Source organism: Lithobates pipiens, unplaced genomic scaffold (genome assembly GCF_037356315.1).
Source record: "Lithobates pipiens isolate NorthernLeopardFrog02 unplaced genomic scaffold, aLitPip1_a1.2 Scaffold_19, whole genome shotgun sequence".
In the NCBI taxonomy this organism is placed as follows: Eukaryota; Metazoa; Chordata; class Amphibia; order Anura; family Ranidae; genus Lithobates; species Lithobates pipiens.
In genome coordinates, this window is record NW_027507764.1 from 357797225 (window position 1) to 357941403 (window position 144179).

The window sequence follows — 144179 nt, forward strand, 5'->3', positions numbered from 1 at the left end:
CTAAAATAACGCAGTGCCGAATTGCAAAAAGTGCTCTGGTCTTAAGCCAGCAAAATTGTCCGGGGCTTAAGTGGTTAAGCTTTGGCAATAGAACTTGGAAGCTGAGTGGTTTCTATGCAGAACTGCATCTGATTTTGCACTCTCCAGTTTTAGTAAATAACCCCTGGTATACTTTGTACACTATAAGTGCACCTGACCCACTTGACAGTTTTGACAGGTGATGATCATATCTCCTACACACAAGCCAACTTTGAACACAACGGAGGACATAAATAACCAGGATCCAACTCCTTTGACATGCTTTGAAGCTTACCCGTGTGTAGAAGGAATGCAATGTTCATTTTCTCAGTGCAATTAATTCTGACAGATGCTAGTCAATGTGGTGTGCTTGTGATCTGCCAAGCATATTGCACTTTATAAATGTGCCTGTGAGTATAAGCCCAGAGAGAGGAAACTGCAGTAATTACGTGTGCCAGTTGCTGGAGAAACAAATGATTTTCTAGTCAACAAATTGAACATACACATTGCTCACAGTCATCCAAATATATCACAAAGCACAACAAGGATCAATAAATAGATATTTTATGTAAATGTTTGACACATTCATTTGGGTTACTTGTAATATACATACTTTTTTATTCTTTACAAATCACAGAATAGACACAAAAGCAGATAGACCTAACTGCAAATAGGACAACTGACTGTAAGACATCACACACATTGTCAATTAGCACTGGACCTGCATCACATACTGCATATCACAAGTTCAATGTTAGCACCACACTTCAGCATTAAACAGGATCCTAATTTCATACTAGTGCAGAAAAAAGTCAATACATACAAAACAGATGAGTGCTATACTGAACTGTGCTACATCTGAGAACTAGGCTTCTACTATAAACTCAATAATGCTCCTTTGGAGAAAGTTGTTCTATGAATCTGGCACGACATTCATTGCTCAGTTATAAAGTGAATCAGCATCAATAGTACACATATCTGTTATTTAAAGGCTTGCTCAGTTGTCTAACTTGTGTACACAGGTTACATACTGAAGTTGACTTGATGAATATGCAGTCTAAAGTGCATATGACAACGCTTCAGCTTCTACACAACCTGAAGCTTCTAAGCAGGTTTCTACAAGCATACCCTGCTAGAGACATTTAGACCAGACTAAAAGAGACATTGATGTAAGCAGTAGTTATCAGTCATGTTTGTAGGGGAGGTGATCAGTATTTGAAATAAGTAGCGGTAATGGCAAACCAGATGATTTACTTGCAAATATTTAGCACCCCATTAGTACATAACGCTATTCTCACAAACAATTACACCATAAAGACTTCATATGTCTTATTGGAGAATGAAAAATGAATCTAACTATTTCAAATTCAGATGGTCTTATCTATATACGTTATTATTTTAAAAAGGTTTGCACAAAGAGCAGGTGCTATAAAGTGCATATCTTTTATTCTGTTTTCGGGTAGAGGACCTATAATGAGCTGAGTGTCTTTTCCACTTGTATACTCATATCTATAATACAGTAGGCTGCGAATGTATATGGCCTTTGAGCGATCATCCTTCCTCCTACCACAAGATTGCATGAGTTGTTCATTGCAGAAATACTCTTACTGCATAACACCACCTAAAGGAAGGGGAAATTGAGGATGGGAGCCCCAAGTCCTTGACCAGGCAAATACAATGGTGCTAGGGTTGAATGCAGCAAAAAATGCAAATGTACTAGGGAACATTCATAACAATTCCCAGTTTTGTTGTAGGTAAAAGTGACCTTATGCCCTATTTTGTTCAAAAAAGTGAAGTGACAAGTTTTTTTTTTTTTTTGATGTTAGACTAAAAAGAGAAAAACAAACTGATTGTTGCTTGGAAAACACAGTGGGGTTGATTTACGAAAACTGGAGAATGCAAGATCTGGTGCAGCTGTTCATGGTAACCAATCGGCTTCTAACTTCAGCTTGTTCAAATAAGCATTGACAAAAAAAAATCTAGAAGCTGATTGGTTTCTGAGCAGAGTTGCAACAGATTTTGCACTCTCCAGTTTTAGTAAGACCCCTTTCACACTGGGGCGTTTTTCAGGCGCTTTAGCGTTAAAAAAAAAAATCACCTGTAAAGCCCCTGAAAGAAGCCTCATTTGCAATCCCAATGTGAAAGCCCGAGTGCTTTCACACTGAGGGGCTGTGCTGGCAGGGCGTCAAAAAGTCCTGCAAGCAGCTTCCTTGCATGGCAAGGCTTTCACATTGGGATTGCAGATGAGGCTTCTTTCAGGCACTTTTACAGATGCATTTTTTAATGCTAAAGCGCCTGAAAAACGGTCCAGTGTGAAAGGAGTCTAAATCAACCCAGTCTCTTTCAGTTTTGTGTACAAATTTGATGAGTTCCTATTGGCTATTGTACTTTGCTATCTGTTTGTTTTTTTTTGTTTTTTTTTTTATCATAGCACTGTGTGCATTAGTTGACGCCTAAAGTTCTGCACAGTTTTTGAATTTATTATTTTGCCTTTTGCTAAGCTTTAAGTACATTTTTGTTAGGGTCGGTTCACACTAGGACGACTTGTCAGGCGACTTAGCCGCCTGACAAGTAGCGTCCCATTCTGTACAATGGAACCGTTCTAATCGGAGCGACACAAGTCGCTCCGACTTAGAAAAAGGTTCCTGTATGACTTTGGGGGCGACTTGAGGCAACTTGCATTGACTTCTATACAGAAGTCGTTTTGCAAGTCGCTGCGGCGGTCGCGTCTGGGTCGCCTGAGGCAGTCGCGCTGTAAGTCGCGCTGCCTCAGTGTGAACCGGACCTTAGAAAGCAGTGTGTACAAGCCTTCTTTTAGTTTTTCTTTAAATAAATGTGTTCTGTTTGCAATAATATGACTTTTTTTTGTCATAGTAGTTCAAGTATTTTTAATACCTATCTGAGTAATCAAAAGCATAGCAAACCCTGTACCGAATTTACACGCTTAGCATTAAGTGGATGCTCAATCTTTTTATCTGAAATACATGTTTTTTTTGGTACAAATGTTGGTTGAAAAACATTTTCTGTGTAGTATCAAAACCCAAACCCAATCCCCCAATCTGTGCCTTTTTAAAATGGCATTATAAGACGTGGACATAAAATTATGTTTTGTTCTTCTCATCTGAAGCCCGTGTAACATGAAATTAAAAATATAGTATTTAAAAAGCTGTGACTATAGCTATGGCTGTTACAAAAAAAAAAAAAAGATTTTCACACATTGGCGTAGACAGAACCATCTGGCTACAGAAGTATTTATCCAGACAGCAATGGAATCTAGCAAATGATTAGGATGAATGACTGAATGTATAGTTCTGGGCTAGTGCCAGGTTGCTATAAAAACAATCTGTACACAGGAATGACTTAGAATGACACAGAACTGAGTGTAAAGATTGCCATATAATGGATTATTTAATGCTTTTATGACAAGTATCAGCAACATAAAGTCATACTTTGCATAAAAAGCAATATTGTTCATTAAGAATATTTGTCATTTGTGCTTAACATTAAAACAACTCTGAGACAGGCTTCTTCAATAGGCATGCTCAGTGAGAATGCTAAAAAGTATTAACAGTAAAGTGTAAAGAAAGAAGCTGGAAGCCCCAGTATGGTCACAGAAAAATAGTATACACATATGTTCACTAAGGTAAAGAAATGCCAAAGGCTTAGTAACCCATTTTAGTTAGACAGTATTCATCTTTTACAGTTCTGAACTGAAATGCGAGTACTGTGAATTATAGCACATCATCATTGCTCTTCGGTGCTGTACTGAATTAAACCAACAGTGTATAAATATCCACAAAGTGTGCAATGCATTCTGTAGCCCAAATAAATAGTTATAGGATACTAGATTTTTAACCAGTTCAGATGTTAGTGCCATGTAACCAAGGCAAAATGTTAAGAATTGGTGCAATTAACTTTATTTCGATTTTTGAGACGTCGGTAACAAATTGCAACTCTGCTTAAAACCGATGTAATTAAATAAATAAAACAGCTGAAGGCCAAAACCCCTTAAATGTCAGTTGTAGGTTGATACCAAATTACTAATTTCCCTCGGTTACTCCAATAAGGAGCTTTCCAGTAGTAGTTTGTCTCCACTTCCTTCCAAATAACTGAAACAAAAGTTTAATTATCTAACAAGCTAGTTTTCCCCAATTATTTAATTATTTTGCACTATGGTGGCTCCACAGATGGAGCATAATACCATGAATGGTTGCAATAGTTGGTCTGAACTAATTCTTGTTAGTGGACGCTATATAAGCCAGTAGAAGCCCTTATGTGAATATGTGATGTGATTTCCAGCAAACACACAGAATTGAATAGTTAGTCTTGATGCCATTCCATTCTATGGATAGGTGTACAATCATTGCTGCTTGTGGTAATTTTTAGAACATATCTAAGGCCACAATTCACTCAGCTCTATTCAATTAGAGCAAATAATATCACACTTCCTAGATTAGGAATGGACATTATTTTCCCTGAGTTATTTTACTGATATCAACATCACACAAGTTTAGATAATGTCATACTATAGTGTGTACCCTGCTATCATTGCAGTCTCATATTTTTTGACAACATCAGTTTAAAAAAAAAATCAATATCTTTCAAAATACAAACTTGAATTAATTTACTAACACTTCTAATACACAATCTGAACTTACAAAGGAAGCTTCAGTTAAAACAACAATTTTAACAGGTTTTGCCATAGTAAAGTAAACTGGCAGTACAGCTGCTGAATTCAAAGGTAAAAATGGCAAAAAAATACCCTTCTAAAATATGAGATGTCTCTTCTATTTGACTTCAATGTGCTACGTTCAGCTTAGCAGGTACTGTACTTGCCCAATAGAGTAAGAAGGTCAATTAAGATTTCGGTTGCAAATGCACTATTAGACAGATTGCAGGATCCCCTTCTGTAATCAGCTGATACAGTAAATAATGCATGTATTTGTGTTCTCCTGCTTTCCTCTCTATGGGTCAAGACGTGGCCATACAATCCAAAAATTCATGGCATACACACTGGCAGAAGCCATATACCATAAGTATGACAAGGCTAGAAGGAACAAGGCTTACAAAGACAACCCCAAGGGTTACCTTTTTTGATACCAACAAATAGATCCCCAGAGGCAATGAACTAAAATAGAGTAATCCTAGCAACCAAACAAAGACACGTACTGAGGTTTGGCAGATGAGCGATGTACAGTTCCACACTGTCCAGTTCTGAGGCATTGAGACTGGGTCATACGTTGAAGGCCGGTAGAATTCTACCACAGGAGTAGCATTGAGGGATGGAGAACTTTCCCTCTGGACTTCCATTATGGTGATCACAAGGCAGTTGGTAGAACTGTGTGATGGAGTGACTAGAGTTGACAGGCGTTTTGGTGTTAGAAGCAACTCTGTAGGATTGTCTCCAGAACACCTTCCTTTGCCGCCACATGCAAGATTAAGTAAGATATTGTTGTCATCAGGGAGACTGCTAACCTCATCCTCAGGTAGTCGAGTCTCAAACCTACAAAACGGGCATACGATCACACATTGTGGAGACTCCACACAGTCCACAAGCTTGTAGAGGCATTTGGCACATACTCTGTGACAACAGCCCAAAACTTTTGGTTTTCTCTGTCTTAAGTTGTATCGATTGTAACATATCTTGCATTCCAGCTCATCTGAGTTTAGGTTTGGAGACTCAGATGTACCTTCAGCTACTTGCCCAGTCATTGTGTTTGCCAGGAAACTCTGCAGGAAATTCCAAAGAATCAGTGGGCCTCATAAGATGATTGTCAAACTGTGCAGATTTTTATCCACCTTAAATGTACTCATAGTACAATGAAAGAAAAAAACTCTAGACACCCTAGAGTTTCAAGCTTCGTTACTTGCAAATGTTCTTCTAGTCCACATTTTCGCCACTTTCCACAATCTTCAGCTGCAGTCGCATTGCAGGATTCTGGAACAAAACAGTTTACATTGTTAGATTCATGTGTAAAGCCAGGAACTGAATTGATTTGCTGGCATTTTCTAGGCAGCGCAATGACACAAACACAATTGTCTTTACTGAAAGGGCTGGATGGCATTTTTTTCAGTGCCTGACTACTCTGTGATATATACAACAAGCAGAATGACATATTAACAAGCTAAGAATTTAATTATAAGACCCAAGCAAACAATAATTTACATACACTGAGCAAAATCATAAACACAACACTCTTGTGTTTGCCCCTAATTTTCATGAGCTGAACTCAAAGATCTACAACTTTTTCTATTTACACAAAATGCCTATTTCTCTCAAATATTGTTCACAAATCTGTCTAAGGGCCAGTTCACACTATTGCGATGGCAGACATTTCATGTAATTCGCAGCGCACTGCTGTTCACATTACATGCGATGTCTGTGCGGTGCGATGTCAGCCACACAGATAGTATGGCTGATATTGCACTGCATTCGGTGCAAACACGCACAGGACCTTTTTTTCTGTTCGGACCAGAATTGGATCACATGTATGTTCACACATATGCGATCCGATTCATGTCCAAACTGTCAGTTTGCAGTGCGATATGCGAGCTGAAATGGGGGTGTCGTATAATGACACTCCCCAGCAGTTCGCATATGGCAGTGTGAAGTGCCGTGCATGTCGGGTGCGATGCGGGAACCTGCAGTTGATTCGCAGGGTTCTCGCATCGCAATAGTATGAACCGGCCCTAAATCTGTGTTAGTGAGCACTTTTCCTTTGCCGAGATAATTCATCCACCTCACAGGTGTGGCATATCAAGATGCTGATTAGACAGCATGATTATTGCACAGGTGTGCCTTATGTCACGGTACTACTTACAGGGAACCCACAGGCGAGCAGGTGACACGGGATCCCCCAGGGCGTGGAATCTAAGAGCCAGCCGGTGTTCCGCCAGGGACCCTCTCAAGAAGGTTTGGACTTAGCTGCGTGCTGACCCCAGGTCCCGACCCCCGGGTTCACCCTGCTCGCTAGGGAAATACCAGAAGAAACTGTAGACAAGGATGGATGGATGAAGCAAGGAAAGCCAGATAGTAAGCCAAGGTCAGGGCGGGCAGCAGACAACGTAATCAGAACAAGCGGGGTCGGTACACAAAAGATCAGTTCACGAAAAGTCAGGTAAAACAGGTTACACAGGGGAGCTTCAGAAACAAACGTTGCTCAAGCAATGGTAGCTAGTTAGGAAGGGATTAAAATAGAGAAGCACATGAGGAGCTGGACAGGAAGTAGCAGGAAGGAAACATATATTAGGCAACAGGTGAAGGGCGACGACACCCATAGCCGCAGAGTGCACAGAGCTGAACACCTGACAGTTGACAACAGATGCCAGCCGACCCACTGCAGTAAAGGTGAGACACAGATCAGCTCCGCAGCTGATCTGTGACAGTACCCCCCCTCTTACGAGGCCTCCCTACACGTCTGGGGGCTGGCTTGGAGGGAAATTTCTGATGGAAACTGGTCACCAGACGTGGGGCAGAGACATCAGTGGCAGGGACCTAAGACCTCTGCTCCGGACCATAGCCCTTCCAATCGATGAGATAGAATAGCCTCCCCCGGGAGTACTTGGAATCCAATATTACTTTAATCTCATACTGATCCGAGGTATCAGCCACAGGAGCGGGGTGAGAACAATGGCAAGAGAAACGATTGAGGACCAGTGGCCTGAGCAGGAAGACATGGAAGGTGTTGGGTATCCTGAGATGAGAGGGTAGACGGAGCTTGAAAGCCACTGGATTGATCTGGCGGAGAATAGGATATGGACCAATGAAGCGAGGGGCAAATTTCATTGAGGGTACCCAGAGTCGGATGTGCTTGGTAGAGAGCCAAACTCTATCGCCAGGCAGGAACTTAGGAACTGGACGCCAATGACGATCTGCCACCGTTTTATGCCTGGAAGCAGCTAGATGAAGATTCCCAGAGACTTCTTTCCAGATTGAGTTGAAGGACCTTTGGGTCTCAGCTGCTGCTGGTACCACAGGAGAAATGGGAACAGGAAAGGGAACAGATGGATGCTGCCCATAAACTGTGAAGAAAGGAGATTTCCCAGAACTGGCATTGGCGTGATGGTTTAAGGCAAACTCTGCCCAGGGCAAAAGGTCCACCCAGTCATCTTGGTGGGCTGAAATGAAGGCACAGAGAAAACGTTCTACATTTTGATTGACACGTTCCGTTTGCCCATTGGACTGGGGATGAAAGGCAGATGAAAAATCCAATTTAATCCCAAAGGAGCTGGCCAAGGCTCTCCAAAACTGGACAGTAAATTGAACTCCTCTGTCAGAGACGATATGGGAAGGCATCCCATGAAGACGAAAGATCTCCTTAATGAAAGTTGTGGCAAGACTGGGAGCAGAAGGTAGGCCTGGGAGAGGAATCAAGTGACACATTTTGGAGAACCGATCCACCACTACCCAGATGACTGTAGAACCTGTTGAGGGAGGCAGATCTGAGATAAAATCCATGGCAATACAACGCCAAGGTACATCGGACACTGGTAAGGGCAAAAGCAACCCAGCAGGGGCGGACGTGGAAGATTTGGAAAGTACACAAACCGTACAAGCTTGAATGTATTCCTTGACATCCTTACGAAGAGAAGGCCACCAATAATGACGCAGAAGAAGATCACAAGTACGAGGTATGCCAGGATGTCCAGAGAACTTGGAGTCATGTGCCCAAGCAAGGAGTTTCGGAAGAAGTGCAGGGGCTACAAAAGTTTTACTGGGAGGAGGCTGCGTAGACTGGAGCTGAGTGGTGGCTAGAATACGATGCGGAGGAATGATGGGACCAGGATCTAGGTGATTCTCAGAATCATTGACATCAAACGACCTGGACAAGGCATCGGCTCGAAGGTTCTTGGCACATGGACAGAAAGTAATGTTAAAATTGAAGCGGGTGAAAAAGAGGGAACAGCGAGCTTGACGTGGGTTCAAGCGTTTCGCGGATTGTAAATACTGCAGATTTTTATGATCAGTATAGATGGTAATACAATGGGGAGAACCCTCTGGAAGATGTCACCATTCTTGAAGAGCTAGTTTAATAGCGAATAGCTCACGGTCCCCAATGGCATCGTTTTTCTCAGCATCAGAAAACTTCTTGGAAAAGAATCCGCAAGGTTGAGACTTACCCTGCTGAGCTTGGAGTTGGACGGCACCGACTCCTACAGAAGAGGCATCTACCTCCAAAGAAGAGGGTTTAGTAATGTCCAGGCGTAGAAGAATAGGGGCGGAGAGGAAGGCTGCCTTGAGTTTGCGGAAAGCTTCAATGGCTTCAGGGGACCAGAGCTGAGCATTTACACCTTTGGGGGTGAGCGATGTAATAGGAGCCACCAAGGTGGAGTCGTTACGAATGAATTGGCGGTAGTAATTGGTGAAGCCCAAAAAGCGTTGGGTGGCTTTAAGACCAGAGGGCTGGGGCCACTCGGAGATGGCTCGAAGTTTGGCTGGGTCCATGAGGAGGCCTTGTGACGAGATTATATAGCCCAGAAATGGAACTTGTGTTTGTTCAAATAGACACTTCTCCAATTTTGCATATAGACAATTGTCCCGTAGACGCTGTAGCACAGTTTTTACATGATGACGATGGGTAGGTAAGTCTGGCGAGAAAATTAGAATATCATCCAGATATACAATAACACAGACATACAGAAAGATCTCGTTAACAAAATTTTGGAAGACCGCTGGGGCATTGCATAAGCCGAAGGGCATCACAAGATACTCATAATGTCCATCCCTGGTGTTAAAGGCGGTCATCCATTCGTCTCCTTCCCGGATTCTTATTAAATTGTAGGCCCCTCTAAGATCCAATTTAGTAAAGACATGAGAACCTCGCAGTCTGTCAAAGAGTTCGGAAATTAAAGGAAGAGGGTATCGGTTCTTCACGGTGATGGCGTTAAGACCCCTGTAGTCTATGCATGGGCGGAGTGAACCATCTTTTTTCGCTCCAAAGAAGAACCCGGCTCCGGCAGGTGAGTTAGATTTCCTGATGAATGCCTTTTGCAGGTTTTCCCGAATGTATTCAGACATGGCTTGTATCTCGGGGATAGATAGAGGGTAAACTCGGCCACGGGGGGGAGAGGTCCCAGGTAAAAGCTCAATGGAGCAGTCAAAGTCTCTATGAGGAGGAAGGCGATCAGCGGCCTTTTTGCAGAAAACATCTCGGAAGGACTGATATTGGGCAGGCAACATGGGAGTTGTGGAGGTCTCAGCAAGAGGGATGGAAGGAGGAGGCAGCACCTTGGAAATACATTGTTGTTGGCATGGAGGACTCCAAGCCAATACTTGTCCAGAATTCCAGTCAAGATGTAGGGAGTGTTTCTGCAACCATGGAAGGCCCAGGATGATGGGACTGGAGGATTTAGGCAATATTAGGAAAGAGAGCAAAGCCCCAATGCGTAACTCTATAGGAGCTGTTTTAAACCGGATTGGACTAGGCAAGAAGGAGCCGTCTAATGCGGTCACGGAGAGGGGTATAGCCAAGGCAACAAAGGCGATGCCCAACTCGGAAGCTAAAGATTGTTCAATGAAATTCCCGGCAGCACCAGAATCCACGTATGCAGAGAGTTGATCGGTCTAGATCACCTCCCTCCGAGTGACCTAGACCCTGGAGTTTCCCGGACGGACTGGACAGGAGTTCAAAAGATGACCTTTATCGCCACAGTAAAGGCACAAACCCAGTCCCATGCGTCGGCCACACTCCTCGGGAGTGAGGAGGTTTCGCCCAAGCTGCATAGGTTCTTCCCACACGTGAGAGGTCGAAGACGGAGAGGATTGCACTGATCTTTGGACTACCTGTGCTGGACGGCCAGCAGGGGGATGACTGGATCTGGATTTCTCCAGAGCCTGCTCCTGGAAGCGAATGTCAATTTGAATGCTCAATGCGATTAAGTCATCCAATGTGGTGGGAATGGTGCGTCCAGCGAGTTCATCCTTGACACGGTCAGATAGGCCTTGCCAGAAGGTAGCAGTAAGGGCCTCATTATTCCATTTGAGTTCAGCGGCCAGGGTACGGAATCAAACTGTGTATTGGCGACTGTCATTTCTCGCTGATGAAGACAAAGGAGGGCCCAAGCAGACAAAGACACTCTGCCAGGCTCATCAAATGTTTTCCGAAATGCATCCAAAAAGAGCTGGAGGTCAGATGTGATAGGAGCGTGTGATTCCCAGAGTGGAGAGGCCCAAGCTAAAGCATCATCAGAGAGGAGAGAGATGATATATGCGACTTTGGTGCGATCAGTTAGAAAATGGTGGCTGAAAAGTTCGAAGTGGATGGAACACTGATTAATGAAGCCCCGACAAGCCTTAGGATCACCAGAGAGAACTGAGGTGGCAACGGCAGATGCAGGCAGGGATTGCCAGGTGCCGCAGGTAAGACCGGAGCAACTGAAACAGGAGCTGGAACGGGAGGAGCTGAAGTTGCAGCGAGTTGCAGACGATCCAGACGAGAGGCAAGATCCTGGAGAACCAGCATTATTTGCTCTTGATAAGCTTGCTGGGAGTTAAGTCTCTGAACTAGATGTTGCATTTGATCCTCGGTCAATGGGCGATTCTCAGAGACGCTCATGGCTTGAGCAAACTGTCACGGTACTACTTACAGCGAACCCACAGGCAAGCAGGTGACACGGGATCCCCCAGGGCATGGAATCTAAGAGCCAGCCGGTGTTCCGCCAGGGACCATTTCACGAAGGTTTGGACTTAGCTGTGTGCTGACCCCAGGTCACGACTCCCGGGTTTACCCTGCTCGCTAGGGAAGTACCAGAAGACACTGTAGACAAGGATGGATGGATGAAGCAAGGAAAGCCAGATAGTAAGCCAAGGTCAGGGCGGGCTGCAGACAACATAATCAGAACAAGCCGGGTCGGTACACAAAAGATCAGTTCACGAGAAGTCAGGTAAAACAGGTTACACAGGGGAGCTTCAGAAACAAATGTTGCTCAAGCAATGGTAGCTAGTTAGGAAGGGATTAAAATAGAGAAGCACATGAGGGGCTGGACAGGAAGTAGCAGGAAGGAAACATATATCAGGCAACAGGTAAAGGATGGCAACACCCATAGCTGCAGAGTGCACAGAGCTGAACACCTGACAGTGGACAACAGATACCAGCAGACCCACTGCAGTAAAGGTGAGACACAGATCAGCTCCGCAGCTGATCTGTGACACCTTAGGCTGGCCACAATAAGAGGCCACTCTAAAATGTGCAGTTTTACTCTATATGGGGGGTTGGGGGATCAGGAAAACTGTCAGTATCTGGTGTGACCACCATTTGCCTCTCGCAGTGCAGTACATCTCCTTCGCATAGAGTTGATCAGGTTGTTGATTGTGGCCTGTGGAATGTTGGTCTATTCCTCTTCAATGGCTGTGCGAAATTGCTGGATATTGACGGGAACTGGAATGTGCTGTCAAATATGCCGATCCAGAGCATCCCAAACATGCTCAATGGGTGATATGTCCGGTGATTATACTGGCCATGCAAGAACTGGAATGTTTTCAGCTTCCAGGAATTGTGTACAGATCCTTGCAACATGGGGCCATGAGGTGATGGTTGTGGATAAATGGCACAAGAATGGGCCTTAGGATTTCATCACAGTATCTATGTGCATTCAAAATACCATCAATAAAAGGCACCTGTGTTCGTTGTCCATAGCATATGCCTGCCCATACCATAACCCCACTGCCATCATGGGCCACTCGATCCACAATGTTGACATCAGCAAACCGCTCACCCACATGACGCCATAAATGCTGTCTGCTATCTGCCCTGTAGATCCGTGAAGAGAACACCTCTCCAAAGTGCCAGACGCCATCGAATGTGAGCATTTGCCCACTCAAGTCATATAGGACGACAAACTGCAGTCAGGTCGAGACCACAATGAGGACAACAAGCATGCAGACAAGCTTCCCTGAGATGGTTTCTGACAGTTTGTGCAGAAATTCTTTGGTTATGCAAACCGATTGTTGCAGCAGCTGTCCGGTGGCTGGTCTCAGACTATCTTGGAGGTGAAGATGCTGGATGTGGAGGTCCTGGGCTGGTGTGGTTACACATGGTCTGCGGTTATGTGGCCAGTTGGATGTAATTCTCTGAAACGCCTTTAGAGATGGCTTATGGTAGAGAAATGAACATTCAATTCAAGGACAACAGCTCTGGTGGACATTCCTGCAGTCAGCTCCCTCAAAACTTGCAACATCTGTGGCATTGTGCTGTGTGATAAAACTGCACATTTTAGAGTGGCCTTTTGTTGTGGCCAGCCTAAGGCACACCTGTGCAATAATCATGCTGTCTAATCAGCATCTTGATATGCCACACCTTTGAGGTGGATGGGTTATCTTGGCAAAGGAGAAGTGCTCACTAACACAGATTTAGACAGATTTGTGAACAATATTTGAGAGAAATAGGACTTTTGTGTACATCGAAAACGTTATAGATCTTTGATTTCAGCTCATGATTAATAGGGGCAAACATAAAAGTGTTGCGTTTATAATTTTGCTCACTGTCGTTTTAAATAATTCACAGAAAGGTCATAATAAGGCAATAATAATAGCACATAAACACACCACAGGCAGTATTTTTTATTACTGTATGGTGTGCACACTTTTTTTAAACTTCTATGATTCAATATTTTTTAATTAATGAACAGTGGCGTGGATTGAAGTATCCATCAACTTTTTTTTTGTTTTTTGGATACAGCACCAAACACTTACTTATATATATGATATTTATCACATTGCCTGCAGACAGCTGATTCTGGGAAAAAAAAAACCTTCTGAGTAGTCTCTCCTTCAGAGCCATCAGATACTGGCTTGAGCATCTGTCTGTTGGAACTGTGAAGGTAAAGAACAGTAACAGCTGCTGCTACTGAGAACAGTAGTACCCAATCATGTGCAAGAAAAATAGAAGAAAAATAGAAAAAAAAACAGCATTTTTGCTTGCACATGATTGGATGACGGAGGTCAGCAGACTTTCTTCTCATTTACTAAGCTCTGGAGCAACTGCTCTTGCAGAGTGCAACTGCACTTTGCAAAGTGCACAGTCTTTTTCCCTTTAGTAATTCAACCCTTTTGACTCTATTCCGGTTCTAGTTAGAGGCAATGATTGCATTGGGACATACTAGTACAATGTGGGGGGCCCACCCAACATCGCTCACAGGTCCTAGTTGGAGGTAATGATTGGGACATAGTAGTACACTGTGGGGGACACCGCTGCCGCTGCCCACCGGAGTCACGGCATAGTAGTACACTGTGGCTGAGTACTCACTGTCACTGGCACAGTGCACCACCAGCTTTTTCTCTAATCAGCTGACGGGCCAAGTATAGTGAAGGGGAGGAGCTCTTCCCTTTCTGAGGAGATGTGGAGACAGAGACCCCATATCGGGAGAGGCGTTACTGGAGGCACATGAAGCCAGGCTGAGAGAGCACTGAGCAAAGAGAGGGAATACACTGATACTGAAAGCAAGTGAGTGCCATTGTCACCATCCCTCTGCCACTGATCACACCTCCCTCCATCACCACCACTGATTCTATCACTCCCAACACCACTGCCACTGATCCCATTACCCCCCACCACTGCTGCCACTGATCCCATTCCCCCACTACTGCTGCCACTGATCCCATCCCCCCACCACTGCTGCCGCTGATCCCATCCCCCACCACTGCTGCCACTGATCCCATTCCCACCAGCCCTGCCATTGATCCCATCCCCACCACCCCTGTCATTTATCCCATCCCCACCACCCTTGCCATTGATCCCATCCCGCTTACCAATGCCGCCACTCATCCCATCCCCCCACCACTGCTGCCACTCATCCCATCTTACCCCCACCACTACCACTGATCCCATCCCACCACCACCACTGCTGCCACTAATCCTACCCCTGAACCATCGCACCATTGCATCCACTTATCCAGGGCTGGACTGGGACAAAAATTTGGCCCTGGACTATATCCAGACCGGCCCACATTTTGCAAACACACGCAAAAACAGTATATAAACTATACGCAATGGTGGAAAAAAAAAAAAAAGTTAAATTATTTCACTGTAAGTATAAACAGCTTTTTTTTTTATTATTTAGAGAAAAATATGCATTCCAACATAACAGACGCCTTTAGCATTAAATGTGTAAGTTACACTCCGTTCAATGGCAGGTGTCATAAATAAGGAAAACAGTTATACCAGTGGTCATTAATGCATCAGTGACCAGTGGCAGTACATTCATTCATCATCAGTGATCATGACCAGCAGAGACAGTACATTAATTCATCAGTGACCATGGCTACCAGTGGCAGTACATTCATTCATCAGTGACCATGACCAGTGGCCATAAATTCATTCATCAGTGACCATGACCAACAGTGGCACTAGCAAATTCATATATCAGTGACTGTGACCAGTGGCATTAAATTATTGATCAGTTACCGTGACCAGTGGCATTAAATTATTAATCAGTTATGGTGGCCAGTGGCATTAAATTATTAATCAGTTACCGTGGCCAGTGGCATTAAATTATTCATCAATTACCGTGACCAGTGGCATTAAATCATTCATAAGTTACCGTGGCCAGTGGCATTAAATCATTCATAAGTTACCGTGGCCAGTGGCATTAAATCATTCATCAGTTACCGTGACCAGTGGCATTCAATTATTCACCAGTTACCATGGCCAGTGGCATTAAATCATTCATCAGTTACCGTGGCCAGTGGCATTCAATTATTCATCAGTTACCGTGATCAGTGGCATTCAATTATTCATCAGTTACTGTGGCCAGTGGCATTAAATCATTCATCAGTTACCGTGGCCAGAGGCATTTAATTATTCATCAGTTACCGTGACCAGTGGCATTCAATTATTCATCAGTTACCGTGACCAGTGGCATTCAATTATTCACCAGTTACCGTGGCCAGTGGCATTAAATTATTCATCAGTTACCGTGGCCAGTGGCATTAAATAATTCAACAGTTACCGTGGCCAGTGGCATTAAATCATTCATCAGTTACCGTGGCCAGTGGCATTCAATTATTCATCAGTTACCGTGACCAGTGGCATTAAATTATTCACCAGTTACCGTGGCCAGTGGCATTAAATTATTAATCAGTTACCGTGACCAGTGGCATTAAATTATTAATCAGTTACCGTGACCAGTGGCATTCAATTATTCACCAGTTACCGTGGCCAGTGGCATTAAATTATTCATCAGTTACCGTGGCCAGTGGCATTAAATCATTCAACAGTTACCGTGGCCAGTGGCATTAAATCATTCATCAGTTACCGTGACCAGTGGCATTCAATTATTCACCAGTTACCGTGGCCAGTGGCATTCAATTATTCATCAGTTACCGTGACCAGTGGCATTAAATTATTCACCAGTTACCGTGGCCAGTGGCATTAAATTATTAATCAGTTACCGTGACCAGTGGCATTAAATTATTAATCAGTTACCGTGGCCAGTGGCATTAAATTATTAATTAGTTACCGTGGCCAGTGGCATTCAATTATTAATCAGTTACCGTGACCAGTGGCATTAAATTATTAATCAGTTACCGTGGCCAGTGGCATTCAATTATTCATCAGTTACCATGACCAGTGGCATTCAATTATTCATCAGTTACCGTGGCCAGTGGCATTCAATTATTCATCAGTTACCATGACCAGTGGCATTCAATTATTCATCAGTTACCGTGGCCAGTGGCATTCAATTATTCATCAGTTACCATGACCAGTGGCATTCAATTATTCATCAGTTACCGTGGCCAGTGGCATTCAATTATTCATCAGTTACCATGACCAGTGGCATTCAATTATTCATCAGTTACCATGGCCAGTGGCATTCAATCATTCACTAGTTACCGTGGCCAGTGGCATTAAATCATTCATCAGTTACCGTGACCAGTGGCATTAAATTTATATTAATGCCACTGGTTACGCTAACTGATTAATAATTGAATGCCGCTGGTCAATTATTAATTTAATGCCACTGGTCATGGTAACTGATGAATAATTTAATACCACTGGTCACAGTAACTGCTTAATAATCAGTTACCATGACCAGTGGCATTAAATTATTTATCAGTTACAATGACCAGTGGCAGTACATTTACCCCTACCCCCCCCCCCCCCCCCCATGCTGCATATTACAGAAATCAGATAATGACAGTAATAGACTCAGCTTATCATGCAGCCTGCCTCCCGTATAGCATCTGATGCTGTCTGGACTTGCTGCACTGCAAGGAATTATCAGGTTCCTCCTCCTCAGCGGCGCTGGCTCCTTGGTTGCAGTCTTGCAGGCAGCTGAGCTTGGGCAGCCGCTCGCTACGCTCCTCCTGTATCTCCGGACAGCCTCCCCCTCCCCGGCCGTGAGTGACGTCACGGCGCCAGGACAAGGAGGCCGTAATGTTAGGGGGAGTTACAATTGAGTGGCAGCATCACGATGATGGTGTCTGTGTGCCGCCGCCGCCGGGTGCAGGAGCGGAGCCAGCCAGAGTTATTATAACACAATGCAGACACGGAGAGAGAAGTTTAGTGAGTCAGTGACACACTGACAACCGGCCCACTGAGCCAATCGGCCCACCAGGAAACTCCCGGTAGTCCCGATGGCCAGTACAGGCCTGCACTTATCCCATTTCCCCCAACCACTGTTGGTTGGGCATGCCTAGGGCTGCAAAAAACAAAATACACCACTGAATAGAATTAGTAGTGACAAACTGCATCTTTCACTCATAGCAGATTTCTTTCAAGTGTATCTGGATCTGGACTTTAAACCAAAATATTAGCATTTTCTGAACAAGCAGTAAAAGCACTTTAAAACAACAACAACCTAACAAATACCTAAATACTTTAATGGCCATAGGCTAGACACAAGTCCAATCTTACACAAATTCCTTACAGAACCCACAATTTTCTATTTATAGTTTTAACCTATAATCATGACTTACTGCGGCTATGTTATGTTTCTGTGCTTCATATCTGTTGGACTGCCTTTTGATTTCCAAATTATCCTCCATTTAACTTTCCTTAAAGAAAACCAGTTACAATTTGGTTTGGTTTTCGTTTGGTATATTTCATCTAAAATCCTTACAGTTCTGGAGGCTTACCGTATTTATAATGACCTGTTTCTTAAACTTTACTTAGTATGTCTGAGAAAGATTCTAGGTTTAAAGCAGAACTAAAATTTCATTGGAAAAGTGTGAACAGGTAGGCTCTTTATTGAAAAAGATTCATGTTTTATCCTCAGAATAAAAAAACCTACGTGCCTGCTCACAGTCTTCTTGTATGCTATGTTGCACATACCCAGTAGTGACATCAACCCATGCTGGCCAATCAAAATGGCCACAGCCTGGCAGCTGGAAAAAGCTGGCTAAAAGATGCCAGTGAGGGACCGATGAAGGAGAGGTAAACATTGTGGACTTTAGTTGTTCTGCTTGAAAGGGTTAGTTTACCTTTAGCCCACGTTCACATTGGGGCGATTTGGCATGCGATTTGACATGTTCCAAATCGGAACCTAGTGCGGGCAATGACATCGTCTGAATCGGTGCGACGCGGACTTTACGGCGCTGCGCTGATTCCCAAAAGTAGTTTCTGCACTACTTTTGGTGACTTTGAAGGCAATTTCAATAGACATCTGTGCATAAACCCACATAGGTGTCCAAAGTTGGACTGAAATGCCGGTTTGAAATTGTGCAAGTTCAGCTGAACTCGCGTAATATTAAACCCACCCTCAGTGTGAATGTGGGCTCACTAAAGAAAAGCCTAAGCAGAAAAGAGCATAGATGAAAACAATTTGTGCAGCTTTGACTAAAGTTGAATAATGCCCTTGCTATAGGTGTAGGCCATTTACATACCTCCCAAATCCTGACTGGAATACTCCCAGTATGTTGCTAGGAAAATTGTTAAGTGAGGCCTAGTTGTAACTGCTCACCTCCACCATCACAGGAGTGAGCTCTCAAAAGCTGACCTCAGTGCTAGTGCATCAGGGGGGAGAAATAGCCATGTGAGGGGGTTTGAATCAAAGAAAAAGCTCACTCCTGTGATGGTGAAGGTGAGCAGTAACAACTAGGCCTCACTTAGCAATGGGCAGGGGTGTAACTATAGGGGGTGCAGCAGTCGCGACCGCAACTGGGCCCTGTATTGCAGGGGGCCCATGCAGCCCCCTCTACATATGGCCGGCAACAGCATAGGCAGCTATGGGTACCAGTGCACCATACACACGGGTGGCTGGAGGTGGAGGGTGACTAGCAGAGCTCCATGCTCGACTATAGCGCTGGCTGCTCTTTAGTTGTGCATTCCCCGCATGACCTGTGTCCTCGGCTGGCTCCTCAGACTACCCCTCTCCTGCTCCATGCATTGCCGCTCAGTCCGATGTCTGTTCTCCCCAGCCAAAAAACTACTGATACCAGTGGTGGAACTACAGGGCTCACAAAGGTCATACCTGTGACCACGCCCTGGAGTTCCACCATCGGAGTCGGAGGGCCCTGGCTGGGGTTCAGGGGGGCCCTTCATGGTTTCTTGCATCGGGGCCCTGAAGGTTCTAGTTACGCCACTGGGCCTGGGAGTAATCCAGTCAGGCTTTGGAAGATATGTAAATGTCCTACACTTATAGCAAGGGCATTATGGGCATTATTCAACTTTATTCAGAGCTGCACAGTTTTTTTTTATTTTTATCCCCTTATCTGCACAGGCAGTTTTTTTGGTGAAGGTGAACTAACCCTTTAAGTATCAGAGCTAGGAGACTTTTTGAGGTCTGATAAATGCTGTCTTGTCAACTTTATCAGAAACCATGCAGATAACGGTTTTTCATCCGTTGACAATGCATCTCTATGGAAAAATGGATGATCATTCGTTTACATCTGCTTCCATCATTATCTGTTTTTTGCAACAGATCAAAGCCCTATTTTTGTTCCGTTAAAAAAATGGATCAGATGAAAAATGGATGTGAATGGACAAATGGTCTGTTTTTGCATGAAACAAATGGCCCTGGGACTCAAGTGGTTAAGTACTTCAGCTGGAGGATGTAAAAAACTGATGTAAAAACTGTTGAAAACATCATTGGTTTTTCCTTTGAAAATATGTTTTTCACTGATAATTGAGAAGGTGAAGCCGAATGAAAAATTCAATTTGCAAAAAATCTATAATTATGTGGAAGATTTAAAAAAAAAAAAAACTATTTTTTTTCTCACACTAAAAGTGGAGTTCCACCCAAAAGTGGTCTTTAACCTCCCTGGCGGTATGATTCAGTCTGGAATTAGGTGCTGAAAGCGGTACAATTATTTTGCATGGAAATTTGGCCTTTTATATTGTAGTCCTGTAATTCTTAGGAATAACTCTCTTAAATCTGTTCAAACCAGAGTCTAGCAGACATCCCGGGTATGATAAAGTTTGTAATATAATAAAGAATAATAAAAATTATTCAATAATGTAATCAAATTCTAAAACACTGAAAAAGGGACACTTTCTTGTTGCTATGGACAGTCTCCAAATTTCAGGTAGAAAAAATAGTATTTATAATATAAAAGTGCATGCAGGGCACTGCACAGACCACTAGGGACAAAGGGTGTGTGTAATTTTTTTATACAGTACTGTAATCTGTAAGATTACAGTACTGTGTGTGTTTTGTGTGTTTTTACTTTTTTGAATTTGGCGCCAATCTCCGCTCCCGTGCGCCGTAACGTTGCAGGGAACGGAGCTTGGCGGCATTCGGGCACTGTGAATCGAGTGAGGGAGGCACTCAATCACACAGCATGGAGGACATCGCTGGATCCAGGGGACAAGGTAAGTAACTCTCCCTGTATCCAGCGATGCGATCCCGAGTCTGGCTTGGGGTTACCGCTCGTGGAATCACGAGATCACCACTAGGGAGGTTAAGGTGCTTATCTAATCGTTTTTTGAAACTATCAATGCCCCCCCCCCCACTGAAACCACCACCTGTGGAAGGAAATTCCACGTCATTGCCACTCTAAGCCCTTGTACACACGGTTGGAGATTCCGACAACCAAATCCATCGGATTTTGTTCGACGGATTTTGTCTGAAACTGTTGCATACACACGATCCGATCGGAATTCTCTACACATGATCGGAGTATGTCCGATCTGAGCATTTTGTCGGAAAATTGTTGGAAAACTTGGTCCGTCGGATACTCCGATGGAAACAGTCCGATGTAGACCACACACAGTCGAAATATCCGACAAAACGGTCCAATCGGACACATTCCGTCGGAATCTCCGACCGTGTGTACAAGGGCTAAAGGCCAGTACACACGATCAGACTTTTTGACAACAAACATGAAAATTAGCTGTTTTGGAGCAACCATGTGTACGCTCCATCGGACAAACTTTTTTGGTTTTCACAGGACTTTTGTTGGCTGTGCGAACGGACAAACTTTTTGACAACATAAGTCCGATGGAGCAAAGTCCAATCGTGTGTACACAAAACCATCGGACTTTTGTACAAAGTACAAACACGCATGCTCAGAACTAATGCAAAAGACCAGACAACAATACAGAAGTTGACCAAAGGTGGCTCTGGAGTAATTGAACGTCCTCTTTTGAAGTGTCGTCAGTACGTTAAAAGTACGTAGGTATGTTCCCGGCTCTCCTATAGTATGGAGGGTCTTCTCAGTGCTGACAGTTACTTCCCTAGATTCAGAACCTGGGCTTCCAGGGAAACAATGTGCTTACATTTTGCACAACAGTATTCACCCTCGATAAGAGATCAAGCAAGCATACATGCCACAAGATGTACACTGAGTCGCATCTCCACACCCGACGGGCATTGTACCTACTAATTTAATGAGGATTGGGGATTATACCCTGTCCAAATTAACTAACAACTAGCTGCCTGACACTAATACTCAATAATACACAGGTTCTCACAGTCCAAGTGCACTCACTGTCCAAGTGCACTCGCAGTCCATGTGCACTCGCAGTCCATGTGCACTCGCAGCCCATGTGCACTCGCAGTCCATGTGCACTCGCAGTCCATGTGCACTCGCAGTCCATGTGCACTCGCAGCCCATGTGCACTCGCAGCCGATGTGAACTCACAGTCCACGTGCACTCGCAATACTCAGGTTCTCATATTACACAGGTAATCCCAACACTCACAATACCAAGGTTTTCCCAACACTCACAATACTCAGGTACTCACAATACTCAGGTACACACAATACTCAGGTACACACAATACTCAATTAAGCAAAATACTCAGGTACTCACAATACTCAGGTACACACAATACTCCGGCATTCACAATACTCAGGTACACACAATAATCAGGTACTCTCAATACTCAGGTACACACAATACTCAGGCACTCCCAATACTCAGGCACTCCCAATACTCAGGTACTCCCAATACTCAGGTACTCACATTACTAAGGTACAACAAAGTTCAGGTGCACACAATACTAAGGTACTCACAATATTCAGGTACACACAATACTCAGGTGCACACAATGATCTGTTGCACACAACTATCTAGTGCACACAATACTCAGGTACTCACAATACTCAGGTACATACAATACTCAGGTACACACAATACTCAGGTACACACAATACTCAGGTACACACATTACTCAGGTGCACACAATACTCAGGTACACACAATACTTAGTTAAACAAAATACTCAGGTGCACACAATACTAAGGAACTCACAATACTCACAATAGTCAGGTACTCACAATACTCAGGTACACACAATACTCAGGTGCACACAATACTCAGGTACTCACAATACTCAGGTACACACAATACTTAGTTAAACAAAATACTCAGGTGCACACAATACTAAGGAACTCACAATACTCACAATAGTCAGGTACTCACAATACTCAGGTACACACAATACTCAGGTGCACGCAATTATCTGGTGCACACAATACTCAGGTACTCGCAATACTCAGGTACACACAATACTCAGTTAAACAAAATACTCAGGTACTCACAATACTCAGGTACACACAATACTCAGGTACTCACAATAGTCAGGTACACACAATACTCGTGTACTCACATTACTCGTGTACTCACAATACTCGGGTACTCACAATACTCAGGTACACACAATACTCAGGTACACACAATACTCAGGTAAACAATATACTCAGGTGCTCACAATACTCACAATACTCAAGTACACACAATACTCAGGTACACACATTACTAAGGTGCACACAATACTCAGGTACTCACAATACTCAGGTACACACAATACTTAGTTAAACAAAATACTCAGGTGCACACAATACTAAGGAACTCACAATACTCACAATAGTCAGGTACACACAATACTCAGGTACACACAATACTCAGGTGCACGCAATTATCTGGTGCACTCAATACTCAGGTACTCGCAATACTCAGGTACACACAATACTCAGTTAAACAAAATACTCAGGTACTCGCAATACTCAGGTACACACAATACTCAGTTAAACAAAATACTCAGGTACTCACAATACTCAGGTACACACAATACTAAGGTACTTACAATACTCATGGACACACAATACTCAGGGACACACAATACTCGGGTACTCACAATACTCGGGTACTCACAATACTCGGGTACTCACAATACTCGGGTACATACAATACTCAGGTACATACAATACTCAGGTACACACAATACTCAGGTAAACAATATACTCAGGTGCACACAATACTCACAATACTCAGGTAAACAATATACTCAGGTGCTCACAACACTCACAATACTCAGGTGCACACAATACTCAGGTACTCACAATACTCAGGTACACACAATACTTATTTAAACAAAATACTCAGGTGCACACAATACTAAGGCACTCACAATACTCACAATAGTCAGGTACTCACAATAGTCAGGTACTCACAATACTCAGGTACACACAATATTCAGGTGCACGCAATTATCTGGTGCACACAATACTCAGGTACTCACAATACTAAGGTACTCACAATACTCTGGTACACACATTACTCAGGTACACACAATACTCAGGGACACACAATACTCGGGGACTCACAATACTCGGGGACTCACAATACTCGGGGACTCACAATACTCGGGGACTCACAATACTCGGGTACTCACAATACTCAGGTGCACACAATACTCAGGTGCATACAATACTTAGGTACCTGTCCCCACCTCTGGGAGATTGTGCTGTGGTACAATCACTCTGAATTATGGCTCCTTCCCCCACTGCTAGGCCATTCAGAAAGCGCTGCATACTTCAAGCATGCACAGCAGGAAACCCGCTGTGAAGCCACAAGTCTTCACTTCCAGGTTCCCTTAGTAAGAATTGTGTCGGCGGCACCCGAACGCCAATGGAAACATCTGCTGGGGTGCGGACATCATTGGATTCCAGGACAGGTTAAAAGTCAGCAGAAAAATCTAAACTCCCTCCTTCCTTTCTCTTCTCTTGTGTTATCACATCTTGTGTTATCTCAACAGAAAAATCAGGACAAGGCTAGGTCTGTAAAAACAGCTCATGTTGGCCTGACAGGATGTTCAAGCCTGTCGTAAAACTGTCAACCTCTCAATTCAGAGAACCAGCAGACATCGGTCGTAAATACCTGAATGCACATAAAGCTTAAAACTGTGGAATAAGTATGAAATTTCAGCAAGTTTCATAACTTCAAAAGTAACAATAGTACAGCCATAATGTGGACATATTTAGCTTCTTCAGATAATTCGTAACATTTCAAGTCCAGACACCCCCATGTCAGGTCATATGGGAAACCACTGGTACCCCTTATTCCTCCTAAGTAGACTAGACAGTAGAGACATGGCATGTTTATATTTGTTTTGAAGCAAATCTCACACTGAACAATAATATGGATATTTGCAGTCTATAAACAGTAGAGATGCAGAGATATGAATATGTATCACAAAGTGTACCTGGGACATGATCATGAGTGTAGACACCTCCCAGCAACCAACCCCTAAACAAGATGACCAGGCGATTGGTCACTGGTCGCTGTCAACACCTCCTTTGATTTGACAGAAAAGAGGAGATGCCAAGTCAATGGTCAGTTCTCCTTTTACCATCCAAGCAGGAACATCTGCCAAGTTTGAGAACCGATTACCCAGCTCATCAATCGAACTCTGATAAACCCTCCGACGTTAATTGCGAGTATTCTTCCTTCCCAATTCTACCTTATTTCTTTGTGGCTGTATATTGTCATCTCTTTGAAACATCTTTTTCCTGTAAATGTTTATTTGCATCAACTTTGACCTTTTTCATAATAAACCCTTAGGTTGAAAAGTGTTAACCTCGTCTCTAAAGCTCTTAACCTCCCTGGCGGTATGATTAGTTCTGGTTTTAGGTGCTGAAAGCGGTACAATTATTTTGCATGGAAATTTGTCGTTTTATATTGTAATCCTGTAATTCTTAGGAATAACTCTCTTTAATCTGTTCAAACCAGAGTCTAGCAGACATCCCGGGTATGATAAAGTTTATAATATAATAAATAATAATAAAAATTATTCAATAATGTAATCAAATCCAAAAACACTGAAATTTGCTCATTTGCAGAATTGTCGCTGTCATTAGATTTAGTGTTTGATGAGGAATTTCCCCACAAATCACTATCGCTCAAATCTACAAGTGATTATAATATATTATCGCTGTGCTCTAGTTGGTCTAAAATCACTTTTGACATAAAGGGACAGTTTTTGGTTGCTATGGGCAATATCCAAATTCCAGGCAGAAAAAACAGTATTTATAATATAAAAGTGCATGCAGGGCACTGGACAGACCACTAGGGACAAAGGGGATGTGTAATTTTTTTATACAGTACTGTAATCTGTAAGATTACAGTACTGTGTGTGTTTTGTGTGTTTTTACTTTTTTGAATTTGGCGCCGATCTCCACTCCGCCGATCTCGCCGTAACGTCGCAGGGAATGGAGATCGGCGGCATTCGGGCACTGTGGGAATCGAGCGGAGGACAGCTCGATCACACAGTGCGGAGGACATCGCTGGATCCAGGGAACAAGGTAAGTAACATCTCCCTGTATCCAGCGATGCGATCCCGAGTCTGGCTTAGGGTTACCGCTTATGATAGTAAAATCCCAACCCGAGCCAGACTCGGGATTACTGCCAGGGAGATTAATGCAAGCTATAAACAAACCTGCCTCTGAAAAGAGCGCTACTGTTTTAGGGTAAGGCCTCTGAGCAGACCTGTCTGTGGTGGCAGTGTATGTTGCAGACGCTTATTCTGAAAACATAATTGGTATTGCTAAATTGATGGAAGTCCTGACCCTTCATAAATCAAACATCAGTGGTGGCAGTTAAAGGGTTAATTGCATAATTAGCCAAGTGACAATCGCTCTCAGGCTGCTCGCACCTAGATTGTGGCCCCGCAAGCTGGACAATTTTTGTGCTGGGTGCAGCTAAGAGTGGCATTGTTACATAAGTGACAGCGTGGTGTGAGGTTGGCCAAGCCTAGTGAGGAGGGAAGGGATATGACATCCGCATTCGTCAAGGGGGGGGGGGGCAGAACTCCCCTTTAACCCCCCTAACGGTATTCCCGAGTGTGGCTCGGGTTGAATTTTCAATACCAAAAGCGATAACCCTGAGCCACACTCGGGATTGCATTACAGGATCCAGGCAAAGTTACTTACCTTGTTTCCAGGCTCCTGCGATGTCCTCCGCTGTGTCTGTGGGCTGTGCACTCCACCCGTTGTACTGTGTTGGGCTCCGTTCCCAGCGAGCGTCGCGACACATGGGGGCGGATTCAAATTCAAACTCAAAAAGTGCAAAAAACATCACACATACAGTACAATGTAATCTCTAAGATTGCATTACTGTATCAAATCATTTCACATCCTGCCCTGCGTGCACTTTTATATTATATATGCCATTCTTTCTCCCTGGGAACTTGAGACTGTCCATGGCATCTAAAAAGCGTCCCTTTACGTCAAAAACGTTTTTTGACCTGCTAGAAAACAGCAATAGTAAATAAGAATCACTTTCAGAATTGAGTGATAGTGATCTGTGGGGAAATTTGTCATCAGACACTGAAAGTGACGACAGCGACAATTCTGTGACTGAGCAAATTGCAATGTTTTTGATTTGATTACATTAATGAATAAATATTATTATTATTATATTGTTATTTTTGATAATTATTTATTATATTATAATTTATTATTTCGTGTTTCAAACCTTATCATACCCAGGATGTCAACCAGACTCTTGTTTGGACAGATTTAAGATCCCTTTCACACTGCGGGCGTTTTTCAGGCGCTACAGTGCTAAAAATAGCGCCTGAAATAAGTGGCTCTATGCACTCCAGTGTGAAAGCCCGAGGGCTTTCACACTGGAGCGGTGCACTGGCAGGGCATCTGGAAAAAAGTCCTGCCAGCAGCTTCTTTGAAGCAGTGAACTCACCGCTCCTCCACCGCTCTTCCATCACTGCTCCCCATTGAAATTCATGGCAGCGATGCGATACCGCCGGCAAAACGCCGCTCCAGCAGCGCTTTGCGGGCAGATTTAGTCCTTTTTCCGACCGCAATCGGGGGGGGGGGGTTAGAACTGCCCCGCTAGCGGCCAAATAGCACTGCTAAAGTGACAGTAAAGCGGCGCTATTTTTACCGCAGACGCCCGGGGCAGCTCGGTGTGTGAAAGGGCTCTAAGTGAATTATTCCTAAGAATTACAGGCCTACAAAATCTAAAATGCCAAATTTCTATGCAAGACAATGTACTGATTTGAGACGCAAAAATCTGACATAATCATACTGCCAGGGAGGTTAATGATTGAAGCCAGCACAATGGCCAATGGCTGAGAGCGCTGTTTGGAGTGTTCTAGCGGGGGGGGGGGTACCCCCTGTCAGAACAGAACAGCTCAATGGGGGAGCAACTCCTCCATATCTCCTGGAGTGACTTCCGGGTATCGTGGCTCCGGCGCTGTGACTGGCCAGAGCCGCGATGACGTCACTCCCACGCATGCGAGCGGGAGCCACCACTAACGACACTATCGCTATTAGAAACGGCACGCTCAGTGCGCCGTAGACATTGGTGCCTGTCTTTTTCAAATATCTCCTAAACTGTGTAGGTTTAGGAGATATTGCTTGCACCTACAGGTAAGCCTAAATCTAGGCTTACCTGTAGGTAAAAGTGGTCTGTAAGGGTTTACAGCCACTTTAATTCTATATATCCTTAAAGAGTTTGCTAGTAATGACATTGTCATATTGAAGACTTGATCAACAGACTGCATGGTAGATATCCCAGATCAGCTTCAAATACTTGAGAGAGGGCAGAATGTAGATTACGATGGCGGCACTCAATGAACCCCCTAATACAATAATGCAACATAACTATATACTTACCTGTACCTTGATATACCAAGACTTATTGTTTGTTTTACACATTGTAGTTTTAAATGGTGTATGTGCTATTTTCCTGTTCTCATTGTTTTGTTTTTTTTCCTTTTTTTTAGGGAACAAAAAGTTTCATGATCTATGTACGTGGGTGTCATGCTAAACTTGCCAATGTGTAAATATCCTATGCCTTTGACGAGCAACAACTGCTTTGGTACAAGGTTCTGTAATGTTTGTTTTATTCTTGGATTCTTTTAATAATGAATCCCAGTGGTACCTATATTTCACATTATTATGTTATAACTACAATGCTTATTGTATATACAGTGCCTTGAAAAAGTATTCATACCCCTTGAAATTTTCCATATTTTGTCATGTTACAGCCAAAAACGTAAATGTACTTTATTTGGATTTTATGTGATAGACCAACACAAGGTGGCACATAATTGTGAAGTAGGAGGAAAATTATAAATGCCTTTCGAACATTTGTATTCAACAATACACTATTATTTTAAGAAAAAAATTGTAAAAGGAATGTAAATATCTCTTGTAATGGGAAAAAAGCATGACAGGACCCTTTAAATATGAGATCTGGGGTCAAAAAGATCTCATATTTATACTAAAATGCAATAAAAATAAATAAATAAGAAAAAAATGTTGTTTGAAAAAAAAAAATCCTTTAAGAGCTATGGTCAGAAGGGACATTTTGATGTCGCTTCCACCCTGCAATGGTAGGGAGCCAGGTGGGGGCCATCGTCCCCTCACTCAGCTCCATGTCAAGCAGGGGACAGGATCCGGGCGCTTCTGCCGCTGCTGGCAGCTCTGGTAAGCGGCAGAGTTCAACGGAGTGCGACGGGAGAGGCGTCTGGTTCCTGCCGGTGACCGGAGAATCTGCCGCTGAGACCACTTTTATCTAAAAACGGACTGCCTGCTGAAGAAGTGGATACCGGGCTAGCTGCTGCCATAACAACGATATTCCACTTCAAAGTACTGCTGTATAATGATGGCGGGCGGTCCGTAAGTATTTAAAGCGTTTTTAACCCCAACACTTCATATTCCTGATATGTGCCTGCTGTACCATGTACTTGTATGATAAAGTATCCTATTTTCTTTGTATTGCTTCCTTTGTGTGAAATTCCTGGTGTTCCTGCCAGTCCCCTTGCTTTCTGTTAAAAACAGAAAAACTTGCATACCATGGCCACCTGTACTCTCCTTCAATAATCAGACTTGTCCTGACATGCCCCCGCTGCACAGCCATTCACTGGGAAGCTCAGTGTTCTCTTGCTTCTCCCCCCCCAGCTCTTATGCAGTTGGGAACAGAGGGAATGTGATCATTTAACCACATCAATACTGGGCACTTCCTGCCCAGACCAATTTTGAGCTTTCTGCGCTGTCGCAATTTGAATGACAATTGCGCGGTCATGCTACACTGTACCCAAATTAAATTTTTATAATTTCTTTCCCACAAATAGAGCTTTCTTTTGGTGCTATTTGATCACCTCTACGGTTTTTATTTTTTGCTAAACAAATTTAAAAAAAATGAAAATTTTGAAAAAAAAATATGTTTTCTTTTGTTTCAGTTTCAAAACATTGTAAATAAGTAAGTTTTCTCCTTCACTGATGGGCACTGGTGGGGCGGCACTGAGGGGCACTGATAAGGCGGCACTGATGAGGTGGCACCAATGAAGTGGCACTGATGAGGTGGCATTGATGGGCACTGATATGTGGCACTGATAGGCGGCACTGATGGACACTGATAGATGGCACTGATGGGTGACACGGATGGACACTGATAGGTGGCACATATTGGCACTGATAGCTGGCACGGATTGGCATGGATAGGCGGCACGAATGGGCATGGATAGGCGGCACAGATGGGCATGGATGGGCACTGATAGGTGGCATGGATGGGCACTGATAGTTGGCACGGATGAGCACTGATAGTTGGCACAGATGGGCCCTGATAGGTGGCACGGATGGGCACTGATAGGCGGCATTGTATTGTACTGATGGATGCCAATCAGTGCCAAACAATAATGCATGCCAATCAGTGATGCCCATTGTGGGCACTGATTGGCATCCATTGTGGGCACTGATTGGCATCCATTGTGGGCACTGACTGGCATCCCTGGTGGTCTAGGGTGGCATACCTGGTGGTCCAGTGTGGGCATCCTCGGGGGGCTGTGCTGATAATCGATCAGCACAGACCCCCCCTGTCAGAGGAGCAGCCGATCGGCTCTCCTCTACTCGCGTCTGACAGGCGCGAGTGAGGAAAAGCCGATCGCTGGCTCGTCCTATTTACACTGTGATCAGCCGTGATTGGACACGGCTAATCACATGGTAAAGAGTCTCCGTCAGACTAACACCCTGCAACAACGATCGCCACGATGCGCGCAGCGGCTCAAAATCCTGAGGACGGTCTATGACATCCAGTCAGGATTTTGAAACCACTTTGCCGCCGTCATTTGACAATGGGCGGGTGGCAAGTGGTTAAAAAGTGGTTAAAAAAACAGAAACCATGTATTTATAGTTTTTTTTTTATATCTATACAACCATGCTTTGCCTTTCATTTCTATTTTAAACTGAATAGGTTGTTTTACAAAGTTATTGTGACTGCAGAGCTGCATTAATTTGTGACTTTTATATCAGCCTGAAGTTTATCTTTTTTTTTTTTTTTTTTTAACAGAGCATTTATTGAAAAATCAGTGCTGAAATATCTCTTCAATACCTAAAACTTCACAAGTTTCAACTTCATTGAACTTGGATCCAGAGCCAAATTTATATAGCTAGGGCTTGTTAGAACACAACCATTGCTCTAATAAACCACGTTCTTCCTCCAGGCTCATAAAGATTTGAAGAAGCATTGTGCATGAGCCCTTCCGTCTGATCACTAATATGTACAGTGATAGAGACAGTGTGAGGGCTGATGAAAATAGAGACAGCAGTGTTAATGGATGAGAGGTAATGTCAGAATGTAATCTTTACCACAACAGGTGATGACCTTCAAAAACACAAAATGTTAGCAAAAAAACAATTCTATAAATTCACTGATGAATTCATGAAACATTCTAACCCCATTAGATCCAAAACAATGATATAGCTGATATCCAAACTTGATTTAGTTGTCCTACATGTGACAGATGCATGAAAGAAGCTTGAAAACCTTTTTTGGAAGCATAGCATGTATTTTCACTGCTTTTTTTTGGTGTGCTTGTAGCGTGTTTTCTGTGCAACAAAACACACGGTAAAGCGCATGGCTGTTACCCATGCTTGGGGTGCCATTAACAATTGATGGCACTGCAATTGCGATGCATGTGTGCAGGTGATTCCTGAAACGTGTAGCAAAACGCATGTTTTTTGTGCGATTTTGTCAAGCGTTCTGGAGACATCAGGTGTGAATGGAGCCTTATTCCCTGGAGAACAGGTGTTTGCACAACTTTATATCTTTATAAGTTGACTCAAGATCCCTCCCTTTTATGTATCCTTTTGGTTTTCCCTATTGAAATCTTTGAGTATGACCTATTTTGAACTATTCCTGTGAGTTCATCCCTTCTGGTCCAGATGAACAAAGAAATAAAGTAGAATGTCAAACAAATTCCACATTTTACAGTAGCCAAGGTCAAATGTATGCAATTTGGATAGCTGAAATAGATGCAAGCCATGAAAAAAGGTCTTGTGCTCTAGTTGAAGATATAAACAGCCCTTGGTTAGATTGCACATTTCCCTGATGCCTCCTATGTGGCAATGGCACTTGGAATGGGACTGTTAGGGATAGAAACTCTAAGGAATTATGGATCTTTCTCTCCCCCTGTGGGCAACCACCAATTAAACATCCTGTTCAATGACCCCATTGTGTTTCTGAAAGCACCCATTAACACAGTTAATGCACATTTTTAGCAGAAATGTTCTTATTAAACTTTGATACCCTATTGTATTCTGCAAATGAAATCTCTGCTTCTCTGACCCTGCCTACTACCTGTTTCGAACTTTGGTCTGTGACTTAGTTTTGTATTACTGCTGCTTACCCTGACCTTTTTCCTCAGTTCTTGGCTTTTTTTTTAACCTAACAGACAATCCGCCCGTCTGTGTGCTAGTCTGCCGGATTTTTCAAATTAAGGGACTTGCCCACATGGAGAAAAGTCCGTTCATTTTGAACGCGGCTCCAGGGGTCTTGTCCCGCTCTTCTGGGGTCTTGTCCCGCTCTTCGGTTCTTCTGCCGGGCCTCTGCTATCTTCTTATAGCTCTTTTACTAGCATTGGCCCAGTCTTCTTTCGGCGCCGCCTTCTTCTCTTCTTCTTCTTCCTTGCAATGTTGACACAATGCTCTCTGGCCGCAATGGCAGGGACACGTTGTATGGCTACTTATATAGGGACAAGGGGCGAGGTCACCGGGTGATGTCACATGGTAACCCCGCCCCCTTATGATGTCACAGTCCCAGAGGATGCAGAAGAACTGAAGAGCGGGAAAAGACCCCAGAAGAGCGGGACAAGACCCCGAAGTCAGAAGAAGACCCCGGATGACGGCGCCGACGAAGAAGAAAGCCGGGCTCGTCCACTAGTAAAAGAGTTAGCAGAAGATAGCGGAGGAGTCCGGCGAGAAGACCCCCCAAGATGAAAGAAGACCACTGGAGATGTCTAATAAATAATTTTAAAAACTTGTGTTGTGTTTTTTTTTATTCACACTTTTTTCACCAGGTGAATGGGTAGGGGTACAACATACCCCATACTCATTCACATAGGGTGGGAGGGCCGGAATCTGGGGGCCCCCTTATTAAAGGGGGCTCCCAGATTCCGATAAACCCCCCACCCAAAGACCCCGACAACCAATGGCCAGGGTTGTCTGGAAGAGGCCTCATCAACATGGGGACAAGGTGCTTTGGGGTGGGGGGGCCGCGGGCCCCCCTTTCCCCAAAGCACCCCCTCATGTTGAGGGCATGTGGCCTGGTACGGATCAGGAGGGGGGGCGCTCGCTCGTCCCCACCCCCTTTCCTGACCGGCCAGGCTGCGTGCTCAGATAAGGGTCTGCTATGGACTTTGGGGGGACCCCCACACTGTTTTTTCAGCATAGGGGTTCCTCTTTAAATCCATACCAGGTGACGGGGCTTCAATCTCGCCAATGCAGCTAGTCTCGGCTACCTGGAGCCATAGTCCGCCGGCTTGTCCGCCGGACCTAGCCCGCCGGAAAAGTCCAGTCGTGTGTGGGCAGGTCCGCTCGTTCGGAAAGTCCGGCAGACCTCAGCTGCAGAGTCCGGCGGTTTGTCCGCCAGATTAAGTCTGCCGGATAGCCCGATCATGTGTACGCGGCATTAGATTCCACAACTGCCAGGAGTCCACACTTAAAGGAGAATATCACTCTCTCATTCAAAGTTGACTAATTTCCAATCCTTATGCTGCTAGCATTAGTAAATAGATAGGACAATATATAATATTTACTTGTTTTAAACTTTTTTAAATCGTATTTCTTTAGTTACTACTTGGTTTCCATTTCTCCGCAAATTATATCATACAGCCCAGGAGTCTTCAGGAGGGTAGAAAGGGTTTTCTCAGCTAAGCACGCCTTCCTGCCTGCATGTCTAAGCTAAGGAAGTATTTCAGGAAGTAAATGCTAAATTAATCATCTGCCCTTATTTAAGATGGCCACTGCCAGAAATGCTAGGGGGCGTTTTTTTAAAAGTGATTTCTCAGCAAACCAAACCAACATAATTAACCACTTCAATACAGGGCACTTTCGCCCCCTTCCTTCCCAGCCCAATTTTCAGCTTTCAGCGCTCTAGCGCTTTCAGTGACAATTGCGCGGTCATGCTACACTGTACCCAAATGAAATTTTTATCATTTTTCGCACAAATAGAGCTTTATTTTGGTGGTATTTATTCACGACTCCGTTTTTTATTTTTTGCGATATAAGCGCAAAAAAGCGGAAATTTGGAAAAAAAAAACTATTTTCTTTTTTCTACTTCAATAAAAATCCAATAAAATCAAATTTTGTCATAAATTTAAGCCAAAATGTATTCTGCTACATGTTTTTGGTAAAAAAAAATCCGTTAAGTGTATAATAATTGGTTTGTGTGATCACGGACATATGTACGCAAATGATCATGTACATATGTGTGCAGGTGATCACGTACATATGTGTGCAGATAATCATTGGGACATGTGATTTTAGTGGGACATATGTGGGGGACATGTTTTTATTATTAGGGACATGTGTTTTTATTATTTGGGGACATGTATGTTTTGGGGACATGTGTGGGGACATTGTGTTTATACTGTGTGATGTGTTTACTGTGTGGTGTGTTTACTGTGTACACTAGACTGGTGATCAGTGAGTAAAAAGCTGTAAAAAGCAGCCCATACTCACTGATCAGCAGCCGGCTGCAGCGATCTGCTCTCCTCTCCACAGCGATGACTTCTGTGTGAGGAGAGGAGGAGCCGATTGCCTAGCAACCGGCTGTTTGTTTACATCACATGACGGCCGTGATTGGACACGGCCGTCATGTGATCAGGAGGGCCAATCACAGAGCCCTCCTGCCGATCTGAGATGCGCCGTGTCCGGGTGACACGGGCGCATCGGGATCGCGCCGCTGCGCGGGCGCGCGCGCGCGCGATCCCGCTACTCCTGAATGACGTTCCTGAACGTCATATCAGGAGTAGGCGGCTCCCACCCGGCCGTATATGTGCATTGGCCGGGTGGGAAGTGGTTAAATAGCATTTTTGAGTTGTGGTGCTCATGTCTAAGCTAAGGAAGTATTTCAGGAAGTAAATGCTAAATTAATCATCTGCCCTTATTTAAGATGGCCACTGCCAGAAATGCTAGGGGGCGTTTTTTTAAAAGTGATTTCTCAGCAAACCAAACCAAAATAATTAAATAGCATTTTTGAGTTGTGGTGCTCAGATGCAGTGTAGTGCCGCTTTAAGGGATGTTCCACATCCAATAGATGATATGTTTCAGAAACTTAGAAATGCAAGGAGTTTTATTCATGATGTCTCTAGATCCTATTAGGGTACTTTAGTTTTAGCTTACTTCTACTATTGTAAATAATAATTTTTCATCCCTGTGCTCTTTCCCATTTAGGGGTAAATTTACTAAAGGCAAAAAGACTGTGCACTTTGCAAGTATAGTTGCCCCAGAGCTTAGTAAACAAGGTAAAGCCTCGATTTTCAACACCTCAAATTTTTTTTCTGATGTTCCAACTCTTTTGGCATAATCAAACATTTTAAATCCTTTGCTGTTGGCCAAATTTGCACTATTCAAGTTCTAATGTTAAATGCCAGGTCTCATAGATTGTGATAAGGAAATGTAGTCACTTCCTTCTAATAACACTAGTCCTGCAGGAATTATGAGTTCAGTGTTTGTTAACAAAACTGTTTGCATTTTTCTAATTTAACTAAAATATAATGACAATTATGTATATTTTATATATCTTGTGCCCTGAACATGCTGAAAAAAAATATGAGTTGTCATTTTTGCAATTCAACAGAGTATTCATAGTTTAATTGAAATGCACAGCACATAAGTACACGGTTAACATTATGGAAATAATGTGATTTTACCGAAAATGCTGAAAACAGTCTCACACTGAGCAGAAAGTCCAGCAGAGCACAATTGGCAAGTATAAAATGATCATGTATAATTACATTAACTTCCACAATGACCTTCACTTTGTTACAAATACCAAATGGAATGATTATATATTTTTTATGATTAACTTATACTGTACCTTTGTGAGTTATCAGCCTGCTTTACAAATGTTTTATTATTTTCTTTTTTGTTGAAACAATCTGCTTTATACATTTTTAAACATAATTTCTTATAATTTCTTATTGTAGATACCAGTTTGCTTTGCAAATATTTTTTTTTCTTCTTGTTTTTGTGGAACCAGCCTGCTTTATCCATTTTTACATATTATTTATTTAGACATTGGGCTGCTTTACACGTGTTCTAATTATCAGGTAATACACACAGCCAAGCCAATATATATAAATGTATCCCAATCTTTACTATGTAAGATTATTTCAAAATATCTGTTGCATTTTTTGATGTTGTGGCACCATCCAAAGTGCTGTGCATTAGTTCAGTTTTACATTTCTGCAATTTATTTAGCTTGTGTTTTCATTTTTAGGGGTTTTTGACTGAACTGTGTATGTAAAAGCACGGTTCTGTCTTCTAGCACAGTTGGAGCAAAACAATTTTTTCCCTCCAATAGTCATACCTCCCAACAGTCCCAGACTGTGCGGGACTGTCCTGCAGTTTCACTCTGTGTGACTGTCTCTATGTACGGAAGCTGTGTTCTGCAAAATACTCTACGCCTGCTAGAGTGCACCCGTAGCTAATTTCTAGGTGATTTACCACTTGATGTACATATGAATAACACATGATATGATTTGAATATTAATACGTCTGTGGCTGGATTTGCATATCAGCAAGTTTCTGCTGCTCCTTCATATGCAAAGACGAGAAGAAGCTGCTCTTTTCCTCTGGTCACATGGCACATCTAAAGAGAGGATTCCTGCTACCATTGCATGTGAGGTCTGCATTGCATCTGGTGAGTGAGCTTCAGGTGTGGGGGGAAGGGGTCTGTTCTGCACAAGTGGTTTGTACTGGAGGGAGGAATCTGTACTGAGGGAGTGGTCTGTACTAAGGGGTCTGTACTGAGAAGGAGCTGGGTGGGGTTGTCTGTACTAAAGGGTTTGCCGGGATGGGGTCTGTGCTGGCAGTGTCTGTATTGAGGGGATAAGCTGGAAAGGGATTCTGTGCTGAGGGGGTTTTAGAACTGTGGGGGGGAATCTATAGCTTGGTGGGTAATTGGGGCTGTTGGAGGAGATTTGTACTGTGGGGGATTTAGACTTGATGGGAGAATTTGTTTCAGTAAGAGACATTTATGTTTGCACTCTGTACACTGGCCTGTGTGTTACATACTTCTAAGGAAAACAGGTGTATAGGCGCTGCAACCTTCCCACATAAAAGCTCCGCCCAGTGATCACACCTTGAGGCTGCTGACACCTCCAGCGTACCAGAATAAAGGAAAAGGGTGGGTCAGCACTCAGGACAAATGCATGTACAAAGCTGTAAAACAGCCTACACATTTCAGACGTAAATCCTTAGTCATGGCTGATAAAAACAAAATAGCATGTAGTCATGTCGGGTTTTCCCTTTTGCATTTTAAATTCACCTGTGTTGGTTAATCATGTGACCTTTTGTATATACTATTTAAGTGTCACTTATTTTGTTTTTTATCAGCCATGACTAAGGACTAACATCCAAAATGCGTAGGCTCTTTCACAGCTTTGTAAATGCATTTAATAAAGAAATACTATTTTGGATGTCATCCTGAGTGCCATCCCTTTCCTTTATTCTGTTACATACTTCTGACCCCTGCACTCTGTGTTATGCACTCCTGCCCCTGCACTCTGTGCTATAGCCACTGGCGGACTCTGCACTCTGTGTGGTATGCACTCCTTAGCCCTGCAATCTGTGTGATATGCAGTCCTGAGTCCTGCACTCTATGTGTTACACACTTCTGACCCTCACTGCTCACCCCATGCTCTGTGCGTTCCCCCCACTCCTGATCCCTGCACAATAGAAATGATGTTATGCATTTTTATATACCTGATCACAACAGTCTGTATGTTGGGCTTTATATGACCTACTTCTGTCTATTACATTCTACATACATTATAATCCGGATCCCTGCATTGTATGCTCTGCTGTACATTATACTCCTGATCTCTGCACCACATTCACTATGTTGTACATAAAACTGCTGTCCCCTGCACTGTATATGATATGTTGTGTGCTATACTCTTGACCCCTGCACTGCATTTACTATGTTTACACTTAATTTCCTATGTTGTGCATTATACTCCTGAGCCCTGCACTGTAGGCACTGTTTTGTACCATATATAAAGCTAAGTGTTCAAACTAGTTTTATTACACTGGATTTTTGCAGCCTAAAAAAACACTTTAGTTTAGCCCATCAGCAGCCACAACAGATGCCACGGTACTTAGCAGAAAAATCTGTGTCAAATTATGTTTTCTAAATATTTTATGGCAAATGTTTTTGCGTAGCTGTGATTTATGTTTATAACTGTATTCTTTGCAAGAGCTAGCTAAACAAATAATGATATTAACTGCTTGCCAACCGCCTCACACCGATATATGTCGGCAGAAGGGCTTGTTTAGGCGAACTAACATACCTGTACGTTGCCATTGAAGAGGCGGCCTGTGGGTGTGTGCGTGTGCCCGCGGCAAGTTCCATGTGTTGGGTCGTGGGTCCCATGGACTCGATGTCCGTTGGGATACCCGCAATCGCCTCACGAAGAGGAAGAACAGGAAGATTCTAATGTAAACAAACATCTCCCCATTCTGCCTAGTGATAGTGTCACTGATCTCTGCTCCCTGTGATCGGGAGCAGAGATCAGTGATGTGTCACACATAGCCACGCTCCCCCACAGTTAGAATGACTCCCCAGGACATACTTAACCCCTACACTGCCCCCTAGTGGTTAAACCCTTCACTGCCAGGAATCAGTGCATTTGTGTAGCACTGATTGCTGTATAAATGACAATGGTCCCAAAAATGTGTCAAAAATGTCCGATGTGTCCACCATAATGTCGCAGTCATGATAAAAATCGCTGATTGCTGCCATTACTAGTAAAAACAAAAAATTATTAATAAAAATGCCATAAAACTAGCCCCTATTTTGTAAACGCTATAACTTTTGCGCAAACTAATCAATAAACGCTTATTGCAATTTTTTTTACCAAAAATATGTAAGAGAATACGTATCGGCCTAAGCTGAGGAAAAATATTTTTTTTATATATTTTTGAGGGGTATTTATTATAGCATAATGTAAAAAAATAAGGGGAGGTTATGTCTGTATGTATGTGAGAAGTGATCTCAAAGCGAGTGTGAAAAGAGGACCTAATTGATGGAGAGTGTGATGAGGCTGAAGCATTCTGGGTAGAACGGCACATGGGTGTGCGCACTACAAAAGTAATCATTGGTGTTTGTTATAGACCTCCCAGTGTTAATGAGAAGGTGGAGACTCAGCTTCTTGCACAAAGGGCTGCAAGGGCTGGTACAGTGATAATAATGGGGGATTTTAACTACCTGGAAATTGATTGGAGTAATGGCACTGCAGGAACAGTTAAAGAGCAAACATTTATAGACCTACAAGACAATTTTATGGTTCAGGTCTTAGAGGCCCTGACTAGGAATGATGCTCTGCTAGGCCTGGTAATCTCAAGCCATGCAGAGCTTATTACTAATGTTCATATAAAAGAACATTTGGGTAACAGTGACCATAACATGATTTCATTTAATGTTAGCTGTAAGCAACAAGCTCATACTGAAAACACAAAAACACTTCTGCATTCACACCTGAGCGTTTTGTTTTCAGGCAGAAAGTCGCACATTTTTACCAAGTATTTGCCATTTTTTTGCCGCAATTTTGCCGCGATTTTTGTACAGGTCAAAAATGTAAAAAGCAGAAAAATGCCTAGAATCTGCCCAACAAGAAGCTCCTGTACCATTTTGTACATGTTCGGAGCATATGTGCTCCTTCTTGAGGCATCTGAAGATGCCTCAAGAAGGAGCATGCATTCTCTGAACGTGAGGTCTGTTACACGCCCCCTTGCTCATCATAGCCTATTGTGCAACTGAGTGGATTCCTCTTATCTCAGAGCATCGGACATCACCGGAGTCACCATGACCTCACCCCACCATGTGCCTGCTTTACCTACTCAAATGTGAGTTGAACTTATTTTAATTAAGACATTCAGATTTTAACCCTATGCTACACTCACAGTGGCACCGCAACTCATCCTAAAAATAAGGGAACACTATCATCATTTAAATGTTACAAAGAATATGTAAAAAGCATGGACGCAAAAACTCCAAACCAACAGCAGATTACAAAAGATAGTAGGACAAACTCGCAAAAATTCTTTAAATATATTAATAGTAAAAAGGTTAGGTCTGAGCATACAAAATAATCTAGAGTGGGTGACAGGAGACAAGGAGCAGGCAAATTTATTAAAAACCTTCTTCAGCTCTGTGTCTACAAAGGAGCATGGGGGAGCTCATGTCCATAATGGTGATGGTATTGACCCCCCCCCCCCAATGATCTACAATGGCTCAAAATTGATATTGTCCAGATGGCATACACCCAAGGATCCTAAAGGATTGAGCTTGGTCATTTCAAAGCCATTGTTTCTAATTTTTAGGGACTCTTTAATGACTGGAATAGTACCAGTGGAATGGTGTAAGTCCAACATGGTACCCATATTTAAAAAGAGGTCAAAGTCTTTACCAATTAACTACAGACCTTTTAGTTTAACTTCTATAGTTGGGAAGATGCTGGAGAGTTTAATAAAAGACCACATTTGAGTTGGGAAAAAAAGTATTTTAAGCAACAGACAGCATGGGTTTCTGAAATATAGAAGTTATCATACAAATCTGATTTATTTTTATGAGGAGTTAAGTAAAACCTTGGTCAGAGGGGTGGCTGTGGATGTAGTAAACTAGGATTTTGCTAAAGCGTTTGACACATTTCCCACACACGGCTAATGTGTAAGGTAAAGTCTACAGACTTGGAAAGATCAGTTTGCAAATGGATAGAATACTGTCTGAAAGACCAAATTCAGAGAGTAGTGGTTAAAGATTCTTACTCTGATTGGTCTAAGGTTGGTGTACCCCAAGGTTCAGTGTTGGGACCCCTACTTTTAATATAGCACAAAAGAGAAATATAACCATTTCTCAAAAAGGCGGATTTTAGCAGCACAACATGAGGCAGTCTTTTGGTTAAAAGTAACAATATTGAATTTCACAAATCATTAAAAATTACATTTGTAAAAAACATTATTGCACCCTTCATACTAAGTAATGACCTGAGAATACCCAATCACAAGTATAGAGTTCAACCGTAAGTTTATAGTGATGTGCGGAAGGTAACAGATAGAATGTAGTTTATATTGTCAACGTAGATGTCGGGGATCATATCCATCTTCCATACTTGTGTGTCAACGTGTTTCACAAGAATAACTCGTTTCCTCAGGACTGATTGGGTGGGTAATGGTCAGTTTTGGTGTAAAAAAGGCGGGTGGAAATAGATTCCAGGGGTGGACACAGGGGCCCCACCAAAGGGAGGGAAAGAGGCAGATGGTACAATAGCCTCCAAGCCCCCTCCTACCTCCAAATGCACAGACCAGCCGGGCGTGAACCAGTGTTGCAGACCCAAGGTATAGAAGTCACACTCCAATAAAATAATGGAGAGGAGAAGAGACCAAAAACAGGAGCTGGTGCTGAGTAGAATGATTCGCCGGTTGCTATAGAGCTGCATAGTATTAGATCCCAGGGGGACATATTTATCAGGTCAAATGAATGTGAAAAGAGGTACACAAAAGGGGAGCCCCACATACAGCACAATTGCAGGTGACAGACTGTCAGAAACCATGAAATCAGACCGAGACGAGACAGAAGTACACTTAAATCACACTTGTTTATAATAAAAGTAAAAAGAACAAACGTAGTCAAAACATAGCCAGAGATCAGTAACTGGAATGGATAGTCAGCCAAGCCAGAAGTCAGGGATCAATGTAGTGGAATAGCAAGCAGGATCTGGAGCCAGAAGGGATGTCAGCAAAGCAAGTCTTTAAACAGGAACGCAGTAGATGTTTCTTGTGATATTGACCAAGGCAAAGGCAGTTTGGACTGGACGGCTTAAGTAGGCAGGACTGACAAGCAGGATATGAACAACAGCTGAGTAACTGTGGAGAGAGATGGGAGCTGGCAATTAGCCGACAGCTGAGTAGCCACCTCAGAGAAGGAAGGGCTGAGCCCAGCCCTGACACAGACTTCCAAGTTACAGCACAACACAGGGAGCAAGTAGATAGTTCCAGTATTACCAAAGCACAGAAGATCACTCCCTACAGATGCTACCACCCAGCACTGACTATAGGAGACCTCCCATAGAAGGGTCTGTAGCCGGACCGGCCTTTTTAACCACTTAAGGACCGAGCCTCTTTCTGAAATTTGATGTTTACAAGTTAAAACAGTTTTTTGTTTTTGTTTTTGCTAGAAAACTACTTACAACCCCCAAACATTATATATTTTCTTTTCTAACACCCTAGAGAATAAAATGGCCGTCGTTTCAATACTTTATGTCACACCATATTTGCTCAGCGGTCTTACATGCACACTTTTTGGGGAAAAAATACACTTTTTTAAATTAAAAAATAAGACAACAGTAAAGTTAGCCCAATTTTTTATTATATTGTGAAATATAATGTTATGCCAAGAGTATTGACACCTAACATGTCACGCTTCAAAATTGCGCCCACTCGTGGAATGGCGACAAACTTTTAAACTTAAAATATCCATAGGCAATGTTTAAAGAATTCTACAGGTTGCAGGTTTTGAGTTACAGAGAAGATCTATGGCTAGAATTATTGCTATCGATCCAACGATCGCGGGGATACTTCACATGTGTGGTTTGAGCACCGTTTTCATATGCGAGCGCGCTCCCGCGCTGGTCGGGACCCCCGTGAGTCCGGTCGTGGGACCCGCGGACTCGATCGCCGTGGGCATCCCCGTGATCGTCTCGCGGAGCGGCCGAATGGAGGAAATGCCGAGTAAACCATTCTGCCTAGCAACTAGTGACGCTGATCTCTGCTCCATGTGATTGGAGCAGAGATCAGTGTTCACTAAATGAAAGCCCAACCCCCCCCCACAGTTAGTAACACACCCCTAGGAACACTTAACCCCTACACTGCCACCCACTGGTTAACCCCTTCACTGCCAGTGTCATTTACACAGGAATCACTGCATTTATATAGCAGTGATTACTGTATAAATGACAATGGTCCCAAAAATGTCCGATAGGTCCCCCACAATGTCGCAGTCACAATAAAAATCGCTGATCGCCGCCATTACTAGCAAAAAAAAAAATAATAAAAAATTATTAATAAAAATGCTATAAAACTATCCCTATTTTGTAAACGCTATAACTTTTGCGCAAACCAATCAATAATCAATTTTTTTTACCAAAAATATGTAGAAGAATACGTATCGGCCTAAACTGAGGGAAAAAATTTTTTTTATATATATTTTTGGGGGATATTTATTATAACAAAAAGTAAAAAATAATGTGTTTTTTTCAAAATTGTCGCTCTATTTTTGTTTATAGCGCAAAAAATAAAAACCGCAGGGGTGATCAAATACCACCAAAAGAAAGCTCTATTTGTGGGAAAAAAAGGACGTCAATTTTGTTTGGTTAGCCATGTCGCACGACCACGCAATTGTCAGTTAAAGCGAGGCAGTGCCGAATCGCAAAAAAGTGGTCTGGTCTTTGACCAGCAAATTGGTCCGGTCTGAAAGTGGTTAAACAATTTTTTTTTTCACTGTTCTTATTTTAGAAAAAAAAAATGGTGTCACTTTTTTATTCCTATTACAAGGAATGTAAGCATCCCCTTGTAATAGGAAACTAGCATGACATGACCTCCTAAATATGAGATCTGGGGTCAAAAATACCTCAGATCTCATATCTACACAAAAATGTAATAAAAAAAAATTAAACGTCATTTGACAAAAAAAAAGTCTCTAAGAGCTATGGGCGGAGCGGAAGTGTTGTTTTGACCTCGGCTCTGCTCTGCATTGGTATGGAGACGAGTGGGGGCCATCTTCCCTTTACTCATCTCCATACAACACACGGAAGAGGATCCCGCACCGGAAGGCACCGCTCTCCCGTTGCGACAAAGGTGAGCTTGCAATGAATCCACAGCAGAGACCACTTTTATCTAAAAGCAGACCGCCCACTGAAGAAGAGGAATCCAGGGTTATGGTAGCTAGCTGCTGCCATAACAACGATATCCCTCTTCAAAGTGGCAACATATAAAGACAGCTGATGGTCTGTAAGTGGTTAATATATTTATAAATGATATAGGGTCTGGGATTAAAAGTAACATTTCAGTCTTTGCAGATGACACCAAAGCTATCCAACGGAATAACGTTGGGTAATTTGGCAACTAATGTTGAAAAATTTAAAGTTATGCACTTGGGGGCTAAGAATTTGCATGCATCATACATACTAAGGGGAGTACAACTGGGGGAATCAATGGTGGAGAAGGACCTGGGCGCTTTGGCAGATCATAAGCTTAATAATAGCATGCAATGACAACCTGTAGTTTCTAAAGCGAGCAATGCTTCTTCTTGTATTAAGAGAGGTATGGACTGCAGAGAGAAATATATCTTTTTGCCCCTGTACAAATCATTAGTAAGACCTAATCTGGAATATGCAGTTCACTTTTGGGCACCAGTTCACAAAAAGAATATCGAAGAACTGGAGAAAGTGCAGAGGAGCTCAGCTATGAGGATAGGTTAGATTAACTGAATTTATTCTCACTTGAGAATGGGAAATTAAGAGGGGATATGATCAACATGTATAAGTACATAAGTAGTCGATATAGAGAACTTGGTGATGAGTTATTCCCTTTAAGGTCATCACAGAGCACAAGGGGGCACTCTATACGTCTGGAGGAAAAGAGATTTATTCTTCAAATAAGGAAAGGTTTCTTCACAGTAAGAGCTGTGAAAATGTGGAATAGACTCCCTCAAGAGCTGGTTCTGGCTAGCTCAGCAGCTTGCTTTAAAAAAAGCCCTAGATGCTTTCCTAAATGTGCATAATATAACTGGATACTAACAGTTATAGGTAAAGTTGGTCCAGGGAATATCCAATTGCCTCTCTGGGAATCAGGAAGACGTTTTTTCTCCTGCTGGGGCAAATTGGATCATGCTTTGCTGGGGTTTTTTTGCCTTCGTCTGGATCAACTGTGAGTATAGGATTGTGTATACTGTATAGGATTGTATGGATTATTTTTTTAATTGGTTGAACTAGATGGACTTGTGTCTCTTTTCACCCTGACTAACTATGTAACCTTGGCCGGTATTTGTGGGGTTCTGCAGGCATGGAGACTTATCAGAATCTAGACATCTTTAACAAAGGGTCCCCAGATCCCGGCTTTCTCCTATGTGAATGATTATGGGGTACATTGTACCCCTACTCATTCAGCAAAAAAAGTGTCAAAAATAAAAAAAAACACAGACAGTTTTTGACAAGTCCTTTACTAAAAAAAAAAGAAGAAACAATTTTTCCTGAAGTAATTTCAGCATCAATCATAATGACCTGAAAAAAACGAACAGGTCTAGACCATATGACAGCTCCGCTGCCCCCTGCCGCTAAATAAACTAAGGGATGGGGCACACGGGGATGTCACTATGTGGCCCCGCCCCTTGTGACATCATTGACTGGGGCATTCTGGGCCAATGACACCACAAAGGTGATGTCACCTGGTGGCCCTGCCCCTTAATTTTTTAAGCCAAGGGAGCTGGCAGAGCTGTCTGATGGCTGGAACCAGTGCTGGATGTAGAGCTCTTTATTTTTTGGGGAGTCTGCAGCAGCAGCGTCGTTCATTGTGATTAATGCTGGATTACTTTGAGAAACATTGTTTTTTTTTTTTTTTTTTTTTTTTTTAACCACTTGCTTACTGGGCACTTAAACACCCTTCCTGCCCAGACCAATTTTCAGCTTTCAGTGCTCTCACACTTTGAATGACAATTACTCAGTCATGCAACACTTTACCCAAATGAATTTTTTGTCCTTTTTTTAACACAAATAGAGCTTTCTTTTGGTGGTATTTGATAACCTCTGGGGTTTTTATTTTTTGCGCTATAAATGAAAAAAGACCGAAAATTTTGAAAAAAAAAACGCATATTTCTTTATTTCTGTGACAAAATTATGCAAATTATTAATTTTTCTTCATAAATTTTGGCAACAATTTATACTGCTACATATCTTTGGTAAAAATAACCCAAATTAGTGGATATTATTTGGTCTTTGTGAAAGTTAGAGTGTCTACAAGCTGTGGTGCGAATCATATAAAATTGATCACATCTGATGTACTGGTGGCCGATCTCATTTCTTGTTACCCGAACAAGTCAGGAAAGTACAAATACCCCCCAAATGACCCCTTTTTACAAAGTAGACATTCCAAGGTATTTAGTAAGATGCATGGTGAGCTTTTTGATGTTGTCATTTTTTTCCCACAATTCTTTGCAAAATTAATATTTTTTATTTTTTTTTATTTTTTTCCACAAAATTGTCATTGTAATAGGTTATTCTCTCACATGGCATGTGTATACCACAAATGAAACCCCCAAAAAAATTCTGCTACTCCTCCTGAGTATTAAAATACCACATGTGTGGGACTTTTTCACAGCCTGGCCACATAGAGAGGCCCAACATGCAGGGAGCGCCATCACGTGTTCTAGGAGCATAAATTACACATCTAACTTGTTGACTACCTATTGCACTTTTGAAGGCCCTGGAGCACCAGGACAATGACACGTGACACTGATGACAGATGGCACTGATACGTGGCAATGATAAAACTTATACGTGGCATGTGATGACACGTGGCACTGATGACAGATGGCACTAATACGTGGCACTGTTGACAGATGGCACTTATACGTGGCACTAATTACACATGGCACTAATACGTGGCACTGATGACAGATTGCACTAATATGTGGCACTGATGACAGATGGCACTGGGGACAAATGGCTCTGACAACAGGTGGCACTGGGGACAGATAGCACTAACAGGTGGAACTGGGGGCAGGTAGCACTGGGGAGAATGGCACTGGGGAGGATGGCACTGGGGTGGATGGCACTGGGGAGTATGGCACTGGGGAGGATGGTACTGGGGCGGATGGCACTGGGGGAGGATGGCACTGGGGCGGATGGCACTTTTTTTTACTTTTTTTTTTTTCACTTACGGCCGCTGCAGCCATTCATCTCTCCCTTCTCACACGCTGTCTGTGTGAGGAGGGAGAGCGGCGCTGAGAGATGATCTCATATGTTAACATATGAGATCATCTCTCATTGGATAGGCCGATCACGCTGTAAATGGCCACTGTGATTGGCCGTTTACAGTGATCTGTGACTGGCTGTGTCCGAGGGACACAGCCAGCACAAAACTTCCCCGATGCGTGCTCCCGTGAGCGAGCATTGCGGAAGTAAACAGGAGGACGTCCAGGGACGGCCTCCCGGCAGATGGCGTCCGCTCTGAAGCCGTCTTTCGGCTATAGGGCGGGCGCGAAGCGGTTAAATAAAGGACTTGTCAAAAACTGTCTCTATGTTTTTATATACCCCATACTAATTCACATGGAGGGGGGGAGGGATCTGGCCTAAATAGATGCATAATATAACCCATCACATTGTGTTTGCTGTTAAATTTAGAAAATCTCACATATAAGCCATATAGTCACAGGTCTACAGGAGACCAGGCAGAATTATAACTACTGCAGTAGACATAGTGGCAGGGCTACAAGAAAGCTTACAGAAGCCTAGCTACTATAGCAATTAGGACAAATGTTTTAAGGGCATGATGGGATTTGCATCCTTAAATGGCCAAGGTTCACTGTGTTGCATTTAGAGAGTTCTTGTAATGCTTCCTAAAAGGGAAGGAGATGACCACTCCCTGTTACAGTAAAGCCACAAGGTAGTGTAGGAAAAATTGGTGTTTTTTTTTCGAAGCAGTAAGTAGGAACAGGTAGTAGAAAGGAACCAAGAGAGGACAGCAATAGAGACACTTTTTGTGTACCTCTCCAAAAACAGATTAAAAAAGGCTGAGATGTCTCTGTTCTAAGCTGGAACAATGTCAGCAGATGTGTCTCCAAATCCAGGGGTGGAGGTGAACCTTCAATGTGAAGAAGGCTTCTGAGCAAGTCTGGTGGGCTTACAAGTAGAGGGTCTGCGACAAAGATAGACCTGCAGTAGATAATGGTGCCTGGAGGGGGTAACCAGATCATATGCATAAGGCAGAGGCGGACAAATCAAAAGGGAATTGTAATTGTGGATAGTGGGGTAAAAACCCCATTTCCTCCATAACAATCTCAATATATTACTCAATGGCTTTTCCAAAGAGGAGCTCATCTTCAAAGGGCATACATAAAGAACACCTTTCCCGAGCAGAGTCAGCCAACCAAGCTCTAAATCATAAATTCTGTGCATGTGCACAAAAGGTAAGTATATACTGGAGAGTGGACATTCTCCGTTGGTGTCTGCATAGAATAGTAGGGCCAAGGGCAAGAGCTGCAATCTTACAGAAAGAATAGCATCATAATTTTTAGGAGACAGTTCGCTATGGATTTTTAAGTATAGATTTCCATAGTCTAGGCTACAGGTAAGAGACTCCAAATGCCTTCCAACTGAATTATTAAAGGAGGGATTGCCCTCAAAAGAAATAGTAGGTTGATTATTTAGTGCAAGCATTGTTAGGTCTACAGTGGCAACAGTACATTTCTTTTTGAATTCCATAATGTACAAGGCTGCATAAAATGCCAGGATGGGTGAAAAACTTCTCGGAGTTGTGCCAGTCATTATATAGAACCCAATCAGCTTGATCCAGAATAAGGAAAGGCTTTCAAACAATTGCTTTCCTTTTTTTTGTTTGCCTCTGGGTATATATGAAGACTGAACAGAACTAGGTGTATATAGCTTCAGCAGCTTCCACGAAAATATCTGATTCCCAATTGACTTTTGCAAATGTAAGTGTGCTAGGCAATTCAGGATGTAACTTAGGGTTATGGTCAGGGGGAGGAGAGATGGAAGAGTGTTTATAGCTATTGGCAACTACCATTTCCAGTGGCGATATCTCCTGGAGTAGACACGGCATCAGAAAAGTTTTCTTTAGTCAGATAGAATACATGTTGCACATCTGAGAGGGAGCCCGAATCAGGGGGCTGGAGGAGTGTCGGTGGAAGATCTTGCTTCCATAATATGAGAACTGCTGTCAACCTGAGAAGAAGTTGGAATTTCCTTGAGGCCTGTAATGTAACTCTTGCTATTTGACCCATGTGCCTTTGCTCCCAAGTATCTGTAATCCATCATTCAAAATCAGGATGGATGTGAACTGAGTGGGTTCAGCATGCTCAACATGTAGAAATCCAATAATCCATGTTCTAACTGAGTTCCTGTGGTGGTGTCTCTGAGGTATACAGCAACAGATGAGACGAAAGATGGCAGCTTGAAGTGCACAGTTAAGAGTCTTATAGGTCCTGCGTCATTAGTAGATAGAAGCTCCCAGTAGTGAGGTTGAAGAAAAGACTGCCGCACTATAAAAACAGTACCTATAAAGCCGTATAAGAGAGACAATGATAGCTAAGGCAAAAAACACTCAATGTGTAGATTACCCTATAACCCGTGCCTTCAAAACTGTCTGTCTTGTAAGATAAAGGATATAATCTAGAATGTACTACAAATCCAAGTAATGATCCAACAAGACCCATGTAGCCAAAAATCGCTATGTAAAGGTCCAAGGAAACCCTGTATTACCTTGTCCTAGGCACTGGTCCTGTCCAGGGTCCAAGCTTTGCCCAACATGAGGGCATAACCCTAAAGGGGCTTCAGTGCCATTGGAATGGACCACAACCCTGAACCTGTATAGCACCCTGTGGTTACTTACTTTTTGCACCATGTACTAAAGCAAGTACCAAATGGAGGATCCAGTGCTCAAAGCAAACATTACAGGCCAGCCTCACTGTTGCGTGGTCCGGGTATGGTTCCCAAGATGTACATCAAGGATTACCAAACCAGATACTGCTAATGAGTTGTAAGCCAATATGCAGTCAGATCTTGATATAAGTGTCTATTGAAAAATAAAAGGAAAGCTGGTAAAAAAAAAAAAAAAAAAATCTTCTCTGACAAGAGAAGTTGTCCCTCACCTAAGGACACTATCAAAAAAGTGAAGCCTCACAGAGTGGGCAGGGTTAAATGTGTACACTAGGTGCTGGTCTCAGTCAAGTTTTTTTCTGGTGTCCAGTCACCTGATGTATCACCATATAACCCATGGTCTATGATTCAAAATCTGTGTCCTGTATTGTAAAATTAACATAATCTTTTTATAAACAAACTATTCCATTCCATTAATTTAAAGTCAGAGTGTCAGTAAAACAATAAATATTTGTTCCAAAAACTATATTATTAACACGAATACCCTAACCCATGGGTATTCAACTTGTGGCCCTCCAGCTATTGCGGGACTCCATGTCCCATCATGCATCTGCCTTTGGGAATCATGCTTGTAACTGTCAGCCTTGCAATGCCTCATGGGACTTGTTGTTTCGCAACAGCTGGAGGGCCACAGGTTGAGCACCCATGACCTAGCCAGTTGATTAATACCAAAATCAGATCATCTGCTATAATAGACTAGTAGTAATAATACTATTATAAATAAACGACTACTTTGATCAATAACTATAGTTTACATGCAGTTTCCATCTGGCATAGTGAAGGGTGTACAAGGAAAGAGTATAGCACTCCGTAATATAACATCCTCCAAGATTGGAATTGACAAAACATTATATGGCCAGTCAGAAACTGTATCTTAAAAAATCATGCTTGTAACTGTCAGCCTTGCAATGCCTCATGGGACTTGTTGTTTCGCAACAGCTGGAGGGCCACAGGTTGAGCACCCATGACCTAGCCAGTTGATTAATACCAAAATCAGATCATCTGCTATAATAGACTAGTAGTAATAATACTATTATAAATAAAAGACTACTTTGATCAATAACTATAGTTTACATGCAGTTTCCATCTGGCATAGTGAAGGGTGTACAAGGAAAGAGTATAGCACTCCGTAATATAACATCCTCCAAGATTGGAATTGACAAAACATTATATGGCCAGTCAGAAACTGTATCTTAAAAAAAGGAATAAAAAAAAAATGTAAACAACATAATTGGAAATATGCTAAATAATATTTTGTGCCATTTGGAGAAAACACAATAATAATACTGTATATATCTGATTGCAAATAGTATTTTATCTTAAAGCAGGATGTGATCGCTCCATTTATCTGAAAAGTATGTTTTAGAATGCAATCAATAGAGACATTAAGGCTATTGAGTCATAATTGTTCAAAGAATATACAATGATACATCACATACTATATAAAAAGGAGTGTGATAACAATGTAATAAACCACATGGCTGGACAAGCATTTATTATTAAGCCATGTTTTTTTAGTCCCTGTAATTTTGTTTGAGTATTGAGTACATATGTCAATAGAATATTGAGTACCTGATTCTTCATAGGCATGAGCCTTTACACAATCAGGTTTTCACCATAGGGGATAAAGGCGTTAGTTGTACATTCTCAATGACAGCCATGCAGCTGCACTTATTAGTATTTATGCTCAGTGGGAGATAAATCAAACTTTCACTAAGATTTTCTAGTCATAACCTTATGAAAATTTGGTACAATAGCCCTAGAAAGTATCTAACTGCCACATTTTGCAGGCATTAAATTAAATAGCACTGAAAAAAAATTCATAGAACTGTTCAAAACGATGTATTATTAGATATGTCACAACTGAGGCTCTCTTGAGAATGCAGTGAGCCTGCCTTGAAAAGCTTTGTTTGTAGAAGTAATACTTTTGCAAGAATATGTGGAATCATGAGGGACATAATAGCAGAACCTGCATGAAAATATAAGGCTTGCTTATCCAGGAACCCCTAAACTCTTGATTACAAAATATTCAGAAAAAGCATACTAAAAAAAAATATATAGTATGAAACATACAAAAAATACCTTACACTACAGGTTCTTGTAGGCAGGTGCCTACAAGGGGTTAATGTGTCTGCTCATCTATGCACTTGTTTCCCCTGGCTTAGCTCATTTCCCCATGCTAACATAGCCAGCCAGGAGCTTAATGTCACAATGTTTTGCTGTTTCCTGCTGTTTCCATGCCTGATTAAGGGGTCCTGTGCAGCTCCGAAACATTGCACTACTCTGTTTGTGATGTAATCAGTGTAAGTTAGTCACACAGGGAGCAAGGAGTTACAGCGTGATTGCAGCTCGCTTCTAAGTCTAGAAGACCTGCCTTAATGTTGACTGCCACATGACCACAGCTCCCTGCCTTGGTTTTAGGCATTAGGCCCCTTTCACACTTGTGCGGCTTAGGATGTGACTTGTGAGACTCAAAGTCACATTGGCATGTAAAATGCAATGTATCTCTATGGGAGCCGTTCCAGTTTACTCTACAGGAGGTCCCTGTAGTGTATTTTATTGCGTTACTGTAAATGTAACGCTTATATTTCATTGCGTTACTGCAAGTTTAACGCCATATAGTTCTGTGCGTCACTGCACATTTGACGCAGTATATTGCAGTATATTATAGTGTATCCGTGGAGTGTGTCTGTGTAGTGATTAATGAATACTCAAATTAAAGTGAAACAAACACCACTTTCCATTATATTAAAATGCATCCACGTACACATTTACACATCTTTATGACATTTTGTTTGGGAGGACAGCAAGGAGAGGCAGACGTTCCCATGGCACTGATGGTATAGCGCAGGGTGTCCCAGGTCCTTGCAGCACATCTGCCAGCAGCACACCACCAGCTGTTGACTATAGCCGGCAAATTTCTCTGCCCCCATCTGCTGCAGCGGGAAAAAAATAGAGTCCCTGCCACCCACATTCCCAGCATCTAAATGCAAAACTGCTGGCTCTACAACTTCTGCCTTTCAGCCTGGTGTATTGTGCCCCCTTACGTGAATTTGCCAAATGTTCTGCACCACAATGGCAGGTTCCCAGTTGCTATTTCTTTTGACATAAGGCCATTCCAGCTCTCTATCATCACGTGGAAGGCAATGTTGTGGCATTGCTGGGCAAGGCAGTCAACCGCAAAGTCCATGTTACTGCTGACACGTGGTCCAACAAGCATGGGGATGGACGATATATTTAGTTCACAGCACACTGGGTAACTCTGCTTGCAACTCGGAAGGATGCAGGACAGGGCTCAGTGCTGCAGCTTGTTGTGTCCCCACGTCTCTATACAGCTGTGATGATGCCAGATTTGTCAGCTATACCCCCTCCTTTTCCTTCTCCTCCTCTGCTGAATTGTCCTATGAACCTCAAGAACCTCCAAAGCATTCAAAGGGCTATTCAATGAGTCAGGCTAAAAGGTGCCATGCAGTCTTTAGCTGGTGTGTGTAGGGGACAGGAACCATGCCAGAGCAGAGATTCTTGCAGCTCTGCAGGGACAGGCCCAGAGGTGGTTTTGTTTTGTTTTGTTTTCTTTATATTATATTTTCTATCGTTATATAGGTCTGATTCTATATCTTTATTATCTGAGACATCTATTAAGTCAACCTGTTCTATTTTTAAGTTTAATTTTGTTGAAAACGTATTGATCTGTGTCTGTAAATGTATACCCATAATTGAGTTCTTCTGAATAGTGGAAGAGAAAGATAGAGTGTGATGTTCTATATGGGAGATGACATCTAGTGGTAATTCTTTATATAGCAACCTCGAGTTGAAAGTGGGAGGTACTAACTGCAGTATAAATAGAAACACAATTCATGCCCCTCCTATCCTTGAAAAAAACAGAGTTCCTGGTGAAACATGTTGGATTTGGCATCACGACAGAGACGCTCTATGCGTCGTAGATGACATATCTCATCTCGCTTGTGCATGCTCAGTTGATCGCTTGAAACCAGAGGCGACTATCTCAGCTGAGACAAGCGGATAGTGGCCCAGAGGTCCTGACACTTACACAGTGCTGATAGCAAACTGCTCACTGGAGCCCTACGGACCCCGCTCAACAAACGGAGCATACAGGATGGCACATACAGCCCCCCAGACCGGAGAAAGATAGTACAGGACTGATCGGGTGCTTTAATTGCCTCCTTTTACTTTGCCTCCTGCTGTTTGTTACCTCTCAGACAGTATTAGCCAGCTTCACAGCAGCGTCATTGAGCTATTGTTTTTCCAACAGTTAAAGCTTGTGAATACATGCAATTCCACTCTAGGAAACTGTATTTCTGTGCCTTTGGACTGGATATTAACTGTGGACTATAATGATCTCTCCACACTGACAGCTATATTTTGCTACAATCCTACTTAAAGCTGTCTCCGTTGGATTAGCAACTTGGCTCAATCAACCACCCTTCAACAGGGGTTCTTTTTATTAAAAGGGTTTCTAATTAAACCTAGTGACAGGACGGACTTTGTTTCGCATTGTGCATGTCCCTAAGATCAACAGTCTGATCCATAAATATTACCCACTCTAATTAACAATAGCCTGGTTATAGGTGTGTGCATGCATGGTTGAAGCGTGATGCAGCTGCTTTTAAACAGACGTCTATTTTTAATATGATCTTGGTGTTGGTGGTGGGTACCTGGTCTTGGCCCTTTTTGTATTTAATATATTTTTCTAATAAAATGTATCCCTTATTAAGCAGCATGGTCCGCCTGTGTCTCTTTTCAGTGGGAATCCTTCCCCTGTAAATCTTCTCTCTCCAGAGGTGATTCACGCCACGTCAGCTGGATCCAGGAATGGTGGTGTGGGATAATGGCACAAACTTCCTGTCTTCCCTTAGACAGGGAAAGTTGACGTATGTTGCATGCATGGCACATGTCCACAATTTGGTGGTGCAGTGTTTCCTAAATAGGTACCCAGGGTTGGAAGAGCTACTACAGCAGGCCAGAAAAGTCTGTAGCCATTTCAGGTGATCATATACAGCCAGTGCTCAGTTGGTTAAAATTCAGCGGGAATTCCACCTGCCCGTAAACCACCTGATTTGTGACATGTCCACCAGGTGGAACTCAACTTTGGCAATGCTGCAGCGACTGCACATGCAGCAGAGGGCTGTCAACGACCTGTACTTGTGTACAGTATGGCACAACGACAGGCTCAGGCTGGCTCTGCTTTTTTTCCCCACACCAATGGCTGCTCATAAAGGATGCATACACTGTACTGTCACCATTTGAGGAGGCCACAAGTATGGTGAGCCGGGACAATGCATGCATCAGTGACGCAATACCTGTTGTGTTCCTGCTAGAGCAGACTCTGTGTGGAATTATGGACAGGGCATTTTAGGCAGAGCAGTGGGACGAAGAGGAGGACTTCCTTTCCTCTCAAGGCCCACTTTATGCAGATACTATGGTTCCTATGCCACAGAACACAGAAGAGGATGATTTTGGCAGTTTTGGAGGCATTGAAGCAGAGGAAGACATATGTCAAACAGTAAGACATGGTTTCCCATCCCCAGAACCCTTGGGGGTAGTACATGACTGGGAGGAGGCAGTTCCAGATACTGTAATCATCAGTGACCCCGAGGATTCTGCTTCTCATGCCTCTGCAAATTTTTGATGCATGGGCTCCCTCATGTTTCAAAGCCTGCGAAAGGACCCAAGAATACGTAGCGTAAAGGAAAAGGATCACTATTGGTTGGCAACCCTCCTTGATCACCATTATAAGGGGAAAGTCTCAGACCTCATCCCCTCCCAACAGTGAGTGCAGAAGATAAAATCTCTTGAGGACAGCTTAAAGAGGAGTTTATCGAATGCTTTTCCCAACTCTGGTAGGTTACAGTGTCATGGAAAACATAGTTTTGAGGCTTCTGTTGGTCAAGAGAGAGTCGCCTAAGTGATGCATTTCTGAATTTTTTTAGTCCCGCCGCCCAAGGCTGTCAGCTTCCACATCCCATCGGCAGCATCTGCATCACATGGTGGACGATTATCTATGGGTGAAAACAGAAAGAAAGGCTTTCCAGTCAACGATCCACTGTATTACTGGGCCATGAGACTAGACCACTGGCCAGAACTTGCCCAGTACACTATTGAGCTGCTGGGCTGCCCTGCATCCAGCATGCTTTTCGAGTGGACATTCAGTGCTGCTGGAGGTTTTATTACTGATCATAGAACGCATCTGTCCACAGACTCCATGGACCGTCTGACTTTTATCAAAATGAATTAGTCCTGGATTACCAGTAGCTATGAAGCCCCTGATGCTAATGTCGCCAATTAAGTGTTTTTGGGATGTGGAATCTCTGCAGGACTTCTAGGCTGCCTAGTGTTGTGGGTGTTGATTTAATCTGGAAGAATGTTTTTGGTGTAGTTTCATGGGCCCAACACCCAAAACCCAATTTTTCTGCACCTGTTTGACAGGTGCATATCATTGCAATTTTTGACAGCAAGGCCAATTCTTGCTTTCATCAAGAGTACCTCTATAGGGTTATGGTGTGAAGGCGCCACCGACACCCAAAAAACAATTTTTCCTCACCCGTTACTTCTATCCAAAATCTGTAGTATAGACACCAGAATTTATCAAACAAATCTCAAATTTTGTTCCCAGTGCACTACATTGTGGCCTCATCATACAGAATGGCTCCCCAAGCCGTTTCTTACAAAATAAAGAAAGCTTGCAGGGAAAATGTAATTAAATGCAATTATTGCTGCAGCAGCTTGTATACATAGAACAGATGTTCCACTTTACAGGTGAACTAAGGGGACCCCCCATGCACTATATTGAAAGGCATTTTTACAAACTTTTTTTCATTGATACATGTCCCCCAGAGCAGTACCCAGACTCCCATAACCATTGTATGCCCAATTACTTGCATATAAGTCTTCAAAATGGGAACTTTTGATTTTTCACTTTCGGGTCCCATAGACTTCAATGGGGTTCTTTATTCAGTTCCAACCTTTTGCAATGTTCAAAAGCTCTGGTGCAAGCCAAACAGGGGGTCATTTGACCCATCCCTATTATTTAGTAAGAGGCAAGATGAGTTTTTTGAAGTTGTAATTTTTCCCCAAAGTTCTTTACAAAATGAAGATTTTTTTTCCACAAAATTGTCATAATAACAAGCTATTTCTCACATATTTCTCACGCATATGCATACCACAAATTACACCCCAAAATAAATTCTACTACTACTCCTGAGCATGACGGTACCAAGTTTGTGAGACGTTTATACAGCCTGTCCACATGCAGGGGCCCAACATATGGGGAGCACCATCAGGCGTTCTAGGGACATAAATTGCACATATAATTTCTAGACTACCTCTTACACTTTTGAAGGCCCTGGAGCACAAGGACAATGGAAACGCCCAAAAAAAGACCCCATTTTGGAAAGTAAACACCCCAACGTATAATCTATGAGGCAAAATTAGTCTTTTGAACATTTTTTTCCACAAGTTTTTGGAAAATGTGTATAGAAAATAAAAACGCATTTTCTTTTACACAAAGTTGTCCATTTATAAGATATTTCTAACACATAGCATTTACATAGCAAAAATTTCACCCCAAAATACATTTTGCTACTCCTCCTGAGTATGGCAATACCACATGTGTGAGACTTTTACACAGCCTGGCCACATACAGAGGCCCAACATACAGGGAGCACCATCAGGTGTTCTAAGATGGGCACTGTAGTGGCACAGATGAGCACTGAAGTGACATGGATGAGCAATGATGTGGCACTGATGTATCATGGATGGTCACTGATGTGGCATGGATGTGATACAGATGATCACTGATGTGGCATGGATGAACACTGATGTGGCATGGATGAACACTGATGTGGCATGAATGTGACACTGGTGATCAATGATGTGGCATGGTTGATCACTGATTTGGCATGGATTTGTCACTAATGAGAACTGATGTGGCATTGATGAGCACTGCTGTGGCATGAATGTGGCACAGATGAGAACTGTTGTGGCATGGATGAGCACTTATGTGGCACGGATGAGCACTGATGTGGCATGAGTACTGATGTGGCATGAATGATCACTGATGTGATATGGATGAGCACTGATGTGGCAAGGATGTGGCATTGATGATCACTGATGTGGCATGGATGAGCACTGATGTGGCATGAATGAGTACTGATGTGGCATGGATGAGTACTGATGTGGCATGGATGTTGCATGAATGATCACTGATGTGGCTTGGATGAGCACTAATGTGGCATGGATGTGGCATGGCTGATCACTGATGTGGCATGGATGAGCAGTGATGCATGCATGCGGTACGGATGTTTACTGATAAGGCATTGATGTGGCACAGATGAGCACTGATGTGGCATGGATGAGCACTGATGGGGTATGTATGAGGCACGGAGGATCACTGATGTGGCATGGCTGTGGCACGGATGATTATTGATGTGGCATGTATGTGGCACGGATAATCACTGATATGGCACAGATGAGCACTGATGTGGCATGGATGTGGCACTGATGATTACTGATGTGGCACGGATGATCACTGATGGGGTATGGATGTGGCACGGATAATCACTGATGTGGCATGGATGAGCCATGGATGAGCATGGATGAGCCATGAATGGGGACGGATTAGCATGAATGAGCCAGGATAGAGCATGGGTGAGCCAGGGATGAAGCATGGATGAGCATGAATGTGGATGGGTGAGCCAGGGAAGGAGCCTGGATGAGCATGAATGTGAATGGATAAGCCAGGGATGGAGCATGAATGTGAATGGATGAGCCAGGGATGGAGCATGAATGTGGATGGATGAGCCAGGGATGGAGCACGAATGTGGATGGATGATCCAGGGCTGGAGCATGAATAAGCCAGGGATGGAGCATGAATGAGGATGGATGAGCCATGGATGGAGCATGGATGAGCATGAATGTGGATGGATGAGCCATGGATAGATGGATGAGCCAGGGATGGAGAATAAATGAGGATTGATGATCCAGTGATGGAGCTTGAATGAGCTAGGGATGGAGCATGAATGAGGATGGATGAGCCAGGGATGAAGCATGGCTGACCATGAATGTGGATGGATGAGCCACGGATGAATGGATGAGCCTGGGGTGGAGCATAAATTAGGATTTTTTGGCTATGGCCCCGTCGGCAAGTGGTTAAAGAGGAGCCACAGGCTCCTGCAGAAAAAATTAAAAGTCAGCAGCTACAAATACAATAGTTGCTGACTCGTAATATTTGGACACTTACCTGTCCAGGAATCCAGTGGTGTCTTCTCCGGAGCCAATTTTTCAGTGGACTATCGGGTGCTGCCATCTCCTCTAAGGGAAACTGGCAGTGAAGCCGTGCGGCTTCACAGCTGGTTCCCTACTGCGCATGTGCAAAGTACGCTGTGCTCTCTAATTGGGCCGGTTGTGGGGAAGGAGGAGGGGGGCCAAACTTCCAGATAAGTTCGCCATGGAAAACTCAGCCGGATGTGGGAGCAGGTTCCTGTCAAAACCAGGTACCCACTCCCTCACAAAAGGGGGGGGCAGAGTAGCCAAATAAGCGGAGCGTCCAATTTTTTCCCCCGTAAACAATGGGGCAGGGTCAATGACACCATGAGGGTTGATGTAGTTGATCACACATGGACACATCACTGTTTGATCAATGACATCACAAGAAGGAGGGGCCACCCAGCAACGTCATTGACCAAATAAGGATGTGCTAATGTATATTGGCTAATATGGATGTGTCCATGCTAATATTACAGAGACAATCCACATGCCTGTATCAGGACCTGATGAGTACAAATTTACCTCTGTTTTAGTTTGTAGCTAGAAACATGATTTTGTGCTTAAGCAGAGATAATTATACTTATTATGCCTCTGTATGTATAGCTCTGCTAAAAAAACAAAAACAAAAAAAACATGCTTTGCCTTTCTTCTAATGCCGCGTACACACAATCAAATTTATGGTCGGAAAAAGCTCTGATGATTTTTCCGACTAAATTTTGACGGGATTCCGCTCAAGCTGTCTTGCATACACACAGTCACACAAAAGTTCTCTGAACTTTCGACCGTCAAGAACGCGGTTACATACAACACTACGACAAGCCGAGAAAATTAAGTTCAATGCTTCTGAGCATGCGTCATATTGTTTCCGAGCATGCGTAGGAATTTTGCACGTCGAGATTTGTACAGATGATCGGAATTTCCAATTGCTCTTACTCTTTTGCTGGCCAAAATTCCGCCAGCAAAAGTCTGATGGAGCATACACACGATCGCATTTTGCGACCAAAAGCTCTCATTGGACTTTTGCTGGCGGAATTTCTAATCGTGTGTACGGGACCTTCGAATATTTTTCATGTGCATAGTCTGTGGCACTTTTCCAGTGCAAGTAAGATGCCAGGCGTAAAGCTGGCCATACACCATATGAATTTTGGCCAGCTCCTAATAAAAAAGTAGTTGGCCCTGTTGGTCGCCTCCTGCCCAACATCCCTCAAGTGAAAAATTAAAGAAGCTGGGCCGAAAAATTGTAACCTAAACCATGGTTGCATCCAATTACATGTAGTTATTTTGCAGGTATTTTGACAATCAACAGCGGTAGCTGTGAAAATCCGATAGCTGCAGTGGGAGATTTTCCATCCACGCTGTAGAGAATGGATGGAGGAATCAGTTAGATTTTTTTTGTTCAGCCTGTAGGCTACATGAAAAAAATCTATAAGGGGATGGCCAGCTTAAGAGTTGAGAGCCAAGATTATGTATCTTCTTATGTATCTTCTCCAGCGTAGTGGGAGGGGTTAACTCATTTGTTGCCACCTAATGCCAAATAAACTACATCCCTTTTATGGCCAATTACCTGCAAATAAGCCTTCAAAATGGGCACTTTAGATTTTTCCTGTTCGGTTCTCATAGACTTCAATAGGGTTTGCCGTTTGGAGCAGAACTTTTCCCCTGTTTGGGAGTTCTGCTGCAAACCAAACAGGGGGGTGTTCGGCCCATCTCTAGTGTTGGAGCAAGACCTAAGCATGGACTTCCCTTGTGTCTCAATCTTTGAAAGTTTTATTAACTGCCCGGAACAGATGAATGAGGCACCTAATCTAACAGAGAGATGTAAGGCACTGTATGAAACAGAAAGGAATTAGGTATTGTATGTTACACAGAGGCACGCCTCTGTATGTAACAAAGAATACAGCATGGAGTCCAATGTGTAATCTAGATACATACGCCACTGCATTTAGAAGTGATATGTAAAGTGCTACCTGTAATAGAATGATTAAAGTTCCAAATAAAATACAAGAGGTATTAGGCACTATGTGTTGAGAGGTATGAAGCACTTCATGCAACATTAGAAATGTCTGAGATGCAGTGTGCAATACAGAGGTATTAATCACTTCATGTATTTGAAAAGCTGAGAGGGAGACATCCCATTATATTTACCTGTCCTGTTATTATGTCCATTTTTATGTAGTTTAGAATTCTTGATTAGTTAAAGTAGAACTATAGGCAAAACTTTTTTTGAAACGACTGTGGGAATGTCTGTGGTCAGGTCTGTCTGCCGCCCCCCCCGACCAGACGCCACTGCCCTGTCAGATATATTTTGGCCATCTGCAGGAGATTTCCCTTCACTTTCTGTAGCATAGTCAAACAGGAAGTGAGAGGAAATCCCTGAAAATTAAGGGAAATCCTTAGGGTCCCCAAGTCACCAGAACTAGTGTCCCCATTGGAAGATTTTCCCTCTATTACTTTTCTGGGGACAACCCAAAATTTGGGATTTTCTTTTACTTTCACTTTCAATTATAATGATATATAGAACAAATAGAGAGGGTGAATCTCCTTAACAGGAGCACAGACAGCAATCAAATCTGACAAGCATTCTTATAATTTGGCACTCTATCCAAAACTGAAAAAAAAATGCCTTTAGTTACACTTTAAGGAAATTCATAGAGACCAGACATATGAAACATTATCCAGCTCTACCTGAGCCACATTGTACCCTTGTCCCTTTCTCCGTTCCTTTGTTATATAATCTCTTTAGCCATTCTGAAATATGTTGCACATAATTGGCTTTGGCTTCTGGTAATGAAGTCTAATACCATTGACAAATTAAAGAAAACAGTGCCGAGAATTTATCCTTAGGACATACATCACGCCCTGCCTCTTCTAATTAGCTTGCACTTCCAAGTCACGAACTAAATATAAAGGAAGTCTGGAATTTATAAAACATGTATGACATTTTTGGTTTTATTCCAATTCATGGAAAGGGTCTGTTGTATATAAATTATGCAGATTTATGTTAATAAAACAACAAGGAATAGAGTAGCTTCCTGAAACGGGTGATGCATCCTGTGTCCTAGCAAAGCTATTTTTGTTTAGGTGCTATAATAGATGTCCTCTGATCCAGGATGACCTTTAATTCTCTGCGACATCTCCTCTCAGAGATTCTGTAATGACGTGATTGAGAGTTTTCACACCTGACCATCCACTGACAATGACAATAGCTTGCTTTTTTTCTGCCTGGGATCAACATTTACTATATTTATTTAGGACTCAGTGCTGGAAATATATATTCGTTTTCTAGATATTTTCTTTATGGTTTTATGGTTCTTTATTATTTTCTTTATGGTTAGTACAAAAAAAAAGTGATATATATATATATATATATATATATATATATATATATATATATATATATATATATATATATATATATATTTATTTATTTATATATTTATGTTTTCTTTTAGATAAATATTGTGTCTATATGTGTCTATTATTGTTTTCACCCAAGATTCACACTAGTTTGTGTGAATCTTGGGTAAAAATATTATGTAATGTACCCCTTATTCTGATCCCCATAAAGTATGTATTCATTATCTTACTGTTGCTTTAAATTGACATCCATTACTGACAGGAACTGTAGTATAGTATACCCACTTCCTGCCCAGCAGACATTTTGACCAATCCCTTCTACAGTTAGGAAACATCAGAAGAACTCCACTATTTCTTAAAACTGGCCTTGGAAGCCTGTAAGTAGGCCATCATTCATTTTCAATTAATTAGTATACTGTATGTTCTACTAATTCAACTACATTTTTATGTGTGTGTGTTTGGTAGTATTTTCTGTTAGGGAGTTATTTCAGCTAGGCCTCATTTTCTGTTAGCTGCCTTAACAGTAATAGCATGCCTGCCACTATTTGCATTTTGTAATGTAATGCTAAATGCTAATTCTTATTTGTATAATTTGTGTTTTGCACTTTTACAAACTAATTCTCAGTAAAGATTACAACTGTTAGCCCTTCCTCCTGTGTCTTCATTGGGAAGTTGCTAGCTGTCTGCCAAGCCTTGTACTTCAAACACATAGTGAGGGCAGAACAGTAAAAATACTTACAACACAGCAGGCCTAATCTTTGGAAGAGTGGATTCAATCTACTCATCATCAGCTAATCTCTACAGCCACAGACACTAAAAAGAAGTAATCTGTTTAATCATGCAGCACACAGACCAAGATACTACACCGGTCATTCCTCAGCATACACAAGCAGAAGAAAGCACATACACTATGCCAAGGACCAGGTCACATTGCACAAGCTCTGGAGTTTCTAGTCAATCGGATCGGACATCACCTATTGCTGAAGCTGTTAGGTCCAAGCTCACTAGCTGTAGACATTCAAGCTGCTCTAACCTGTCATCCACCAGTGTTGCAGCTGCCAGGGCCCACACAAAAGCAGAAGCCACACATGCAATGGCTTCCTATGCAATACGTGAAGCTTAAATTATAAGAAAACAGGGCTGCATAGATGAAGAACATCATATGATTAGAGCTAAAAGTAAAGCTGAAGCACTTAGAAGAAAAGCAGAGGCGATAGCATCTTTACATATTACCAAGCAAGAAAAAACTGCTTCAGCAGCCTTAGCTGAAGCCAAGGTTCTCATGAGAGAACAGTACAGAGAACTCCAATGCACCTATGAGTATGTGCAATTGCACGCAACCATGTACACTGATCAGAAGCTGAAAGAGCTTGGAGACATACTTTTAAAGCTGGAGGCAGCAAAACTGGTGGATACCTGCCAGGCCTCTCATATTTGGATACAGCACGTGGAGTCAACAAGGTAATCGAGAAGGTTTCTAACAACTTACAGGAAAGATGGATCACGCAAGCATCAAAATACAAGGAAGATCATCTGGTGGCATTTCCACCTTTCTCCTTCCTCGCCAAGTTTATTGTGAATCAAGCTAAAATGTGCAATGACCCAAGCTTCATCTTTTTGAACATGGGAGGCTTGAGCTCCGTAATGACAGAGAAACAACCATCAGTGCATAATAAAGAACGCAGAGAAACAGTGTCTGTACAAAAGACAGAAGTACCATCTAAATCTGAAGCCAACCAGGCTAAAATCTCAGGAATGAAAGTTGAGGACCCAGACAAACAGTGTCCACTACATAACAAGCCTCATCCACTGAGAAAATGTTGCAGTTTCAGAAGCAAGACAATAGAGGAAGGCAAGTCTTGTCTTAAAGTGGAGGGCCACCCTGAAAAACAAAAGTACATTCAAATTTTGCAAAAAATCTGAAAAAAAAAATGAAAATTTTTTATTTTTTAAACTTACCAGAAATGCCTGTTGCTAGGCATATCGTCCTAATCTGCCTCTTCCTACTCCGCGGTGATGTTCGGTCTTCTCTCCTCCGTGCGGCGTCTTCTGGGGAATGGGGCGCTGTGTGTTTTGGGAACTGTGTGTCCCAGAACACGGCGTGCCCCATTCACAAAGCACTGTGCGACTTGCGCATGTGCAGTAGGAAACGGGCAGTGAAGCCGCAAGGCTCCACTGCCTGTTTCTCTTAGTTGGAATGGCAGCGCCGGGACCCGAGAGCCAAGGGATGGGTCAGCCTTGGGCGGCCGACATCGCGTGCGCCCTGGACAGGTAAGTCTGCTTATTAAAAGTCAGCAGCTACAGTGTTTGCAGCTGCTGACTTTTATTTTATTTTTTTTAAGCTGGCCTTCCTCTTTAAAGACAAGTGCATTTGGTTCTGATGCTGTGGTTCAACTCAAAATCTTGCAAAAGACTGTGTGAAAGCAATACGATGCAAAGAATGCAATAATGACAAGCATCTGTCTGCGCTGCACCCAGGGTCAGCACCATGGAGAACAGAGAACCCGGCAACCCAAGAAGATCATAGTGGGGAGCAAAAAGAGAGTGCCACACCAGAAATAACCTCAAAGTGCACTGAGATCTGCACAGAGACATTTAGCTCTAGATCATGCTCCAAGATATTTTTAGTCAAGGTGTATCCTGCAGGCCTCAGAGAGTGGGCAATCAGAATGTATGCAGTCTTAGACAAGCAAAGTAACAGATCTCTGGAAAGAACAGTCATTTGACAGAGGAAGTTAATTTCCTTATACTTTTAAGACATGGTATGGAGACGTCAAGGAGGAGAGCAAACAACTACACCATTGAGTCATTAGATGGGACAACTCATCTGACACAAATAAGAGACAATATTTCAGCACTTGACCCAGATGCTGCAATTATCCTTCTACTAGGAAGAGAGTGCACAGGGTCAGAGAGAAGTACAATGGGCCACACAATGCACCATTTGCACAATGTCTTGACCTTGGATGGGTCATCATTGGTGATGTATGTCTGGACAGAGCTCACAAGCCAGAAAAAGTGAATGTCCACAAAACAGACATGTTGAAAATTGGCTGCACATCATGTCTTAGCCCCTGTACCAACAGGATACAGATAAGAGAGACTAGTCAACCCAATACAATGGCAGAGACTTCAGAGCTGCATGGAGGCTATAGCCTTAGCTGAAAATACAGATGAGCTAGGTTGCAAAGTGTTTGAAAGAGCGCAAGATGACAAACCAGCACCATTTGTTGAGATCATGGACAGAGAAGTCTTCATGGATGAGTCAAACAGCTGGGTAGCTCCACTACCATTGCGTTCACACTGACATCACCTTCCCAACAACAAAGGACAAGCGGTGATGTTCTTTACCTCATTGCAACACACTCTGGACAGAAAGCCAGATATGAAGGAACCGTTCCATGATTTCATGCAGAAGATCGTCGACAGTGGTCAAGCTGAAAAAGCACCACCACTGGAAGAAAAACAAGAATGTTGGTACTTACCAATATTTGGAGTGTATCATCCCCAGAAACCAGGACACTAGTAGTATTTGACTCCAGTGCAAAGCATGGAGGCATTTCCCTAAATTATGTCCTCCTCAGTGGATCCGACTTGAATAATACACTCCTTGGAGTCCTCATCAGATTCTGAAAAGAACATGTTGTAGTAACAGCAGATGTACAACAAATGTTCTACTGTTTCCTTGTCCACAAAGATCACAGAGACTACCTAAGTTTTCTGTGGTATGAAGATAAGGACTTCAACAGAGATGTCACAGAATACACGGTGAAGGTACATGTGTTCGGGAACAGCCCCACTCCAGCTGTAGCTATCTACAACCTGAGACGAGCAGCACAAGAAGATGAAGAAGAGCATGGCACAGATGTTCGTCATGAGCAATTTTTATGTGGATGATGGACTCGCTTTTGTCTCTAGCAACAAAGAGGCTATCGACATCCTGAAAAGAACAAGAGGGATGTTAGCATAGTATAATGTAATGGTTGCACAAAATAGCTTCTAACAGCAGCAAAGTCATAGAAGCGTTTCCCTCAGAGGACCATGCAAAAGACCTCAAGGACCTGGATCTAGGAATAGACTCATTACCCCTTCAAAGAACATCCTGAAAAGAACAAGAGGGATGTTAGCATAGTATAATGTAATGGTTGCACAAAATAGCTTCTAACAGCAGCAAAGTCATAGAAGCGTTTCCCTCAGAGGACCATGCAAAAGACCTCAAGGACCTGGATCTAGGAATAGACTCACTACCCCTTCAAAGAAGTTTAGGACTCTGTTGGGATCTGAAAACCGACAGCTTCACATTTAGAGTAAGCAGAGAAGAGAAAACGTTCACAAGGAGATGTGTCTTGTCCATGGTCAACAGCCTTTATGACCCCTTAGGGCTTGTAGCCCCCATCACCATGCAAGGAAAGGCTCTTATGAGAGAAATTGCTATTGAACAAAGTGAATGAGACACAAGTCTACCTGAGGGAAAAGAAATGCAGTGGAAGTCGTGGAGGGACTCATTGATAGAGCTTGAACAACTCATCACCCAAAGGTCATATGCCCCTGTTTCTCTGTCTGCCACAAATTGAGAATTGTGCGTATTCTCAGATGCATCCACTATGGCTATACTAGCTGTAGCCTACCTTAGAGTAATGGACATTGAAAGACAAAAGCTATGTTTAGTTTATTATAGAAATGTCCAAACCAGCTCCAGGTCCCACTCACACTGGCCCACACTTAGAGCTTTGTGCTGCCACATTGTCTGCATGCATGTGTAGGGGTGGAATGGATTGTTACCGATCCGCGATCCGAACGGGTCACCCCGCTCGTATCGGCACATGCCGCGATCCGCGGTCTTGGCCTTAGGAAAGGCCGTGGCTTCGGCCTAGCTCCGAAGCGGTGGCCATCTTTCTACACCCAGGCTGTTTACACTGTGATCGCTCCGACAGAGCGATCACTTGTAAACAAACCGGGGTCATGTCATGACACCGGTTCCTCTCTCCCCTCTCTGTACTAATCTGTACAGTGGAGGGGAGAGATCAGATGGAAGCAGCCATCCCTTCATACCCTGAAGTACTTAGCAATACCCTGCCTGCCAATACTCTGCCATACTCTGCCTGCCCATACTCTGCCATAGCCTGCCTGCCCATACTCTGCCATAGCCTGCCAGCCCATACTCTGCCATACCCTGCCAGCCCATACTCTGCCATACCCTGCCAGCCCATACCCTGCCTGCCAATACTCTGCCGTACCCTGCCTGCCCATACTCTGCCGTACCCTGCCAGCCCATACTCTGCCATACCTTGCCATGCTCTGCCGTACCCTGCCATGCTCTGCCGTACCCAGCCATGCTCTGCCGTACCCCAGCCATGCTCTGCCGTACCCCAGCCATACTCAGCCGTACCCAGCCATACTCAGCCAATATTACAGTGGAGGAGATTGTGGATATTACAGTGGAAACTATATGGTCGTGGAATTTTCACAGGTTTTTGCAAATTAAATTATTATTTGCTGATCTGAAAAATGATCCGATCCGTGACTCTGATCCGAGGAACGATCTGATCCGTGAGTTTTTTGACTTGTTGCACCCCTATGCACGTGTCAAACAGAATGACACACATCAGAAAGTCCACATGCCCAGAACAGTGGCATGACATCAGTACATATAAAAATAAAGCCAATCATGGAACTAGACATTTACTAGCAGCTGTCCTCAAGCACAATAACTGGTTCTCAGGTCCATATTTTTTGACTAGATCAGAAACCAAAATACCACTCAGAGACCTTTGAACTTGTAGAACGAGATAACGACAAAGAAGTAAGCGCACAGTTTGGTACCATAACTACTAGAGGCAATCCAGGTTTGAAAGACTCTCCAGCTAGAAGTCACTACAAATAAGAAAGAATAAGAAAGCTTATTCACCTAGCCAACTCCTTCTGCAGAGCTGCAAACACTGACAAGTGTAATGGCAATCATCTTGTGCAAGACAAAATTATCATCATCTGATGTGTTCGGCAAGAAGTTTTCAAAGAAGATAGAAAGTGCCATCTTAAAGGAGAAGAGATCTCCAAACACAGTCCACTCAAAAAACTGAACCCTATATTTGGCGAAGATGGAGGGATGTGAATTGGAGGTCGCTTGTCAGCAGTTAATATGACTGTTGAACAGAAACACCTCTTTATCATGCCCAGGAATCACTTTCATGAGCAAGTTGCACATCAGGGTCACCACTTCACTGAGGGAGAAACCGGCCAGATGCATTATGGATCATAGGAAGTAAACAACTAGTCTCCAATGTAATCCACAAATGTGGAATCTGCAGGAAAATAAGAGGAAAATTTGAAGAGTAAAAGATGTCAGATTTACCTGCAGATGGACTTGCTTCAGACCCACCATTTACTCATGTTGGCCTAGACGTCTTTGGTCTCTGGAACATCTCCTCTTGCCGGACCATAGGAAGCAGTGCAAAAAGTTCTATTCTCTTGAGAATATTTTTCTCTAACTGAGGACCCGTTAAGCAGCTTTGCTCAGATCGTGGCATAAACTTTATTTGGGCCTATAAGGAGTTGAAAATCACTACAGATGACTCTGAGGCAAGTGCTTTTCTTCAAGATCAAAAATGCACTTGGACCTTCAATCCTCCTCATGTGTCACATATGGGAGGAGCTTTGGAGAGGATCATTGGAGTGGCTTGTCGCATTCTGGATGCCATGTTTCTGAAGGTTGGCTCTACTCACCTTACACATGAAGTTTTCACCACACTTATGGCTGAAGTCATGACCATCATAAATGCTCAACCTTTAGTTCCAGTGTCTACAGCTCCAGAAATGCTGGCAGTCTTGACCTGCAATGCCTCAGAAGATTGAAACAGTGACAGCTCCCACAGGAGATGTTGGTCTCAAAGACCTATACACTAAGCAATGGAAGCAAGTTCAGAGTCTTGCAGTCATCTTCTGGAAAAGATGGAAACAAGAGTACCTTGCAACGCTCCATTAATGAAAAAAGTGACAAGTTGGTATGTTAACCTGCAAATCAGAGATGTCGTTCTACTAAAAGATGCTCAGGTTCACAGAAACGAATGGCCAGTTGAACTCATTGTAAAGACTGTATCTAGTATTGATAGTAAGGTTAGAAAGGTTGAAGTTAAAGTCATAAGACAGGGCACTCTATGGTATACCTTAGACCTATCTCTGAAGTTGTTTTACTTCTTAAAAAAGAAACATAGTGGTATACTGTTCATTATGCCAGGTGGGGAGTGTTCTGATCACCATACAGTATATATTCATTATCTCACTGTTACTTTAAATTAGCATCCATTACTGTCAGGAACTTTAATATATTACATCCACTTCCTGCCCAGCAGACATTTTGCCTAATCTCTTCTACAGTTAAGAATCATCAGAAGAACTCCACTATTTCTCAAAACTGGCCTTGGACGAATAAGTCTGTAAGTAGGCTATCGTTAGTTTTTAATTAATTAGTATATATTCTACTAATTTAACTACATTTTTACATATGTTTGGTAGTATTTTCTGTCTGGATGTTCTTTTAGCTAGGCCTCATTTTCTGTTGTCTAGTGCCTTAACAGTAATGTAGCATGCCTGTCACTATTTGCATTTTGTAATGTAAAATGCTAATGCATATTTTTATAATTTGTGTTTTGCAATTTTACAAACAAATTCTCAGTAAAGGTTACAACTGTGAGTCTTTATTGGGAAGTTGTTAGCTGTCTGCCAAGCCTTGTAATTCAAACACATAGTGATGTCAGAACACCCCTTAATACTTGGAAGTGGTGCTCCAGGCTCTATTTCACAAACTTGTCAGACTAGTCTTTTCTGTTGGCTGAATAAGCCTACTGTTTACAAAGCCCAATACCTCAAGCTCCAAAGTAAACACACAAGTGAAGGAGTCAGAGTTCCCCGCCCACTCGGTCTTCTCCGCTCAAACAGAAGATATTTTGACCTGTTTCTTTTTAGAGAAAACCTAATACTTTGTGATCCCTGCATCTTATAATAAATGTTTTTTTGTGAAACTTATATTTTATATTTTTATATAGATATAAAAATTCAGATATAAAACTGAGTTTAAAGAGGTTGTAAACCTTTGGAAAAAACAAAACAAAGAAAAAAAACCTTACAAGACAAAGGCATTATGAGCTAGTATGCATTGCATACTAGCTCATTATGAAATACTTACCTTAAACTGATGCCTTGGATCAGCGTCGACCCTCCGAGTGCAGTGCGGACATCTTCCACCAGAGTTACTTCTGGGGTCTTGGCTCCAGCGCTGTGATTGGCCAGAGCCACAATGACATCACTCCTGCACATGTGTGTGGGAGCCGCCGGTCATGGCACAGCTACTGAGGAAATGACACCAGCGGACTGTTTCTTCAGTGCGTATGCGCCGATGACGTCTGCAGCAGCGCGTATACTGACTATCTCCTAAACTGTGCAAGTTTAGGAGATATTCAGGGTACTTACAGATAAGCCTTGTTATAGTCTTACCTGTACTTAAAAGTGTTGTAACAGGGTTTATAACCACTTTAAAAAACATAAACTCAAAAAAATGAAACTGACTCATAAGGATTATAGTTCCTCTTTAACTGCAAGAGCCAAATTATTTTGAAAAAAAAAAAAAATGATGCCACTGTTTGTGAAATATTAGAACATATTAGAACTCTTGTTCCTACTCATTTATGACCCATACCCATTAACAATTAGCATTGCACACTCCAACAGAAAGCCACCACCCTCGCTCTTCATCTCGTATGTCTCACATTTCTTCTATAATGTCACAGTTCTCTCTCATCACTTCTCCAGAAGACAAGCCTGATGATCTGCTCTGATCTCCAGGTCCATATTCCCTCTTCATGAGGGCAGCACAGTGGCTAAGTGATTAGCACTACCCCTAACACCACTAGGGTTGTTGGTTGGAATCCCAATCGGGGTACTACTTGCATGGAGTTTGCATGTGCCTGCGTGGGTTTCCTCCTACACTCCTGGTAGGTTAATTGTCTAAATTGGCCCTAGTATGTGTATGTATGAATGTGAGTTAGGGACCTTAGATTGTACACTCTTTGAGGGCAGGGACTGATGTAAATGAACAATATGTATGTAAAGCTCTGTGTGCAATTGCCCCCTCCGAAAATATCATTGATTGCAGTCCCCACCAAGTCTCTCTCTCTCTCACATCAGTATAATCAGCCGATCAGCGGCGCTGAGAGAGAGAGACTCTGTGGTCACAAGAAGATAAGATGGAGGGAGGAGGTGTGTGGAGCTGCGCCGCTGGCTAGTGTTCCTTGCACTGGTTGCTAATGCCCGTGCTGCCTGGCGTGTAGAAACCAGTGACGTCAGTCACGTCGGAGGCTGGAGATGCTGCTGAGGAGGAGGAGAACCCCAGCATTCATAGCGGAGCCTTCTTCGTTCTCCGCCCCTGAGTGAGAGTGTTGGCTCCACCCACCTCCCCCCTCCATCTTCTCCACAGCACGGCGGGAACACAGGAAGAAGCAGTGACTGTGTGTCACTGTCATCTGATGCTGCTGACTGCACCTGCAGACAGTGCAATTAACGGATCCCACTCATCTGCATTGCTTCTGCATTGCTCCTGCATGGGAGCCCCTCCCCCCCACCAGAGCACCAAAATATTATATAAAAGTGAGTAAAAGAATGAATAAATGTGAATGTGTGAAATCGCTAAATCTTGTGTGCCATACTGTCATTATTTATGGAAAACAAATGCTGCCCTTTTAGTCTTGTTCAATCTAAACCCCTTCAGCTCCGGAAAGTTTTACCCCCCCATGAACAAGCCATTTTTTGCGATACTGCTTTGCGTTACTGTAACTGACTGACAATTGCGCGGTCGTGCAATGCTGTAACCAAGTAAAATTGATGTCCATTTTTTTCTACTAATAGCACTTTCTTTTGGTAAAATTTTATATTTTGCAATATAAACATAGCGACAATTTTGAAAGAGAAAGCAATATTTTTAACTTTTTGCTATAAAAAAAAGTCTTCCTCAATTTAGGCCAATATGTATTCTGTTTCATATTTTTGGTAAAAAATCCCAATAAATGTATATTGATTGTTTTAAACAAAAGTTATCGCATCTACAAAATAGGGGATAGATTTATGCCATTTTTATTTCTTTTTTCCTAGTAATGGCGGAAATCAGTGATTTTTGTTTAGCAGGACTACAACATTGTGGCGGACAGATCGTATACTTTTTGGGGATCAGTGACACAAATACAGTGATCAGTGCTAAAAATATGCACTGTCACTTGTACTAATGACACTGGCTGGGAAGAGTTAACATCAGGGGTGATCAAAGAGTTAACGGTGTCCCTAGGGGGTGCTTGCTATCTGTGTGGGGATGGACTCACTAGTTGAACAGAGTGATCCGTGTTCCTGGTCAGCAGGAACACAAGATCACTCTGTTCATCTCTGACAGAGCGGTGATCTGCCTTGTTTACATCAGCAGACCGCTGTTCCATCTCTGTGGGGAGCGATTGCAGGTGGCCGGCGGACATCACTTCCCGCTGATTGGCTCCCCCTCTGGCCAATCAGCACAAGTGCCTTTGATGGCTATTGCACAAATGGCGTACAGGTACACCTTATTTTCTGGCAGTGCCCCTCCCGAGACTAGACTCTGGATCCGCCCCTGATTGACAGCCCTATATAAGTACATGTAATAAACAAATAAATAAATGCTGTTTCAGCTCACCCTCACCTACTAACCCTCTCCCCTGGTTCATCACATGTCTCCACTGTCTACACTGCCTAGCTGATCTAAAGGACCCTCTGCAGGGTTGAATTCTCAGGCAAGGTGGTACAGATCGTTTGAGGACTAGCTGGAGTCCCCCTGTCTACCCCTGACCTTCTTCTGCAGGTCCTGTAGGGGGCTGCATATGGCCTTGGGGGCCTGGACAGAGTTCTCTGGAAATAGATGTCTGACTAGCGGAAGCTAAAGAAGGCATATTTAGATGAGACTGGGAAACTAATTGAAGGACCTTATCACCCATGACCGTCATCTTCGGGTCCTGTGATACAGTGGTTGATAGCCTAATGCCCCGTACACACGTTCCGTTTATCGTAAGACAGATCGTTCACATTTTGTTGTATACAACTAAGATCGAATACAACAGTGCAAAATGTGTGTAAGATTTTTGTCGTACAATTCTGGAAAAATCTTCCGTCGTGCATAGCTACGTATTTTAAATGATGTCAAATATGTGTGACCTGTGTGTCCTTCTGGTTTATTTTCGTGTTTCCGATCATGCGTGGTGTTTGTCGAATGAATTTTATTGGACGCATACTGTACTGGCTACACGATTGTCATACGATGGGCTGTCATCTGACCAAAGTTTTCCTGTTTGTCCCTTCGGATTTGGTTGGACGGACTGTCGTGATCGGCTGTCCAAAGCTGCGTACTAACGATCAGATTATGGAACGATCTGTCCGAAAGTGACTTTTGTGGTCCGATAATCGGAACGTGTGTACGGGGCATAAGGCTGTATCTGTAGCTGCTAAGTTTAATTTTATGTTGTTAAGACTAAAGAACTTCTTTAAATGTTAGCTGACTTTTGTGTTACTTTTGTATTACCAAGCAGAAAAATTTATAGAATACCGTACTCTTTAATAATACCATGTCTAATTACTTTTTCCTGTGTATATTTTTGTGAAAGTGGTGTTAAGATAAACCGTCCCTTCCTGTGAGCTGTGAATTCCATGTTATCAAATATTTTACAATACAATTCACGGCTTGGTTATGCATTTATAATGAATGTCCCGCATTAAAGGATTAGTGAGATTATCCTAGTAACAATCTCTTTCTTTAGAATCTTGTTGTAAACATTATGAATTGTTATGCTACTTCCATCACACTATTTTATAAAATCTGTTTTTGGCCTTCATTATATTTTTTTAATATATTTTTTAAATAGTAAGACACTGTCCCCATGATGATCATCGCTTTCATCCATCTACCCTATGGGGGATCCCAGGAACAGCTTGCTAAGCAGAAAAGCTGACACTGGCCTTTGCATAACTACAGACTATTCTTAAGAGATTCCAAGGTATTCAATAAATAACATTCCTTCAGTATGATCTTGATCTGCCTCTAAGTCGGATGTACCTAAAGCTCTAGTGGGACCGTCATCAAAAACCATCCAGCTGAACTTGAGCTATCACAGCTGGGCAAGAGTTGTGGGAAGATAATCTTAGAAATGTTTAATTCACATAGAAGGTCTTCCTACCTACAGTTCTGTCTTGAGATCTACCTAGATTCAAGGGATAGATTGAGAATGATGGAATGGTTGAAAAAATGACTTTTAAATAATTCAGGCTACATAAGTATAGCTGTTGTAGACTCAAATAAATACAGTTAGTGCTAAATTACACTTACACTTATAGAGGTGGCTGGGGCTGGGGGGTTGGTGGTAAAATCCATCAATTGAGTCACTTTTTTACCACTCCTCAATCACTACTATTTTTGCTGCAGAGTCTGGGGCTGGACATGTACAAATGCCATGGCCACATCAGGAATTATACCTCCTGTCATGCTCAATGAGCGATATCGCCCACAAAGCATGACCCATTTCAACTGAATGGGGCAGTGCTGCAAATGAACCACAACTTCACGACCAGTCAGCCAGTGAGGAGAGAGTGGGGGGTGGGGCTGAGCCCTGACTCTATTTATCTGAGCAGTGGCTCGGGAGGGAGCACACAGTGGTGCCCCCAGGGCAAGCGGCTTTCTCTGGGGATACTGCTTGAGGGGGAAGAGCTCCAGTGGGGGACCCAAAAAGAAAAGGATTGGAGCTGCTCTGTGCAAAACCCAAAGTGCAGGTAAGTATATGCAGGTAGGAGTATAAAAAAAAAATGATTTTATTATCTCCATTTTAGTATTGCTGACGTCACCGCATACCGCGCTGGTCCCGGAAGACACGGGCAGCGACCAAGAGCCGGCCGGCTTGATGTTTTGATGAGCTTTGATAACGAAGGAATTTTTGTAAGTGAGATATCTGTTTTAAATAAAATGTTTTTGTGAGAGTTACACTATGGAGGCTCTTCTATCTTTTACATGGGGGATGAGCGTTGCCTAGAATTTATTGTCACTATTGGAGACGGCATAGAGGGGATCACTCTCCTGGTCTTATACAGATACCCTGGCTGGGGAAAGAGCCACAAGCTTTTGGAGATCTCCCTAAAAAGAGATCTTCAAATCTGGTAAGCGGCAGTGTGAACTTTGGTGGAGGACTTTTTCTATCGGAATTTGTCACTGCTTCTTGGGTGTTATTGTGTGGAGTCACTAGTAAATAGACTACTGAGGATCCAATTGCATCCAGTGGAATATATATTTTTGACTTTTTTGGACTTTATTATTTACTTTTTCATTTCAGGTCATGTTATTATACTGATTGTTACGAATGTTTCACTTATATTTAATCACTTAAATTCTTCATTTGTAATTTTAGTTAATACATATCTGTGACCTTTCAGCGCAGCTAATATTTCTGTAATACAGTGCTTATAATGCCTTGTACACACGTAGCAGACTACCCGGTGGACTTAGTCTGGCGGACTTTCCGCCGAACGAGCTACTTGCCCACACACGGCACTTTTTCAGCAGACTAATACGGCGTACTAAGTCCGCCAGACTATCTGCCGTACTTTTGAAATGAACGGACTCACCCACACGCGGAGGAAAGTACGCTCACTTTGAGCGCGTCTCCAGGTAGCCGGGGCCAGCGAAGGAGGCTTCGATAGCCCCGTCACCTGGTATGGACTTAAAGGGGAACCCCTACGCCAAAAAATCTGCGTGGGGGTCCCCCCCGGGTCCATATCAGACCCTTATCCGAGCACGCTACCCGGCCGGCCAGGAAAGGGGGTGGGGACGAGCCAGCGCCCCCCCCTCCTGAGCCGTACCAGGCCGCGTGCCCTCAACATGGGGGGGTGCCTTGGGGAAGTGGGGGCCGCAGATGATGTCCCCACCCATTATGATGTCACAGTCCCAGCATCCTCTGGGACTGTGACATCATAATGGGCCGGGACATCATCCGGCGATGTCCCTATATAAGTCGCCGCGCCGCGTCCCTGCCATTGTGACCGGAGACCGCGACGAGGCAACATCGCACTGATATGTAGAATTGATGGGCACTGATAGGCGGCACTGATATGCAGCACTGATGGGCACCAATAGGTGCTTAATGGGCACTGATAGGATGCACAGATGGGCACTGACAGGCGGCACTGATGGGCACTGACAAGTGGATGTAATGGGCACTGACAGGCAGCTGTGATGGTCACTGACAGGCAGCACTGATAGGTGGTACTGATTGGAACTGACAGGTGGCACAGACAGGTGGCACTGTTGGGCAGCACTGATGATGAGCTCCTGATGAGGTTCTGACAGGTGTTACTGTAGGGCACTGATTGGCACTGTGATGAGCATTGATTGACACTGATATGGGCACTGATTGGCACTGTGATGGGCACCTACAGCTGTTTCTGATGGGGCACTGACTGGCAGCTGATGGGCACCTTTTTGGTAGCTGTGGTGGCACATCTGATGGGGCTGTGCTGATAATCAATGTGCTGATTATCAGCACAGACCCCCCCCCCCCCCCGACAGGGAGAGCCGCAGATCGGCTCTCCCTGTCTGTGTGAACCGAGGAATTCCGTTTATCAGCACTTCCTGGGTCACGCGATGATCAGTTGTGATTGGTCATATCTGATCACGTGGTAAGAAGCCGCTGTCAGAGGCTTCTCACCATGATTGGAGTTGCGGCGTGTCAGACTGACACGCCACTCTTGAGACCGCTGCGCTGCACGGCCCCCCGGGCGCCCGCCGGCACGTTATCTGCTGGACGTCATATGATGCCAGTCAGGATGACAGAACCACTTCCCTACCATCAATCTGCTATAGGCCGGGTGCACTTTGTTTTGAAAAATGCACGGGACTCTTTTTTTATAACAGACCGTGACCTACCCACAGGTATGGCAACTGGCTTCATAGATAAGGCTGCTGGTTCACATGTTATGTGAATCGAATGCAGTTCAAAACGCATCCAATTTGCATATATGTGAACCAAGCCTAAATCACTGAAATTCCAAATTATGTTTTAAGTCCTGCCAGGGTAACTCTGTGACCTCCAGAACTACTCCAACCCCCCGAGGTTGGGTAAGAAGGACACTGAGTTGGGGAAGAGGGACCTGAGTTGGGGAAGAGGGACACCTATTAGCACCAAGTATGTAGGCAATGGTCACACCCGTGGCATGCAGAAATATTATACATTGAAACTGATTGGTTAAACCCACACATGCTTTTCTTTTACTACTACTACTTCTTCATACTGGCTTTTGGCATGTACTAAAACAACAATTTGGAAACTGGATAAAAGGTTTAGCATTTTAAAACACTTTTTGATAGAGAAATTGTGTATTTTATACAGAAATATACATCAGACCAAAATAAGGGACAAATTAGGAGGAATGACGGAAGACTTTGTTCCAAAAAAGGAACAGCTGTGCTAAGAAAACTTTCTTTAAAAGTTTAACAATGCTACTCCTTCATAGGCACAGTGTTATTGTCACTCTAGAACAGGTGGGGAGCTTCGGGCTGAATTGCCAGGTAAAAATTAAGAAAAAAAAACAAACTCAGCCACCACATCTAATGATCAGTAAGACGCAAAATATTAACTTTTTATTCGTTTAGATATACGTTGATAATTGATCTCGTTATTAATCAGCACTTTAAAGATCAAGATTGATCAGCACTAATAAATCAAATAATATGCTGTACCCAGTTATCCTACAGCGGGGGTCGGCAATCCATCGATTGCGGTCCACTTTTCGACCTCAGGCAGGTGACGGGTAGACTGCGAACGGGTTCCTGCACCATCTGTAGAGGGGTCAGAGTGCTGGGGGGATATCTAGGATGTAGAGGGATCAGAGTGCTGGGGGGGGGGGTATCTGTGAAGTAGAGGGATCAGAGTGCTGGGGGGATATCTGGGATGTAGAGGGGTCAGATTGCTGGGGGGATATCTGAGATGTAGAGGGGTCAGAGTGCTGGAGGGATATCTGGGATGTAGAGGGGTCAGAGTGCTAGGTGGCTATCTGGGGTGTAGAGGGGTCAGAGTGCTGGGGGGATATCTGAGATGTAGAGGGGTCAGAGTGCTGGAGGGATATCTGGGATGTAGAGGGGTCAGAGTGCTAGGTGGCTATCTGGGGTGTAGAGGGGTCAAAGTGCTGGGGTATATCTGGGGTGTAGAGGGGTCAGAGTGCCTGGGGGATATCTGGGGTGTAGAGGGGCCATAGTGCTGGGGGGGTATTTGGGGTTGAGAATCCAGGGGGTTTGAAGGTGGTAACAGAATAACAATGCAAGGGGAAACCTGCTGTGTGTGTGTGTTTGTGTTGGTCACGCGGAGTTAGGAGTGCTGGATGTACATAAGATGTAGAGGGTTATAAAACAAGATACTTTATATGAGACCATGACTGTACAGTACATAGGTCTCAGATACTTTATATGAGACCATGACTGTACAGTACATAGGTCTCCATCCTTAATATTTGATAAGGAGGGGAAAAGGGGGGGAAGTAGAGGGGTTACAATGTCGGCAGTATCTGACGCCCTGTCAGGCTGGATTCTCATAATTTTTATTGGCGGCCGTATCTATACTTGTTACAACTGTCCTGAGTAGTGATGGCCGAACGGTTCGCCCGGCGGTCGTTTCGCGGCGAATTTCCGACTTTCGCCGTCCGCGGGTTCGAACGCCTTTTTCCGTCGTTCGCCCCGGCGGACTTACGTGTTTAATGTATACAAGAACTTTAACCTTTCGTGACACGTTTATCATGTGTTACAGGACAACCAATTGAGACATGACAGCTCATGGACACTTGGACATTCCCCCTAACCTATAAATACACCCGATCCGGTGGCCATTTTACATTCTTTCTTCTGTCACTGTAGGGAAAGGATCCTGTGTGGAGTAGGGACAGAGAAAACGCTAGCTATTTGGTACACAAAAGTTCTTTTCAGGACTGGTATAGGTGTTAGGTCAGCAGCCTGAGTTTCTTTTGTCAGTTTAGATAAAGGGACAGAGCGCTGTATGCTGCTATTTTAGGGACAGCTCAGCCAGATTAGTCTTTCTTCATCATCATCATCATCATCATCATTAGCTGTTACTATCAGGTCCACAAAAGAGCTGTTCCAGCTAATCGTTCCAGCCTACTCTTTTTTGCCAATTTGTATAGGGACAGGCAGGAAGCAGTGTGTCAGGCAGTGAGGATAATTTTAAAGACTTGCTGTTACTATTAGTTCCACAAAGGTTCTTTTCAGGACTGGTATCAGTGGTACGGTAATAGGCTTGTACACGTATAATATTCTTTCTTCCAAATATAGAAAGAATATTATACTTGACTGCTGCCCTTCTGCTGCAGTCTGCTAATCATTCACAACTCACTTGTTCCACAAAGCTCTTTATCAGGACTGGTAACTTGGTCTGTCTAGGGTGCTACGGTACATAGGCTTGGGTGCGGTACAGTCTGCTGTTCTGTAAGGACCGCTATCGGTCCACAATAGATAGGGTTGCCGTGCACTACTGCTGACCGCTGCCCTATACTGCAGCAGTCCTTCAGCGGTATAGGGACTGACGCACAGTCTGCTAAACACTAATACACAACCTGCTTGGTCCACAAAAGTTCTTATAAGGACTGGTAACTTGGTATAGGGTGCTACGGTACATAGGCCTGAGTGCGTTACAGTCTGCTGTTCTGTAAGGACCGCTATCGGTCCACAATACATAGGGTTGACGTGCACTACTGCTGACCGCTGCCCTATACTGCAGCAGTCCTTCAGCGGTATAGGGACTGACGCACAGTCTGCTAAACACTAACACACAACCTGCTTGGTCCACAAAAGTTCTTATAAGGACTGGTAACTTGGTATAGGGTGCTACGGTACATAGGCCTGAGTGCAGTACAGTCTGCTGTTCTGTAAGGACCGCTATCGGTCCACAATACATAGGGTTGCCGTGCACTACTGCTGACCGCTGCCCTATACTGCAGCAGTCCTTCATTGGTATAGGGACTGACGTACAGTCTGCTAATCACTAACACACAACCTGCTTGGTCCACAAAAGTTCTTATAAGGACTGGTAACTTGGTATAGGGTGCTACGGTACATAGGCCTGAGTGCGTTACAGTCTGCTGTTCTGTAAGGACCGCTATCGGTCCACAATACATAGGGTTGCCGTGCACTACTGCTGACCGCTGCCCTATACTGCAGCAGTCCTTCATTGGTATAGGGACTGACGTACAGTCTGCTAATCACTAACACACAACCTGCTTGGTCCACAAAAGTTCTTATAAGGACTGGTAACTTGGTATAGGGTGCTACGGTACATAGGCCTGAGTGCGTTACAGTCTGCTGTTCTGTAAGGACCGCTATCGGTCCACAATACATAGGGTTGCCGTGCACTACTGCTGACCGCTGCCCTATACTGCAGCAGTCCTTCATTGGTATAGGGACTGACGTACAGTCTGCTAATCACTAACACACAACCTGCTTGGTCCACAAAAGTTCTTATAAGGACTGGTAACTTGGTATAGGGTGCTACGGTACATAGGCCTGAGTGCGTTACAGTCTGCTGTTCTGTAAGGACCGCTATCGGTCCACAATACATAGGGTTGCCGTGCACTACTGCTGACCGCTGCCCTATACTGCAGCAGTCCTTCATTGGTATAGGGACTGACGTACAGTCTGCTAATCACTAACACACAACCTGCTTGGTCCACAAAAGTTCTTATAAGGACTGGTAACTTGGTATAGGGTGCTACGGTACATAGGCCTGAGTGCGTTACAGTCTGCTGTTCTGTAAGGACCGCTATCGGTCCACAATACATAGGGTTGCCGTGCACTACTGCTGACCGCTGCCCTATACTGCAGCAGTCCTTCATTGGTATAGGGACTGACGTACAGTCTGCTAATCACTAACACACAACCTGCTTGGTCCACAAAAGTTCTTATAAGGACTGGTAACTTGGTATAGGGTGCTACGGTACATAGGCCTGAGTGCGTTACAGTCTGCTGTTCTGTAAGGACCGCTATCGGTCCACAATACATAGGGTTGCCGTGCACTACTGCTGACCGCTGCCCTATACTGCAGCAGTCCTTCAGCGGTATAGGGACTGACGCACAGTCTGCTAAACACTAACACACAACCTGCTTGGTCCACAAAAGTTCTTATAAGGACTGGTAACTTGGTATAGGGTGCTACGGTACATAGGCCTGAGTGCGTTACAGTCTGCTGTTCTGTAAGGACCGCTATCGGTCCACAATACATAGGGTTGCCGTGCACTACTGCTGACCGCTGCCCTATACTGCAGCAGTCCTTCATTGGTATAGGGACTGACGTACAGTCTGCTAATCACTAACACACAACCTGCTTGGTCCACAAAAGTTCTTATAAGGACTGGTAACTTGGTATAGGGTGCTACGGTACATAGGCCTGAGTGCGTTACAGTCTGCTGTTCTGTAAGGACCGCTATCGGTCCACAATACATAGGGTTGCCGTGCACTACTGCTGACCGCTGCCCTATACTGCAGCAGTCCTTCAGCGGTATAGGGACTGACGCACAGTCTGCTAAACACTAACACACAACCTGCTTGGTCCACAAAAGTTCTTATAAGGACTGGTAACTTGGTATAGGGTGCTACGGTACATAGGCCTGAGTGCGTTACAGTCTGCTGTTCTGTAAGGACCGCTATCGGTCCACAATACATAGGGTTGCCGTGCACTACTGCTGACCGCTGCCCTATACTGCAGCAGTCCTTCATTGGTATAGGGACTGACGTACAGTCTGCTAATCACTAACACACAACCTGCTTGGTCCACAAAAGTTCTTATAAGGACTGGTAACTTGGTATAGGGTGCTACGGTACATAGGCCTGAGTGCGTTACAGTCTGCTGTTCTGTAAGGACCGCTATCGGTCCACAATACATAGGGTTGCCGTGCACTACTGCTGACCGCTGCCCTATACTGCAGCAGTCCTTCATTGGTATAGGGACTGACGTACAGTCTGCTAATCACTAACACACAACCTGCTTGGTCCACAAAAGTTCTTATAAGGACTGGTAACTTGGTATAGGGTGCTACGGTACATAGGCCTGAGTGCGTTACAGTCTGCTGTTCTGTAAGGACCGCTATCGGTCCACAATACATAGGGTTGCCGTGCACTACTGCTGACCGCTGCCCTATACTGCAGCAGTCCTTCAGCGGTATAGGGACTGACGCACAGTCTGCTAAACACTAACACACAACCTGCTTGGTCCACAAAAGTTCTTATAAGGACTGGTAACTTGGTATAGGGTGCTACGGTACATAGGCCTGAGTGCAGTACAGTCTGCTGTTCTGTAAGGACCGCTATCGGTCCACAATACATAGGGTTGCCGTGCACTACTGCTGACCGCTGCCCTATACTGCAGCAGTCCTTCATTGGTATAGGGACTGACGTACAGTCTGCTAATCACTAACACACAACCTGCTTGGTCCACAAAAGTTCTTATAAGGACTGGTAACTTGGTATAGGGTGCTACGGTACATAGGCCTGAGTGCGTTACAGTCTGCTGTTCTGTAAGGACCGCTATCGGTCCACAATACATAGGGTTGCCGTGCACTACTGCTGACCGCTGCCCTATACTGCAGCAGTCCTTCATTGGTATAGGGACTGACGTACAGTCTGCTAATCACTAACACACAACCTGCTTGGTCCACAAAAGTTTTTATAAGGACTGGTAACTTGGTATAGGGTGCTACGGTACATAGGCCTGAGTGCAGTACAGTCTGCTGTTCTGTAAGGACCGCTATCGGTCCACAATACATAGGGTTGACGTGCACTACTGCTGACCGCTGCCCTATACTGCAGCAGTCCTTCATTGGTATAGGGACTGACGTACAGTCTGCTAATCACTAACACACAACCTGCTTGGTCCACAAAAGTTTTTATAAGGACTGGTAACTTGGTATAGGGTGCTACGGTACATAGGCCTGAGTGCAGTACAGTCTGCTGTTCTGTAAGGACCGCTATCGGTCCACAATACATAGGGTTGACGTGCACTACTGCTGACCGCTGCCCTATACTGCAGCAGTCCTTCATTGGTATAGGGACTGACGTACAGTCTGCTAATCACTAACACACAACCTGCTTGGTCCACAAAAGTTTTTATAAGGACTGGTAACTTGGTATAGGGTGCTACGGTACATAGGCCTGAGTGCAGTACAGTCTGCTGTTCTGTAAGGACCGCTATCGGTCCACAATACATAGGGTTGACGTGCACTACTGCTGACCGCTGCCCTATACTGCAGCAGTCCTTCAGCGGTATAGGGACTAAGAGTTTTGTCACAGGGTGATTTAAAAAATGACAGGCAGAGGAAGAGGCAGGCCCTTCCGCAGGGGTGGTAGGGGTAGGGCAGGAGCAACAGCCTTGAGCCAAAGTGGGAAGTTGCAGAAGGTGCGTTCAATTACTTTAAAGGACGCACCAGACTTGGTTGAGTGGCTCACTCAGCCTTATTCTTCTGCACCCTCCTCATCCTCTCGATCTGCACCCTCTTCTTCACTCTCTGCTATGTGCACCCCCAAAGACACTACCACCAACAACACCACCACCACCACATACCTTCCGCTTGAGTGCAAATGGGGGCCTTCATGCTCCAGTGTTTTAATAGGGACCCCCGTATAAAAAGCATGAGGGTCAAGGACCAGTACTGGGTGGCAACGTACTTAGATCCCCGGTACAAACACAAAATGGCGGAAATGTTACCGCCGTCGCAGAGGGCTGTCAGAATGCAGCACTTCCAGGCCTTGCTTCGAGAAATGCTGCATTCTGCTTTTGCGTGCGCTGGCAGAGGAGCAATTCCCACTCCCAGAGAAGGATTTGCGGGTACCAATCCAACAGCGCCTGCAAGAAGAGGCCGGTTTGAAGATGTGTTGGTGACTTCGGATATGAGGTCATTCTTTCAGCCGACCCATCGACAGGTGTCATCCGGATCCAGCATCAGGGAACGCCTAGACCGTCAGGTGTCCGACTACATTGGGTTAACGGCCGATGTGGACGCTCTGAGGAGTGATGAACCCCTAGACTACTGGGTGGGCAGGCTTGACCTCTGGCCAGAGCTTGCCCAATTTGCAATCGAACTGTTGGCTTGCCCCTCATCCAGTGTCCTGTCCGAAAGGACGTTCAGCGCAGCAGGGGGGATTGTGACCGATAAGCGTACTCGCCTAGCTCACGACAGTGTTAACTACCTCACATTTCTAAAAATGAATGAGGCATGGATCTCGGAGGAATTCAACACATGTGATCAGTAGACCATGTATATGTCTATAAACAATTTTTGGAATCAAGCACACAGACCTTCTTAATTCATTTGGCTCACTTCCCTGACCCAAAAAAGCACACCGTACTATATGCCCCTACCCTCCTCTTTGAAGAGGTTGAGCGGTGTCATATTTCTACTGGGGCTGCTTATTATGAGGGGTTCCCACCATCCCTGTGCTGTGCTGACTTCCTCCTGGGTGTTCTTATTATGAGGGGCTCCCACCATCCCTGTGCTGTGCTGACTTCCTCCTGGGGGTTCTTATTATGAGGGGCTCCCACCATCCCTGTGCTGTGCTGACTTCCTCCTGGGGGTTCTTATTATGAGGGGATCACACCATCCCTGTGCTGTGCTGACTTCCTCCTGGGGCTGCTTACGGTGCTGCTGTCAGCGCTGTATGTCACGGAGCTGCTGTCAGCGCTGTATGTCACGGAGCTGCTGTCAGCGCTGTATGTCACGGTGCTGCTGTCAGCGCTGTATGTCACGGAGCTGCTGTCAGCGCTGTATGTCACGGAGCTGCTGTCAGTGCTGTATGTCACGGAGCTGCTGTCAGCGCTGTATGTCACGGAGCTGCTGTCAGCGCTGTATGTCACGGAGCTGCTGTCAGCGCTGTATGTCACGGTGCTGCTGTCAGCGCTGTATGTCACGGAGCTGCTGTCAGCGCTGTATGTCACGGAGCTGCTGTCAGTGCTGTATGTCACGGAGCTGCTGTCAGCGCTGTATGTCACGGAGCTGCTGTCAGCGCTGTATGTCACGGAGCTGCTGTCAGCGCTGTATGTCACGGTGCTGCTGTCAGCGCTGTATGTCACGGAGCTGCTGTCAGCGCTGTATGTCACGGAGCTGCTGTCAGCGCTGTATGTCACGGAGCTGCTGTCAGCGCTGTATGTCACGGAGCTGCTGTCAGCGCTGTATGTCACGGAGCTGCTGTCAGCGCTGTATGTCACGGAGCTGCTGTCAGTGCTGTATGTCACGGAGCTGCTGTCAGCGCTGTATGTCACGGAGCTGCTGTCAGCGCTGTATGTCACGGAGCTGCTGTCAGCGCTGTATGTCACGGTGCTGCTGTCAGCGCTGTATGTCACGGAGCTGCTGTCAGCGCTGTATGTCACGGAGCTGCTGTCAGCGCTGTATGTCACGGAGCTGCTGTCAGCGCTGTATGTCACGGAGCTGCTGTCAGCGCTGTATGTCACGGAGCTGCTGTCAGCGCTGTATGTCACGGTGCTGATGTCAGTGCTCTGTATTACGGTGCTGCTGTCAGTGCTCTGTATCTCCTGCACCCTCTTGTTTGCCTACCCTGGTCCCTGACCTTCCCTCTCCTCCATTGCCTTCATTAGCTCCATAGTCCTGAATTGTCAGAACAATTTCCCAAATAAAAAAAAAATGCTTGTAGTTATCGATCCCAAATTCACCTCATACATGTATTATGCTATTGTCCAGGTGGTGGGACTACGTGCTACCCCCTAATAATTACCCCGTGGCCGCAAATTCGACCTAAAGGTTTGCGAAATTCGCCTCCCATTGAAGTCAATGGAGCCCGCGGCGAACGGTCGTTTTCGCGAACGTTTGTGCCCGTTCGCGTTTCGCGTTCGCGAAACGTCCCGTCGGAAGTTCGTCCATCACTAGTCCTGAGCTTCATTCTAGCAGATATATTAGTTGCACAGGACAGCTTTGTTACTTTATATATGTAGTATTTCCCCACTGTCTCTTTGCTGTACAGAATGATTGTTCATGTAGTTAATGCGGCGCTCCACCCAAAACGGGAAGCTCCGCTTGTTGCCTCCTACCTACTTGATGTCTGTTACCTGCGCTGTCTCCATTGTAGAGGCTCCAGAGCTTTACTTTGCCCAGGGGCCCAAAATGCTATTAAGACGGCCCTGCCATGGAGCCTAGTGCTTATCTCATGCTGAGAGCTCTTGTTATGTCTTTTATCTCTTTTGTCTTGGCAAAAAAACTGATGCCCAGAGGTTTTGCAGTTAAGATCGTTTGTTTTCATGATTTTCTTCATCCTCCCTTTAAGAAATGAATTTGCTGAAGTTCTGTGGTAAAGATAATCTATACTGCAGGGCTGAAAACCGTATCTATTCTGGAGAAAACACTACTTGAAATTCTTTGCAATACATGTATAAGGGTTTAGACATTTGATCACATAATCTCTTCTGAGGGGATTCATAAAATTTGAATCTGAAATCTGAAATCTTTCAATCTGAAATTTGATACTTTTCCTCTAAAGAGATAATTTTGCTTTAGTTTGATGACCCTTTAATTATGGCACAATTTGTTACTTACACATTTTTATCTACCTATCTATCTGGTATTCTTTCTCATGCACAATTCGAGATAGCTAGGTCTGTGCCACTGTATGTGTAATGGTCACCTCCCAATATATTGGTAGGTGAACCTATTTATTGCATTATAATTCATATGAAGCTTCTGTTTATCTAGTTAACCATGTCCCCTCTGTTCTGGGATTGTATAGCTAGTTTTAGATTGATAACCAGCATAGGCTAGAGCCAGGTTAGGCATTTGATGACCACTTCTGGATCATTAGCTTAGAGGTCCAGTTGCATGTCAGATTAGAAAATATTAGGAAGGGACTAAAGTGCAGAGTAGATATACTGGCTCTGAGTTCCAGTGGCACAGTTCTAGTGACACACCACAATTCCTGCCGGTGAGAAGCTCTATACCAGCCTGGTTGGACAACAGTTGGATGATCCCCCATGTGCAGTGATCTTATCTTTAGGTCTTTGACACAAAGACAGAAACTACACCAACTTCAGAGATCCCACAACTGGACTTTGTTGCAAAATTCATCTGAAGATATTTATATTAATAAATATATATACCCAGGTATTTGTGCACAATTTCACCAGGACTCCTATTGGGCCCTTTTGCCGATAATACCTGTTTGTACATTGCATAAAGGTACTGTTTTTAATGTCTTCTCAAATAAAGTGTGTATTACTTGTATAGCTTGTATTACTTCCATATTTATGGTTAATGTGGTATGCTGGTTGCAGTAGTTCCTCTGCCCCCAATTACTTTGATTAGATTACTGGTTACATTTCCAGGAAGGGAATCTTCTCTGTTTACAGTGGCCCTGTCCTGGGTGGTGGCACTGTCAAGTTTATTATCAAACCCACTATTCCACTTAGACCCCTTTCACACCGAGGCATTTTACATGCGATACACCTCTAAAAATTTCCCTTAATAGCGCCTGTAAAGAGCCTCACCTGTCTCTCCAGTGTGAAAGCCCGTGGGCTTTCACACTGGAGCTGTGTGCTGGAAGGACGCTAAAAAAGTCCTGCAAGCAGCATCTTTGGAGCGGTGTATACACCGCTCCTACCCATTGAACTGAATGGGCACCGCTGCCGAACCTCTGGCAAAGCGCCGCTGCAGTGGCGCTTTTCGGATTGTTTTAACCCTTTTTGGACGCTAGCGGGGCTTAAAGAATGCGTCCGGAGCCCACCCTGCTGTCTTACAATGAATATTTGCTGTTGAAACACTGATCCTCAATCTGGCCAATCAGAAGCAGGTATGAGACATATTTTGTGATTGGTCAAAAAGAGAAGACTCCCTATTGGCAGCCGAAGAGGAGGGAGTAAACGTAAGCCACCACTGTGATGGCCCAGAGACCGGGAGACCGCAGGAGAACAGCAGGAGGATGGGAGGCTGCCGAGTAGGGGAAGCCGCTGCCGAGCAGGGGAAGCCTCCATCGAGCAGGGGTAGCCTCCGGTGATTGGGTAAGTGCTGACCAACCTACCGACCTGATGGGGGGGGGGGGGGGTTGTGGCATACTGTTTGCTGCCCCCCCCAAAAAAAAAATGTCCACTGGCCGCCACTGATAGTGATCACATAATTTTATTTACAAAACAAATCTGCTTGCATGCAATGTTCATGACACACTCAGACCCACTGGTTCTCACTCTGTCCATAGCATTTACCATCCAGCTGGTACCCAGAATGTCCACACCACACACTGTACTACTGGTCCTTACAATAACCACAGCACATACAGTACACAAAAATTATAGGTTGCAAACTGGGCAAAGTTATAACTGAGTATCATTGTGGGTAGAAACTCGACTGTAGGTTACATCATACACAATTGTGTAATCATTACAGATTACCCCTAGAGATTTCTAAGATCATTATGAACAGTTCAGTAACAGTTGTGGGACTCCCTATGGAGTGTGCGAAGCAGAAGAAAAGGTAATGTGTAGATTGTGGCAGATGGGGAAATTCTAGTATGACTGCATGCAGTCCACCTTACTGTATTACACAGCGTTTCACTTTCCCATCTGCTTTCTGGGCCCTGCCATTGGCTTGCTCAATATCTATTTTGTGCATTCTATTACAATAAATATTATGTTGACAAAACAAGTCATGCATGAACCCAAATAGTATAAAAAAGATTATCATCACGCTAGACTAAATAGCCATAAAACCTGGAGCTGTGTCTCGAATGCTGGAAAGCCTCTAGAGAAGGCAAAGGACACGATCACAGTTGTGATTTTTTTTTTCATCTTTCTTTTACTGTGTGCTCTCATTATGTGCTTACCAGATGGCTCAATTCCTTCACAAACTTTAACTTTTACATCCAATACCTTTATGGACAAGGACTTACAATTTAGCCCTCCATATTTATAATAGGGGTATGTCAAGGTAATTGCATTTGCTGATACCTTGTTCTACACTAGAAATGAAGATGACTAATGCCCCATACACACGGTCGGACATTCCGACCACAAAATCCATCGGATTTTTTCCGACAGATTTTAGCCGAAACTAGTCTTGCATGCACACGGTCGCACAAAGTTGTCAGAAAATCGTTCATAATGAGATGACGTCCATAACGTACGATGGGACTAGGGCATAGGCCAGTAGCCAATAGCTATCGTCTCCAATTTTTTTCTGAGCATGCGTGGCACTTTGTGCATCAGAAATTCTCTACACACAATCGGAAAAAGTCAGATCGGATTTTGTTGTCAGAAAATTTTAGATCCAGCTCTCAAACTTTTTCCGTCAGAAATTCCAACAGAAAAAGTCCGATAGAGCCCACACACGATCATAATCCCATCCAGACTTTTTCCATCGGAATTTCCGACCATGTGTATGGGGCATAATATGTGCTTGGTTGTTATGGGCTGAGGGGATCACTTCTTGTTGTGGCTGGGGAAGATAGAATGTCTCAGTGGTCCAGAGAGTAACAATGAATGGGGCAAGTTCTCCTGTAAGGGCTACTCTTGCCAAACAGGCAAAAGGAGAGACCAAACTTAAGGCTCGAAAACACACTATAAGCAAATCAGTCAAACATTTTTGTCCGACAAACAATCATACGATTTTCTGCCAACTTTCGACAGCCGATTCCGACCTTACGAATAAAAATTTACGAAGGGACAAACTCCAAAATTTTTATTGTACAGGACCAGAACAAACGATTTTCATTGAATGTATACTGTTTTCGTGGGAAAAAAAAAATCAGAAACAAAAGACTGTACATGATCAGAAACAATAAGCAACAAAAAAGCCTTTGTAGTATGAGAATTTTCTTGGTTCTTTTCTTGGTTCTGACTTGCTGTGGAACAACAAGGAAAATCATATGATCGGTTTCCTGATTTTCTTATAGTGTGTATCCCACTTAAGAGTATCCACTAGGCCTCCAGTTTTTTGGGGGAAATGTAACCAAATGTAACCACTTGCCCTCGTCTCTTTTCAGAGAAATAAACAGCAGACCCAAAATCAAACATTAAGGCGACCACAGGTTGCAATTTTGGGTGGGTGTCCATGGACATCCTCCCAGAGCCCTGCCTCCCGCGTGCTCCCGGGACATGAATCCAGCGCAATCACAGCGCCCCTTTACCATGTAATCAGCTGCTTACATGTAAACAGACTTGCCGGTTATCTGCAGCCCTTTCTACCCACGCTGGGTCTGTGTGAGGAAGGGCTGCTGTTAACCATCAAGAATGTCAGTAAATTGTTTACACTGATAATCAGTGCCCCAATCATCTGTGACACCTATCAGTGCTCATCAATGCTGCCTATCAGTTCTCATCAATGCCGCCTATCAGTGCTGCCTATCAGTGCCCATCAATTCTGCCAACAAGTGTTACCTATCGGTGCCCATTAATTCTGCCTATCAGCACCACCTAACAGTGCTCATCAATGCCACCTAACAGCCTCCATCAGTGCCATCTATCAGTGCTCATCAATACTGCCTATCACAGCTCTTCAATGCCACCTATCAGTGCCCAATGCCCATCAGTGCTACCTATCATGCTCATCAATGCTGCCTATGAGTTCTGCCTGTCAATGTTCATCAGTGCCCATCAGTGCAGCCTATGAGTGCTGACTATCAGTGCTCATCAATGCCCATCAGGGCCCATCAATGGCACCTATTAGTGCTTATCAGTGCAGCCTATCAGTACCCATTAGTGCCTCTTATCAGTGCTTATCATTGCAGAATATCAGCTCTCATCAGTGCAACCTATCAGTACCCATCAGTGCCTCCTATTTGTGCCTATCAGTGCCCATTAATTCCTCCTATCAGTGCTCATCAGTGCAGACTATCGGTGCCCATTAGCGCCTCCTATCTGTGCCCATTAATACCCTCCTTTCAGTGCCCATCAGAGCTTCCTATCAGTGCCCATTAGTGCCTCCCATCAGTGCCCATCAATGCCTCCTATCAGTGCCAATTAGTGCCTCCTATCAGTGCCCATTAGTGCCTCCTATCAGTGCCCATCAATGCCTCCTATTAGTGCCTCCTATCAGTGCCCATTAGTGCCTTCTATCAGTGCCCATTAATGCCCATTAGTGCTTCCTATCAGTGCCCATTAGTGCCTCCTATTAGTGCCAATGAATGCTGCCTATCAGTGTCCATTAGTGCCTCCTATCAGTGTCTATTAGTGCCTCCTATCAGTGCTCATCAATGCCTCCTGTCAGTGCTCATTAGTGCCTCCTATCAGTGTCTATTAGTGCCTCCTATCAGTGCTCATCAATGTCGCCTGTCAGCGCAGCCTCTTCAGTGCAGCCTGTCAGTACTCATCAGTGCTATCTGTCTTCTCAGTACAGCTCTGTGCTGAGAGCATGTCTCTCATGGAACAGCACAGAGCCGACATTGACAGTTCTATCTCCCCCTCAGTCCATCCTCTCTCTCACAGGATGAGAGAGAACACAGCCGATCTGCTCCGCCTTCTCCCCCCTCCCCTCACCTGTGTTTGCTCTGCAGGCAGTAAAGTGTGAAGATAATGAGCTCACACTTCCCGCAGACTCACGGAGCACACACAGGAGAGGGGAGGGGGAGAAGACGGAGCAGATCAGCTGTGTCCTCTCTCATCCTCTGCGGGGACTGAGGGAGGGGAGATAGAACTGTCAATGCCGGCTCTGTGCTGTTCCATGAGAGGAAAGCTCTCAGCTTAGAGCCATGCGACTAGTAACCCTGTTGGGGCCCACAACAGTGGCGGAATGCCAGGGCCCCATCACAAGTGTGAATGTGGTAGTTCTGCCACTGGGGGAAGGGATGCCATCTTGGGAGGAAGAACAAACAGTTATTAATGCTAGCCGCTATAACTGCTGGCAATAATTGCACAAAGAATATGACATGCTGGTTGTACACAAGCTGATCAATCCATCAACTTGGGTACAATCCGCCTGCCCATACATGGTTCAAATCTCTGCCAGTCCCTGCTGAACTGTCTACAGCCAGTTTTACTCAAATTTTCTAGGCCATCAAAGACTAATTAGACACTCCCAAAAGAGGAGAGGGCTGTAATGTGCAAGGAGGAAGGGGGCAATGCTAGGGAATCATCCCTTCAAGAGAAGTCACATTTAATAGCAAATTCAAAGGCATATTGCAAGTGAATAAATATAAATTTATGAAAAAGGAAAACCACTGCAAGCACACACTTAAAATACATGATTTTTTGTGTCTTTACCAGAATTTTTTTAAGTTGATGACAGGGACTTTGTTATGCTCAGGGCAAGCAGTGCTGCTGGTGAGATTTACCTTCAATTACTGTCTTGTGGGCGCAGCAGGAAGTGAAAGGAAATCTCCCAAAAGTAAGAAACACTTTAAGCCTAGTACACATGGGCCGAATGTCGAGAGACATGGGCCAGTTCAATAAAAACGATTTTCGTCCCGTTTGTATGGCAGCCGGTCCGACAGAAGCCAGCCTTTTGGCTGGCTTCTGTTGGATGTGCATGCTGGAAAACCAGCAGTCGACTGGCTCCCAATCAGCGCTTTCAGCCAATCGCTGAGAGGGCTGACCAGAGGGTTCTGGTGGGAGGGCCATCCCCTGTCAGAACATAATAGCTCAGCGGGGGAGATCGCTGTACTAACATTGGATTGTTAGTACCGCGGTTCCGAACGGACCTGTCCGTTTTTTTTTCACTCAGCTGAAAAAATGAATGGTGTGTACAAGACATAAGACAACTGTCACTAGGATTTCATCCGGATTGGAAGATTCCTTCCCCCTCACCTCTTGCCTTCACGACAACTCAAAAATGTAGGCTTTCCAGTCACTTTATGTCTCAATGGTCACCAGGACAAAAAGAGGGGGAATTTTTGCAGATGAGACACAGACTGCAATAAAAACCTGGCAGAGAGTCTAACCTTACTTAACTCTATCCAAAACCATTACTTTTACTTTAAGTGAATCTGTTAGTAGCGAATTGCCTAAAATCTGATAGGCTTAATTCTACAAATCGATTTGCTTATCTCTAGCGCAAAGCAAATGGGAAGGTAAAAAAAGTCCATGTTACTCGATGCAGCCAATTATGCAAGTACAGTCTGGAAAATAAAAATAATATTTCAATGTTTTCTGTAGGAAACAACTCCGCTACACTTCACCTCCAGCATTTATACACACATTCTATGCAGCAGCAATAGTAACTGTGTGAAGTGAAAAGGAACTAGTCAATTTAAAGCATTAATGTAATCATCACGAGAGTAACGCAAGGGGAGGAGGTGTTCATCCCCCTAGCATAGCAATTTTCTAGTGTGTACATGAAATCCATTCTATCCTTATGCAACCTGCTGTGGTTGGATTTCATTAATTATAATTTTTTTCTTGTTGCAGCACAACATCTTGTCAATATGCAACAAGCTTGTAAGCTCTAACTAGTGGTTCTTTGCTAACTGGGCACAAACGTTGGTATAAACTCTCCGTTAGAAAGTTCAGGCCATTTTAGCTTGGGACCCAACACCCCATTTCCTTAGAATTGAATAAGACTGTAAAATAGATATAATAGTAGATGGAAACACTAACTAAATTGCACAAAAAAAGCCGCACAAGTGAATTATGCCGCGTACACACGATCGCACATTTCGACAACAAAATCCATGGGATTTTCTCCAAAGGTTGTTGGCTCAAACTTGTCTTGCATACACACAGTCACACAATTTTGTCGGAAATTTCGGAAGGCAAGAGCGCGGTGACGTATGACGAGCCGAGAAAACTGAACTTCAATAGCCGGTGCGGCACTTCTGCTTGATTCCGAGCATGCATGGAACTTTGTGCGTTGGAAATTGTGTACACGCGATTAGAATTTCCATCAACGGATTTGTTGTCGGAAAATATGAGATCCAGATCCAAAATTTTGTGTGTCGGAAATTCCGATGGAAAAGGTCCGATGGAGCTGACACACCGTCGGAATTTCCGACAAAAAGCTCCCATTGAACATTTTCCGTCAAAAAATCCAACCGTGTGTTACGCGTCATAAGTCTCTAGTTTATTCCCACACACAGTAGCCAGGTGCAGCCCAGATTGCATGCTGGGTAACATAAGGAAATTATTCCGGGTGGCTGCATTTCCAATGTGGTAATGACTAAGGGCTAACATTTGCACGAAACGTTTCTGCTTCTTTGTCCCCTTCTCCACCTGTCAACCACTTGTCATATCAAGCTTCAATAAAACGGATTATTGGAAGTGCAGCCATCTGGAATTACTTCCTTATACTACCGTAACTAAATTGGATGTAGTTTGCTAAGGCACAGTGTATCATAAACAATTGCCATTTTTAGAGAATAAGATACTTTTATTCACCTTATTTTCATAATTTTTGCTTCAACTCAGTGCTGCTGATCTCCTGCAACCTCCTTGCAATAGTCTACTATCCATATGCGCTCAACTGACATCTGCATGGTATTTCTCAAAGCAGGTTTTCTGATGATGACAGACATGGAAATATGCCTGTGCAATATACTGTATGTCGGTATGGCTGCTTTTAGTCTCCTTAAGAGCCGGTTCACACAGGGGAGACTCAGATCCGACTTCAGGTCGCCCCTAGTCGCCTCAGGTCGGACAACATGTAAAAATCAATGTAAGTGAATGAGAGCCGTCTTAATGCACACTACTGAAGTCGCTCCGACTTCAGAAAAGGTTCCTGTACTACTTCAATCCGACTTGTAGGCAACTGGTACCCATTGATTTCAACGGAGGTCGCCTCCAAGTCGGATCTCCGTCGAATCCCTACGCCGAAAAAAACGGCGTGGGGGCCCCCCCCAGATCCATATTAAAGGGGGCTCCTGGATTCCGATAAGCCTCCCGCCCGCACGGCCCCCCTTTCCCAAGGCACCCCCCATGTTGAGGGCACGTGGCCTGGTACGGCTCAGGAGGGGGGGGGGGGTGCTCGCTTGCCCCCACCCCCTTTTCTGGCCGGCCAGGTAGCGTGCTCGGATAAGGGTCTGGTATGGATCTGGGGGGGACCCCCACGCCGTTTTTTCTGCATAGGGGGTTTCCCTTAGAATCCATACCAGACCTAAGGGCCTGGTATGTTCTCGGAGGGGGAACACATGCAATTTTTTTCATAAATTTGGCGTGGAGTTCCCCTTCAGAGCTCATTCTTTGATTGGCCACGGCAAAAGTCGCCTGGCCTGGGGCGACTTAAAGTCGTGTTGTAAGTCGCCACAGGTCGTGTCTAAGTCGTGTTCAAGTCATCTCCAAGTTGCCTCACAAAGTCGTCCTGGAAGTCGTGTCGCCCCTGTGTGAACCGGCTCTTAGGAGAGCTTGTGACGGAGGGGGAGATTTACTAAAACTGGAGCACTCAGAATCTGTTGCCGCTGTACATGGTAGCCAATCAGCTTCTAACTTCAGCTTGTTCAATTAAAGAGTAAGTAAACCCTGATGGGTTTTACTTCCTCTTTTGCTCCCTGCAAAGTCTGCAAATTAAAAGCATAATGGGCTAGCATGCATCGCATACTAGCCCATTATGTGACACTTACCTGCAAAGGAATCCATCGCTGTCCCCTGTGCGGGCTGTGTCCATCTTTGCCCCTCTTCCTTCTGGGGGCCGTAGACTCCGACTCTTTGACTGGCCGGAGCCACATGTCACTCCTGCGCATGAGCATAGAAGCCGCCAGTAACGGCACACGCTAGGAGAAGAAACGGCACAGAGGTCCATTTCTTCACAGTGCATGCGCCGATTACATCATCAGACTACAAGGGAAATATCTCCTAAAAGGTGCACGTTTAGGAGATATTTCCACTACCTATAAGTAAGCCTCATTCTAGGCTTACCTATAGTTAAAAGTTTACTAGGGAGGGTTTACAACCACTTCAAGCTCTAACAATAAAACCTGAAAGCTGATTGGTTTCTATGCAGTGCTGCACCAGAATTTGCATTCCAGTTTTAGTAAATAACCCCCACAGTGACAACATAGGAACACACTTAGGAGACAGGGTAGACTGTTGCCACCCTATAACAGAAAGTATCTGAACAAGGACTTGACAGGATCACCAAATATTATATAATTGAAAGCTTTTATTATTCTATGTTAAAAAAATTACACTTAACATTAAAGCAGACCTTCACTTGGAAAATAGACTTTCTCTGACATGCTTGACCCAACCATCTTCCTCTTACAGAAAAGTAGATATTTTTTTCAGTTTGGCTTTCTAAATACCTTTATTTTAGTTAAGCGCTGCTATTTCCTTCTTATTCTTCACCTGGGTGAGGATGACGTAAACATAAGGTGACCATATTTTTAAAATTATATCTGAGGACATATTTTTTTTTTTATTGGCAAATGGTAAACTATTTTATAAGCATATTTTCCTCAAATGATATATGCAGAGCACGTGGTATGTGTTTATGGAAGTATTGTATAATATATATGTTATTTCTCACATTTTGTCTATAAATAAAGATAAAAAAATATACTTTTTAGAATTTTGTGAGATATGAATACCTCATTTTATGAAGAAAAGATAGAGAAAAAACAGAGTGCAGAGTTCAGGAGTGCGTTACATAAATAATGCAGGGCTAAGGAGCGCCCTACATAAAGAATTCAGGGCTAAGTAGCACTCAAGAAAATGGTGCATAAAGAATGGAGGGTTCAGGAGTGCGCTACATAAACAATACAGGGCTCAAGAGTGTGCTACATAAAGAATACAGGGCTCAGGAGTGTGCTACATAAAGAACACAGGGCTCAGGAGTGTGCTACATAAAAAATGCAGGGCTCAGGTGTGCACTACATAAAGAATGCAGGGCTCAGCTGTGCCCATCTATGCAGCCTCACCAGTGCCCAGCAATGCAGCCTCAACAGTGCCCATCAATGCAGTCTCACCTATGCCCACAACTCAGTCTCTCCAGTGCCCAGGAATGCAGCCTCACCTGTGCCCACATCTCAACATCACCAGTGCCCAGCAATGAAGCCTCATCAGTGACCAGGAAAGCAGCCTCGCCAGTTCCCAGGAATGCAGCCTCACCAGTGCCCAGCAATGCAGCCTCACTAGTGCTCAGCAATGCAGCCTCACCAGTGCCCAGGAATTAAGCCTCACCAGTGCCCAGCAATGCAGCCCCACCAGTGCCCAGCAGTACAGCCCCATCAGTGCCCAGGAATGCAGCCTTACCAGTGCCCAGGAAGGAGCCTCTCCTGTGCCCAGGAATGCAACCTCACCAGTGCCCAGCAATGCAGCCTCACTTGTGCCCAGCAATTCAGCCTCACCTGTGCCCACATCTCAGCCTCACCAGTGCCCAGGAATGCAGCCTCACCTGTGCCGACATCTCAGCCTCACCAGTGCCAAGGAATTCAGCCTCACCAGTGCCCACATCTAAGCCTCACCAGTGCCCGGCAATGCAGCCTCACCTGTGCCCAGGAATGCAGCCTCACCAGTGCCAACATGTCAGCCTCACCGTGTGCAGGGATCAGAGAGGAGAAAAAGAGGAGAGCCGGCCATGCCATTCACACAGGCTGGTGCCACCCGGCATGTCAGCTTTAATTTTAATCGCCTGGTGTCCGCCTTCACATAAGTCCCACCTCCTGGAACGGCTCCCACCTAAGATAGGCAGAAAATGCCCTGGCAGTGGACAAGTGTGCTGTCTGTCAAAGGAGCCATACCACGAGTAGGAAATGTATCTGATGGTGGGCACCTGGCGATTTAAATTAAAGCTGACACAGCGGTCAACACCAGCCTGACACCTGCTGGTGTCGACCGCTCTGGGGAGCAGACTCCCCCCCCGCTTCAGCACCCGCCCTGAAATCCAGGGATATAGTGAAGGTATAGTGAAGTTCCTCTTTAACATGTTAAAGAGTATAGGATATTTTAGTGGGGATTTAATTTACATATATTTTAATTATCAGATTTAGTTGGCAAAAGACCTTACAGGTGCTGGAAATTTTTTTTTCTGTTTAATATTGTGATGTAGTGCCCCCATATTTCCTGTGCCCTGTTCTCTCCTTATGCTTCTTTGTTTGACACTTTCTGATTCCCATTTCGGTAAATGGAAAAAAAGTGTTGAGGACTGATTATGCACAGCAGGAGTAGCACATCACACCTCGGTGTGTTACGATACTGCGTGTTGCATCTGTATCCAAGCAAAATTCTCATCTAACCTGTAGAGACTTCATTTACACAACAAGAGTTAGGAGACTTGCTCTATATAGGGACTATCACAGATGTGGTTGTTTTTTTCACTTGCTAATTCCCTCTGCTCCTTGTAAGAAAACAGCAGCAAATGTCATCCTGCCCTTATACTCTTATGCCGCATACACACTATCGGACATTCCGACAACAAAATCCATGGGATTTTTTTCCGACGGATGTTGGCTCAAAGTTGTTTTGCATACACATGGTCACACAATGTTGTCGGAAATTCCGAACGTCAAGAACGCGGTGACGTATGACGAGCCGATAAAATTGAAGTTCAATAGCCAGTGTGGCTCTTCTGCTTGATTCCGAGTATGCGTGGAACTTTGTTCGTCAGAATTGTGTACATACGATCAGAATTTCCGACAACAGATTTTGTTGTCGGAAAATTTGAGATCCAGATCTCAAATTTGGTGTGTCGGAAATTCCAATGGAAAATGTCCGATGGAGCCTACACATGGCTCGGAATTTCTGACAAAAATCTCCCATTGAACATTTTTTTTTTTTTTAGGAAAGCACTGCAAACAGCAAATGCATTCTACATCGCAGTAACCACATGCTTTGTTTTATTACTTTACTACAGTAAGAGCAATGGAAGATGTATTAAAAAAATTGCAGCTATTGTCAGGAATAAAGTAAGACACCTCTTTTATATTGTTAAATCACAATAAAATGGGTTTAATGCGCAAAGGCAAACACATAAATGTTAGTCCAAAGTATTCTCAGTATAAAGCCATACACTTGTGTCAGCTTAAAATCCAGAGCGTAGCTCATTCTGTAGTAAACAGACAAGGAAAGCAGATAAAAGCGCCACTACGTGTAGTATGTTAAACGCAGTTTAATAAAGCTGAAAAAGGAGTGCGTATGCTCCAACATACCACCGCGCATGCTCTGAAATGCGTCACAAAGCATCTTGGGACCTGTGACGTCTGCACCCGCAACGCCGAGCTCCATGCCGCTCTCCACGTCGCTCTCCACGCCGCGTTCCATCTTGGATCCCCGAGCCACTCCAGCGTTTCTCTGGCTTTCTTCCGGTTACAGCACCTGTCTCCCCCACAGCATGAGATACACTGCTGCTCAGCGCTCGAGAAACAGATGGACAGACCCCTATATTGATGAGCCTGTATACTGATGAGCCTGTATACTGCCTACCTCTTGGTACCATATGGGGGCTTTATTAAATTGCACATTGTTAAATCATAACTACTGCTAAAAAGCATAACTAATCATAATAAATTAAGATTTACATGTTGTCATTTTATTGTCGTACAATTTTTCTTCAAGATTATTATTATTATTATTATTATTATTATACAGGATTTATATAGTGCCAACAGTTTGCACAGCGCTTTACAACATGAGGGCAGACAGTACAGTTATGTCCTATACACACGGTCGGAAATTTAGACAGAAAAGGTCCAATCGGATTATATTGTCGGAAAATCCGATCGTGTGTGGGCTCTATCGGAATTATTCCGTCGGAATTTCCGGCGGAAAAAATTTGAGAGCAGGACCTCAATTTTTCCGACAACAAAATCCGATCAGACTTTTTCCGCTGGTTTGTAGAGAATTCCAATCGGACAAAATGCCACGCATGCTCAGATCAAATTACGAGACCAAAGCTATTGGCTACCAGCTGCAACGTGGTCCCATCGCAAACGACCGTCATCACGTTCTGAACTATCGGATTTTCTGACAACTTTGTCCAACCGTGTGTGTGCAACACCAGTTTCGGAAAAAATCAGTCGGAAAAAAATCTGACGGATTTTGTTCATGTGTACAAATGTGTTCATCATGTGTACAAGGCATTGCAATACAACTCAATACAGGAGGAATTAGAGGGCCCTACTCGTTAGAGCTTACAATGAGGATAAAACATTGCTGGTCACTGCACCTAACAAGGTGGACAAATCTCATTTATATCAGCCTTTTCTGTTACTTTAGGCAGGTTAGTAAAATCATTCTTATAAATCATGATAATGTCCAGCAAGTCTTATAAAACAAGTTGACCCGCTGTGGAGTTCACTTACCTGATGATCGTAAACATTGATTTAAAATCATTCTCATCGTTATTACTCTGTGTAATATGAAGCTTTAAACTTTAAAGGAAACTTATCACAAGTAAAGTAAAGGGCTGCCATGGCTGACCTCAAATTGAAAATGCTATTGACTTACTGCTATGCTGACCCTTCAAAATTGACTGATCTGCAGGTCAGAAGTTGAAGAAAAATCAGCAGTCCACATCTGCAAACTTGTGGGTCATTGAATGCAGAGGGTCAGCCGGGCATTTAGCATTTTAAGAAGGACCGGTCGCCAACAGCTGCCTTGGTGGTTCTTTCCTAACAGGTCAATATACCTCTTGCATACATTGCAGCGATGCTTTCCTTTCAGCACCACACCAGACCACAAGTCTCTCCTTATCTCGCCAAACAGGAGGATCCTACTAAATGACAGATCATTACATTTACGGATGCAGAACAATTACTTTGTGTTTGGTTTATTGCACAGGCATAGTGAAATACATCTGACATTGCAATTCATATAAACCTGCCTTTGTGCACATCATAATGCATACAATAATAATACAGGGAGTGTGGCAGCAGTGAGCATACAGAGCTTCCTTTGTTCAAGGTAGCATTAAGAGCCTCTAAAAGGAGTCTTTTCTAAATTCCAATTTCCATAAACAGCTTACATCCCAGGAGCACACGTAATAACCATCTCTACACAATGCTAATGCCATTACGGCTTTCCCCCTAGTATACAGTCCTAGTTGTTGCATATACAACACACACCTGGATAGCATTCCTACAGCATAGCCCTGGCTAATGCAAATTCAAGACTGAACTGATCAATATTCAGGTTTGTGTACTATAGGAGGTGACAGTTCCATCTGTTTTCTTCCTGATCTGTGTCACAAATCTGCTTGCACTCTTCCTAATGCATAGCAGGTCTGCAGCAATAGATGCTGCCAATGACAAAGCTTATATTGACAGGGAACCACTTACTTGTAGCCGGTATGCAGTGGTAATGAGTACCACCATAGAGCGCGCTTAGAAAAAAAAAAAAAAAAAGCCACAGGTATTAACATAAAAGGTTATTTTACCTGGGGCAGCAGCAGGATAATTGCACACAGATGCCTCCGCTCCTCCTTTTCTCCCTGTGTTGTCCCCATCAGCATCTGAGAAGTGAAGCTTTGTTAGTACTACATAGCAGACTGGGCAGCTCCTGTCACTATAGCAACAGACCGCCTAAAGACTCACTCTCTCTGCTGCTCTGAGCTGGTACAGCAGCTTTACCCCCTCCTGAGTTCATTCAAGAATTCCCATTGAGTAAGGATTGGAGGCTGCAGGAGGAGCTAGCATCATAGATACAGCACTCATTGGTCCCAACCTGCACAACTTCTGCATGATGATGCCAGAAATAGGACTCATTGGCAATAAAAGCTAGGTTCTTCCTGCCAATAAAAGCTAGCTTGCATCTTATATGCTACGTGATTTATAATGTGAAGCTACGCTAATACGCCAAAGTTCCAGGAAAGTTTTGGCATTGGCCATGTGTTGACATGCTGCTACAGTAGATAACCTCATTATTACACATAATGTTTCAGCAAATAAAATGAACGCTACAGCAGAAACTTCAGCAAAGATTTCCTTTAGATTGTAAGCTCTATGAGGGCAGGTACTGATGAGAATGAACAGAATGGAAAGCACTGTACAATGTAAATTGATGGCACTATGTTCAGTAAATGCTTAAAGCGGTAGTAAACCCGCCCATTAAAAAAAAAAGGAAAAAAAAACCCCCTGCAAGGCAAAGGTATAATGAGCTAGTATGCAGCGCATACTAGCTCATTATCAAATACTTACCTAAGAACGAAGCCTCCGTATTGGTGCCCACTCTACGCCGAGGGAGCTGACACCATGCCCTCGGTGTGTCTTCCGGGCTCGCGGCTCCGGCCACTCACATCGCCGGAGCCACGAACCCGGAAGACACTCGGACGTCACTCCGTCACGCATGCAGGAGTTTTCTTCCCGGCAAGGTCCGGCAACGCTGCCGGACCTTCAGCTGAGGCATTCAGAGCTCATGCGCCTACTGACGTCAGTGGCTGTATACATAGGGAATATCTCCTAAACCGTACAGGTTTAAGAGATATTAATTTTACCTACAGGTAAGCCTTATTATAGGCTTACCCAGGGGCGGACTGACAACTCATGGGGCCTCCGGGCAATAGGAGATTATGTGGCCCCCGGGCAATAGGAGAAGATTATGGGGCCCCCCAGGCAATAGGAGATTATGGGGCCCCAGGCAATAGATTATGGCCATACAGTATACACACGCTGTATACACACACAGAATACACATACACACACTGGAAAGGTACTAGAGAGATGAGGCAGCTATAATCTTGGGATCTTTAAAAAAACACAGATTTTCACATGCTGTCCCTGGTTTTATTGAGGCTGGCAACCCTGATGGGGCCCCTTGGTGGCATGGAGCCCTCAGGCAGTGCCTCAGTGCCCGAATGGTCAGTCCGCCCCTGGGCTTATCTGTAGGTAAAAGTGTAAAATTTTAGTATACAGCCACTTTAAAGTAAATATAAAGAGCTATGTTCCTACACTATAGACCAGGGGTCTCCAAACTATTGCCCTCCAGTTGTTCAGGAACTACAATTCCTATCATGCCTAGTCATGTCTGTGAATTTCAGGATTTTGCAATGCCTCGTGCAGTTCCGCAACAGCTAGAGGGCCGTAGTTTGGAGATCCCTGCTATAGACTATGGCTTTGGTTATTCCATAAGTCCATAACAAATCATTGTAAGTTACTAATTAATATCCTGCTAATGGAACAAATAAAGTTATTCATCTTTCCATCTATTAAATCTTCTGCCCTTGTTGCTTTAACTTTGGATAGTAAGGGCCCTTTCACACGTGCGGACCGTTCAGATCCGCATGTCAATTTTTTTTGCGGATCTGAACGGTTGCTCCATACATCTCTATGGAGAAACGGATGTCAGCGGTGACATGTCCGCTGACATTCGATCCGACCTGATCCAATCCGCTCCGCAAAATCCACATGGATGGATGTCCTATTTTTCACCCGTCTGGCGGTTCGGATGAATACAGACAGGTGGTTCATAATCATCCTATTTCCCCATAGAGGAGTGCGGAGATCTGACAGGTCCATCCCCGCACAGTGTGCAGAGACAGACTTGTCATCCGGGGATCAACGGAATGATCCCTGCTGAGCTAAATATGGATCTGCACTTCTAAAGGGCCCTTTAACATTTTTTTTGCCAGTAAATACATTATACAGCCCACTTCCTCTTTATTGTCTGGTCATAAGCCTAGGCTAATGACATCATGCACAGCTATCTCTCTCGTGAGAGTTTTCCAGGAAGGGAGGGGGGATGAGTCATAAGAGGGCCAATGAGAGCTACAGGGCTGCAGAGCTGGAGGTGTGCCTCTGTGTGTCTGTGTAAATCCAGGAAGCGAACAGGCAGCAGCTTCAGCTGCCCACAGTTAAAATGTCTGCAGCCAGACTTAATGGAGGGAGATTTCTGCAGCATATTTGGCAAGAACAGAATCACAGTATATATAAAATAATATGCAAAGTGGGAAGCTTTTGAATGGCAAAGATGTTTTAATTACAAATTATGGGAGAAGACTGCAGTTCCTTTATAAAAGCAGCTTAGTAGATATGACACAGAGCACATTTTACATAAAGCTGAACTCCAGGTACCAATGTAAATATACATATACCATATCTGAGAGATCCGTGCGCAAGTGGAGAATCACTATAGTAGTCTCCTCTACTACAATGATTGCGGTTGTCTTCCGGGTCACATGGCATGCGGCTGCCCTGCTGCATAGCGAGCACAGGGTGTCGCTCGACAAAGGCACCATTCAAACAAAGCCTTATGTTTTTTTTCTGTAAAAACGCTTAGAACTCTGATATTTATCCGCGCACTGATTATTGAATTTCAGTGCTAGTTGCGTGAAGTTATAATGCACTGGAGACTGAATGTTAAAAATAGCAAAAATGTATTGAATCATAAAAACCATATTGATCGCAATAGGCAATAAAACTACAACTGGCCTCCAAATAAGATACCATGATGTGTGAATATACACGTGTTGGTTTATTATTCCTCCTTCCAAGGTTTTTTTTTACAAACTCTTGGTCCATTTCCCCTATACCGGCACCAAATCTCTTCATGTATGTAGCCTTGTATTTTTCTCAATGAATGTAAAGCATTCTTTGATCGGATTCGATGGAGAGACAGGGTGGTGACATTAGGATCTCTGGACATGAGAGTCAGGCTACCTTGGCCCTGGTGACACTGTACCGGTGTGACAGTAATCAGGGACACAGTTGCTGCTGTGCAATGGTATGACACTGGTACAGATGTTACTGGCTTCTCTGATGACACTGGCATAGGTATTGCTGGCTGCACTGGTGCCACTGGAACAGGTGTTGTTAGCAGCACTGGTGACACTGGTACAGTTGTTACTGGCTGCACCAGTCACACTGGTACAGCTGTTACTGGCTGCACCTGTGACAAGGTTACAGGTTTTTCGGGCTGCACTGGTGACACTGCAGGTGTTGATGGCTCCACTGGTAACATTGGGACAGGTGTTGCTGGCTACACTGGTGACACTTGTACAGGTGTTACTGACTGCACCAGTGACACTGGAACAGATGTTTCTGGCTACACTGGTGACATAGGTACAGGTGTTTCTGGCTGCACTGGTGATACTAGGACAGATGTTGCTGGCTACACCGGTGACATGGGTACAGGTGTTCCTAGCTGCACTGGCGACACTAGGACAGGTGTTGCTAGCTGCACTGGTGACACTGGGACAGGAGTTTCTGGCTACACTGGTGACATTGATACAGATGTTTCTGGCTACACTGGTGACATGGGTACAGTTGTTTCTGGCTGCACTGGTGACACTAGGACAGATGTTGCTGGCTACACTGGTGACTTGGGTAAAGGTGTTCCTGGCTGCACTGGTGACACTGGAACAGGTGTTTTTGGCAGCACTGGTGACACTGGTACAGTTGTTACTGGCTGCACCAGTCACACTGGTAGAGCTGTTACTGGCTGCACCAGTGACAAGGGTACAGGTTTTTTGGGCTGCACTGGTGACACTGGGACAGGTGTTGATGGCTGCACTGGTAACATTAGGACAGGTGTTGCTGGCTACACTGGTGACACTGGTACAGGTTTTACTGACTGCACCGGTGACACTGGAACAGATGTTTCTGGCTACACTGGTGACATAGGTACAGGTGTTTCTGGCTGCACTGGTAGGACAGATGTTGCTGGCTACACCGGTGACATGGGTACAGGTGTTCCTAGCTGCACTGGCAACACTAAGACAGGTGTTGCTAGCTGCACTGGTGACACTGGGACAGATGTCTCTGGCTACACTGGTGACATTGGTGCAGATGTTGCTGGCTACACTGGTAACATGGGTACAGGTGTTCCTGGCTGCACTGGTGACACTGGGACAGGTGTTTTTTGGCTGCACTGGTGATATTCGGACAGTTGTTGCTGGCTGCACCGGTGGCACTGGGACAGGTGTTGCTGGCTACACTGATGACATGGGTACAGGTGTTTCTGGCAGCACTGGTGAAACTAGGACAGGTGTTGCTGGCAGCACTGGTGACACTGGAACAGGTGTTTTTTGGCTGCACTGGTGATATTCGGACAGTTGTTGCTGGCTGCACCGGTGGCACTGGGACAGGTGTTGCTGGCTACACTGATGACATGGGTACAGGTGTTTCTGGCAGCACTGGTGAAACTAGGACAGGTGTTGCTGGCAGCACTGGTGACACTGGAACAGGTGTAGCTAGCAATCAGGACACTGTAGCTTGCTGCACTGGTGTATGACACTTCACACTGGTGTGGCTAGTAATCTTGATTCTGTAGATGGCTGTGCTGGTCTGTAACACTGGTGTTTCTGGCTGCACTGGTGATACTAGGACATATGTTGCTGGCTACACCGGTGACATGGGTACAGGTGTTCCTAGCTGCACTGGCGACACTAGGGCAGGTGTTGCTAGTTGCACTGGCGACACTGGGACAGGTGTTTCTGGCTACACTGGTGACATAGGTGTAGATAGCAATCAGGACACTGTAGCTTGCTGCACTGGTGTGTGACACTTCACACTGGTGTGGCTAGTAATCTTGATTCTGTAGATGGCTGTACTGGTCTGTAACACTGGTGTTTTACAGTACAAATCACAGTAAATTCACACTACATCACAGTAAAATCACGGATCACCTCTGTCTCTTCTTACATGTGCTCTGTGTGAGAGGAAACAGAGTCGATGGCTGCAAAATGCAACCTTTGTTTACTTTTGTGATTGCTGTGATTGGTCACAGCAATCACATGGTACAGAGCCAATTTAATTTGCCCTGTACCTAGTCTGTGATCTGCTGTGTCCAAGTGACACAGCAATCACAGGTCTCACTGCTGTGCCCTCGCTGCTGCGCACAAGCAGCTAGAACAGGAGGACATACAGGTACGTCCTCCTGAATTGAGGAAGCTTCTACTTGGCCATTTATATGCAGTGGCTAGGCAAGAGGTGGTTAATGTCTCAAGCTAGGGCCATGAAGGAGGACAACAGACAAGTGGCCCCATGGGATTGTCAGCCATATCATCCATTTGTTTTTAAATTAATTATACTCTTGATAGAGGGCTATGGTGACTGTTAAAGTGGAATTAAAACCTATCAATAAATATTCCTAAAAATGTTACCTCTCCCTACTCATATCTATCCTAACTACCCTGTGTAAAAAAAATATATACTTACATTTTTTTAGTCAGCTCAGTGAGTGCCAACAATGGCTGGGCCATAGAAGCCCATGAGCTCCTGGAATTCAAAGATGTTGTTGAGCATTCCATTACACAGAGAAGTTGGAGCTGCAGGGTCACGTGACTGGACTGAAAAAGGTAAGGGTATGGATCTTTTTTATGCAGGGTAGGCAGAATAGATAGGAATTGGGGGGAGGTAGCACAAATAAAAATTAGTGTTACTAAATCCACAACAGTAAAATCAGTCTGTATATGCAGTAAAGCATGCTTGTTAGACTCGCTATGGAACCTAAGGGATTAATCCTCTGCATTGTGTAAAAAAGGCTGTTTGATCCTGTCTTCTCTGATCCTCCCCTTCTTGCATTGCCCCCAAAACATGTCTGGATAAGACACAGTTAGTGGAGTCAGGCTGCACATGCTCAGTTTGGTTTGTATTGCTAGACAGTTTTTTCTTGGGAGAGTGCATGTGAACAGCACAGGGCCAATCAGCACTGCCCAGACAGAGGGTCAAGGGGTCCGGCATGCTGATAGGACAGACAGTGCAGTATGAATGTTTTTTTCCCTACAAGCTTTACCCAGGCACTGATAGAAGTCACAAGACTGCTTTATACTGCTGATTAAAAAAGGTATTTAGCCGTTTATATTTACTGAAATAATTGCATTTCCGTGTTCTGTGTACTGTGTGAGACCAAATGTTGTGAATGCAGGGTTCTGGGTTTAGTAACACTTTAAATGTTAATTTAACAGTACATGTCTCTCTGGGGCTATTTTGTGGTTCTTTCTGTTTTTATTTTCAGGTGACAAGCAGCCTGCTGTTGCTAGGAAGATTTACCTCAGACTACTGGGTAGATCTTTAGTCACCTGAGCGCTGGGTTGATGACTTATCTTTTGGTGGAAAAACAGCAGACCAATGAGTGTATCCTTTCACCTGTTTATTCACCCCTGTTACTTAGTGGTGTCAGTAGTTACCTCAGGACTTATCTAGACTCATCTCACCTCTGGATTCTTTTCAGTCTTCCTTTTGTACAAGGAAAGAGAAAGGAAAAAGCTTTCTATTTTTCCTAGACCAGCCCTTAACTCAGCATCCAGTTTTATCTATGGAAAACTTCTACATTATTCTCTCCAGCTGTGATCATACACAGCAAGAGCTGTTCAGTGGGTACTGCGGACTGGATTTCCGCGTGTACCCGCCGATCATTCGGTGTAGGGGCAGAGTGGAGGTCTGCCTATGTAAACAAGGCAGATCGCTGTTCCTGCAGGAGAGAGGACATGGATCCTGTGTCTCTGCAAAGTAGGGACATGGATCCATGCCTTTCCCTAAAAAAAGCACATCCCAGAGTACACAGAAACACAGGCTAGGCAACCCTTTCATTGCCCCCTGATAGTAACCCCTTCCCAACCAGTGTCATTAGTACAGTGACAATGTATATTTTTTAGCACTGATCACTGTATAAGTGTCACTGGTCCCCAAAAAGTGTTAAAAATGTCTGTCAGTATCAGAATGTCCGCCGCAATATCAAAGTCCCGCTATAAGTCACTGATAGTGATTTACTAGTAAAAAATATCGTGCGGCGTTGCTAGGACACGGCATAACCCAGATCTCTGTAAAGAGCCGCGTCCACGGCTCTTTAACCATGTGATCGGCTATGTCCAATCACAAACGGTCACATGTAAACACAGAGATGCCGGTGATCGGTGCCCCTCGCTTCACACTGACAGAGTATGTGGAGAGGAGAGCCGATCAGCTGCATCTCCACGCAGGGGGACATCTACACATGTAATCAGGGCATTGATCATCAGTGCCCTGATTACAATATAGTGCCAACTTTGCCACCAATCAGTGCCCACCAGTGCCAGCAATCAGTGCCCACCAGTGCCAGCAATCAGTGCCTACCACTGCCCACAAGTGCCACTAATCAGTGCCCATTAGCGATGCCAGTCAGTGCTGCCTATCAGTGCTGCCCATCAATGCCCATCACTGCTGCCCATCAATGCCCATCAGTGTTGCCCATCAGTTCCACCCATCAATACCCATCAGTACTGCCTGTCCATGCCACCTATCAGTGCCCACCAGTGCTGCCTATAAGTGCCCACCAGTGCTGCCTATCAGTGCCCGCCAGTGCTGCCTATTAATGTCTATCAGTACCACCTAACAGTGCCCATCAGTGCCACCTATCAGTGCCACAGATCAGTGCCACCTATCAGTGCCCATATGTGCGGCATATTAGTGCCTCCTCATCAGTGCCACCTAACCAGTGCCCATAAGTGCTGCCTCATCAATGCCCACCAGTTCAGCCTATCAGTGCCCATCAGTGCACATCAGTAAAAAGTAGTTAAAGTATGTAAAAAAAAATTTTTTTATTTTTTTTTGTAAAAAATAAAAATCCTAGAAGTGATTAAATACCACCAAAATAAAGATTTATTTGTGTGAAGAAAATGATATGAGTACAGTGTAGCATGACCGGGCAATTGTCATTCAAAGTGCAAAAGATGAAAAATGACCTGGGGCAGGAAGAGGGTGTAAGTGCCCTGTAGGCAAATTATTAAATACCACAAAAATAAGCTCTATTTGTGGCAAAAAAAGACATACATTTTATTGGGGTACAGGGTTGCATGACTGCGCAATTATCAGTTAACCACTTAAGGATTGCCTCATGCCAATGTACGTCGGCAGAATGGCACGGCTGGGCACAAGCACGTATCTGTACGTTGCTTTTTAAGTGCCCAGCCGTGGATCGGGAGCACGCCGCCGCCGGCATGCTCCTGACCTGGTCCTGTGCTCCGTGATCGTGGCCGCGGGACCAGCGGCCCCGATCGCCGCTGGTGTCCCGCTTTTGGGTCACAGAGCTGAAGAACAAGGAGAGGTCTGTGTAAACAAACCTCTCCCTGTGCTTCCCTGTGTGGCTGTCACCAATCGTCTCTTCCCTTTTATAGGGAAGGACGATCAGTGATGTCACATGCCAGGCCACGCCCCCTACAATAAAAAAACACATAACATGATACATAACACCTACACTGCCCCCTAGTGGTTAACTCCTTCACTGCCAGTGTCATTTACACAGGAATCAGTGCATTTAAATAGCACTGATTGCTGTATAAATGACAATGGTTCCAAAAATGTGTCAAAAATGTCCGGTGTGTCCGCCATAATATCGCAGTCACAATAAAAATCGCTGATCGCTGCCATTACTAGTAAAAAAAAAAAATTCATAAAAATGCTATAAAACTATCCCCTATTTTGTAAACGCTATAACTTTTGCGCAAACCAATCAATAATCGCTAATTGCGATTTTTTTTACCAAAAATACGTAGAAGAATACGTATCGGCCTAAACTGAGGAAAAAATGTTTTTTTATATATTTTTTGGGGATATTTATTATAGCAAAAAGTAAAAAAATATTGCATTTTTTTCAAAATTGTAGCGCTATTTTTGTTTATAGTGCAACAAATAAAAACTGCAGAGGTGATCAAATACCGGTACCACCAAAAGAAAGCACTATTTGTGGGAAAAAAAGGACAGCAATTTTGTTTGGGAGCCACATCGCACGAACGCGCAATTGTCAGTTAAAGCGACGCAGTGCCGAATCGCAAAAAGGGGCTTGGTCCTTTGGCTGCAAATTGGTCTGGGGCTTAAGTGGTTAAGCTAACGCAGTGGCGTATTGCAAAAAATTGCCTGGTCAGGAAGGGGGGTAAATCTTCCAGTGGGCAAGTGGTTAAATAATACAGTTTATGCTCTAAGGAGTTATCATTGGAAACCCCTTATGAATTAACAAGTGACTGATGAGGACAGGTTTTGCTCTGTAGGAACTGAACACTTGATTGGGAAGCCAGCTAGCAGTAAGTTCTGCTGGTGTGCAAGGAACATCCTAACATGTCTCTGGCAGCCTGAATCATTATACGGCAACAGAACGCTGTATCCTTTAACTGAGTCACAATAAAGCTTATGGTGTATGAGGTTTGCCTGTGCATGACGTAACTCCAAGAGCTATTTTTATTTTTGCTGCAGGAAAGATCTATGGATTGTGCTTCCTCAATAATTGAATGGGATACTATTTTTGGACCCATGTGATTTCCATTGGAAATGGGACAATATGAGATGTGGCTGGATTTTCAAAGTGGGAAAAGAAGAAAAACCAATTAACCATAAAAAATGATTTGGATTTATTGAGGCCAATTTTATATCGGGTACAGGTTTTTTTTTCTCATGTGTGATGTTGAAAAACACAACTATACTTACAGTATAATAAATTGTATTTCACATCCATTGCACTAGCCACTAATATACTGATGGCAATATAAAATAGAGTTTTTTGGATATTAACTACTGTATATGTTTGCTTTTGGATGACATGCTGGCATAGAAAAGAGTCTGAGAATATTCATAGCAGTTTGCGGTTTCTGATCCTGACCACTAAAAGCTGTTGGTTGTTCCAGAACCCAAAACATAAGAAGTGTGGGGAACTATTACGCACTCAAATTTCCATATAAATGTTATTATTGTTAAATACTCTTTATAAATACATTCATCTTCCCTCCCCGTGACATGACATTTGGGAGACTCATATCAGTTGGTAAGCCATGCAAACAGTAACATATACACTTACTTACCAGCCACTTACCAGACACTTTATTAGGTGCACCTTGCTAGTACTGGGTTGGACCTCCTTTTTCCTTCAGAACTGCCTTCCAAGGTGTTGGAAACATACCTCAGAGATTTTGGTCCATATTGACATGATAGCATCACGCAGTTGCTGCAGATTTGTTGGTAGCACATCCATGATGCAAATCTCCCTTTTCACCACATCCCACAGCTGCTCTATTGGATTGAGATCTGGTGACTATGGAGGTCATTGGAGTACAGTGACCTCATTGTCATGTTCAAGGAACCAGTTTGAGATGCTTTAAGTTTCGTGACATAGTGCGTTATCCTGCTGGAAGTAGCCATCAGATCAAGATGGGATCACTGTAGTCATAAAGGGATGGATATGGTCAGCAACAATAATCGGGTAGGTTGTGACATTTATATGGTGCTCAATTGGTACTAAGGTGCCCAAAGTGTGCCAAGGAAATATCCCCCACACCATTACACCACCACCACCGGTCTGGACCGTTGATACAAGGCAGGATGGTTCCATGCTTTTATGTTGTTTATGTCATATTCTGACCCTACCATCTGAATGTTACAGCTGAAATCAAGACTTATCAGGCCAGGCAAAGTTTTTTGGATCTCCCATTGTCCAATTTTGGATAGCCTGTGTGAATTGTAGCCTCAGTTTCCTGTTCTTAGCTGACAGGGGTGGCACCCGGTGTGGTGTTCTGCTTCAATGTTTGATGTGTTGTGCATTTAGAGATCGTATTCTGCATACCTTGGTTGTAATGAGGGGTTATTTAAGTTACTGTTGCCTGTCTATCATCTTGAACCAGTCTGCTCATTTTCCTCTGACCTCTGACATCAACAAGCATTTTTGTCCACACATCTTCCACTCACTGGATATTTTCTATTTTTTGAACCATTTTTAGTAATCCCTAGAGATGGTTGAGCTTTAAAATACCTGTAGATCAGCAGTTTTTGAAACACTCAGACCAGCCTGTCTGGCAACAACAACCATGCCATGTTCAAAGTCACTTAAATCCCCTTTCTTCCGAATTCTGATGCTCAGTTTGAACTTCAGAAAGTCATCTTCACCACATCTAGATCCCTAAATGCATTGAGCCATTGCCAAGTGATTGGCTGATTAGCAATTACCAAGCATTTGAATAGGTGTACCTAATGAAGTGGCAGGTGAGTGTATATCCAAAAAGCTGTATAGACCCATCAATAAAAAAATATCAATATATGTTCTATTTTCTATTAATTGGGGAAATACACCCCACTAATATTAGTTAATAAGGATAAGAAGATATGGTAGTAGTGGAGTGGCCCACCATCCTATAGACAGAATGATTCCCCCAAAGGAATGGGATTATGTGGGCACAATGTACAAAAGTGTGATAAGATGTATTAAAATTTAACAATACAATTTTATTGACACAATAATATTAAAAATAGAAGAGAAACAATGCATGGTTTGTATGGCAGCTAAAATGGAAATGGGAACAATACATAGATACACAGGATGTTGGCCTCCTAGTGAGTGAGGCATGGCCGCTACATGCACAAGATTCCGACGCGTTTCAGAATACTGATTCTTTCTTCAGGGGGTTAGTAGCATTGATGTAGGTATCTGTACTTTAGAACAAAAAATATACATAAGTACCAAAGATATAAAAATAGACATATATGTTGGAAGGCAACATGGTTTAATATCATATTTCTGGAGTTTTACTGCCTTGTTGATACAGCCATGTGGCTTAAGTTGGAATTTGCAAGTTGACCCAGCAGGGTGTTCAAAACAAGGAGTCATAAATGGGAATTCATATCCTAACAGCATGTTCTTGTGTAGGCCTCTTGATGTGAGGTATGGGGGTAGAGGAGCAACATATAAGACCTCCTGGAGAGGTGCGAATTCAAGGAATGATCCGGGTCAAATAGCGGTGATACATGGATTAATGTTGCCCCCATTGGACACGACAGCATGATTCCTAGAGGATGGGCAGAAGAAGAATATATTATGAAGGACTGCCTCTTATCGATTTTCATTTGTCAGAATCCTAGATAGGCTGGCAGTGAGTGTTGTGTGGGTGGTGTCTGAGTGCAATTTAAAAGTAGTGGCTGGCTGGAGTAACTTCTTCTTGCCCCAACTAAAAGCTACTGAATACAGAGGATGACCGTACGTAAAGAATAATTTATGTTCTTTTGTTTTATATTCTCTGTAATATTTTGTTTAGCCCTTGTACACACAGTCGGAAATTCCGACCACAAAATCCATTGTATTTTTTCAGACGGATTTTGTCCGAAACTGGTGTTGCATACACACGGTCGCACAAAGTTGTAGGAAAATCCAATCGTTCGGAACGTGATGACGTTCGTTCATTCCGACGGGACTACGTTCAGCCTAGTAGCCAATAGCTTTGCTCTCGTACTTTGATCTGAGCATGCGTAGCACTTTGTCTGATTGGAATTCTCTAGAAACGATCGGAAAAAGTCCGATCAGATTTTGTTGTCGAAAAATTTGAGAACCTGCTCTCAAATTTTTTCCGTCGGAATTTCCAACGGAAAAAGTCCGATAGAGCCCACACACGATTGGATTTTCCGACAATATAATCAGATCGGACCGTTTCCGTCTGAATTTCCGACCGTGTGTACAAGGGCTTAGTGTTTTATGTTAGCATTCCTACTTTCTTGGGAAACAAATGAGATCCTTGCTTACCGTATTTATCGGCATATAACACGCACTTTTTTCCCCTTAAAATCAGGGGAAAATCGCGGGTGCATGTTATACGCCGATCCTCCACGATTTTTGCATGATTTTTGAGCTCTGGCCAGCTTTCAGCCACCTTCGGCCCTTCTCGCGGCTTTCGGCCTCCTTCGGCCGTTCTCGGGAGCGGCCGAAAGCTGACGAGAACGGACGAAGGCGGACGAGAACTACCGGGCGCCGCCGAGATACACAGAACATCTCGGCTGCGCCATTTTTAAAATCTGAAATGAACACTGACAAGGGGACAATGATGCACAAGGCTGCATTACAAGGCTGCAATGATGGACAAGGCTGCAATGATGGACAGGCTGCATGACAAGGCTGCAATGATGGACAGGCTGCATGACAAGGCTGCAAATTACACTGATAAGGGTGCATTGATGGGCATTTAAATGTAAGTTTTTTTTCCTTAAATTTCCCTCCTAAAAGTTTTTTTTCCTTAAAATTCCCTCCTAAACTTGGGGTGCGTGTTATACGCCGATAAATACGACATTTAAGCAGTGTGTTTATTTTTATAGCTAGCCTTGTTATTGTACCATCACCATTAACTTTAGCAGAGCTTTGATAGACTAGTTAACTATAGGAATAGACAAGTTAATACATAATTATAATAAATCGGGAGAATCAAAAAACACCCCATATTTATATCCCATAGTGTGACTCTAATAAAAAAAATGTTTAGCCAATCCAAGCAGAGAGCTTACTTTACATGCATACATATACTCTAATAAAATGCACTTACATGTCCTAATGAGGTGAAAAGTGTCCATACAACAGCCAGGCAGATTAAAAACAGGAAACATCCATTATGTGAGCAGGGAGGTGGAGAGTCCCAGTATGTAGGGAAGCTAGAGCAAGGACCACATATGCCCTGGGAGCACACAGAAAGGTAGCCAGCCTGAACACCCAAGATCTAGTCAAAATAATATATGAAAAGAAAGAGAAAGAAATTCAAATAATAAAATAAAAATCCCAGAACAGCTATGCAGAAGGCTAGTAGCTAAGCATGAGCTCCCATGCTTCAAGCTGGTAGTAAATACAGGTACTGAAGCCATCCCTCGCTTCCAGACAGGCTGGCGTCTGCAAAACTGATAGGCAGGCCCCTCCCCGGGCATGCTGCTGTAACCCCTTGTTAGAAGAACTGAAGTTGGCAGGAACACTGTAACTAGCAGGTCTTGTCTGGGCATGTCGTTCGGCACCGACTGTGCCCAAGCAACTGAGAGCAGATAACCGCTGCCTTTTCTGGTGGTTGTCGGTAGCAATAATAAAGTTTTTAGCCCAAGTCTCACTGAAAGGAACACTCTTAGCACAGTCCCACCAGCAGGCACCCGCAGGCTTACCCCTTACTCCCGGGCAACAGTAGACATCTCCAGGCACACTTTATTGTATGAACGAGGTGGCATAGCGAAAGTGAGGCTGCAATTGATGGGGGTGTTCAATATTTTTCAGTTTGTTTGCACTCCCCCAAATTTTTTTAGTACCAGCTGCCACCGCTTTCCAGAAGACACCAGAACATTCTGGAAAGAAGTGGGGGATGTTGGTGATGCTGCCTGTGAGTCACCCAGCTCTGCCCTGAATTACTCACAACCCAGATAAAAACACACACCCAGGCTTGGCTGCCAGCCAAGCCTGGAAATTGACCTACTCTAATAAAAAGCTGAATACTACACTTCTAGCACACTAGAGGGTGATATATATAATAAACACTGATGTTAAAAGTAATCTTTGTAGATACAGATTTTTTTTTTAAAAAAAGCAGTTGATTTGATTTTTGTTAGATGACCACTTAAGGACTGAGCCTCTTTTTGAGATGTTTACAAGTTAAAAACTGTTTTTTTTTGCTAGAAAATTACTTAGAACCCCCAAACATTTTTTCTAACACCCTAGAGAATAAAATGGTGGTCGTTGCAATACTTTCTGTCACACCATATTAGCACAGTGGTCTTACAAGCGCACTTTAAAAAAAAAAAAAGATATACTTTTTTGATTTAAAAAAATAAGACAACAGTAAAGTTAGCCCAATTTTTTTTATATTGTGAAAGATAACGTTATGCTGAGTAAATTATACCCAGCATGTCACACTTCAAATTTGCGCCCGCTCGTGGAATGGTGACAAACAGGTTGCATGTTTTAAGTTACAGAGGAGGTTACAGAGGAGGTCTAGTAATAGAATTATTGCTCTCGCTCTACCGATCGCAACGATACCTCACACATGTGTGGTTTGAACACCGTTTTCGCATATACTCACATATGCGTTCACTTCTGAACTCGAGCTCAGTGGGACGGGGCACTTTTAAAAAAAAAAAATTCTTATTTATTTTACCTTTTTTTTACACTGTTTAAAAAAAAAAAAGAGTGCCACTTTTATTCCTATTGCATAGAATGTAAACATCACTTGTAATAGAAAAAAAGCATGACAGGACCTCTTAAATATAAGATCTGTGGTCAAAAAGACCTCAGATTTCATATTTACACTTAAATGCAATAAAAAAAATTAATAGAAAAATTGTTATTTAAACAAAAATAAAAAAAGGCCCTTCAAGAGCTGTGGGTGGAAGTGACGTTTTGACGTCGCTTACGCCCTGCATTGTTACGGAGAAGGGTGGGGGTCATCTTCCCCTCACTCGTCTGCATGCCCAGCAAGGATAAAGATCCGATCGCCGCTGCCGACGGCTTCAGTAAGTAGCGGAGGGCACCCGAGCGTGGCGGGAGGGGGCCCCTCTCCCGCCGCAGCTCATGGTGAATCCACCGCAGAGACCACTCTTATCGGAAACCGGACCTTCAAAATAAGGACGCATATCGTTGTGCGGCGGTCCAGAAGTAGTTAATATGACTAATTCTATTTTGACTGAATTGTTACAAATACTCATATAATGATTCAACAGAGTTAGCAACACAAAACATAACTGTAATGCAAGACAAATCTCAACGTGTTTCGTGAATACTCATTCACTTCATCAGGAGTGGATCTTACTGACAGGGTGTCTATGATATGGGACAATAAAGATATATTTTTATAGTTATAAAAAAAAATATTATAATAATAAATACATCCTGCCAAGATGGTTGATAACAAGCAACCCCATAATGGTAGACCATACAAGCAAACATTTATATATCAGCTTCAAGAGTTAAGTTAAAAAATGTTATAGCACATCTGGATTGTGGCTACCAAGGGTGTCTGTCCCCGGAGCTGTGGGAATGAACACAGCTTGAACTGGATGGACTAGTGGTTTTAGTCAACCTTACCAACTATGTAACTAAGTAACTATGAATGGGATTTACAAGGGGGGCAGACAGGCATAGATGTAAACAATAAAACATTGTGGCCCAAAATAATAAAAATATATAATACACACACATCTCAAATGAAAAAAAATAATCTGGATTGGATTATAAAGGATTGAGGTACATCATCCGATGTACCAGACCACAATAAATAGGTTGTAGCATGTTTCCTATTAATTCCCAATATAACAGGGCATTCCCATTGACTAGCAATGTAAGGAGTCACTCCACTGATCAACAAGGGAAGGGACATTGCTCCCACTGACCACAAATACAGTATAATGCCGTGTACACACGGCCGGACTTTTCGACAGCAAAGGTCCATCGGAGCGATTCCGTCTGACAATTCGACTGTTCGTGGGCTTCATTGGACCTTTGCTGTCGAAAAATCAGACCGGCTTTAGATTTAGAACATGTTTCAAATCTTTCCGACGGTCGAAAAATCAGTTCGTCTGCATGCTAGTCAGACGGACGAAAACCGCTAGGGCAGCTATTGGCTACTAGCTATGAACTTCCTTATTCTAGTCCGGTTGTACACCATCATGTTCAAATCCATTAGACTTGGTGTGATTGTGTGTGGCCAAGTCCGTTCGTTCGGAAAGTCAGTCGGAACTCCTCTGAAAAGTCAGTCGGGAAGACCATCGGACATAGTCTGCCGGAAAGTCCACTGGACCACCCATCCACTGACTTCCAATATGAGACAACATCCTTTCCACTGACCAACAATGTAAGTAGGGAATTCTGCCAGTGTCCACTAACGTAAGAGTATCTTTCTCCACAGACCACCTATTTAAGGGTTCATCTCTCACTGATCATAAATATAATGGAGCCATTCCCCGATGTCCAAACATGTAAGGGGGACCTTCTCCAATGACCATTGATTTAACCTGTTGCTGCAGGTGTCACATATTTATTGTCTGCAGTAGTGTGTATACGTCTTTAACATATATACAAAATAATGGCCTGCCTATTTTAACACAACACAATCCTGTTTATGGGAACATTGCTTTAAAATCTTTGTGTGTGGTGAGTGACTGAAACATGTTGTTATAAACTTCTTCATGTTCAAATTATTTATTTTGGGGGGTGTTAAGCTCTTGACTCAATTTTTTTTTGGGGTCATGGTAGTGGCCACCATGACGGGGGGGGGGGTCTGCACATGGCATAGTGAGCTTCTGGTGAAAACTTTCACGACAGAGTTGTGCAGGAAATGCTCCGCCATATCACATCTCTGCTTTGTCACACAATGTAGTGCCATATCCCTAAGCACAGGGGCAGATTAAGAATATTAAACACCACATCAGCTTAAAGTAACTTCCTTGTGCAGCTCTGCATTGAAGTATGTGCCTGCCACCTTTCAGTTGTACACTTTACATTAAATGTGTGATAGAGGACAGCAGCAAGTTGTGATAATGGTGCTAACATGGGACAACAAGGAGGTAAGGGTTCGTGTGCACCAAAACGTGCATTTGGGGTTGGGCACCAGCAGGTAGGCCACTGTTCATAGTTAAACACTAACTTCTAAAGTCTCTACCCACTGCTTCCTAACATTACAATGAACATAACTGAGAAAGAGGAAGGGTGGTTGCTGGAAACATTTCCTCTATAGTTTCAGTTTTTAAATCAACTGAAGTTCAACATTTACACTAACAGTCTATAAACCACAGTTACAAATTTACAAGGGGGTTGATAACATAGTACAGACACAGAACAATGAAATTTAAAGGAGCAAGGTCATCTTTTGGTTTCAGGAAAGCTTTACCCTCATTGTTAGAGTTATGCAGTGTGGTAGTGTGTGTAGTCCCTCCCTAGTAGTTTACAATAATTTCTTCTGGTCTGGGTGTAAATATGACAGCAGAAACTCCATGGTCAAGACATGTGGCTCAGTACTCTCCCAGTCTACTTCCTGGAAATTCCCCTTTCTAAAAATATAAAAGTCCTCCAATCTGGGGTTTCTGGCCCAGCTAGCAGGGAAACAGACTGATGTACATAAATAACTCTATGACAGCAAAAAGCCTAGCCACTTATAATTACAGACAGTAGAGGGCAGCAGATCCCAAGTATTATTATATTGTAATACTGGACTATAATATGTGAACTATGTTTGTGCTATAGGTATACTATAGGTCTTGCACTTTTCTTAAAGGATAAATACACCTTATTAAAAAAATAAAAATAAATGCAAATTTTTTTGAAGGTAAAAAATATATTGTTTTTTTTCTAAGGAGACTGCAGAGCCTGTGATCAGCAGGTGTCTAGCTCCTTCAGACTCTTAGGATAGCTGTCTGTGCAAATCTTGTACAGGCAGGCAGTTACCTGAGAGCAGGAAAATCAATGTGTAGGCAGGTGCAGTCTACTTTCTTCATTGTATGCTCTCTTCTCTTTTTTTTGCCCTTTCCTTTATGGTTTTCTGGGTCACTGGGGAAGCTATCCTATTGGATGCTGCTGCATCATGTGACTCTGGTGGCCACCTTGGGTCAGGTAGAGCCTCTTCAAGGCCCTGGCTTCCAGGGTTGGCATGCATTTGCAAGTTGGTAGCGTAGGGACAGCCACCCCACTTTTTAGAGAAAAAAACAAGGTGCGCTGGACTAAGTGCAGTATTTAAAGGGGTTGTAAAGGTTAGTTTTTTTATTTTCTAAATAGGTTCCTTTAAGCTAGTGCATTGCTGGTTCAATTAACTTTTCCTTCGATTTCTCTTCTAAATTTTTTTTCTTTGTTTTCTTTGTCTGAATTCTCACTTCCTGCTCCTCCTCAGTAAGCTGTTCAGTAAGCTGTTCTGGCTGACTAAACACCGCTCCGATAATGGTGTGAACTTTACTGAGGAGAAACAGGAAGTGAGAAATTCAGACAGAGAAAAAAAACATTTAGAAGGGAAATTGAAGGAAAAGGTAAGTGAACCAACAATACACTAGCTTAAAGGAACCAATTTAGAAAATAAAAAACAAAGCTTTACAACCCCTTTAACCACTTTACACCCCCCTCGTGACCTGACCAATTTTCAGCTTTCAGTGCTCTCACACTTTGAATGACAATTACTCGGTCATGTAATACTGTGCCCAAATTACTTTTTTGTACTTTTTTTCATACAATTAGAGCTTTCTTTTGGTGGTATTTGATGACCTCTGGGTTTTTTTTTTTTGCGCTATAAATGAAAAAAGACCAAAAATTTTGAAAAAAACAACACATTTTTCTTTGTTTCTGTGATAAAATGTTGCAAATTATTAATTTTTCTTCATAAATTTTGGCCATAATTTATACTGCTACATATCTTTGGTAAAAATAACTGAAATTAGTGGATATTATTTGGAGAGGCCCAACATGCAGGAGGCACCATCATGTGTTCTAGGAGCATAAATTACACATCTAACTTGTTGACTACCTATTGCACTTTTGAAGGCCTTGTAGCACCACGACAATGACACGTGACACTGATGTGGCACTGATGACAGATGGCACTGATACATGGCACTGATGGAATTTAACACTGATGCGGCACTGATGACAGATGGCAGTAATATGTGGCACTGATGACACGTGGTACTGATGACAGATGGCACTAATATGTGGCACTGATGACAGATGGCACTAATACGTGGCATTAATGCCACATGAAACTGATGACAGATGGCACTGATACATGGCACTGATGACACATGACACTGATAACAGATGGCACGTGGCACTGACAGGTGGCACTGATGAAAGATGGCACTGATACGTGGCACTGATGACACGTGACACTGATAACAGATGGCATGTGGCACTGCGGACAGGTGGCACTGGGGGGCAGGTGGCACTCCAGACAGGTGGCACTGGAGAAAGATGTCACTGATAGGTGGCACTGGGGACAGATGGCACTGACAGGTGGCACTGGGGACAGGTGGCACTGGGGACAAATGGCACTGATAGGTGGCACTGGGGACAGATGGCACTTTGGGCACTGAGTTGTATGATATTTCACTCACGCTGCAGAAGGAACAGCCAAATGAAAGGAAAGGTTTCCATCAATCTCTCACTATCAACCCTCTGCGAGCTTAAAAAACACATCGTCTGTCTATAAATACTTGACTTCCTGGTTAGACTGATAGAACTGAAGAAACAGCAGATGCTGGGAAATGCATCTTCTGATTGGCCGCCTCTACACTTCCGGTCTACAGAGCTTGCGTTCCATGCTGAGGCGCACTTCCGGTTCCGGCTCTCGGCTTTCCGGACATTGTTGATATCACACGATGCTGGAATTACACCATCTGCAGGGGTGCTAGCCCAATGATCATCTACAGAGGCTCCATTACTGCTTCCTTCCCCACCGGCCAGGCAGCGGCTTGTCATCTCCATTGGGACACAGCTAATCTCCCCATGGACCTTCCAGTGACCCCGGACCTTATTATATTCACATGCCTGATTACCTCATCTCTTTGTGAGTAGCCATTTGGCTGTTTGTTATATCATATTAAATGCATCCTTAACTGGTTCACGACCAGCGCACGCTGATGTACGTCGGCAGAATGGCACGGGTAGGCATATTGGCGTACAGGTACATCCAATCTTCAATGCCGCCCTGCCATCGCGAGCACGCTGCCGGCGGTGCGCTCTCGTGCCGGTTGGGACCCCCGTGAGTCCGGTCGCGGGTCCCGCGGACTCAATCACCGCAGGCATACCCGCGATCGTCTCACGGGACGGCTGAATGGAGAAATGCCGTTGTAAACAGCATTTCTCCATTCTGCCTAGCAACTAGTGACACTGATCTCTGCTCCATGTGATTGGAGCAGAGATCATTGTTCACTAAATGAAAGCCCAGTCCCCCCACAGTTAGTAACACACCCCTAGGAACACTTAACCCCTACACTGCCACCCACTGGTTAACCCCTTCACTGCCAGTGTCATTTACACAGGAATCACTGCATTTATATAGCAGTGACTGCTGTATAAATGACAATGGTCCCAAAATGTGTCAAAAATGTCCGATGTGTCTGCCATAATGTCACAGTCACAATAAAAATCGCTGATCGCCGCCATTACTAGTAAAAAAAAAAAAAAATTATTAATAAAAATGCCATAAAACTATCCCTATTTTGTAAACGCTATAACTTTTGCGCAAACCAATCAATAATCGCTTATTGTGATTTTTTTAACCAAAAATATGTAGAAGAATACGTATCGGCCTAAAGTGAGGGAAAAAAAAAATTATATATATTTTTGGGGGATATTTATTATAACAAAAAGTAAAAAAGAATGCATTTTTTTTCAAAATTGCCGCTCTATTTTTGTTTATAGTGCAAAAAATAAAAACCGCAGGGGTGATCAAATACCACCAAAAGAAAGCTCTATTTGTGGGAAAAAAAGGACGTCAATTTTGTTTGGGAGCCATGTCGCACGACTGCGCAATTGTCAGTTAAAACGACGCAGTGCCGAATCGCAAAAAGTGGTCTGGTCTTTGACCAGCAAAATGGTCTGGTCTGTAAGTGGTTAAATACTGCACTTAGTCTGGCGCACCTTGTCTTTTTTTCCATTGTGTTTTCCAGAGTTGTGCTTCTCCTTTCATGGTTGCTGCCGACGGTGTATACCCATATTGACTATTATCATATTTACATTGATTATCTTCCCCAACCCTGTATATAACATTGGGCAATTTCTTTCATCCCCTCCTTCCTTTACCATTATACAAGAGACTTTGCCGTGTTGGTCTTTGTGCCATCTCACCCCCGTTCTTTCCTTACCCCACTTTTTAGGGACAGCACTAGTGGTAAGGAATAGGGTTTTAACTCCTTGGGCTTCACCCTTGGGCACAAGACAGCCAGGCCCCATTTCTGTTCTCTTAACTGTTGTGAAAAGATAGATACTGTACTGTCTAAAAATATAAATCAAAAACTATGTGTCTTGTATATGCATCAACATACATATATCTTATAAAAGTTAATATTGTGAATATACAGTTTAACGACAATGTTGCACATGCAACACTGAAACCTAGTGAAATAACAACCAAAAGTGCTTTAAAACAGTTGTCATTGGATACATAAACCAATTCAATATAAAGTGACTTGTGCACTCCAAACTACTTATAGTAAAATGAAGCAAACGCAGTATCAAAAAATGTATTCAAAAAATTAACTGTTCATAAAAAAGTGAGTAAATTGCCAATTCAGAGTGTCCATCCATATCCTTGGTGTCGCAGTGTCTTCAGCCAAAAGCAATAAAAGTGCCAGTGCTCCACCGCTGAGTCTTAAATTAAATTAATGGCCGCTTACCAAAGGCTCAGATCCACAAGGGATCGTAAACACATATCAAATATCCAGATGGAATGGATATTGCTCCTTATGAACGTCTCACTGAGACATTAGCATGAAAGCTCATGGATGTAAGGAGTTCAAATCAAGAGTAGAACTCATAGCGCATTATCCTTTAAAATACCAAAGTGTTTGATAAAAATTGCACTTACAGAGTATCAATGGATTCAGAGCAAACAATCTTTTTTCAATTCTCTTAATTGACCCTGCCAGCCTGGCTGATACCTGCTCTCTTCACGTTATTGGAAACCTGAGCGTACCTGGTAGAGCAACCTTCCCACCGAGTTTGTTGTAAACTGTTGCCGCATTACTTCAATACTAGACTTCCATTGCATCTGACTGTGTGTAAATTATTGCTTCCACTCCTCGCCTCACCCCACCTTCAAATGTACTACGAAGATGCTCACCAGCTCCCTTGCACCTCATTAAAAACTACAAGCCATCAGCTGCAATGCATAATGGTATTTGTAGGCATTCATTTACAGGAAACTGTGAATAAATGATGCGGATGTGTAGGTGGAGCCTCGCAGGGCTGCGCTGTTTTCAATTAGTGACAGCGGGTGCCAGGAGAAGATCCCTAGCCTGTTGTCACAGGGAGGGAGGGGGAGAGGCTGCAGATGCTGAAACATGTTACATGTTCCACCCCACAAACTGGTGGAACATGTAACATTTTCCAAAAGTGAACTTATCCTTTAAGTTGCCCTTGCAGTCCTATTTTCACAGTTTGGTCTACTTGGGAGTCTGTTAATTTCCTAATTTAGCTTTGAACACATGCCAAATAAAACGCTAGTAGATTAACTTTTTTATGTCTTGCATATATTGTTTGGCTATTAACCTAAAAGGACTTAACTTTACAGCTGTGGTTTAATTTTTGGTTAATAAACCCTTTTTGACATGGTTCTTTCATATTTTGCCTAAACTAGAAAATGCTTTGTAAAAAAAAAAAAAAAAAACATATGTTAAATTGCTTTCACACAAAATGCTTCTGAATTTAAAATTTTGTAAGGAATTGCCACAGTAAATTATGTTTGAACAATTATCTGTATCTTTGTATAATTTGGGCCCATTTAGAGTTTAGTTTACTCATTTATTGTATCATCCATACAGATCTGAACTGAGCTAACCTACTGTAATATAAACTTAGCGCTTTAAAGCGGAGTTCCACCCTAAAGTGGAACTTCCGCTGATCGGAACCCTCCCCCACTCCGGTGTCACAATTGGCACCTTTCAGGGGGGAGGGGGGTGGAGATACCTGTCAAAGACAGGTATTTACACCCACTTCCGGGCATAGACTCCCGTGGGAGTCTATGCCTCTTCCTGTCCTGTCGCGCTGTCTGCTGGGACACACACGTGTCCCAGAGACAGCGCGGACAATTCCTATTGCACTGCGCGACTCGTGCATGCGCAGTAGGGAACCGGGAAGTGAAGCCGATTCGCTTCACTTCCTGATTCCCTCACCTAGAATGGTGGCGGCAGCAGCCGAGGGCTGAACGATCGATCAGCCTCGGCTGCCGGCATTGCTGGACCCCGGGACAGGTGAGTGTCCATTTATTAAAAGTCAGCAGCTGTAGTATTTATAGCTGCTGGCTTTTAATATTTTTTTCCCCAGTACAGTCCCGCTTTAATACATTTTAGCATAGAAAAGTTATTCTACATATCAGAATGCATAAATACTTAAATACATAAATACAAGTGTGGTGTCTAAATCAAGGCAAGCAGATAGATAAACACTGTGCTATAATGTGAGCCCATGGGAAGACAGTGCTTGAGATAGAAGAAAATCAAGAAAGTTCACCCACTGGGACCTAGTGCCTTAGCAGCTGCAAACAGGTGACAGCAAGAGTTGCTAGACTTCAGCTCGAGACAAGGTAAACACATTTACAATTCACAGAAATTATATTAGTACATTTTAGCCATGGAAAGGTCAGAAAAATATGTAATTCAACCAGTTGGCTCCAGAGGAAATGTTAATTCTTCTAAATGTTCCTCTTGGGTTACAGAAACCCAAACTGTTACATAAGGCTATCACAGCAAGTCCTAGCACCTACCTCCCCGTGGTATAATGGACAATGGATAATGTGACAGCAGCATAGGTGTAGCTGATAAAAGAAGTGCAAAAAGTGAATCTAGGGCACATAAAATGCTGAAGTGTACTAAGGGAAAGAAAAAACAAATCATCCTCTAGAAAACGAAATGTAGAGAGGATTAAGGCATAACTGCGCTCTCTAAGGCAGTAGTCCCCATGTATTCCTGGTTTTAGACTTCAGGCCAATGATCCTCTAAGGCAGGGGTAGAGAATTAACTACTTAAGGACCGAAAGGATTTACCCCCTTAATGACCAGGCCATTTTTTACAGCACTGCGTCTCTTTAACTGACAATTGCGTGGTTATGTAACGTTGTACCCAAACAAAATTTATGTAATTTTTTCTCCCAAATGGAACTTTCTTTTGGTGGTATTTGATTACCTCTGCAGTTTTTATTTTTGTGATATGAACATAAAAAGAGAGACATTTTTGAAAAAAAAAGCAATATTTTTTACTTTTTGCTATAATAGATATCCCCCCCAAAAAATTAAAAACAAAACAGATTTCTTCCTCAGTTTGGACAAATATGTATTCTTCTACATATTTTTGGTAAAAAAAATCACAATAAGCATATATTGATTGGTTTGCGCAAAAGTTATAGCGTCTACAAAATAGGGTATAGATTTATGGCATTTTTACTAGTAATGGCGGTGATCAGCAATTTTTAGTGGGACTGTAACATTGCAACAGACAGATAGGACACTTTTGACACTTTTTTGGGACCAGTGACATTTATACAGCGATCAGTGCTATAAAAATGCACTGATTACTGTATAAATGACACTGGAAGGGAAGGGGTTAACATTAGTGGTGATCAAGGGGTTAAATATGTTCCCTGAGAGGGGTTTCTAACAGTGGGGGGAGTGTACTGACTGGAGCAGGAGAGAGATTTCTGTTTCTGATCACTAGGAGCAGACGATCTCTCTCTACTGCCCTGACAGAACAGGGATCTGTTTACATTGACAGATCCCTCTTCTGGCTCTCTGTGGAGCGATCGCGGCCGATGGTCACGCGCATCGGCTGCAGTGCCAAGCCCATGATATATATTACACAAACTAGTGTACAGCTAAGGCAATTCGCATAATAGAGCCAATCTGCCACAGGAAAATAAGGGCAGCTGAACGGCAAGTGGTTAAAATTCATGGGGTCCGGTCAGAAACATTTTCTTCTAGCGGAATGTTATATTGGTGCTATGACTCCCCATGATATCCTCCATCACCGACCCCCCATCACAGACTGACCCATCACAGACTGACCCCCAATCACAGACTGGCCCCCCATCACAGACTGGCCTCCATCACAGACTGGCCCAATCACAGACTGACCCCCCATCACAGACTGACCCCCCATCACAGACTGACCTCCCATCACAGACTGACCTCCCATCACAGACTGGCCCCCCATCACAGACTGACCTCCCATCACAGACTGACCCCCATCACAGACTGGCCCCCATCACAGACTGACCCATGCAGACTGACCTCCCATTGCAAACTGACCCATCACAGACTGATCCATCAGAAAGCAAGCATGGCAACCCTAGACAATGGGCAGGACTTTTCATGTTAAAGGTTAGTGATTGATTGCTGGGACCGCCCCGCTGAATACCAACCAATCCCCCTCTTCTTTACTTAAAAAGTCCCGCCCTTTGTTCAGAGGGGCCGCGCTTCTCATCTTGTGTGAATAAGGTAGGCAGTGTGGGGAGGGGCAGTGCAGCAATCTTATTGAAGGGACAGACCCATGCGCGCCTGCCATGCTGTGAATATAGCAGCAGCAGGCAGGTGAGCCGTCGGCGGGGAGAGGACATACAGGCAACTATTTGGCGAAGCTACAGTCTGGGTAGTATGGCTACTGGAGCCGGAAACCGGACCGTGGTCCGCCATTTAGTGATGCCTGCTTTAAGGTAAAAAAAAAACATGTTGAGAAACCACAAGGCAATACAACATCCCATTAGGAACAAGAGAGCAACTAAGGCAAGAAAATTTTATGATAAATTTAAATTTTGTTTAACAAGATGGAATGTATTGCATTGGGAACCCTTGCACAAGTAGGAACAAAGTAATGAATTAAATAAATATTCGTTTAGGACAATAAGGTCTGAATAACAGCTTTAAGTATGGTAAGAAGGGGAAAAAGTTCTAAAGAGGTAATTATAAAATCTTGTATAATGGCAAAAACAAAACAAAGAGCTTAGAGCAGGCTTTGTGCTACATAATGTGGCAACCAGTCATATTGGGCTTTGTTGCTGGTAGGTGAAATAATATGGGTAAAGATAAGGATAAGGTAAGGATCCATTATAGAAGTAATTTTCATGGGCCGATGGAGGAATATGGGAAGGCTTTTTACAATAGGCTAGTAGCTTTGTATGCAGGAAGTTTAAAGCATAGTATTAAAATATAAGTAGTGGATTGAAATGCAAAGAAAGGAAAATTGGCAAATAAAAACCAACAATCATTAAAGTCTACATAAAGAAAGTATTAATAAAGGTAGGATTAATGATTACCAGTGTGCATTTTACTTGGAGATCACGGGATGGAGTGACCTACATCACAAAATAAATGAAAGAAGATATAAATCAACAGTTCAAGATGTTCATAGCTGTAGGGAAGATTAGAATTACTCATTGTGAAAATAATCTGCAGACCAAAAAATTGTAGTAATAGGAGATACAAAAGGAAGGTGGATAGAAAACATGGTGTAGGAAAATGAAAAGCAAAAGGGCATGGTGACATTCAAAAAAGAAATGAAAGAACAACTGAAATATGTAGGTAACATGTACCAAAAGACTGAAATGGTGGAATAGTATAAATTTAGCAGTAAGGATTAGTGTATATGATGTTAGAAGACAAAGAACAGCGGTGTAATAAGGAATATAAGAAGGCAAATAAAGAAAAGAGCAATAATGACAAACAGAACAAGGTCAACATACTGTAGGAAGCATTCAAATAATCAATGAAAAGAGCGAAAGAAAATGTGAAGATCAAATACAGCACAGTTAAAGGAAGAAAAGTTGAAAAATGGAACAGACAACAGGAAGGAAAGATTATAACTTTCTATAAAGAGAAAAAGGTGCCTTACAAATGAGAACTTTATTTTTTTGGATAAGGATAAACAGCTAATGGGAGATAAAGGATTAATCGTGTAGCACTAGAAATAAAACTTTTTTGAAGAACCTTTTAATGAAGTATGAAATGAAGATAAAAAGTAATAGTAGTGTTAATATGTGAGGAAATATGAAATACATAAAATAGTAAGAAAGTATGAAATTCACCAAGTGGAAGCAGCAATTAAGCAAATTTTTGTTCTTACTTGCTATCTAAAGTACAGTAAGTTATAAAAAAAAAAGTCTTATTTGCAGCTTAAAGCACTACGCTAGCTCCTGAATCAGACATACTTCAGAGTGTGTCGGATGCCTGGTCCACTGTTGCATGTTTCAGTTCTTTCTGCTGGCCAGGAGAAGGAACCACCATGCAATGGAGGAAATCCCAGAAATGTAAGATACTTAAGACCTAATAGTAATGATTGGTGAGGCCACACATGTGAATTGCCATCATCCCTTAGCAATGTATAAATAACCTCAAAAGATGGGATTTTACGGGCAATAAAAAAGTATACATGAATTCATGTATACTTTTTATTGCCCATAAAATCCTATCTTTTGAGGTTATTTATACAGATGCTTAAGACCTTAGCCAGTGTAGTGTAAAAAGACTAGTGTGATAGAACACTGCGGAAATTTGCAACGCTAATGGCAGGAGGGGTAAGTAATAGTCATAATTTGAAGTCAGGCTTGGAGGCCAGTGGCTGTAGCAGTTGAGAGATTCACAAGTAGTCAGCTGGATGAATACACAAATGGATCTGCTAAAATATGATGCAGGTTCACCTGAGGCAAAGGCACTAAGCCCCAGCTGGTCTTCCCCAGAGCTTCTGATAATGGAAATACATTTTGCTGCGGGCCGATGCCAGGTCGCAGCCCTCAGGATCCCCAGAAGGGAGAGAGCAAGCGGGAGGCAGGTAGCGGATGAAGGAGATAAGGAAAAAGTAGAAACATAGTTCGTGAACAAGCCAAGGGTCGATAACAAGTGGTAGCGAAGATATGGATAGCAGCATTAATGACAAGAGCAAGATATTGGCTGGAGAGAGCACAAAAATTTTACAAACTGGAAGTGCAAAGGCATGGCTTAAATAGGAAGCTTATAGGAGGAGCAAATAATTCAAGGTTCACGATAAACAAGGTACAAGGCAAGATTATCAGAGAGATTGTCCAGGGAACTGACTAGCCAGACCCAGGTCCTGACAGTACTTCCCTCCTCCCAGGACCCCTGGACATCCTAGGGCCAAGTTTGTGAAGGAACCTCTGGTGGAATCCCCTTGTTAATCTAGGAGCATGAACGTTCTCCTTAGGTGTTAATTTTTTTTTCCTCTGGTCCATATCCTTTCCATTGAACAAATATTGTACCGTATATACTCGAGTATAAGCCGAGATTTTCAGCCTCTTTTTTGAGGCTGAAAGTGCCCCCCTCGGCTTATACTCGAGTCATCGCCGTCTGACTGCTCGATCAGCGTATCGAGCAGACAGACGGCGGACATACTACAATTCGAAAGCCGCGCCTCCGCCTCCGCCTCCGCCTGTGATAGGCGGAACACTGAATTTCCCAGCAGCCTGTGTTCCGCCTATCACGGACATCGTCTCATCCTCGTCCGTAGTACGAGGATGAGACGATGTCCGTGATAGGCGGAACACAGGCTGCTGGGAAATTCAGTGTTCCGCCTATCACAGGCGAAGGCGGAGGCGCGGCTTTTGAATTTTAGAATGGCCGCCGAGGCGCCGACGAAGAGCGGCGATCCTGGCAAGGCACGGGACGGAGGCAAGGCAAGGCACGGCACGGGACGGGACGGAGGCAAGGCACGACACGGGACGGAGGCAAGGAGGCAAGGCACGGCACGGGACGGAGGCAAGGAGGCAAGGCACGGCACGGGACGGAGGCAAGGAGGCAAGGCACGGGACGGAGGCTCGGGACACAGGCTCGGGACACAGGTAGGCTGGACACACACACACACACACACACACACACACACACACACATGGACACACACACACAGGGATGGATGGATGGAGACACACACACACAGGGATGGATGGATGGATGGAGACACACACACACAAGGATGGATGGATGGATGGAGACACACACACACAGGGATGGATGGATGGATGGAGACACACACACACAGGGATGGATGGATGGATGGAGACACACACACACAGGGATGGATGGATGGATGGACACACACAGGGATGGATGGATGGATGGACACACACACACACAGGGATGGATGGATGGATGGACACACACACACACAGGGATGGACGGACACACAGGGATGGACGGACACACAGGGACGGACACACACACAGGGATGGACAGGCATGTCTCACCCTCGGCTTATACACGAGTCAATAAGTTTGCCAGTTTTTTTGGGGGTAAATTGGGGGCCTCGGCTTATATTCGGGTCGGCCTATACTCGAGTATATACGGTAATTTGTTTCTAAAGATCCTGCAATCGAGAATTCTTTCAACTACCAATTCTTCTTTGCCCCCATAAAAATCATTTAGTAAGACCTCATCTGGAATATGCAGTTCACTTTTGGGCACCAGTTCAAAAAAAGGATATCGGGGAACTGTAGAAAGTGCAAAAAAGGGCAACCAAACTGATAAAATGCATGGAGGAGCTCAGCTATGAGGAAAGATTTGAGGAACTGAATTTATTCTCTCTTTAGAAGAGGAGATTAAAGCCCCGTACGCACGGTCAGACATTCCGAAGACAAAATCCATTAGATTTTTTCCAACGGATTTTGGGCCAAACTTGTCTTGCATACACACGGTTGCACAAAGTTGACGCAAAATCCGATCTTTCAGGACGCGGTGACGTACAACACTTACGACGGGTATATAAAGAGGTCAGTAGCAAATAGCTTTTGTCTCGTAATTTATTCTGAGCATGCGTGGCACTTTGTCCATCGGAATTGTCTACACACGATTGGAATTTAAACAATCGGACTTTGTTGTTGGAAAAATTTAGATCCTGCTCTCAAACTTTGTGCATCAGAAAATCCGATGGAAAAAGTCAGATGGAGCCCACACACGATCGGATTTTCCGACAACATGATACGTTCGCACATTTTCCGTCGGAAAATCCGACCGTGTGTACTGGCCATAAGAGGGAATATGATCAACATGTAAAATTATTATGTATAAATACATAAGGGGTTCATATACTCAACTTGGTGTTGAGTTATTCTCTTTAAGGTCATCACGAGGACAAAGGGGCACTCTACGTCTAGAGGAAAATCAATTTAATCTCCAAATACGGAAAGGTTTCTTCACTGTAAGAGCTGTAAAAATGTGGAATAGACTCCCTCAAGATCTGGTTCTGGCCAGCTCAGTAGATTTCTTTAAAAAAGGCCCTGATTGTTTCCTAAATGTACATAATGTAACTGGATACTAAAAAATTATTTTAACGCAAAGGAAATTTTATTTAACATATATAATATATCCATTGCAGGCTCCAGAGCAATCCAGTTTGTTATACATTCACAATCTTTAGCTTGTCTTAGCCCTTGTACACACGGTCGGACATTCCGACAACCAAATCCGTCGGATTTTGTCTGTCGGATTTTGTCCGACGGATTTTGTCCGACGGATTTTGTCCAAAACTGTTGCATACACACGGTCGGACAAAGTTGACGGAAAATCCGACGTGATGACGTTATTTCGTTGCGATGGGACTACGTTCACGCTAGTAGTCAATAGCTTTGGTGTAGGAATTTGATCTGAGCATGCGTGGCACTTTGTCCAATCGGAATTCTCTACACATGATCAGAGTATGTCTGATCGGAGAATTTTGTCTGAAAATTTTACCAACAAGTTGAAAAACTTGGTCCGTTGGCTACTCCGACGGAAAAAGTCCGATGGAGACCACACACAGTCGGATTATCCGACAAAACGGTCCGATCGGACACATTCCTGTCGGAATCTCCAACCATGTGTACAAGGGCTTAGAATACAGAGAGAATCAAACAAGCATAATCAGTAATAACCCAAAGCATCTTGTCCCCATATTGATATTGAGGTACCCCAACCCATTCACCAAAAAAGTTTCAAAAAGAAATAAAAGCACACACACAGTTTTTCACAATTTCTTTATAAAAAAAAACAATGTCCCCCCAATGTAGATCCATCATCAGTCATGACGCTCGCTAGCGGTCAGGTGCATTGCTTTGGCCAATTGGAGCTTAGAATGCGCTGTGCGGGCGGCTGAATGGAGAAATGCCATTGTAAACAGCATTTCCCCATTCTGCCTAGCAACTAGTGACATTGATCTCTGCTCCATGTGATTGGAGCAGAGATCAGTGTTCACTAAATGAAAGCCCAGCCCCCCACAGTTAGCAACATACCCCTAGGTGTTAACCCCTTCACTGCCAGTGTCATTTACAAAGGAATCACTACATTTATATAGCAGTGATTGCTGTATAAATGACAATGGTCCCAAAAATGTGTCAAAAATGTCCGATGTGTCCACCATAATGTCGCAGTCACAATAAAAAGCGCTGATTGCCGCCATTACTAGTAAAAAAAAATATTAATAAAAATGCCATAAAACTATCCCCTATTTTGTAAACGCTATAACTTTTGCGCAAACCAATCAATAATCGCTTATTGCGATTTTTTAATCAAAAATATGTAGAAGAATACATATTGGCCTAAACTGAGGGAAAAAATGTTTTTTATATATTTTTGGGGGATATTTATTATAACAAGTAAAAAAAATTGTCGCTCTATTTTTGTTTATAGCGCAAAAAATAAAAACCGCAGGGGTGATCAAATACCACCAAAAGAAATCTCTATTTGTGGGAAAAAAAGGATGTCAATTTTGTTTGGGAGCCACGTCGCACGACCGCGCAATTGTCACTTAAAGCGACGCAGTGCGGAATCACAAAAAGTGGTCTGGTCTTTGACCAGCAAAATGGTCCGGTCTGTAAGTGGTTAAAATAGTGTTAAAAATGTTCCAAAAATGTTTTTCTGTCATATGACAAACTTTAGTCTCCACCATGCATAGGGCCATACCAGGGGCAGCAAGTCTCTCCCTCCCGCAATAAAAATGGATGCCTTGGGAAGTAGTGATACTTGTGTGTATATGTGCACCCACACACGCACCCACACACATAGACAGTCAGCTCAGGGATGTTAAACCTGCTAAAAGTGCAGGTTCAGAGTCACTAAGCAGAGTTTCCTGCCTAGCTGCTAGGTTTTTCACACAGGTATTGCAATGGCCAGCAGCACAATGCTAAGTGACGCTGTACCTGGTGTTTAAACAGGCTCCATGTCCCTCAAGAGGCTTGGCCACTGGGGCTGGCTGTATGACAGGTTCAGTGGCAGGACAGGGAGCTCCATAATGCTGAGCCTGTGTTTTTTTTTGGGCTCAGCATTAATGATCTGCAGTGAAGATGGTGTTCTGTATGGATTAGTAAACAGGATTGGCAGCCTTAAGCCGCGTACACACGGGCGGACTGTCTGGCCTACTTAGTCCGCCGAAACACATTTCAGCGGACAGTCCACTCGTGTGTGGGCTTCAGCGGACTTTTTCAGCGTGCAGTCTGGCGGACTAAGTATTTCGGAATTTCCGTAATACAGTCCGTCGGACTCGCATTTCGGCGGACAATCCGCCCGTGTGTGTGCCAGTCCGCCGTACTTTTGAAATGAGCGGACTTTTCCCGCCTGGAGAAAAGTCCGCTCATTTCGAGCGGGTATCCAGGTAGGCGGGGCCCGCGAAGGAGACGTCGCTGGCCCCGCCGCCTGGTATGGACTTAAAGGGGAACCCCAACGCCGAAAAAAATCGGCGTGGGGGTCCCCCCCAAGTCCACAACAGACCCTTGTCCGAGCGCGCTATCCGGCCGGCCAGGAAAGGGGGGCGAGCGAGCGCCCCCCCCCCTCCTGAGCCGTACCAGGCCGCGTGCCCTCAACATGGGGGGGTGCTTTGGGTAAGGGGGGGCCGCGCGGCCCCCCCACCCCAAAGCACCTTGTCCCCATGTTGATGAGGACAAGGGCCTCTTCCCGACAACCCTGGCCGTTGGTTGTCGGGGTCTGTGGGCGGGGGGCTTATCGGAATCCGGGAGCCCCCTTTAATAAGTACCCCTACCCATTCACCTGTAAAATAAAAGTACCAAAAAAAACACAACACACCAGATAAAATACTTTATTGCACAGCTCCGGGGGTCTTCCGTCTTCGGAGGTCTTCTCGCCGGACTCCTCCGCTATCTTCTTGTAGCTCTTTTGCTAGCGGAGGAGTCCGGCTTTCTTCCTCGCCGCCGGCCTCTTCTCCCGACTTCGGGGGTCTTGTCCCCCTCTTTGGTTCTTCTGCCGGGCCACCGCGCCTTCTTATAGCTCTTTTACAGGCGGTGGCCTGGTCTTCTGTCGCCGCCGTCGCCGCCGCCTTCCGTTCTTCTTCTTCTTCTTCTTCTCCAGGAGATGTTGCCTTGACGATCTCTCCGGCCGGAATGCCAGGGACGCACCCCTTATGATGTCATAGTCCCCATGTGACATCAACCCATGTGACCAACCCATGTGACATAAAGCCATGTGACACCGCCCCATTGTCCCTATATAAGTGGCCGCGCAGCGCGGCCCTGGCATTCCGGACGGAGAGATCGTCAAGGCAACATCTCCTGGAGAAGAAGAAGAAGAAGAAGAACGGAAGGCGGCGGCGACGGCGGTGACAGAAGACCGGGCCACCGCCTGTAAAAGAGCTATAAGAAGGTGCGGTGGCCCGGCAGAAGAACCGAAGAGGGGGACAAGACCCCTGAAGTCGGGAGAAGAGGCCGGCGGCGAGGAAGAAAGCCGGACTCCTCCGCTAGCAAAAGAGCTACAAGAAGATAGCGGAGGAGTCCGGCGAGAAGACCCCCGAAGACGGAAGACCCCCGGAGCTGTGCAATAAAGTATTTTATCTGGTGTGTTGCGTTTTTTTTGGTACTTTTATTTTACAGGTGAATGGGTAGGGGTACATTGTACCCCATACTCATTCACATAGGGTGGGGGACCGGTATCCGGGGGCCCCCTTATTAAAGGGGGCTCCCGGATTCCGATAAGACCCCCGCCCGCAGACCCCGACAACCAACGGCCAGGGTTGTCGGGAAGAGGCCCTTGTCCTCATCAACATGGGGACAAGGTGCTTTGGGGTGGGGGGGCCGCGTGTCCCCCCCTTCCCCAAGGCACCCCCCCATGTTGAGGGCACGCGGCCTGGTACGGCTCAGGAGGGGGGGCGCTCGGTCGCCCCCCTTTCCTGGCCGGCCGGGTAGCGTGCTCGGACAAGGGTCTGTTGTGGACTTGGGGGGGACCCCCACGCCGATTTTTTTCGGCGTTGGGGTTCCCCTTTAAGTCCATTCCAGGCAGCGGGGTCAGCGACGTCTCCTTCGCGGGCCCCGCCTAGCTGGAGACGTGCTCGAAATGAGCGGACTTTCCTCCGCGTGTGTGGGTGAGTCCGTTCATTTCAAAAGTAGGGTGTTTAGTATGGCGGACTTAGTACGCCGTATTAGTCCGCTCAAAAAGTGCCGTGTGTGGGCAAGTCCGTTCATTCGAAAGTATGACAGACTGTCCGTCGGATTGTCTGACGGACTAAGTTGGCCAGACAGTCCGCCCCGTGTGTACGCGGCTTTACTGACCAACAGAGGTTCAGAAGAAGGCAGGTCACAGTGCTGACTTCCTGGTAAAGTCATTATTTCCATAATAAAACAATTTAGGTTTTGAGTTCCTAGAGCATTTTGGAAGAAAACTTAAAAAAATACCTGCAGGCACTTGGAGGTGCCTTTTAAAAATCTAGTATATACTTTATTAGATTGCAATTCATCACTGGTTCATTTTAAATCAATGTTCACAAAGCTCAAAAAATCTATGAATGCTGGAAATTAAGCATATAAAGTACCTACTGTATATTTTTGGATTATTATTAATTGCTATGCATACTGTATTTCTCAATATAAAATCACATGCCTTGAACACATTCACTTTCCTTTTACTATATCTTTTAAAAGAAGCAAAACACTTTTTTTTCTATTTTATGTGCAATTAATTTATCAAGCTGAAGTATTTGCTTTTGACTTTTGTATTATTACTATTGTTTAGTACATAATGCCATCACTTTGGGCTCCATCTGAGAGCAAATACTCTTGGATTATCATAGCACAATACTGCCATCTGGTGAAACTGGTGAAATGTGCTAGATGCAGCTTTACACAGACCTTCCACTATTATCATTATGGTTGCATTAGTGGAGTCAATGCTTATTTCATACATAGCCATGATTTGAAATTCCATGAAACTTTAAATAAAATGTTTTCAATTACAGCCTAGTATTGCATATCCCAAAGTAGATGGTGGGCATCATTTGGGTGTTAGCAAATACTTATTGACAGTTTCTGCTTTCTTTTACTGACAGCAATTAGTCCTTTTTTAAACAAAGCAGATTTTTACCCTGATGCCTTTTCCCTTATCTGGGTGCTCTATTACCAAATATGCACCTGACCCATCTGTTGCCTAAAACAAAAGTGCAGTGCAGATACTTACAGTGAGCATGATGCCACGTACACACGACCGGACTTTCCATCAGAATAAACTCTTACGGTCTTTCCGACTGAGTTTCCAACGGAGTTCCGACCGAACGGACTTGCCTACACACAATCACACCAAAGTCTGTTCGTTTCTAACGCAATGACGTACGACGGGACTAGAAAAGGAAGTTCAATAACCAGTAGCCAATAGCTGCCCTTGCGTCGTATTTGGTCCGTCGGACTAGCATACAGACGAATGTTTTTCCGGATAGGAATTGATTCCGTCGGAAAGATTTAAAACATGTTCTATTTCTAGGTCTGTCAGACTTTTTGAAAAAAAAGTCAGCTGAAACCCACACACGATCGGAATAACCGATGAAATGCATGGTCATGCAACACTGTACCCAAACAAAATTTATATCATTTTTTTCACACAAATGGGGCTTGCTTTTGATGGTATTTGATCACCTTTGGGTTTTTATTTTTTATTATGTAAACGAAAAAAGACCAACAATTAAAAAAAAAGAGATTTTTTTACTTTCTACTATAAAGCATATCCCATAAAAAATAAAATAAATAAAAATCTCTTAATAAATTTTGTCCAAAAAGTATTCTGCTACATGTCTTGGTTAAAAAAATCCCGAGGAGAAAATTAATTGATTTGGTAAAAATTATAGCATCTAGAAACTATGGGATATATACTGGAATTTTTATTTATTTATTTTACGCTACTAATGGCGGCAATCAGCGACTTATATTGGGACAGGCAATCTGACACTAACTGACTTCTAATAATATACACTGTTACTGTACGAATGACACTGGGCAGGAAGAGATTAACATCTAGGGCGATCAAGGGGTTAAATATGTGCCTAACAAGTTTATGTGTTTACTGTGTGCTGCTTTTATTGGGGATCTAGTTGCTTTCATTCCCTGCTTAGCAGAGAATGAAAAAGCAATGGGATCCCTTGTTATTGAGCACAGCTCTGTGCTGTTTACACTCACAGAGCTGTGTTTGGGGAACATCATATTCAATTGTCAAGTGCTTGGGGTGAATCATTGCACAGCTTGGCCAGTTGGCGCCCCTTACCCTTTACCGCTCACTCAACCTCCCCCTCTTCCTCACCACCACCAGAGAAACTTACTAGAGTTTTCAATGTAGCCCTGTCCTCGGGCTACTGAAAAAAAATGCATTTCTAAAAGGAGACGCACCTCCTAAGGAGCTGCAAGTAGAATGGGATCCCCCACCCTGTACAGCCAGGCACACCACATTTTCACAGAATACTTGAGGCAAGTAACAGTCCAGTGCTTTGCTTTGTATTTTTATTAAGGGGTTTAACTTGGATGGTAAAAAGGATAATATGGGATGTCCACTTGACTTTAGCAAAACTTTCAGGAACAAAACTCCTTTTGTACAGGCTATTTACACTCCTCAGTTTCCTCTGACACAACTCTTGCTTGAAGCACTACAATTCCCAGGACCAGCTGGCACTGTTAGATTGGTAGCAAAAGCCCTTTACAGGCAGGGACCACGGGCCCCTTGTTTGTGTAGTACCCAGCTGTCCTTCTATGGCTACTTATCCAAGAATCACCTCTTCAGGCACTGCCAGCCCATCTGGCTGCAGCTGCCCCTTTCACTAGCCCTCCTGGCTACTCTTCCACAATCCTCCCAGACTGACTCTGCAGTCATCCCAGACTGCTCTTATCCAGTCCCCTCAGGCTGCCTTTAAGTCCTCACGACTGTAACACTCACCAGCCAGCACGCTGTCTTCCTCCCTGGAGATCTGCCTGGCAGTGTACTCCTCCTGCTGTCCTCACACTTGCTCCCATGCCCCTGGTCAGGACACCTCTGTGTGTCATGAAGAGGGTCCCTTACACCCAAGCTCCCAGACCCAAGGCCACCCCCCAGACTAGGGGGCTATCCTGAAGGGTCTACCAACCAATCTGTTGGGGATTGGTCAGGCCCCTCGTGAATAGTCCAGGCAGCTCCTCGTAACCACCACTCCCATTCTTATAGAATCTTCTAAGTTTCTAGAAGTAGGGGGAGGTATCAGAGATGAGTCTGTGTGTAATACCTTACTCCCCGAGTCACTCACCCTGACCCAGATAAAAAACACAGGCTTGGCTGCTAGCTAAGCCTGAACATTTTACCTACACTAACAACAAAAATCTAGCATTCTAGCACACTAGCTAGGGGGTGCTACATTAAGTAAATTAAAGTATGAGCCTGAGCAAGGCACTGTCTCTCTGGCAGTGCTTCCACAAAGTTGAGCCTTGTGTAGTGCAATTAGAAGCCCTGGGGGTATTGGCAGTTCCCTGAGGCAATGAAGCAGGTGGGAACCCCATGGGGCGTGGTGACATCACATATCAATGCATAACCTGCGTTGCAAGCCCAATCGATGCTGCAGTGTGGGTGGAAATGGGCCTCCCAGAGGAGAAGAGCACAGCTTACATCCAGTGGGAATTAGCCCATGATTAGTGGGTCCTACACTATGCATATACTGGGAGATCCTGCTTCTCTGAACCATGAGAGCCATACACTCCTCTATATGGGAGAACTTGAGGTCTCCACTAGAGATGGCCTTGCAGTTCGCCCGGCGGTCGGTTCACGGCAAACTTTGCTCGTTCGCGATTCGCCGAACCGGCCGACTTCTGGCGCTGTTCGCGGCGGACATATTAGTTTACATTGTGAAGAAATTTGACCCATGACACATCCATCATGGGGTACAGGACAGCCAATTGAGACATTTTAGCACATGGACATACCCCCTACCTTTTAAATAGACCTGGTCTGGCGGCCATTTTACATTCTGTCTTTTGTCAGTGTAGGGAAAGGACGCTGTGTGGAGCAGGGACAGTCAGTCTGTTACTATTAGGTCCACAAAAGTCCTTTTAAGGACTGGTATAGGTGTACAGTATATAGGGTTGTAATACACTTATAATATACTTTCTTTCAAATATAGAAAGCGTATTATAGTGCACTGCAGTGCTGCTGACCGATTCTGAAGCTGTAGTTTCTCAGTGTAGGGACAGTTTGGTGTTTGGAGCAGGGACAGTCTGCAATTCACTAGCTACCTGCTAACTACTAATAGGTCCACAAAGGTCCTTTTAAGGACTGGTATAGGTGTACATTATATAGGGTTGTAATACACGTATAATATACTTTCTTTCAAATATAGAAAGCATATTATAGTGCACTGCAGTGCTGTTGACCGATTCTGCAGCTGTCGTTTCTCAGTGTAGGGACAGTTTGGTGTTTGGAGCAGGGACAGTCTGCAGTTCACTAGCTACCAGCTAGCTACTATTAGGTCCACAAAGGTCCTTTTAAGGACAGGTATAGGTGTACTATTTGGTGTGCAGTATATAGGGGTGTAATATAAAATACTTTCAAATATAGAAAGCATAGTATAGTGCATTTCCACTGTGCAGCATTGTGACTGCTGTGCGATTCTGCAGTGATACTACAAAGAGTGACAAACGCAATTAGAAAAAAGTATTATAACTGGTGTGATAGACCAGTGGCCCCCCAAAATGACAGATTGAAGCGGGGTGTTATATACCTTCTTCCACATATACTGCACTTCTTTAGAGACTTTTGTCACAAGGTCATTTAAAAAATGACAGGCAGAGGAAGAGGCAGGCCCTTCCGCGTGGGTGGTAGGGGTAGGGCAGGAGCAACAGGCTTGAGCTAAAGTGGCAAATTGCAGAAGGTGCGTTCAATTACATCAAAGGATGCACCAGACTTGGTTGAGTGGCTCACTCAGCCTTACTCTTCTGCACCCTCTTCATTCTCTCAATCTGCACCCTCTTCACTCTCTGCTGTGTGCACCCCCAAAGACACTACCACCAACACCACCACCACCATATACCCTCCGCTTGAGTCACAGGAATTATTTTCCGATCCATCACAAGATATTGCCGATGCACAGTCATTCTTGGCATTGGATCAGGAAGAGGAGGTAGCAGCAACCGCCACTCAGCAGTCTGACGACAGTACCCAGATCAGCCCAAGGAGGTTGGTCCCGGTGTTGCTGCCTACTCCGAGACCTCTAATTATAGCGGTGGGAAAGGTGATGTCGATGATGACATGTCTAGTGATGTCACGTGGGTGCCCACAAGAGAGGAAGAGGAGGGGAGTTCAGAGGGAGATATGGACCAGCAGATAGGGAGGAGAAGCAGGCAGAACTTACATTGCACAGGAGGGACAAACTAGACTGCTAATGTATCAGGAGCGAGGCATCAACCATGTACGTGACCGTACATGGTTGATGCCTTGCTCCTGATACATTAGCATCTGGTGCTCCCAGGACGCCGACACATGGTTCCGCAGTGTGGGCTTTTTTTAACGTGTCCCCTACTGACAATAGGGTTGCCATCTGCAGCCTTTGCAGTCAACGCATTAGTCGCGGTAAGCCCAACACTCACCTAGGGACGACCGTCTTAACCAAGCCCAGTGGGAGCAACGGAACCCACAAAGCCACAGTCCAGGCTCTCACCGTCCAGCCTCTTCTACTTCTCCTTCTCCTCTCTCCTCAGAATTGTCCTCCATTCCATCTTCCATCATGCCGTCCTCGCATTTTTCTGGGCCAAATTCGGGCCAAATTCTGGGCTTTCGTGGGCCAAATGTTCGAGCGTAAAAAAAAATGATGACCTGCAAGAAGAGGGCGGTTTGAAGATGTTGGTCACTTCTGATATGAGATCATTCTTTCAGCCGACCCATCGACAGGTGTCTTACGGATCCAGCATCAGGCAACGCCTAGACCGACTGGTGTCCGACTACATCGGGTTAACGGCTGATGTGGACTCTCTGAGAAGTGATGAACCCCTGGACTACTGGGTGGGCAGGCTTGACCTCTGGCCAGAGTTTGCACAATTTGCAATGGAACTGTTGGCTTGCCCCGCATCCAGTGTCCTGTCCGAAAGGACGTTCTGCGCAGCAGGGGGATTGTGACCGATAAGCGTACTCGCCTAGCTCACGACAGTGTTGACTACCTCACATTTATAAAAATGAATGAGGCATGGATCTCGGAGGAATTCAACACATGTGACCAGTAGACCATGTATAGGCATAACTCTATAAACAATTTATATAATCTAGCACACAGACCTTTTTTCTACCTTTGGCTCACTTATACAAAAAGGCACACCGTACTATATGCCCGTACCCTCCTGTTTGAAGAGGTTGAACGGTGTCATATTTTTGGGTCCCGCAGCAAGTTGCTGGTATCTGTCAGGGCTCTGCACGTGCTGTTAGGCAATCCAGGCACTGGCGTGTGTGTGCTCGCCAGTGTGCATCTCGGGCGCGAGCGTCGGCCGCATGCACGCGCACCGCGCGCGCACGTGCACACGCTAGCGCGGTTTGGCGCCAGTGGTCCTATTTAAAGGTGACAGCCGCACTTGTCCAGTGCTGTTTTGTCTGCAGCTGTACCTGAGACTTCTGTTACCTGCCTATCTGTTTACCGTTACTGACCCGGCTCACGTCTGACTCTGCTGTCCTCTCCTGCTCTGATCCCGGCTTGTCTGACCCTGTTTATGGACTGCTTATCCCTGATGCCGAACCTCTGCTAGCCTGTGACCTTGCTTCTGCCTGCCGCTTCTGCTTACTGCCTGCCTGATCTGACCCGGCCTGTTTGACTAATCTTCTGCTTGTTCCAAGTGTGCTGCGTTCCATCCAGGATCCACTACCACTGTTCCAGTGCCTGCTGCTACCTGGCTGTGTGATCGTCCTTCTGTTCTACCAGCTTCTGCCAGTTCCTGCAGTTCCAGCCGTCCGGAGGACTATTTCCACTGCCTGCATCAACTGCTGCTTCCGGCTCAGACACTCCTACCCCGCTGCGCTCACGGGTCCACTGTCTCACTCCAGTGGACCCTGAACCAGAGTCGTAAGAGGAGTCTTCTCCACCAAGTCAGGCTCACCTCCCAGGTACCTAACAGTACAAAACAGCAATGACTGAGCCTGCGGGAGAAGCTTCTGCTATGAAGGAGATCTGCTCACATCTGG

General features: G+C 43.9%; 1 protein-coding gene and 1 long non-coding RNA gene across 2 annotated transcripts; both read right to left on the bottom strand.

Annotated features, from left to right (window-relative positions):
- Positions 1-566: 566 nt before the first annotated feature.
- Positions 567-102040, bottom strand: RNF182 (ring finger protein 182). The gene is made up of 2 exons (XM_077492222.1): positions 101838-102040; positions 567-5956 (listed from the first exon to the last, which is right to left on the bottom strand). The coding sequence occupies exon 2, from the start codon at positions 5728-5730 to the stop codon at positions 4990-4992; it is 741 nt and encodes a 246-aa protein (XP_077348348.1). The 5' UTR covers positions 5731-5956; positions 101838-102040; the 3' UTR covers positions 567-4989.
- An 11516-nt stretch (positions 102041-113556) lies between these two features.
- On the bottom strand, positions 113557-116112 carry LOC143996911 (uncharacterized). Its single transcript, XR_013277612.1, has 2 exons — positions 115656-116112; positions 113557-114137 (listed from the first exon to the last, which is right to left on the bottom strand). It is a non-coding gene; the product is annotated as an uncharacterized LOC143996911 (long non-coding RNA).
- Positions 116113-144179: the final 28067 nt, after the last annotated feature.

Coding starts and splice junctions, on each gene's coding strand:
- RNF182 (XM_077492222.1), bottom strand. CDS start 5,730: ATGACTGGGCAAGTAGCTGAAGGTACATCTGAGTCTCCAAACCTAAAC.